The 144179-nt window shown below is 40.9% G+C and overlaps 1 protein-coding gene and 1 pseudogene across 1 annotated transcript; both read left to right on the top strand.

Moving 5' to 3' along the window:
* Nucleotides 1-40847: 40847 nt before the first annotated feature.
* LOC133606990 (uncharacterized) lies at nt 40848-44316 on the top strand (annotated as a pseudogene).
* Nucleotides 44317-51244: 6928 nt separating this feature from the next.
* Nucleotides 51245-142972, top strand: ptn (pleiotrophin). Its single transcript, XM_061959635.1, has 5 exons — nt 51245-51404; nt 96292-96386; nt 99149-99322; nt 107530-107691; nt 142517-142972. Coding segments are annotated over exons 1-5 (489 nt in total). The 5' UTR covers nt 51245-51402; the 3' UTR covers nt 142573-142972.
* Nucleotides 142973-144179: the final 1207 nt, after the last annotated feature.

Genomic DNA, 144179 nt, shown 5'->3' with positions numbered 1-144179 from the left:
TGGTGCTGTGTAATCTGTCTAGCTCAAAGTATCTGCTGTAATAGTCTACTGTGACTAAATAATCCTCATTGTTCCAAGTGAACAGGTCAGTAGGCACTGTTTGCCATGGCCTGTCTGGGATCTTGTGACTTATCATTGGCTCTTTACTGTTTGACGGTTTATGTTCATTGCAGATGTGGCGTTTCCCAACTAACTCTTCAATCTTTGTTCATCCCAAGCCGGAAGATGATGGCACGCGCTCTTTGTTTGAGCTTTTCCATACCCATGTGACCTGCATGGATACGGGATAACATCTCTGTGCACAGTGAGTTGGGTATGATGATTTTTTTCCCGCTTGAACAGGATGTTTTTCATCTGCGAGAGCTCGTCCCGGTGGTTCCGATATTCCGCTATGTTCTGAGGGCATAGTTTCCTCTCCTCAGGCCACCCTGACTTAATTGTCCTTCTCAGCAAGATGAGTTGAGCATCCTTTCCAGTCTCTGCCTTGGTGTCTTCAAGTCTGGTGTCACTGACAGGTAGGTTGCTATAAACAGTGTGCACCTGCATGTCCATACCTTCACTGAGGCTGGTGTCCTGGTCAGGCAATGACTTTCTGGAGAGAGTGTCTGCGACAGGAATGTCTTTTCCTGGTCTGTGAGTGATGGTGAAGTTTTACCTCTGTAGCTGAAGCATCATTCTTTGTAACCTTGGAGGCGCTGCTGCAAGTGTTTTTTTGTGAAATGGATTAAAGTGGCTTATGGTCACTTTTCACGGTGATGTGGCGACCATATATGTACTAGTGGAAACGCTTGCACCCAAACAGAATAGCATATAACTCCTTCTCAATTTGTGCATAATTTAGCCTCACAATACGAAGGTCCTGAGTTCAATCCCAGGCTTAGGAACTTTCTGTGTGGAGTTTGCATGTTCTCCCCTGCATGGGTTTCCTCCGGGTACTCCGGCTTCCTCCCACCTCCAAAAACATGCACCCGGGGATAAGTTGATTGGCAACACTAAATTGGCCCTAGTGTGTGAATGTGAGTGTGAATGTTGTCTGTCTATCTGTGTTGGCTCTGCGATGACGTGGCGACTTGCCCAGGGTGTAGCCCGCCTTCCGCCCGAATGCAGCTCCAGCACGCCCCGTGACCCCGAAAGGGACAAGCGGTAGAAAATGGATGGATGGATGACTTCACAATCAGTTAGTGACTTAGATGCATAGCCTTTGGGCTTTCCTTCTTGTAACAGTACTGCCCCTAATCCATATTTTGATGTGTCAACTTGGAGTCTGAGTTCCTCGCTCGAGTCAAAATATCTTAACACTGGAGCTGGTTCCTGAGTGAGCAGCTCTTTAATTTTTCCGAATGCTTCCTCCTGCTGAGCATCCCATCTGAATTCACTCGAATAATTGAACAGGTGACGCATGGGTGCATTGACATCAGACAGTCCGGGGGCAAATTTGGACAAATAGTTAATCACGTTGGGAAGACTATGTCTCCCGGCTGGCCTGGGAACGCCTCGGGATCCCCCGGGAGGAGCTGGACGAAGTGGCTGGGGAGAGGGAAGTCTGGGCTTCCCTGCTTAGGCTGCTGCCCCCGCGACCCGACCTCGGATAAGCGGAAGAAGATGGATGGATGGATGGATGGATAATCACGCCAAGGATTGTTTCCAGCTCATCTTTGTCTCTTGGTGGCTCCATATTTTATATATAAAGTTAAAGTTAAAAGTTAAAGTACCACTGAAAGTCACACACACACTAGGTGTGGTGAAATTACCCTCTGCATTCGACCCATCCCCTTGTTCCACCCCCTGGGAGGTGAGGGGAGCAGTGAGCAGCAGCGGTGGCCGTGCTCGGGAATCCTTTTGGTGATTTAACGCCCAATTCCAGCCATTGAGTGCCAAGCAGGGAGGTCGGGGTATGAACTCATGACCAGAGGTGGGTAGTAACGCGCTACATTTACTCCGTTACATCTACTTGAGTAACTTTTGTGATAAATTGTACTTCTAAGAGTAGTTTTAATGCAACATACTTTTACTTTTACTTAAGTATATTTATAGAGAAGGAACGCTACTTTTACTCCGCTACTTTTATCTACATTCAGCTCGCTACTCGCTACTAATTTTTATCGATCTGTTAATGCACGCTATGTTTGTTTTGGTCTGTCAGACAGACCTTCAAAGTGCCTGCCTTACTGGTGACGTTTCACTTCGTTCCACCAATCAGATGTAGTCACTGGGGACGTTGGACCAATCAAACAGAGCCAGGTGGTCACATGACCTGACTTAAACAAGTTGAAAAACTTATTGGGGTGTTACCATTTAGTGGTCAATTGTATGGAATGTGTACTGTACTGTGCAATCTAATAATAAAAGTTCCAATCAATCAATCAAAAGTGTGAAGGAAAAAAGCTACTTTTTTATTTCAACGTACATCCCGTCAAAAGCCTAAAGACTGATCGCACATGAGGACGTTCCTGTCTTCACAATAAAAGTGCCGCTCCATCGCGCCTGCACTTTCAAAACAAGAGTCTCCGAAAGCTAGCAACAAGCTAGCAAGCTACGGAGTTTGACGCCAATGTATTTCTTGTAAAGGGTATAAAAACGAATATGGAAGCTGGACAAATAAGATGCCAAAAACCCACCACTTTCATGTGGTATTAGACAGAAAGGAGGAACTTTTCTTCTCCTCCATTTGAAAACGTGGACGTTATCATCACTACTGTCTGATTACAATCAACGCAAGTCATCAGAATCAGATAATACACCAACTTATATTCTTGTCTTCATGAAAGAAAGGAATCTATATGTTAAACATGCTTGTATTATCATTAAAACACCTTTAACATGTAAACAAAAACAGCAAAATAAATACATATAAATGATATACTGTATATATCAATGTATATGTATGTATATATATATATATATATATATATACATATACAGTATATATATATATATATATATATATATATATATATATATATATATATATATGATAAGAGTGTGTATGTTACTCATCAGTTACTCAGTACTTGAGTAGTTTTTTCACAACATACTTTTTACTTTTACTCAAGTAAATATTTGGGTGACTACTCCTTACTTTTACTTGAGTAATAAATCTCTAAAGTAACAGTACTCTTACTTGAGTACAATTTCTGGCTACTCTACCCACCTCTGCTCATGACCTACCGATCTCAGGGCGGACACTCTAACAGTGGTTCTTAACCTTGTTGGAGGTACCGAACCCCACCGGTTTCATATGCGCATTCACCGAACCCTTCTTTAGTGAAACTTAAATGTTTTTTTTCTTCAAATTCAAGACATTTTATGTTGTTTTTTTTTTATCTGGTGCACAAAATGAACCGTGCATGAACATCACCTTGTTCAAAGAACAAAACCAACACAGTGCATGAACTCACAACAAATTACACACCTGCAAATCAGTCTGACTTCTGCTGTTGCCTTTGAGAGACCAGTTCAGATATGTGTGGCTTCACGTTGGCAAGTGCCACTCTCAAGTCATTTTCACAGCAAAGTCTGTTCCTTTTCTTTGTTTTCCACCCAGCTATACAATACTAGTACACAGCTCATGAAAAACAATATTTTTTGTTATTGTCATTGTAGGTGGGCCAAAACACTTGTATTACAAAATAATCTCATGGAAATGACTGCTGTCATTTGATTATAATAATACAAACCCCGTTTCCATATGAGTTGGGAAATTGTGTTATAAACGGAATACAATGATTTGCAAATCCTTTTCAACCCATATTCAATTGAATGCACTACAAAGACAACATATTTGATGTTCAAACTCATAAACTTTATTTTTGCAAATAATAATTAACTTAGAATTTCATGGCTGCAACACGTGCCAAAGTAGTTGGGAAAGGGCAAGTTCACCACTGTGTTACATGGCCTTTCCTTTTAACAACCCTCAGTAAACGTTTGGGAAGTGAGGAGACACCTTTTTTAAGCTTCTCAGGTGGAATTATTTCCCATTCTTGCTTGATGTACAGCTTAAGTTGTTCAACAGTCCGGGGGTCTCCGTTGTGGTATTTTAGGCTTCATAATGCGGCACACATTTTCAATGGGAGACAGGTATGGACTCCAGGCAGGCCAGTGTAGTACCTGCACTCTTTTACTATGAAGCCACGTTGATGTAACACGTGGCTTGGCATTGTCTTGCTGAAATAAGCAGGGGCGTCCATGGTAACGTTGCTTGAATGGCAACATATGTTGCTCCAAAACCTGTATGTACCTTTCAGCCTTAATGGCGCATTCACAGATGTGTAAGTTACCCATGTCTTGGGCACTAATACACCCCCATACCATCACAGATGCTGGCTTTTCAACTTTGCGCCTATAACAATCCGGATGGTTCTTTTCCTCTATGGTCCAGAGGACACGACGTCCACAGTTTCCAAAAACAATTTGAAATGTGGACTCGTCAGACCACAGAACACTTTTCCACTTTGTATCAGTCCATCTTAGATGAGATCAGGCCCAGCGAAGCCGACGGCGTTTCTGGGTGTTGTTGATAAACGGTTTTCGCCTTGCATAGGAGAGTTTTAACTTACAGATGTAGCGACCAACTGTAGTTACTGACAGTGGGTTTCTGAAGTGTTCCTGAGCCCATGTGGTGATATCCTTTACACACTGATGTCACTTGTTGATGCAGTACAGCCTGAGGGATCGAAGGTCACGGGCTTAGCTGCTTACGTGCAGTGATTTCTCCAGATTCTCTGAACCCTTTGATGATATTACGGACCGTAGATGGTGAAATCCCTAAATTCCTTGCAATAGCTGGTTGAGAAAGGTTTTTCTTAAACTGTTCAACAACTTGCTCACGCATTTGTTGACAAAGTGGTGACCCTCACCCCATCCTTGTTTGTGAATGACTGAGCATTTTATGGGATCTACTTTTATACCCAATCATGGCACCCACCTGTTCCCAATTTGCCTGTTCACCTGTGGGATGTTCCAAATAAGTGTTTGATGAGCATTCCTCAACTTTATCAGTATTTATTGCCACATTTCCCAACTTATTTGTCACGTGTTGCTGGCATCAAATTCTAAAGTTAATGATTATTTGCAAAAAAAAAAAAATGTTTATCAGTTTGAAAATCAAATATGTTGTCTTTGTAGCATATGCACCTGAATATGGGTTGAAAATGATTTGCAAATCATTGTATTCCGTTTATATTTACATCTAACACAATTTCCCAACTCATATGGAAGCGGGGTTTGTAAAACATTTAACTTGTTGTTTAGTCAGGTTTGGGACAGGTGTGCTGCTACTGTGGCCACAGTGCATGTGCACGTCTGATGTTGCTCACATGTGCTCCACTGAATGCTCAAGGAGTTTTTGAGTTTGCTCACGCATATGGAAAATTAGAGGGAACATTGTTTGAGGGTATCCATAATACGTTGATAGGGAAAAGTTTTTATTTACACGATGAGTCGGGTGTGTCTTGACCTCCGTGGCGGAGGCTCCGCCGAACCCCTGAGGCTGAGTCATCGAACCCCTATGGTTCGATCGAACCCAGGTTAAGAACCACTGCTATAACCACAAGGCCACTGAGCAGGTATGTCCCGTCCTCTTTCGCTGGTCCAAATGAGAAGGTAGCTGCTTCTCCTTTTTTCTTAAACGTACCAGAAAACATCAGCTCTACGTGGAACTTAAATTCCCGCCATGCTTCGGGCAGGTTACTCGCATCCCAATCCATAGGAGGTGACGGAACTCCTGCGACGTCCATCTTGTTGCGAAGGTCTTCTTTCCTTTTATTCTGACACCACGTCTTGTTCCGTACTGTGGAAAATAAGTTGAGCCAACACACGACGTGCTTTTATTCACGACTCTTGGGAATAACCTTTCACATCTCTGGCAACGATGAAACAGGAAGTCTCATGTCGCATGGGCCAATCGCATTTGTGTACACTTCAGGGGCCGATCGGAAATCGTATTACCGTATTTTCCGCACCATAAGGCGCCCTGGGTTAAAAGCCGCGCCTTCAATGAACGGCATATTTCAAAACTTTGTCCACCAATAAGCCGCCCCATGTTGTAAGCCGCATCTAACTGCGCTAAAGGAATGTCAAAAAAACAGTCAGATAGGTCAGTCAAACTTTAATAATATATTAAAAACCAGCGTTCTAACAACTCTGTTCACTCCCAAAATGTACGCAAATGTGCAATCACAAACATACGTATATCAACATGGACAGAGCTGCGTGAAAAAAGCCACCCGGCCTCTTCGCGTAAACTTAAACTTACCTTAACCACTCGCTCATCTTTTCTTCATCCATCCCTTCGAGTTAGCTTTTATGATGACGCCGGCTGGAAAGGTCTCTTTTGACAAGGTCTTCCTTTTGAATATCACCATGGGTGGAAGTTTCATTAGCATGGCAAGCTAGAACCACAGTGAAGGATGACTTCTCATTCCCTGTGGTGCGAATATTCACCGTACGTGCTCCCGTTCCACAGTGCGGTTCACAGGAATATCAGTTGCTGTGAAATACGGTAGTAATCCGTGTGCGGATGGAGAGATTGCGTCTTTTCATGAACCGGATCCTTGTCGCTTAGTAGGAGCCATTTTGTGGTCTTTACAGATGTAAACAGGAAATGAAACGTACGGTGATATCCGCGCGCTTTTTCTTCTTCTTCCGGGGGCGGGTGGTTGCTTACAGTAGAAGAAGAAGCGCTTCCTGTTCTATGGGGGCGGGTGCTTACCTTGGCGGTTGCTTGCGTAGAAGAAGAAGCGCTTCCTGTTCTACCGGGAAAAAAGATGGCGGCTGTTTACCTAAGTTGCGAGATCGAAACTTTATGAAAATGAATCTTAATATTTATCCATATATAAAGCGCACCGGGTTAAAAGCCGCACTGTCAGCTTTTGAGTAAATTTGTGGTTTTTAGGTGCGGCTAATGGTGCGGAAAATACGGTAGCTAAGAATATTACAGTCACGTGACCAACTGCGTGTGTGATTAAAAAGAAGCTGATGTCAGCAAACAGGAAATGGGGTGGGGGTGTGGTTTTGGACAAGGGAACCCCTTTAAAGGGGAACATTATCACCATTTCAGAAGGGTTAAAACCATTAAAAATCAGTTCCCAGTGGCTTATTTTATTTTTCGAAGTTTTTTTCAAAATTTTACCCATCACGCAATATCCCTAAAAAAAAGCTTCAAAGTGCCTGATTTTAACCATCGTTATATACACCCGTCCATTTTCCTGTGACGTCACACAGTGATGCCAATACAAACAAACATGGCGCATAGAACAGCAAGCTATAGCGACATTAGCTCGGATTCAGACTCGGATTTCAGCGGCTTAAGCGATTCAACAGATTACGCATGTATTGAAAAGGATGGTTGTAGTGTGGAGGCAGGTAGCGAAAACGAAATTGAAGAAGAAACTGAAGCTATTGAGCCATATCGGTTAGAACCGTATGCAAGCGAAACCGACGAAAACGACACGACAGCCAGCGACACGGGAGAAAGCGAGGACGAATTCGGCGATCGCCTTCTAACCAACGATTGGTATGTGTTTGTTTGGCATTAAAGGAAACTAACAACTATGAACTTGTCATGACTTGGTCCGGGGTGTTTGCTTTTCCAGGATGCAACGGAAAGTTGGCACGGGCGAGACGGGAATTAAGGTACATGGCGGGTTTTAATACATCAATTTAATATATCAAAAAAAGGGATAAATGAAAGCGCGCACAGTGGCGGATAATAAACTATGAAACCAAAAGACTATAGCAAAAAGTACAAATGAAAAGCACGCACAGTGGCGGAGAATAAACTATGAAAAACAAAAAGATTATAAACATGGAACAAAAACTTACTTGGCATGGACAAAAAAGGAGTAGCGTGAACGATGGACATGAAAAGGAGTTAGAGGCATGAACAGAGCATAAATGTGTTGTGAGGTCGTCAGAAAGACAAACTGAAAAACACTGAACTTAAATACTATGGACATGATTAGTGAAAGCAGGTGCGTGACTCAAAACGTGAAATAGGTGCGTGACGTGACAGGTGAAAACTAATGGTTGCTATGGTGACCAGACAAGGGAGTGAAAAGACAGAAACTAAACAAAAACATGACTTAAAACAAAAACATGATTACACAGACATGACAGAACTAGGTTTACAGCATATGAAATAATTTGGCAACAACATGCACTTTGAGAGTGCAGACAGCCCACTTCAGGCGCGCTAAGAACATATATTTTTCCACGATTTCAGCACTCAGGTTAACCATACCTAAATAGACACAAAATACTGCATTACACAAGACTACCCGAATGTACTCGAATGATTGAAAAAAATAAATGTTTTTAAGCTAAATTATTGGTAAACACAGTTTATGTATGATCATTTACGTAAAACCGCGAGTAATGAATAAAGTTTTCATCAATTAATATATTCTGTAGACATACCCTCATCCGCTCTCTTTTCCTGAAAGCTGATCCGTCCAGTTTTGGAGTTGATGTCAGCAGGATTTCCACACATTCTTGCCATCTCTGTCGTAGCATAGCTTTCGTCGGTAAAGTGTGCGGAACAAACGACTGACCATTTCGTCGGCTTTCCCCACAGCCTCGTATTTTGAACAAATTTCGTCCAATTTCTTGCCACTTTCGCATCTTTGGGCCACTGGTGCAATTTGAATCCCGTCCCTGTTCGTGTTGTTACACCCTCCGACAACACACCGACGAGGCATGATGTCTCCAAGGTACGGAAAACAGTCGAAAAAACGGAAAATAACGGAGCTGATTTGACTCGGTGTTTGAGAAAATGGCGGATTGCTTCCCGATGTGACGTCACAACGAGAGCGAATAATAGAAAGGCGTTTAATTCGCCAAAATTCACCCATTTAGAGTTCGGAAATCGGTTAAAAAAAAAAAAGGTCTTTTTTCTGCAACATCAAGGTATATACCGTATTTTCCGCACTATAAGGCGCACCGGATTATTAGCCGCACCTTCAATGAATGGCATATTTCATAACTTTGTCCACCAATAAGCCGCCCCGGACTATAAGCCGCGCCTACGCTGCACTAAAGGGAATGTCAAAAAAACAGTCAGATAGGTCAGTCAAACTTTAATAATATATTAAAAACCAGCGTTCTAACAACTCTGTTCACTCCCAAAATGTACGCAAATGTGCAATCACAAACATAGTAAAATTCAAAATAGTGCAGAGCAATAGCAACATAATGTTGCTCGAACGTTAATGTCACAACACACAAAATAAACATAGCGCTCACTTTCTGAAGTTATTCTTCATTCGTAAATCCTTAGTCTTCGGTGTCCGAAGTGAAAAGTTGGGCAAATGTGAGATCCAAAATGGCCGGTTCCGTCTCGTCGAAGTCATCGGAGTCAGTGTCACTGTTATCCAGCAGTTCTGTGAATCCTGCCTTCCGGAAAGCTCGGACCACAGTTGTGACCGAAATATCCGCCCAGGCATTTACGATCCACTGGCAGATGTTGGCGTCGTCTGGCGCTGCCTCCCTGTCTTAGTGAATGTGTGTTCGCCTTCTGTCATCCATTGTTCCCACGCAGTTAGCAGTCTAGCTTCGAATGCCCTGTTGACACCAATATCTAGCGGCTGGAGGTCTTTTGTCAATCCACCCGGAATGACGGCGAGTATTGAATTAAGCGCGTAAGCGTGTCTCTTAATGTGATGTTATGAGCTAGCAAATATAACAACTACACTACCCAGCATGCAACGATAGTGACGAGCATGCGCGGTAGCCCTGAGAAGCGTTGTTGTATGCTGGCAGTTAGAATGTGGTTATGAGCACGCTGTGAGTAAACGTTGAGAACTCAGTTAACACGCCTCGTCTGCATTATTTATAATTAGACAGACAACACACTTAATAGGAGCCATTTTGGGGTCTTTACATAAACACACAAATGGAAATGAAACGTCACATATCCCAGCATGCACCGCGCGCTTCTTCTTCTTCCGGGGGCGGGTGGTTGCTTACAGTACAAGAAGAAGCGCTTCCTGTTCTATGGGGGCGGGTGCTTACCTTGGCGGTTGCTTGCGTAGAAGAAGAAGCGCTTCCTGCTCTACCGGGAAAAAAGATGGCGGCTGTTTACCGAAGTTGCGAGAACGAAACTTTATGAAAATGAATCTTAATATTTATCCATATATAAAGCGCACCGGGTTAAAAGCCGCACTGTCAGCTTTTGAGTAAATTTGTGGTTTTTAGGTGCGGCTAATGGTGCGGAAAATACGGTATTGACGCTTACATAGGTCTGGTGATAATGTTCCCCTTTAAAGAAGTTTTTTCATCCGTTCACACTGGGCTCCTTCTCTGGTCGTTTATCAAACAAATGATGTGCATCACACACAAACAAACACAAACACAGGCACGCACATACATTTTATTGGCGGTGAGGGTGGCGTTTTAGTCCGAGCCTGTGATTTCTTTTTGAGAGGTTATTTTTTGCCCTGAAGCTTCTCCTGTTCTCATGCTTCTGATTGGACGTATTGACGAGGACTGGGTGACCCACATGGGGCGGTGTCCCAATACTTTTAGCGTTTTTATGTAACACGTCAATTGTTTGTATGTAGCCCTGCGGGAGTCGCGCCACAATCGACTCACCCACCCTCCGTTTCGCATTTTTGTGTTGCTTTTTTGGCGAGCGCACAGCACCCCCAGTTTACCCCCGCCCGCATGAAGGTCGCGTCTCATTGACGCCTGGCCACGGAACAGCGTTATCGATCCCATCGGCTTACTGTGCGTCAGAAATGGCCCGTGACAAATGTGATCACGTTGAGTCGTCACTGCTGTTTTTGTTTTTTTTTTAAATGGAAGGAGAGGGAGTTAGCGAGACAACACTAGCAAGCAACATTAGCGAGCGCTTGCTCATCATATCTTTGTGCAACAATAGTGTGTTGGTCTTGATGCTGGAATTTAAGACCGTTTAAAAGTGCTCTTGTCTGTCTGTAGCTTTTATGCTGTGTGTGTCTCCGAGAAGCGCTATTGTGTATTTCATCAGCTTTCTACATGTACACTCTCCCAAGGTAATTCAATCAATCAATCAATCAATGTTTATTTATATAGCCCTAAATCACAAGTGTCTCAAAGGGCTGCACAAGCCACAACGACATCCTCGGTACAGAGCCCACATAAGGGCAAGGAAAAACTCACCCCAGTGGGACGTCGATGTGAATGACTATGAGAAACCTTGGAGAGGACCCCATATGTGGGTAACCCCCCCAGCCCCCTCTAGGGGAGACCAATGCAATGGATGTCGAGTGGGTCTGACATAATATTGTGAGAGTGAGGCCATAGTGGATCCAACATAATAGTAAGAGTCCAGTCCATAGTGGATCCAACATAATAGTAAGAGTCCAGTCCATAGTGGGGCCAGCAGGAAACCATCCCGAGCGGAGACGGGTCAGCAGCGCAGAGATGTTCCCAGCCGATGCACAGGCGAGCGGTCCACCCCGGGTCTCGACTCCGGACAGCCAGCACTTCATCCATGGCCACCGAACCTGTGTGTCTCCCCCTCCACAAGGGATAGGGGAGAGCAGAGGAGAAAAGAAAAGAAACGGCAGATCAACTGGTCTAAAAAAAATAGGGGGGCTATTTAAAGGCTAGAGTATACAAATGAGTTTTAAGATGGGACTTAAATGCTTCTACTGAGGTAGCATCTCTAACTGTTACCGGGAGGGCATTCCATAGTACTGGAGCCCGAATAGAATACGCTCTATAGTCCGCAGACTTTTTTTGGGCTCTGGGATTGATGCCTTAAATCACATACAACAACGTAACAATAGCGAGTGGGACATAAACATCAGCAACACTAGCATAGCTTTGCTAGCTACACTGCTAGCTTTAGACATCATGCTGGGTTAGCATTTTCGCTGAAGGAAAACAAAAACTATCAAACATCATTTCAGGATGTGTAGCAAAGCCTACTTTACTTCACCGTACACATTATTGTTGAATCACAAGCTAAATTCAGAAAGACGTTTCTTCAGCGCAAAAATTATGACTGAAGTGGGGAACACATATTTGCATTTGCACTTTAACTTTATTGACAGTTATTTTTTATAATTACTTTAATTAGAATGTCTACATTTTAGCACTGCGTTTTCATGAGTGCCTTCTTTTGCAGTATATTTGATTAGTATTCATTTCTAGGTTTTAGGTTTTTAATTTTTAGGTTTATCTTGTTCAACTTTAAGTCTGTTAGATATACCGTATTTTTGGGACTATCAATCAATGAATGTTTATTTATACAGCCCTAAATCACAAGTGTCTCAAAGGGCTGCACAAGCCACGACGACATCCTCGGTTCAGAGCCCACAAAAGGGCAAGGAAAAACTCACAACCCAGTGGGATGTCAATGTGAATGACTATGAGAAACCTTGGAGAGGACCGCAGAAGTGGGTGACCCCCCCGCCCCCCCACACCTCTAGGGGAGACCGGATGCAATGGACGTCGAGTGGGTCTAGCATAATATATATATAAGGCGCACTTAAAATCATTTAATTTTCTCAAAACTCGACAGTGCGCCTTATAACCCGGTGCGCCTAATGTACGGAATCATTTTGGTTGTGCTTACCGACCTCAAAGCCATTTTATTTGGTACATGGTGAAATGATAAGTGTGATCAGTAGATGGCAGTCACACATAAGAGATACGTGTAGACTGTAATATGACTCAAGTAAACAACACCAAAAAATTATATGTTCCATTGAAAATATAGAACATTACACACGGCACTCAAAAATCTATCAAACTATTTTAGTACGACTTTGGTAAGCTATGAAGCCGCACCGCTTGATGTGCTTCAACATACGAGTATTGTTATGGTGTGTGTATAAGGTAAGACATATTATCTGCCGTTTTGTTTTGCAATATTATGCAAAAGCAACTTTTCTTACCTTCTGGTACCTGCTGATCTGTATTTGGGATCTGCTTAAAATCTCTAAAGGCTTCGTTGGCCACATGCGTGGACAGCACCTTTTTATCTCTTATTTCAAAAATTGTGTACACTACTGAATTGGGGTCTTATGACCCTTACGTGGACACTTATACTGCTATCTGGTGGTGTCAGAAGAGTATAACATACAATGGATTTTGGGGGAAAAAAAGTGTAAAAATTAGATTTAGCATGAAGTACACGTTTGTTACTTATGGACTAAGTACATCATATAAAAAGATGATTCCTAGTTTTTATTCTAACTAGGGTCCAATAAGCCCAAATAGCAAAGAGGGGGGAAAAAAAGCATGTAAACAAACAGCTTGGGCCTTGAGAGGCTATTAGTCCTGAAAATTTGCGCGCGTCCGCCTTTGTAGTCCGTGCCGAAAACGTAATCGATAAGCTTCTTTTTCTCTATCTTCTTGTTATGGGACATTCAACCTCCGCTGTTGCTAATATGAAGTAGTGTAAAGTTCTTACTTATATCTGTCAGTAAACTCGCCATGAAAGCTCTAAAACATACCGGTGTAGTGAGTTTACATTATCCACCCAAGGAACTTTAGTTATTAGAGAGTTACGGTTGGACGGTTTTTCACGGGACACATTTCCGGCGTTGTTGTTGCACTAGTGAGCCATGGATGAGGAGATGCTGCTCCATTGTTGATTTAAGTAAAGTCTGAATGTCATTTAAACAGTTAACTCCATCTTTGCGCACTTCTTCCACTCCCGTCCTTGCACAACAAAGATGTCGGAGAAAAGACGCTGTCGAAGGTGAGCCATGTAAATAAGACCGCCCACAAAACGGCGCATTTTGAAGTGACTGGCAGAAAGCGCCTTGAAGATGGTCTGTAAAACATAACCTATGCAACATTTTGACCAAAGAACCACCATTACATGTTATGTAGACCACAAGGAAGTGTTTTACATTTAGAAAAAAAATAAAAATAACTAATAACTAGGGATGTCCGATAATATCGGCCTGCCGATATTATCGCCGATAAATGCGTTAAAATGTAATATCGGAAATTATCGGTATCGTTTTTTTTATTATTGGTATCGTTTTTATATATATATATATATATATATATATATATATATATATATATATATATATATTTTTATTTTTTATTTTTTATTAAATCAACATAAAAAACACAAAATACACTTACAATTAGTGCACCAACCCAAAAAACCTCCCTGCCCCATTTACACTCATTCACACAAAAGGGTTGTTTCTTTCTGTTATTAATATTCTGGTTCCTACATTATATATCAATATATATCAATACAGTCTGCAAGGGATACAGTCCGTAAGCACACATGATTGTGCGTGCTGCTGGTCCACTAATAGTACTAACCTTTAACAGTTAATTTTACTCATTTTCATTAATTACTAGTTTCTATGTAACTGTTTTTATATTGTTTTACTTTCTTTTTTATTCAAGAAAATGTTTTTAATTTATTTATTTTATTTTATTATTTTTTTTAAAATGTACCTTATCTTCACCATACCTGGTTGTCCAAATTAGGCATAATAATGTGTTAATTCCACGACTGCGTATATCGGTTGATATCGGCATCGATTGATATCGGTATTGGTAATTAAAGAGTTGGACAATATCGGAATATCGAATATCGGCAAAAAGCCATTATCGGACATCCCTAATAATAATATGACCCCTTTAATGCGCCTTTTGTATGAAAATAGACCTGACTAGACCCGCTCATCGGCAGTGCGCCTTATAATCCGGCGCGCCCTATGGTCCGGAAAATACTGTAGTTATTGAATACGATTAAAATTAAGAGTAAGATTTCTATCCATCCATCCATTTTCTACCGCTTATTCCCTTTGGGGTGGCGGGGGGCGCTGGAGCCTATCTCAGCTACAATCGGGCGGAAGGCGGGGTACACCCTGGACAAGTCGCCACCTCATCGCAGGGCCAACACAGATAGACAGACAACATTCACACTCACATCCACACACTAGGGCCAATTCAGTGTTGCCAATCAACCTATCCCCAGGTGCATGTCTTTGGAGGTGGGAGGAAGCCGGAGTACCCGGAGGGAACCAACGCAGTCACGGAGAGAGCATGCAAACTCCACACAGAAAGATCCCGAGCCTGGGATTGAACCCAAGACTACTCAGGACCTTCGTATTGTGAGGCAGATGCACTAACCCCTCTTCCACCGTGCTGCCCGTAAGATTTCTAATTCAGTTTTAATATTTGAGTGGGTCCTGGGACCCTCTGTAGTGGAAAAGTTGAACTTTGAGGTCAAAAAGGTTAAGAAGCCCTGGTTTAGGGGATGGATGTTAGAAAGAAACTCAAACCATTAACCGTAGGGGTGACCAGTGCCGGCCCAAGCCTCCATGGGGCCCTAAGCAAAATTTGATTTTGGGGCCCTCTATTTCTGCCAATAATATATAAATAATATATAAACTCATTGCGGCTCTGGCAGTGTTGTTTACATTATCCTATTGTCAGCCTGGCATGTCTTTACAAATGACATGTCATTTATAAAGATATGCGGGTAGCCCAGTTAAGAACATAAATAATACCAATGAATGAACGAATGATGTCCAGAGTGCCACATATGGTTCCTAATCTTAAAATGTAGAAAACATTCAGCTACAAGAGTGGCCTGGGGTTGAACAGTCCAAGTGATAAAGCTTTGTATTTACAGTAAAAGTGTCATCTTGTCTCATCAGTCTTGTACATATTAGTCTTTAATTACTAGTTTATATTTTTAGTTAATTGTTCATATTTAATGTTTACTTTTGTACAAAGAGAGCGCAGTCTACTGAAGTTAAATTCCATGTGTGTTAAACATAACTGGACAATAAAGCTGATTCTGATTCACTTTATTATTTTTGGTAACAAAAACCTGAAGCAGCAATGTGCAAAAATGTTGACCTAAAATTGTGTTTTTGTACAATAATATATCTTTGATCATTTAGAAATCATCAGTCAGACTCGTACATGCAAAAAATAAAAAATAATAATTTTTTGTTAATTGCTTTTGGGGGCCCCCTGGTGGCCGCGGGGCCCTAAGCAAGTGCTTAGTACGCTTATGCCTTGGGCCGGCTCTGGGGGTGACCAAGTCCTTAAAGGTGCAACGATGCACTTTCACAAAGCAATATTTTTCAATGGGCCTTTAGATGAAAGGAAATCAGTAGACTTTGCTTTGATTACGATTCTAAAGGCCGCACGCTTTCATAATCACTTCCATTTTACGACTCCACGCCAAGCGGAAAAATCGCGGCAAGGCTGAGCGAGGAGGAGGAGGAGGAGGAAGAGGAGGGGGGCGGCGGTGGCGTTTTCATTTGTGTTTTATTTAGGTCAGTTTGGCTGCATTGATGTGTGCGTTAGCGTCTGTTAGCATACAGATGAGCAAGAATGGCGAGGAGGGGGAGGAGGAGGAGGAGGAGGAGGATGATGAAGAAAAAGCGGTGCTTAATGAGGGCGAAGAGGGGTGGGCGCTGCGGGCAGGTGGAGACGCACTGAGTTAACCTTTAACACCCCCGTAAGCATCCGTCACCGCCGGCTGACAGATTGCAAACAATTCTCCAGGGCCGCGCTGGGAAATGAGACTCGGGTTGGGGTCTGCCGAGACCTCGGTCTTGAGGCGACTTCATCCGTGTGTCACCCTGCGCTCCTCATGCTCCTCATGCTCCTCATGCTCAGCCACACCGCACTCACCATCGCCAGAACTCATGTCCTATGTGCAGTATTTTCATCACTCAGAAATATTAATGCGCTCTTCGCTCCAAAAATGTATTATTTCCCCAAACGCTTCTCATTCCCCAGAAGTTGGTAAAAATGTATGAATACTAGGTAATAACTTGTACAGTATAGTAACATAATACTAGGTAATAACTTGTACAGTATAGTAACATAATACTAGGTAATAATTTGCACAGTATAGTAACATAATACTAGGTAATAACTTGTACAGTATAGTAACAACATAGTAGGTAATAACTTGTATAGTTTAGTAACATAATAATTGGTAATAACTTGTACAGTATAGTAACATAATAATTGGTAATAACTTGTGCAGTATAGTAACATAATACTTGGTAAAAACTTGTACAGTATAGTAACATAATATTAGGTAATAACTTGTACAGTATAGTAACAAAATACTAGGTAATAACTTGTGCAGTATAGTAACATAATACTTGGTAAAAACTTGCACAGTATAGTAACATAATACTAGGTAATAACTTGTACAGTATAGTAACTGTCATGTCTGTGTAATCATGTTTTTGTTTTAAGTCATGTTTTTGTTTAGTTATAGGAATTTTTGGTTTCTGGCTTTTCACTCCCTTGTCTTGTTTGCATGATTATCCATTAGTTTCACCTGTTCCACGTTTGGACTCATTGTGCACTCTTGATTGTCACCATAGCAACCCATTAGTTTTCACCTGTCACGTCACGTACCTGTTTCACGTCTTGAGTCACGCACCTGTTTTCGTTAATCATGTCTGTAGTATTTAAGTTCAGTGTTTTTCAGTTTGTCTTTCTGACGACCTCACACCACATGTATGCTCTGTCCATTTTTTCATATCCATGTTCACGCTGCTCCTTTTTTGTCCATGCCAAGTAAGTTTTCTTTATTCAAGCCATAGTTTGCAAGTTTTGTTTAATTGTTCATAGTTTATTCTCCGCCACTGTGCGCGCTTTTTGTTTGATCCTTTTTTTGTATTTATAGTCTTTAAATAAATCACGTACCTTCATTCCCGTCTCGCCCGTGCCAACTTTCCGTTGCATCCCGGAAAAGCAAACTCCCAAGATCAAGTCGTGACAGTAACAACATACTAGGTAATAACTTGTATAGTTTAGTAACATAATAATTGGTAATAACTTGTGCAGTATAGTAACATAATACTAGGTAATAACTTGTATAGTTTAGTAACATAATAATTGGTAATAACTTGTATAGTTTAGTAACATAATAATTGGTAATAACTTGTGCAGTATAGTAACATAATATTAGGTAATAACTTGTACAGTATATTAACATAATACTTGGTAAAAACGTGCACAGTATAGTAACATAATATTAGGTAATAACTTGTACAGTATAGTAACAACGTACTAGGTAATAACTTGTATAGTTTAGTAACATAATAATTGGTAATAACTTGTGCAGTATAGTAACATAATACTAGGTAATAACTTGTACAGTATAGTAACAAAATACTATGTAATAACTTGTACAGTATAGTAACATAATACTTGGTAAAAACTTGTACAGTATAGTAACATAATACTAGGTAATAACTTGTACAGTATAGTAACAAAATACTAGGTAATAACTTGTACAGTATAGTAACATAATATTTGGTAAAAATGTGTACAGTATAATAACATGATACTAGGTAATAACTTGTACAGTATAGTAACAAAATACTAGGTAAAAACTTGCACAGTATAGTAACATAATATTAGGTAATAACTTGTACAGTATAGTAACAACGTACTAGGTAATAACTTGTATAGTTTAGTAACATAATAATTGGTAATAACTTGTGCAGTATAGTAACATAATACTTGGTAAAAACTTGTACAGTATAGTAACATAATATTAGGTAATAACTTGTACAGTATAGTAACAAAATACTAGGTAATAACTTGTACAGTATAGTAACATAATACTTGGTAAAAACTTGTACAGTATAGTAACATAATATTAGGTAATAACTTGTACAGTATAGTAACAAAATACAAGGTAATAACTTGTGCAGTATAGTAACATAATACTTGGTAAAAACTTGTACAGTATAGTAACATAATATTAGGTAATAACTTGTACAGTATATTAACATAATACTTGGTAAAAACGTGCACAGTATAGTAACATAATATTAGGTAATAACTTGTACAGTATAGTAACAACGTACTAGGTAATAACTTGTATAGTTTAGTAACATAATAATTGGTAATAACTTGTGCAGTATAGTAACATAATACTAGGTAATAACTTGTACAGTATAGTAACAAAATACTAGGTAATAACTTGTACAGTATAGTAACAAAATACTAGGTAATAACTTGTACAGTATAGTAACATAATATTTGGTAAAAATGTGTACAGTATAGTAACATGATACTAGGTAATAACTTGTACAGTATAGTAGCAAAATACTAGGTGATAACTTGTACAGCATAGTAACATAATACTTGGTAAAAACGTGTACAGTATAGTAACATAATATTAAGTAATAACTTGTACAGTATAGTAACATAATACTAGGTAATAACTTGTACAGTATAGTAACAAAATACTAGGTAATAACTTGTACAGTATAGTAACAAAATACTAGGTAATAACTTGTACAGTATAGTAACATAATATTTGGTAAAAATGTGTACAGTATAGTAACATGATACTAGGTAATAACTTGTACAGTATAGTAGCAAAATACTAGGTAATAACTTGTATAGTTTAGTAACATAATAATTGGTAATAACTTGTACAGTATAGTAACAAAATACTAGGTAATAACTTGTATAGTTTAGTAACATAATAATTGGTAATAACTTGTATAGTTTAGTAACATAATAATTGGTAATAACTTGTACAGTATAGTAACATAATATTAGGTAATAACTTGTAGAGTATAGTAACAAAATACTAGGTAATAACTTGCACAGTATAGTAACAACATACTAGGTAATAACTTGTACAGTATAGTAACATAATACTATGTAATAACTTGCACAGTATAGTAACAACATACTTGGTAATAACTTGTACAGTATAGTAACATAATACTTGGTAAAAACGTGTACAGTATAGTAACATAATACTTGGTAATAACTTGTAAAGTATAGTAACATAATACGTGGTAATAATTTGTACAGTTTAGTAACATAATACTTGCTAATAACTTGTATTGTATACTGACCTAATAATAATAACGTGTACAGTAAAGTCACATAATACTTCCACCACATTTCTCTGACATATTCGTAGTTTCTGGATGCTCTGCTGTCATTCTAACATTGTTTGATGTTTTTACTCCATGTCTTTGTCTCACGCGTTTCCTCCATTTTTTTGGTCCATGTCTTTGGTTCCTGTCATAGCTCCATGTCTTAAAGTTATATATTTGCTTTGTGTTTTTAGTCTGTCCTTGCTCACTCTTTGTTTTGTGTTTTTGGTTCGTGTCTTTGGTCCATGTTTTTGGTGTTTATCTTGGTTCCACGTCTTTGGTCCGTGCCTTTATTCCGTGAAATCTTGGTCCGTGCCTTTGCTTGATGTCTTTGCCCGGTGTCTTCAGTTCATGCCTTTGCTTCGTGTCTTTGCTCCGTGTTTTTGTCCTGTGTCTTTGGCTCGTATCTTTCGTCTGTGTTTTTGTCTATGGCTCGTGTCTTCGGTCCAATTCTTTGGTGTGTGCTTTTGCTCTGTGAATTTTTAGTCCGTGCCTTTGGTCCATGTCTTTAGGTCATGTATTTTCAACATATTTTTAATTCATGTTTTTGGTCTGTGTCTTCAGCTCATGTCTTGGTCCAGGTTTTTGTTTTGTGCCTTTGCTCCATGTTTTTGGTCTTTATCTTGGGCCCATGTCTTTGGTCCGTGCCTTTATTCCGTGAATTCTTGGTCCTGACCTTTGCTTGATGTCTTTGCTCAGTGTCTTTAGTTCATGCCTTTGCTTCGTATCTGTACTCTATGTTTTTGTCCTGTGTCTTTGGCTCGTATCTTTACTCCGTGTTTTTGTCCTGTGTCTTTGGCTCGTATCTTTACTCTGTGTTTTTGTCCTGTGTCTTTGGCTCGTATCTTTACTCCGTGTTTTTGTCCTGTGTCTTTGGCTCGTATCTTTACTCTGTGTTTTTGTCCTGTGTCTTTGGCTCGTATCTTTACTCTGTGTTTTTGTCCTGTGTCTTTGGCTCGTATCTTCACTCCGTGTTTTTGTCCTGTGTCTTTGGCTCGTATCTTTACTCCGTGTTTTTGTCCTGTGTCTTTGGCTCGTATCTTTACTCTGTGTTTTTGTCCTGTGTCTTTGGCTCGTGTCTTTGGTCCATGTTTATGGTTTATGTCTTTGGCTCGTGTCTTCGGTACAATTCTTTGTTCTGTGCTTTTTCTCCGTGAATTTTTGGTCCGTGTCTTTGCTTCGTGTTTTCATTTCGTGCCTTTGGTCCATGTCTTTAGGTCATGTATTTTCAACATATTTTTAATTCATGTTTTTGGTCTGTGTCTTCAGCTCATGTCTTGGTCCAGGTTTTTGTTTTGTGCCTTTGCTCCATGTTTTTGGTCTTTATCTTGGGCCCATGTCTTTGGTCCGTGCCTTTATTCCGTGAATTCTTGGTCCATACCTTTGCTTGATGTCTTTGCTCAGTGTCTTTAGTTCATGCCTTTGCTTCGTATCTTCACTCCGTGTCTTTGTCCTGTGTCTTTGGCTCGTATCTTTACTCTGTGTTTTTGTCCTGTGTCTTTGGCTCGTATCTTTACTCCGTGTTTTTGTCCTGTGTCTTTGGCTCGTATCTTTACTCTGTGTTTTTGTCCTGTGTCTTTGGCTCGTATCTTTACTCCATGTTTTTGTCCTGTGTCTTTGGCTCGTATCTTTACTCCGTGTTTTTGTCCTGTGTCTTTGGCTCGTATCTTTACTCCGTGTTTTTGTCCTGTGTCTTTGGCTCGTGTCTTTGGTCCATGTTTATGGTTTATGTCTTTGGCTCGTGTCTTCGGTACAATTCTTTGTTCTGTGCTTTTTCTCCGTGAATTTTTGGTCCGTGTCTTTGCTTCGTGTTTTCATTTCGTGCCTTTGGTCCATGTCTTTAGGTCATGTATTTTCAACATATTTTTAATTCATGTTTTTGGTCTGTGTCTTCAGCTCATGTCTTGGTCCAGGTTTTTGTTTTGTGCCTTTGCTCCATGTTTTTGGACTTTATCTTGGGCCCATGTCTTTGGTCCGTGCCTTTATTCCGTGAATTCTTGGTCCATACCTTTGCTTGATGTCTTTGCTCAGTGTCTTTAGTTCATGCCTTTGCTTCGTATCTTCACTCCGTGTTTTTGTCCTGTGTCTTTGGCTCGTATCTTTACTCTGTGTTTTTGTCCTGTGTCTTTGGCTCGTATCTTTACTCCGTGTTTTTGTCCTGTGTCTTTGGCTTGTATCTTTACTCCGTGTTTTTGTCCTGTGTCTTTGGCTCGTGTCTTTGGTCCATGTTTATGGTTTATGTCTTTGGCTTGTGTCTTCGGTCCAATTCTTTGTTCTGTGCTTTTTCTCCGTTAATTTTTGGTCTGTGTCTTTGCTTCGTGTTTTCGTTTCGTGCCTTTGGTCCATGTCTTTAGGTCATGTATTTTCTCCATGTCTTTAATCCATGTTTTTGGTCTGTGTCTTCGGCTCATGTCTTGGTCCAGGTTTTTGTTTTGTGTTTTTGCTTCACGCCTTTGCTCCATGTCTTTGGTCCATGCATTTGCTTTGAGCCTTTGCTCTGTCAATTTTTGCTCCGTGTCTTTGCTTTGTCTCCTTGCTTCCTGTGGCATTCACATTTGAGCTCTTAAGGGCGGTCACTCAAGAACGTTTGGTGCACAGCAGGCCTTGGATGGTCGCGTTACCACTCGACCAAACGAACAGGACGAGCCATCACATTTTAAAAATACATATTCAGCACAAAGAGTCCACTTTGTCCTGTCCCTAATCTGAGCGTCTTCCGTCTTCTCAGAAGTAGACATTTTTGGTACAGGCCCCCCTCAGCCGCCGCTGTTGTTTGAACAGCCGAGCAGGACATCCTGATCCCAGATGCTGCACTTTGCGATGCCAGCTGTGTTTTTAGTTGCCTCGCGGCCCAGCGGGCTTGCACGGCGAGCACCAGCCAAAGGCCACCACGCCGTGTTTACAACTGTGGCGCAGCGAGGCCAAGGAACTTTAAAGAAGGGTTAAGAAGAAGCGTCATGTCGGCAAATATTTCGCCATCAAGAGTTGTCGCTGATCATTCCTCGTCCATCGGGAGCGCCGTGTCGTCCCAGCGTAAACACGCGACGCTCCAAAGGTCTTCGATCTGAATCTGGCTTCCTTTAACTGACCTCTCAACTGTTTTTATATATATTTTTTTACTTTTAATTCAAGTACACATGTTTATTTACATGAAGTACTTTCACTTTGCTTTGCCTGCATAATTCTCAGTATTTTTAACTAGAACCGCATGAAAATGTAAAAATATGTTCGTAAACAGGAACCAGAAAATACTGTATTTTATGGTCTTGCAAGAGCGTTAATGTATGGAATATAACATGCATTTAAGGGAAAACAAGTAATGGTAAAAAATACATTGAATTTAATTCAATTTATTTAAACATTTATTTGTTGCAACTATAAAAGAAAGTGCCCCCTCAATATATATGATTTCTTTATTTTAATGTACTTAGATTTAACTGTAGGTAATCAAATGAAACATTTCTCAGGTGAGAAACATCCATCCATCCATTTCCTACCGCTTATTCCCTTCGAGGTCGCGGGGGGCGCTGGAGCCTATCTCAGCTACAATCGGGCGGAAGGCGGGGTACACCCTGGACAAGTCGCCACCTCATCACAGGGCCAACACAGATAGACAGACAACATTCACACTCACATTCACACACTAGGGCCAATTTAGTGTTGCCAATCAACCTATCCCCAGGTGAGAAACAAGTCAGTGAAATAAATGCATTAAATAAATTAAATAAAACCTTTCTTTCACACCAAATAAAACAAATACATTTGCTGTTTTTTCTTGAATTTAATTTGATTAAATATAATTTCTCAGTTCTCAGTTGGAGAAATAAAGTCATGCAAACTGCAATTACAAAAAACTAGAATAAAGCTGAAAAAGAACTAAATGGACTTAAAACAAATTGAAATAACCAAAAAAGAAGGATAAAATAAACTACATTGGAATAAATTAATTACATAAACTAGAAATTTAACTACAAATAAAGTAAGGCTAAAATAAAACCAAAGTAAAGATAAAATTGTTCAATTCAAGGTTTATTTGTTGTATTTTCGGATTATCTTATTCTATAAAGTGTATTTTTGTTTTGGTATTTTCCTGTTAGTTCTTTGTTTTTTCAAGCTGTCGTTTCCTGGTTGCCAGGTCACTTGGAAACAGGTGAAGGGTGCTACCACGAGGCACACCTGTTTCAGATCTGCAATTAGGCCTGATTATGCCAACTGTGTGCTGGTAGTCAGTGCAGGTTGGTCACGACTACTGGATCTCTACTCTTTCTCTGATGCCCTCGTCATTCCTTCTTCTCTCCAACGAGCCCAGTAAGGTATCATGCATTTCCGTATGCTCAGTAGTCTTCCAGTTTTTGCTGTTTATGGACAGTTCTACTAGCCACTGACCTACACTTTTTTGTTAGCATGTTTTCCTAGCCTTTTGCTACACCTTTTTGTTAGTATTTTTTTCCTAGCCTTTTGCTACACTTTTTTGTTAGCATTTTTTTCTAGCCTTTTGCTACACCTTTTAGTTAGCTTTTTTTCCCTAGCCTTTTGCTACAACTTTATGTTAGCATTTTTTTTGCTAGCCTTTTGCTATATCTTTTTGTTCACATTTTGCCTAGCCTTTTGCTACACCTTTTTTTTTTTTTAGCATTTTTTCCAAGTCTTTTGCTACACCTTTTTGTCAGCATGTTTTCCTAGCCTTTTGCTACACCTTTTTGTTAGCATTCTTGCCTAGCCTTTTGCTACACCTTTTGTTAGCATTTTTTCCTAACCTTTGGCTACACCTTTTTGTTAGCATTTTATCCTGGCCTTTTGCTACACCTTTTTGTTAGCATTGTTTCCTAGCATTTTGCTATACCTTTTTGTTAGCATTTTTTTCTATCCTTTTACTACACCGTTTTGCTAGCATTTTTTTCCTGGCCTTTTGCTACACCTTTTGTTAGCATTTTTTCCTAACCTTTGGCTACACCTTTTTGGTAGCATTTTATCCTGACCTTTTGCTACACCTTTTTGTTAGCATTGTTTCCTAGCATTTTGCTATACCTTTTTGTTAGCATTTTTTCCTATCCTTTTACTACACCGTTTTGTTAGCATTTTTTCCTGGCCTTTTGCTACACCTTTTTGTTAGCATTTTTCCTGGATTTTTGCTACACCTTTTTTGTTAGCATTTTTTCCTAGCCTTTTGCTACACCTTTTTGTTAGTATTTGTTTCCTGGCATTTTGCTACACCTTTTTGTTAGCATTTTTTCCTGTCCTTTTGCTACACCTTTTTGTTCACATTTTTCTTAGCCTTTTGCTACACCTTTTTGTTAGCATTTTTTCCTAACCTTTAGCTACACCTTTTTGTTAGCATTTTATCCAAGCCTTTTGCTACACCTTTTTGTTAGCATGTTTTCCTAGCCTTTTGCTACACCTTCTGTTAGCATTTTTTCCTAACCTTTGGCTACAACTTTTTGTTAGCATTTTATCCTGGCCTTTTGCTACACCTTTTTGTTAGCATTTTTTCCTCGCATTTTGCTATACCTTTTTGTTAGCATCTTTTCCTAGCCTATTACTACACCGTTTTGTTAGCATTTTTTTCCTGGCCTTTTGCTACACCTTTTTGTTAGCATGTTTTCCTAGCCTTTTGCTACACCTTTTTGTTAGCATTTTTTCCTAGCCTTTTGCTACACCTTTTTGTTAGCATTTTTCCTGGCCTTTTGCTGCACCTTTTTTGTTAGCATTTTTTCCTAGCCTTTTGCTACACCTTTTTGTTAGTATTTTTTTCCCAGCCTTTTGCTACACCTTTTTTGTTAGCATTTTTTCCTGGCCTTTTGCTACACCTTTTTGTTTGGACTCCTACCTCCTAGAATACTCTTTTGTGGATACGCTGTGTTTATTGAACCTACTCAAGACGTTTGTGTTTTGCAAACAACTCAATGCTGTGAAGTAATTTCAATGAACAAAAAATAAAATATATTAGCAATACAATTAAAACAAAGCTAAAGTTAAAACAAAAATAAAATAAAGTTGACAAAAATAAATCAAACTAAAAAAATACTAAAACTGAAAATAAAGTTGCACTAAAGATAAGCTTAAATTAAATTAATTCAATGCTAATCCTGTTCAATGTCAGAGACTGGCTGAAGCCTATCACATCTTGCATTGAATGTGTTGGAATAATTGTTTGTAAGTTATCACAAAAGAAATGTTGTATTATGAATGCTGTATTTCAAATGTTGTATTATGAATGCTGTATTTCGAGGCCTAACAAAAGGATGAAGTCTCGTGAAACGCCACTGTGAGTTCAGCACGGACAGATGGCAGGATGTGCTCAACTCCTGGAGGAACTCTCTTTGAAGTGTTAAACGAACTCTCTTTGAAGTAATTCACAAACTCTCTTCCAACTATTTGGTCAACGCTATTTACGACACGCTGCCCTCTTGAAGTCACTGTGGACAGGAGACGGGAGGGGTTGTCCATTGTCCTCCAACTCTCTTCCAACTATTTGGTCAACGCTATTTACAAGACGCTGCCCTCTTGAAGTCACTGTGGACAGGAGACGGGAGGGGTTTTCCATTGTCCTCCAACACCTGCCCCAGCTGGATCCAGGAAGAGCCAAGCCCGAGAAGTCCTCTTCTTGGACTTCAAAGCGACCAAAAACAATGACTGTTTTACATACCTCCCTATTCCTATTGTGACATATGTTGGTGCGTGAACATTGGAACATCTGAATTAAAAGAGGAGACGAGAACCTTCTTCGTCAGAGCGTGCTAAGACACTGTAAGAGGTTACAGGTTGAAGCCGTCTCTCCTCAATTGAGTCCAAATTGAATTCTGTCTCTGTTTGATTCCTTGCCTTTTGTCTTGTGTAACAGATGTCCTGTATTTGAACCTGACATCTAATTGGTCCTTCGAGCCGGATTCCAACACGTCTGACGATTCCAGCATGAGTGAGTGAAACCAGAGGACCATGGCAACCAAATCCTGATTGAGGAACTGCTTTTTCTTCATTTCGGGCTGGAATTGAAAGACTGACGGAAATCCAAGGACAAGAGGAAGGAACGCAGAGAGCAGTGAGTACGTTTTAAATTGACGAAGAAAGAAACGACTAAGAAGAAGCGTGTGACTGAGGGTTACGACGCATAGACAAACCCTGTAAATCCTAGGCTCCAACAGGTAAAAAGGCCAAATTAGAGGGACGTCGGAGTCCAACGTCCGTGAGTATTAAAATTTTAAATAAAAACTGAATTAAGATAAAAACTGAAGAAGCCAAAAGACTGCAGGCAAACGGAACCGCGAAAACTGGAATCCGTAATATCCATAAACAAACATACTAGGGGGTGTCGGAGCCCACAATAATTTGAAATATCCGTGAACCATTATCCTGGGGACGTCGGAGTCCAACAGACCTAAAATGGTGTATTCAGAATAAAAAACTGAATTTTGTCCGTGAAAAAACAATAACCTGGAGGGCGACGGAGTCCGCATGTAATATACATTGAAATTTCCGTAGATCAATATACTGAAAGGTGTGAATGTGAGAGTGTGTGGTAGTAATCGCCATTAGGCTATCACTCCATATTAAAGTTGTGAGAAGTAAATAGTGGGTTATTGTGGATGCTCTAGGCAAGACACCTCCACTGGGGAACCATCTCCAGTAGAAGCGACGTGTACCACAATAATAAATTAAACCACTATCTTACAACAAAAACAAAAGTAATCCTTATAAGTTTCGGCTCTGTAGGGGGCGACGGATTACTCCAAATTCTCAAAATGGAAAGAGGGACACAAAGAAACGCAGATCTAATATGGTCTATTACAATCTATTTAAACCAAAATAGAAGACAACAACCACAACGTCAGCGGTTAGACCCTACTGCATGTTGGCGTTGTAGCAGAGAAGGACATTTTGCAAGAAACTGCCCTGAAAAAAAAAGAAAACATTTAAATAGGAGACATCCAAATCTCCGAAGACCACACGAAAAGACAAATAAATTGATAATAAGGACATACTAAATTATGAGGACTTAAGTAAAAAAAAAAAAAAAAAAAAAAAAAAAAAAAAAAAAAAAAAAAAAAACAGCGAGTAAATTAGAGATAATAATATAAATAAAGGGTAAAGAAATCAAATTTTTGTGTGACACCGGAGCATGTAAAAGTTAAAGAAGTTAAAGTACCAATGATTGTCACACACACACTAGGTGTGGCGAAATTATTCTCTGCATTTGACCCATCACCCTTGATCACACCCTGGGAGGTGAGTGGAGCATATAGAGAATAAAATGACTGTGCTAGGTTTAGCAATAGTATCAGATTATGAAGGAGGTTCAAATAAAAATAAAAATAGGTTAAAAGAAAAAGCAAATAGGAGAAAAATCTCAAAGTGCTGAAGTGAGAGAAAAGTAAAAATAAATGAAGAAATGGGGAAAAATCAATAATAAGAATTAATGCAAAATGAAATAAACTAATGCGAGAGAGAGAGATAATGGGGGTATTGAAATAAGAGATGAAGAAAAGGTAGACTGAAGATATACATGTATGTTTGGATATATAAAGAGCGCTTTTATATATACAAATATATATATGTATAATTAAATAATGGAACAAATAAAAACCTAGATTAATAACTATAATAAGAGTTGAGATGTATAGTATGATAAAATGATAAAGTGGGTTACATGTTTATTAGCTGAGGAAAGAAGAAAAAAAAAAAGAAAAAAAAAAAAAGGAGAGAAGCTCAAGTGTTGCTGACCTTTGCCCTAAGAAGTGCACTCACGCCCTCACACACCACCTTGTGTGTGTGTGTGTGTGTGTGTGTGTGTGCGTGGCGCAGTGGGGGAGGTGTGAAAGTGAATTTATTACATGTAAATTTAAAGTAGGTTTAACTTTGAAGTGTAGTAGTATAACATTCTTAAGTTAGATTATGTTTTAGACATTTGCAACACCATACATCTGAGTGTTGAGCTAAGATAAGATAAGGATTCAAACTACAAACTAGCGCATGATATACTAAAAGATATGCAACAACAAAGTACTCCAAAAGAGAAAGATAAATGGATACACATTTGATTTTGATAATGAAGTGCATCCAAAGACTCATACATTTAAGCATATCAAGGATTCTTCCAATATTATACTGAGGAACAACTTGATGACGTAGGCATAGAAAATACATTTGCTTTGATTCATTTTAATTGTAGAAGTCTACCAAAACACTTTTCTAAAATCAAAAATGTTTTGGAGTCGCTTAAAGGTAGATTTAAGGTAATTGCTTTATCTGAAACATGGATAAAGAAAGGCAAGGAGGTTGATCTGAAATTAAAGGACTATGATCTGTATGTCACTAGCAGAGACAATAGGACTGGAGGAGGGGTGGCCCTCTATGTATATAATGAACTAAATGCAGACCAGTTAAATGTATGATAATGGCCATACATGTGTTAATGGGGTGTGTAGCTGTTGAGATAGAATTAGAACAAAACAGAAACATTGTTGTTACATGTGTATATAGAAAACCAGGATCAAAAGTGGAAATCTTTATGGATAAATTAGAGGAAATGATTAATGGTCTAAATAAAAATAGGACTATCGTAATTTGTGGAGATTATAATATTGATCTTCTAAAGGTAGATTCACATAAACAAACATCAGATTTTGTAGATATATTATATGAAAAAGGGCTGTACCCATTAATTACAAAGCCTAGTAGAATAACCACAACTAGTGCAACCTTAATAGACAAAATCTTTACAAATGTTTTAGGGATTCACATCACTGCTGGGTTAGTGATAAATGACATAAGTGATCATCTGCCTATATTTGCAATATTTGACTATCAATTCCCTAAAAGAGCATATCATCAAATACTTAAGAGGAAAAGAAGTGTCAATCATATTAACAACTTCAGGTATGACCTATTAAAACAAGAGTGGGAAGAGGTGTATACAGACGATATAAACACGGTCTATGATTCTTTTCGTAAACATTATATTACTCTGTATAACAAGCATTGTCCTGAGGTTCCATGCAGATCTAAACAAAGGCAAAATAATGCACCTTGGATGATAAACAGTTTGAAAAATGCATGTAAAAAGAAAAATAGACTTTGTAAGGCGTTTATCAAATCAAGAACAGAGAATGCTGAAAAACGCTGTAAGAACTACAAAAACAAGTTGACCAATATATTGAGACAAGCAATGAAAGGAATACAAAGAAATTATGAGGATGATGTTGAACAAAAAAGACATCTATGTATGTCCAGACAATAAACCAATCTTACAAAGAAAAATCGGTATAAGTGAGCAGCAATATTGAGCCAAGGTTGAACTCATGGCTCAACAGGAGGGATATGAATGCCCTTATACAGAAGTACTATACTTCCTATAGTTTAATTCTTATAAAAAAAATTGTATAAAACATCTATGCAATTAACTAAATAAGAGTGAAGGAAAACATTATTGTCTGGTCATAGTAGATGCATTTTCAAAGTAGTTAGAAATATTTCCTAAAGGAAAAGCAGATGTGCTGACAGTAGCAAAAGCATTATGCAAATATTTAGTAAAAATGTACATTAACATTACAAGTACAACAGGACTAACACCATTTGAAAGATAGTGGAAAGACCAACCTGGGTACACTTAGTACATTGTAAAAAGGTCATTTCTGTTGAATCATCCAATAAGGAAAGGGAAGCAAAGTCTGGTAATAGTGTGGACGCACACGATGACTAGAGTTGAGCCAAACCACTGACCTTGGTAGAGGAGTGAATCAGCAGAAATGACACCCCAATGGCTCAGACGGTCCATAACATATGGGTTAACGATATTGGTACTGGTCGGCCCTGCCCCCCTAATATGGTTCACTTGGGAATCTGAGTAAAATGTAGAACTCAGGAAACAAAATGATACTGCACCCATAGTAAACCCAAACCACTGGCAGAATCAAGAAGTAAAATACACTCACAGGGGAGGTCGTATTAGAAGACGGACAATGGGAGGATTCGGAGTAACCCCATTAGTGAAAAAAATGCCAGAAAACCCATGCCAGAAAAACAGTAATGGGAAAAAGTATTTGGGATTGTATTTAAAAAGGTCATATAATGGAAAAAAAGTATTTGGAATTGTATTTGTGTTATCAAAGGGACATGTTAACTAGCACACTACAAATTCCACTGTGACAAAGTTGTAAGCATACCATTTGATGGTGTGTCAAAGTTTGATAATAATTGGTTCCTGTTTTGGTAATTAATTTGTTCCTTATGGCGGAGCAAGTGGGAAAGGCTACAAAAACTGATTGTGTTGTATGTATAAGCCCAGACAATTACTCAAGATGAGTAAAAAAAAGTTGAATTGAAGTAATGAGCAAAACAAAATTGACCCTGTAGCTAAAGAGACAAAACAGAAACCAATATTTGATAAATATGTGAAAAAAGCTAATTATACCTGCATTAACATGCAAGGCTCTGTACAACAGTTAGGAAACGTATCATCAGATAACTGCATACACATAGTAAAAGTATCAATATTTGTACAAGAATTGTTAACATGCCTGAACAGTTTGATATCTGAACATTGGAAAATAATTAGACATGATGTAAACTGACAAAGTGTTGTAGATCCAACTTATATTGATGGGTGTCCAAGAGGTGTACCTGACGACTATAAATTGGTAAATCAAGTTGCAGCTGGATTTGAATCATTTGTCTGCTGGTGGTGTACGATTAACAAGAATGTTGACAGAATAAACTATGTCCACTACAACGTACAGAGATTGGGAAATTGGACACAGGCCGGACTTGAAGCAGTCGCTGATCAACTCGCCGCCACCTCCCTTATGGCCTTTCAAAACCGTATGGCGCTGGACATGTTGTTAGCGGAAAGAGGGGGTGTGTGCGCAATATTTGGTGAACAGTGTTGCACGTTCATACCAAACAACACCGATGCAGAAGGTAGCCTGACCAAAGCACTGGAAGGCCTTCGCACCCTCAACGGTAAAATGAAAGAGCACTCAGGCATAGATACATCTATGTGGGATGGGTGGATGGACGGTTTCGGCAAATACAAGTCTTTGGTATCATCAATTCTAGTATCTATGGCCGTGTTTGTAGCAATACTGACGTTGTGTGGATGTTGTTGTATTCCCTGTCTGCGTTCTCTGCTTAACCGTCTGATTACCACAGCGATTAGCCCAGCAGATGATAAAGCTGTTCAGATGCACCTCCTGGCGGACGATAAGGAAGATGAATCTGATGATGGGGATACCTACCTGGATGGTGTTCCTGATCTGTTTCCAGACCCAGTAACGATGAGAAAAATTGATGTTGAACTCTGAGTGTAAACATAACTTGGCCCTAGGAAAATGAACCGTTAACTGAAAATCGCAAGAAGAAGTTATTGGGGATGAAGAGAATCTGGGGAGGTTTTTGCGATAAACAGGGGGGAAATGTTGGAATAATTGTTTGTAAGTTATCACAAAAGAAATGTTGTATTATGAATGCTGTATTTCAAATGTTGTATTATGAATGCTGTATTTCGAGGCCTAACAAAAGGATGAAGTCTCGTGAAACGCCACTGTGAGTTCAGCACGGACAGATGGCAGGATGTGCTCAACTCCTGGAGGAACTCTCTTTGAAGTGTTAAACGAACTCTCTTTGAAGTAATTCACAAACTCTCTTCCAACTATTTGGTCAACGCTATTTACGACACGCTGCCCTCTTGAAGTCACTGTGGACAGGAGACGGGAGGGGTTGTCCATTGTCCTCCAACTCTCTTCCAACTATTTGGTCAACGCTATTTACAAGACGCTGCCCTCTTGAAGTCACTGTGGACAGGAGACGGGAGGGGTTGTCCATTGTCCTCCAACACCTGCCCCAGCTGGATCCAGGAAGAGCCAAGCCCGAGAAGTCCTCTTCTTGGACTTCAAAGCGACCAAAAACAATGACTGTTTTACATACCTCCCTATTCCTATTGTGACATATGTTGGTGCGTGAACATTGGAACATCTGAATTAAAAGAGGAGACGAGAACCTTCTTCGTCAGAGCGTGCTAAGACACTGTAAGAGGTTACAGGTTGAAGCCGTCTCTCCTCAATTGAGTCCAAATTGAATTCTGTCTCTGTTTGATTCCTTGCCTTTTGTCTTGTGTGACAGATGTCCTGTATTTGAACCTGACAGAATGAGAGGCGGTTAGATTACTGTGAGGAAATGTGAGTTTCTTAGTTTAATGAAAAAAAATGAGATAAAATAAATGTATTATACAAATAAATGTGTATTAACCAATCAGTCGTGGAACGCAGCAGGCGAAAGCTAAATTTATCTGTCTGATTTTATTGAAGTTTTTTCTAATGAAAGCCTCGTAGCGTTGAAACATGATATATTATAAAAATGTTACACACACACACACACACACACACACACACACACACACACACACACACACACACACACACACACACACACACACACACACACACACACACACACACACTAAATAAGCTCCTAATATCTTGTGTCCATCAAACAAGAAGACGCAAGGTCACGCTCTTCTTCGCCCCCCATTTGTCTAACATCTTGGCTTTAATGATCCTTCGTCTATGCGCAAAAATTTAAGATTGAAAAGTCATTAATGATAACACAGCCGCTGTGGTGCAGAGACACAAATAAGCCATTAGAGATTAATGAGTTTTTTGGGGTGGGGGGTGGGTGGGTGGGGGGGGGGGGGGGGGGTAGATAAACGCTGGGTGCTGGACTGGAAATTGTCACTCAGAAATGAAGTGGAGAAACAGGACGGAAGCCTTCTGACTTCCATGAGTTGGCCTGGCTTTGGAGGGTCTCTTCCTTGGGACCCCTGAGGTTTCCGTGCCTTCCAGCGCTCATGATCACAGTCCAGCATCGAGCTGATAAATCAAGCAATCGGCTAATCCATCGACTTCACTCGTGTTTATTGCTCGCCTTTCAAGCCGGCCGCGACTAATGAGCAGCAGGCCGTTTCCACGCTACTTTTTTTTAGCGCCGACATCATTGTGAGAAATCCTTGTCTGCTTTGTGAAAATCCGGCGGGAACGTGAGCAATAAGAAAATCTCCTAAATTTTATTAGCTGGAGCACTGATGCTGAAATATTCCTACTCAGCTCAGAGCTTTATGAATACACAAGTGAGCGAGCAGTGCAGTGTTGATCAAGATAGAGACACTTCATTATGCTTTAGCCCTGTTTACAAGGATTAAAAAAACAACAACTTTTAATCCAGATTTGCATGAAAATGCAACCATTTTCTATTTGCCCCCTCGCCGTCTCTCTACACCAGTGTTTTTCAACCTTTTTTGAGGCAAAGCACATTTTTTTTTCCATTTAAAAATACGGAGGCACACCACCAGCAGAAAACGTTAAAAAATGAAACTCCACCAGGTCCTCCTCGTGCCTTATTTTGAGTTTGTTGGTTTTTTCCTGTGTGTAGTGCTTTAGTTCTTGTCTTGTGCTCTTATTTTGGTGTTTTCCTGTAGCAGTTTCATGTCTTCCTTTGAGCGCTATTCCCCGCTCCTGCTTTGTGTTAGCAAGCAAGACTATTTACGTTGTTGCTATTCTTCTTTGTGTGGACATTGTTGCTCGCCATGTCATGCACTTTGTGGACGCCGTCTCTGCTCCACACGCTGCAAGTTTTTGCTGTCGTCCAGCATTCTGTTTCTGTTTACTTTGTAGCCAGTTCAGTTTTGCTGTCGTTTTACATAGCCACCCCTATGCTTCATTGCCATTTTCCTTTCCCTTTTGATCATTTCTGGCTTAAGCGTTACTTACCTTTTTACCTGCACGCTGTGGTATGCGTAGTGGGATCAGAGTTTTACACAGCACGGACACTAAGGAACGGCACAGTATTTGCAGATTATAATTATTGAAATTGGCCCTAGTGTGTGAATGTGAGTGTGAATGTTGTCTGTCTATCTGTGTTGGCCCTGCGATGAGTTGGCGACTTGTCCAGGGTGTACCCCGCCTTCCGCCCGATTGTAGCTGAGATAGGCTCCAGCGCCCCCAGCAACCCCGAAGGGAATAAGAGGTAGAAAATGGATGGATTGGTGGATTTTCCCCAAAAATATTTTTTGGACCAATTAGGGGAAGTTGCATAATTTCCCACGGCACACCAGACAATAGTGTGCCGTGGCACAGTGGTTGAAAAACACTGCTCTACACTGCGTTGTATCTTTGTTGTAATTTCCACTAACCAACTCCAATGCCAAGCAAGTAACAAGCGGCAATGATAACAAAAGATCTTGCTTTGCACTTTTTGCGCTATGCGAGAAAACCAAAAAGTTAATAGGAACAAGAATAAAACATACATCGTTGAGAGTAAAGCAGCTACAGAATCTAATGAAAAGAGTCTGCATTCACAAAGACAATAATGGCGACCGTATTTTCTGGACCATAGGGCGCATCGAATTATAAGGCACACTGCCGGATTTTTTTCATACAAAAGGTGCGCCGGATTATAATGCACATTAAAGGGATCATATTATTGTTATTTTTTTCTAAATGTAAAACATTTCCTTGTGGTCTACATAACATGTAATGGTGGTTCTCCGGTTAAAATATTGCACAGATTATGTTTTACAGATCATCTTCAAGCCGCTTTCTGACAGTCGCTTCAGGATGCGCCGTTTTGTGGGCGGTCTTATTTACGTGGCTCACCTTCGACAGCGTCTTCTCCCAATCATCTTTGTTGTAGCGGTGTAGCGTGCAAGGACGGGAATGGAGGAAGTGTCAAAAGATGGAGCTAACTGTTTTAATGACATTCAGACTTTATTTGAATCAATAACGGAACAGCATCTCCTCATCCGTGGCTCACTAGTGCAGGGGTCGGCAACCTTTACCAGTCAAAGAGCCATTTTGACCAGTTTCACAAATTAAAGAAAACAATGAGAGCCACAAAAATCTTTTGAAATTTAAAATGAAATAACACTGCATACAAAGTTTTTTTTTTGCTTTGTGCTATGTATAAACCAAGGGTCTCAGACATGCGGCCCACACCTTAATAGGAAAATTTTATGTTAGTGCGGCCCGCGGGTTTTATATGAATGGCGCTTGACAGCGTCACACTTGTCAACCCTCCTGATTTTTCCGGCAGACTACGAATTTCAAGGCAACTGTTCTCTCGAACATGCCGTGATGGCATTTAGCGACCACAACAACCAGCGTGCCAGCCCTTGCTCACGTAAGTGACAGCAAGGCATACTTGGTCAACAACCACACAGGTTACACTGACGGTGGCGGTATAAAAAACTTTAACACTCTTACTAATAATGCGCCACACTGTGAACCCACACCAAACAAGAATGACAAACACATTTCGGGAGAACATCTGCACCGTAACACAACATAAACACAACAGAACAAATACCCAGAATCCCATGCAGCCCTAACTCTTCCGGGCTACATTATACACCCCCGCTACCAAACCCCGCCCACCTCAACCGACGCACAGAGGGGAGGAGGTGTTGATGTGTGAGGGAGCAGGGTTGGGGTGGGGGCGGGGTTTGGTGGTAGTAGGGTATATATCTGCGAAAGGCACTGAAATCCGGAAGTCTCCTGGGAAAATCGGGGGGGGTCGGCAAGTATGCAGCTGAGCCGCATCAGAGTGATCAAAGAGCCGCATGAGGCTCCGCTGCCGCGGGTTGCCGACCCCTGCACTAGTGCAACAACAACGCCGGAAAAGTGTCCTGCAGGACGAGGAATAGCTAAACATGTTTCACTACACACCGTAGCTCACCGGCATCAAAATGTAAACAAACGCCATTGGTGGATCTACACCTAACATCCACTGTAATGATATCAAGTACAGGCACGTATTTAGTCGATACTACTAAGATTATGTCAATATTTTTTGGCATCACATCTTATTTCGTTTTTTTTTAAATGTATATTATGTTTATAAACTCAGGAAATATGTCCCTGGACACATGAGGACTTTGAATATGACCAATGTATGATCCTGTGACTACTTGGTATCGGATTGATACCCAAATTTGTGGTGTAATCCAAAACTAATGTAAAGTATCAAACAACAGAAGAATAAGTGATTTTTACATTTTAACAGAAGGTTAGATAGAACATGTTAAAAGAGAAAGTAAGCAGATATTAATAGTAAATGAACAATATGTTACTGCATATGTCAGCAGACTAATTAGGAGCCTTTGTATGTTCACTATTTTATTTAAGGACTTAACTGCAATAACAAACATACGTTTAATGTACCCTAAGATTTTTTTGTTAAATAAAGCCAATAATGCAATTTTTTTGTGGTGCCCTTTATTTAGAAAAGTACCGAAAAGTATCTAAATAATTTGAGTACCGGTACCAAAATATTGGTATCGTTACAACTAAAGATGTCCGATAATATCAGACTGACGATATTATCGGCCGATAAATGCTTTAAAATGTAATATCTGAAATGATCGGTATCGGTTTCAAAAAGTAAAATTTATGACTTTTTACACGGACGTAGAGAGAAGTACAGAGCGCCAATAAACCTTAAAAGCACTGTCTTTGCGTGCCGGCCCAATCACATAATATCTACGGCTTTTCACACACACAACAGCCATACAGGTCACACTGAGGGTGGCTGTATAAACAACTTTAACACTGTTACAAATACGCGCCACACTGTGAACCCACACCAAACAAGAATGACAAACACATTTCGGGGGAACATCCGCACCGTAACACAACACAAACACAACAGAACAAATACCCAGAACCCCTTGCAGCACTAACTCTTCCGGGGACGCTACAATATACACCCCCCGCTACCCCCTCCCCAACCCCGCTCACCTAAACCTCCTCATGCTCTCTCAGGGAGAGCATGTCCCAAATTCCAAGCTCCTGTTTTGAGACAAATAATGCACTTTGTGACTTCAATAATAAATATGGCAGTGCAATGTTGGCATTTTTTTTCCATAACTTGAGTTGATTTATTTTGGAAAACCTTGTTACATTGTTTAATGCATCCAGCGGGGCATCACAACAAAATTAGGCATAATAATGTGTTAATTCCACGACTGAATATATCGGTATCGGTAATTAAGAGTTGGACAATATCGGATATCGGCAAAAAAGCCATTATCGGACATCTCTAGTTACAAGACTACAAGAGAACAATCTTGGACGAACCCCCAGTTTGGGAGGTTACTGGTCAGGAGAGTATCAGGAAGATAAATGTCTGAACAGTGTTATCTTTTGCTGACCATACGTAATCCAATTTAATGATAACAAAAGCTCTCGCCTTGCACTGTTTAGCTAAAATATTTGGAACAGCACCACACCAAAAAAAAGTAGCCGTTATTGTGTTTGTGACAGCAGAACATCGTGATGCAGATCTTGTATTAGTTTGTGTAGACATTACTCATAGAGACACTTCATTACGTTTTCCCCTAGGCTCGTGACGATGTATGTTTTTTTATCTTTATCTCTCAGAGTGCACTTTTACTTTGACTTTAACCGAATTATTTGGAACAGTACACACTGTTTTTGTAAACGCTCTTGTGTTGGATCTCTTGGGTGTTATTACGGGATGTGTACGGTCACACGGCCTTCCCAGACATCCATGAATCCATTTCCTTGCCGATACGTCGCCCAAATTGAATTGTGGCTTTTAAGGAGAGAAAAAAAGGCAGATTATTTAATCTGCAGCTCAGGCGCTGCAGATTTGCAGGCTTCTTGTTGGCCGGCGGACATGTAATCAGTGAAGAAACTTCGGGCCTGGCGGTCCTCGCAATGACCACAAAGTGAGTTAGCAAGTACTTTTGGTTTTAACCCCCCCAAAAAAGATCCTGCGTTTGTCCTGTCAGCACGACCTCTCTTGGAATCTTTTTTCATTTCATCTCCTCTAATCAAATGAGACGAAATGATATCAGGCTCCCGGTGGCGGCCACTAAAGCGTATCCCCGCGCTGGAAGAGGGTTGGGGGGTGGGGGGATGGGTGGTTGTTCCAGGGACGCAAATGGATGAGATGGATTATTAATGAGAAGAATATGAGACCACTGCAATGCGATGTCCTCATCAGCAGGGCGGGGGAGACATGCTGATGGCGGGGACCACAGCTGGAATCCGGCACAGGAACAGGTGTGACGTGGATTCAGGGTTACTTAACACCGGGAGAAACATGTTTGAAACACAGGTGGCATACGCAGGCATTTTGCATGCTTTGCTTTGGATATCAAAACTAGCCTTGTGGACGGTGTGGCAACCTGAGGGTTCCTGGTTCAATCCCCAGCTTCTACCATCCTAGTCACGTCCGTTGTGCCCTTGAGCAAATGGTAAATGGGTTATACTTAGCGCTTTTCTACCTTCAAGGTACTCAAAGCGCTTTGACACTATTTCCACATTCACCCATTCCATACTTGCCAACCTTGAGACCTCCGATTTCGGGGGGTGGGGGGCGGGGGCGTGGTCGGGGGTGGGGCGGGGGCGTGGTTAAGATATATATATATATATATATATATATATATATATATATATATATATATATATATATATATATATATATATATATGTATGTGTGGGAAACAAAATCACAAGACTATTTCATCTCTACAGGCCTGTTTCATGAGGGGGGGTTCCCTCAATCATCAGGAGATTTTAATGGGAGCATTCACATACCATGGATTATATAGGGCACAGAGTGGGTGGGTACAGGCTGGTGTAGGGGCGTGGTGATTGGCTCATGTGTTACCTAGGAGGTGTTTCCGTCTGTGGCGGCATGCTGTTACAATTTCGCTGCGCTTGTTGAGGGATGACAGGTCTGGACGGTAAATAATAAACAGTTTTTCTTTCAAGCATAGGTTGCATCTTTTATTACCACTATTGTAAGGTGTGCTGGATGCAAGAATTTGCCATGTTATTGAATATTCAACATTATTGTCTTTGAGGTCCCAAATGTGTTTGCTGAGTTCTGTGGTATTCCGCAGGTTTTGGTTCCTGAAAGAAGCCTTGTGATTGTTCCATCTGGTTTTGAACTCTCCCTCAGTTAATCCTACATATGTGTCGGATGTGTTAATGTCCTTGCGTGTTACCTTAGATTGGTAGACAACTGATGTTTGTAAGCACCCCCCGTTGAGAGGGCAATCAGGTTTCTTTCGACAGTTGCAACCTTTGTTGGTTTTGGAGTCGCTCTGTCCGGGGGCCGACGGCTCATTTGCAATTGTTTTGTTGTGGTTTGAGATGATTTGTCGTATATTGTTCATACAGCTGTATGAACAATAGGTGAGGTTCATAGGTGAGGGTGAAATTGTATCCGCTTTCATCAAGGGCTTTTTGGTACGGGGGGGTTGCTTGGTCAAATTCAGCTTTGCTAGATGACAGCATCGATAGCCTTTTATTAATTCCGGTAGGTATTCTTTTCGTGGTGGTGGGTGGGTGGTTGCTGTCATGGTGCACGTATTGGAGTGTTGTGTTGGGTTTCGTGAATGGTTGGTAGCTGTTATTTCTCAGGTTGAAAGTGACGTCAAGGAAGTTGACGGTTTGCTTGTTGGCTTCAATCGTGATCCGTAGGCCATTCTCTTTGAAAATTTGGCATATAACAGCATGCCGCCACAGACGGAAACACCTCCTAGGTAACACATGAGCCAATCACCACGCCCCTACACCAGCCTGTACCCACCCACTCTGTGCCCTATATAATCCATGGTATGTGAATGCTCCCATTAAAATCTCCTGATGATTGAGGAAACCCCCCCTCATGAAACAGGCCTGTAGAGATGAAATAGTCTTGTGATTTTTTTCCCCACACATACATATATTGCGCTCTACTACGGTATCGAGCACTATTTTTTGGATAACCTTATTAAGACATATATATATATATATATATATATATATATATATATATATATATATATATATATATATATATATATATATAAGAAATACTTGACTTTCAGTGAATTCTAGCTATATATATATATATATATATATATATATATATACATTCTTTACTGATGATGTGTTCAAGCTGCACCGCAAGGTGTTTCTCAAATCTAGTATGACTGGCCTAGCCAGTGACTTCCAGGAAAGTCTGGATGACAACCGTGAAAGTGTGGTGACGACTGGAGAGACAGTGGACAGCCCGGAGAGACGGCAACGGGGCAGTAAAGGTTAGCACCCTGCACTGCAGCTCCCGTGAGGGAGCACCCACAAAACGCTACAGAAAGCCCTAAAGAAAGATACCCCCAGGGGTGCCCGAGAGGGGGGGAGGATGAGCACCCCAAACTGACGGATCTTTTGGTACCAGACATACGCGACGGATTATCGACAACGACAGCAACTTGTTTTTGTGGCAAGGTCTGTAAGAACCTGAGAGGCCTGAGGATCCACCAGACCAGGATGAGCTGCATAAGGAGAAAGCAAGCTGAGCAACGCACAGAGCCAGTGCCTAGTACTGACCCTGGTGAGACGGAGGAGGAGCAGGAACCGGAGTCACCCCACAGTGTCCAGAACCTCCATGCTCAACATGCTGCAAACAAGGAATCTGAATGGCGACAGTTTGACGAGGATGTTGATGCTACCCTTGATGCAGCATGCAGAGGGGAAGTTGATCGGCGACTGCAGCTGATGAGTACACTGATCATCAGCATGGGTGCTGAGAGATTTGGCATCAAACAACCCAAGGCTCAGAACATCGCCAGGCCAAACCGGCGGGAGACCAAGATCGCCCAGCTCAGGAAAGAACTGAAGGCCTTAAAACATCAGTATAAGAGGGCGAGTGAGGAGGAAAGACCAGCCCTGTCAGAGCTCAGGGACATCCTGAAGCAGAAGCTCATCTCTCTCCGACGTGCTGAGGGACATAGGAGAAGGGGCAGAGAGAGGGCGCGCAAGCGCACTGCCTTCATAGCAAACCCTTTTGGATTTACGAAACAGCTGCTGGGGCAGAAGCGGAGCGGGACCCTTGTCTGCTCTGAAGAGGAAATCAATCAGCACCTCAGTAACACATACAGCGACAGTAGGAGAGAAGAAGATCTTCCCCCCTGCAGAGGGCTACCCACACCATCAGAACCCTCCTTTCAGTTTAACATCAAAGAGCCCACCTTGGCAGAAGTCAGGGACACCGTCCGAGCCGCAAGGACCAGCGCAGCCCCAGGCCCGAGTGGAGTGCCATACAAAGTCTACAAGCATTGCCCGAGACTCCTGGAGAGGCTGTGGAGACTCATCAGGGTAGTATGGCGGAGGGGGAAGGCAGCTAAGCAGTGGCGCCATGCAGAGGGTGTCTGGATACCAAAGGAGGAGAATGCAAGTGACATCACGCAGTTCCGTACCATCTCCCTGCTCAGCGTGGAAGGCAAGATCTTTTTCAAGATTCTTGCCAACAGCTTGACAGAGTACCTCCTGAGGAATTCGTACATCGACACCACAGTGCAGAAGGGAGGAGTCCCAGGCATGCCAGGCTGCTTGGAACACACAGGAGTGGTTACCCAGCTGATCCGGGAGGCAAGGGAAAATCAAGGAGACCTGGCTGTCCTTTGGCTTGACCTTGCCAATGCCTATGGATCCATTCCACACAAGCTCGTGACAACAGCCTTGACGACACATCATGTTCCAGAGAAGATCACTGAACTCATACGAGACTACTACAGTAGTTTCAATCTGAGATTCACCTCTGGAGCAATAACATCTGCATGGCACCGCCTGGAGAAGGGCATCATCACAGGGTGCACCATATCAGTGGCACTGTTCGCCCTAGCGATGAACATGCTGGTCAAGGCAGCAGAAGTGGAATGCAGGGGTCCGAAGTCCAGTTCCGGCATTCGCCAACCTCCGATCCGAGCCTTCATGGATGATCTGACTGTCACAACAACATCAGTGACAGGGTGTCGGTGGCTCCTCCGCGGACTGGAAAGGATCATCACATGGGCGAGAATGATGTTCAAGCCAGCCAAGTCCAGGTCCCTGGTTTTGAGGAAGGGGAGAGTGGAGGACAAACACCGCTTCAGCCTGGATGGAGTCCCCATACCATCAGTGTCAGAGAAGCCTGTGAAGAGTCTGGGGAAGATTTTTGACAGCACCCTGAAGGACAAGGCAGCAGTGCAGTCAGCCCATGTGGAGCTGAAGACCTGGCTATCAGCAGTGGACAAGTCGGGCCTCCCCGGGAAGTTCAAGGCTTGGATATACCAACATGGCATCCTGCCGAGAATCCTTTGGCCGCTGCTCATCTACGAAGTCCCAGTAACCATTGTGGAGGGCTTTGAACGCAACATCAGCCAGCACCTGCGTAGGTGGCTGGGCTTGCCGAAGAGCCTAAGCAGCATCGCCCTGTATGGGAACACCAACAAGCTGCAATTTCCCTTCACCGGATTGACTGAGGAGTTTAAAGTCACCAGAGCCAGGGAGGTGTTACTTTACAGAGACTCATCTGACACCAGAGTCTCCTCTGCTGGCATCAAGGTCAGAACTGGGAGGAAGTGGAAGGCACAGGAGGCCGTTGACCAGGCAGAAGCAAGGCTGAGACATGGCGTCTTAGTAGGTGCTGTGGCGGTCGGTCGAGCTGGGCTGGGTAGCCATACAAGACCACGCTACGACAAAGCCCAGGGTCGAGAGAGACGGCTGATGGTGCAGAGAGAGATCCGTGCAGAGGTTGAGGAGGAACGCCGGAGCAAGACAGTGGCCATGCGCCAGCAAGGAGCCTGGACAAATTGGGACCACGCATCTACCCGGAAGATCACCTGGACAGAACTTTGGAAGTCAGAACCAGCAAGACTCAAGTTCCTGATCCAGTCAGTGTATGATGTCCTCCCAAGTCCATCCAATCTTCATTGCTGGGGGCTAGTAGAAACACCTGAATGTCCACTGTGCAAGGCACAGGGTTCCCTGGAGCACATCCTGAGCTGCTGCCCTAAAGCCCTGGGAGAGGGGAGGTACACTTGGCGCCACGACCAGGTGCTGAAGGCAGTAGCAGACACCATTGGCACTGGAATCCAGCAGAACAAACATCAGCTCCCAGTCAGGCATAACATCTCCTTCGTCAAGGCAGGGGACAAACCACAGGCTGGATTTAAGGCCCCAACCGGACTGCTAGCCACAGCCCGTGACTGGCAGCTTCAGGTGGATCTCGGCAGACAGCTGAAGTTTCCAGAGCGCATAGCAAGGACATCGCTGAGGCCAGACCTTGTCTTAACTTCTGACTCAACGAAGCAAGTTGTGTTGCTGGAACTTACAGTCCCCTGGGAAGACCGGATGGAGGAGGCCCATGAGCGAAAGAAGGCCAAATACCTTGAGCTGGTCGAGACATGCAGAGAGAGCGGCTGGAGGACCCGCTGTGAGCCTATAGAAGTGGGCTGCAGGGGCTTTCTAGGGCAATCTGTGCATCAAGCATTCAGACTTCTTGGAATCAGAGGGTTGCTGGAGAGAAAAGCCACCAGAAATATCAGTGAGGCTGCTGAGAAAGCCTCAAGGTGGTTGTGGATCAAGAGGGGAGACAGATGGAGTAGTTCGCTGCTTGGACACAAGCTGGGGCCTGATCAGCCCCGGTTGGGTCGCCCAGGCGAGGGTGTATAGAGATCAAAGACCCGAAACACCCAATGAACCTCGGTTCTTTACTGATGATGTGTTCAAGCTGCACCGCAAGGTGTTTCTCAAATCTATATATATATATATATATATATATATATATATATATATATATAAATAAATAAAAGAAATACTTGAATTTCAGTGTTCATTTATTTACACATATACACACACACACATAACACTCATCTACTCATTTTTGAGTTAAGGGTTGAATTGTCCATCCTTGTTCTATTCTTTGTCACTATTTCAGAACACACACATTATACAAATATACATTATAAAATCAATAAGAAAACGGGAGCTCTAATTTGGGAGTCTGAATTAGGATCAGAAGTTCCTATATAAACATTGCACACTCACGTCGCCTTTTTGTATTGATTACTGCAGCTGTGCACTGGATTCATTCACAAATACAAACTACAACTCACAAACACTTTAGAGTTAGGCTCCACCATCAGAATGTGTACTTAAACTTATAAAGATCACATGGATATCATTCAGTGAGTTGATTCACCAAAACTAACCTGTTATACAGGAGGAAAAAGCACACAGGACGTTTCAATTGTTCACAGACTGGTCGCTCTCATCAGAATGACAAGACACTTCCGGTCTGCAGGTGATAGCATTCAATTGGGAAGAAACGCCCTGCTGCCCCCTACTGACCAATGTGAATACTGGTAAATGTGTAATGACAGCTCCAAAAACGAATTCAAACCACAAAATACAATAAATAAATCAACACAAAAATGTGACACATTATGGGTGGGTCACATATGCATGTACAGTAGATGGCAGTATTGTCCTGTTTAAAAGTGTCACAACATTGCTGTTTACGGCAGACGAACTGCTTTACGTAAACAAAAACTTGACTGCTGTTGTTGTGTGTTGTTACCGCGCTGGGAGGACGTTAATGAAACTGCCTAACAATAAACCCACATAAGAAACCAAGAACTCTCCCTCCATCATTCTACAGTTATAACGTGAATGGGCAGGCATGTTTTATATTGTGGGAAAGCGGACGTGTGAACAGGCTGTCAACACGTCACAGTTATTTTCCATTTAACTTCACCAGTTTTAGATTATTTTTGTTCAAAATCGCTGAATTTTCACATTTGCCGTTCAAATACTGAGAAGAGACTTGCGGTGATCAGCAGCCAGTTGAGGCACGTCACTGAGTTGAGCCTCAACATGGATTGCGCAGTGACTCGCCTAACTGCTGGCCTGCTGTGCAGTGAGACCGTTTTGCTATATGAATTATATTATACATTTCCATAGTTTAGTTAGCTGAGGTATATAATGTACAGTGTATTTTGTCAACAACTGTATGTGTGTAACGTATTTCTAGTGCTGAGCTATCATAAAACGGCTGCAAAAGACGCACTGGGCGAGGCTCGCAGTAATCCCGTCTCCTGGTGGTAGAGGGCGGTAGTGATCCCAGAGATCATTCATGCGACTACTCGGCTGCAGAATAATTGACAACAAGCAGCGATCGTTTAGTTTTTCCTCTCGCCTGGACTTTTAACATGGAGGATTACATATGTAAAATAAAACAGTTTTCTAAACTGGACTTTCAATCGAAGCAGGAGGGAATAATTAAAGGAAGATCTCCATCGAGACAGAGAGACTTTTAAAACTGAAGAAAAATAAGAAAGACTTCTATAAACAAGTTATCGATGCTTTTGTTCAAAAGGAGCTGCGCATGGACTTCATTTATAAGTAAAGGTAAGACCATAATAACGTTTTTTTTAATTAAATGTGCTTTTTTGTGTGCTACAGTTTGTATGTGTAAAGTTAAAGTTAAGTTAAAGTAGCAATGATTGTCACACACACTAGGTGTGGTGAAATGTGTAATCTGCATTTGACCCATCCCCTTGAACACCCCCTGGGAGGTGAGGGGAGCAGTGGGCAGCAGCGGCGCCGCGCCTGGGAATCATTTTTGGTGATTTAACCCCCAATACCAACCCTTGATGCTGAGTGCCAAGCAGGGAAGAATGCTGGTATGAGCTTTTAAACATAACCCGTTGACTGCTGCCAATCAAATGGTGAATAAGATACTTTTTAGGGTTGATATGTCTGTAAATCTGACTGTGATGAAGTCAGCCATGAACCTCACCGCACGTCACTGGTGTGTGATAAGAATGTCAATGTTAAACCTCTTCAAGATGTTTTTTTTTTTTAAAGTTTTAAATATATTTGCCATAACATACTAAACAGGAACAACATGCATTTAGACCAGGGGTGTCAAACTCATTTTAGATCGGGGGCTACATGGAGAAAAATATACTCCCGAGTGGGCCGGACTGGTAAATTCACAGCACGATAACTTAAAAATAAAGACAACTTCAGATTGTTTTTTTTGTTTAAAAATAGAACAAGCACATTCTGAAAATGTACAAATCACAATGTTGTTGTTGTTTTGTTTTTTTTACACTTACAGTACATGTTGTGGTTAATAGTATTGTCTTTATTTGTCGTTATTTATACTTTCTGAATAAATGTGATAATGTTCATCAATCAACTCATTGGTGTTCATTTTCAATTCATCAAAATATAAAAATAATATAAAAATCAAATTACAGGATGTTATTTACGTAGTTTTCTTATTTTCCTCGACTAGTGTTCTAACATCATGTGGTTGATTTTTTTTTTTACATATGTAGCATCATCAACGATACAAATAATTGCTATTGCGACATCTAGTGGACACATTTAGAACAACAGTTTATTTCATTCAAAAATGTCCCCTTATTTTTATACTTTGCAAACTCCACCCATGGGCCGGATAAAACCTGTTTGCGGACCTGTTCCGGCCCGCGGGCCATACGTTTGGCACCCCTGATTTAGAGCCAATTGACACACGGTAACAGAGACAGTTCCATGCATCCATTTTCTACCACTTATCCCTTTCGGGTCACGGTTGTGTGACATTAATGTTAATGTTGAACCTCTTAAAGAAGCTTTTTTTCCATCCACCCATTTTCTACCGCTTTTCTCTTATGGGGTCGCGGGGATGCTGGAGCCTATCCCAGCTGCTTTTATTTTGTATTATAAATAAACATGTCATAACATCCATCCATCCATCTTATTCTGCTTATCCGAGGTCGGGTCGCGAGGGCAGCAGCCTAAGCAGGGAAGCCCAGACTTTCCTCTCCCCAGCCACTTCGTCCAGCTCTTTCCGGGGGATCCCGAGGCATTCCCAGGCCAGCCGGGAGACATAGTCTTCCCAACGTATCCTGGGTCTTCCCCGTGGCCTCCTACCGGTTGGACGTGCCCTAAACACCTCCCGAGAGAGGCGTTCGGGTGGCATCCTGACCAGATGCCCGAACCACCTCATCTGGCTCCTCTCGATGTGGAGGAGCAGTGGCTTTACTTTGAGCTACCGCCGGATGGCAGAGCTTCTCACCCTATCTCTAAGGGAGAGCCCCACCACCCGGCGGAGGAAACTCATTTCGGCTGCCTGTACCCGTGATCTTGTCCTTTCGGTCATAACCCAAAGCTCATGACCATAGGTGAGGATGGGAACGTAGATCGACCGGTAAATTGAGAGCTTTGCCTTCCGGCTCAGCTCCTTCTTCATCACAACGGATCGATACAGCGTCCGCATTACTGAAGATGCCGCACCGATCCGCCTGTCGATCTCACGATCCACTTTTCCCTCACTCGTGAACAAGACTCCTAGGTACTTGAACTCCTCCACTTGGGGCAGGGTCTCCTCCCCAACCCGGAGATGGCACTCCACCCTTTTCCGGGCGAGAACCATGGACTCGGACTTGGAGGTGCTGATTCTCATCCCAGTCACTTCACACTCGGCTGCGAACCGATCCAGTGAGAGCTGAAGATCCTGGCCAGATGAAGCCATCAGGACCACATCATCCGCAAAAAGCAGAGACCTAATCCCGCAGCCACCAAACCGGATCCCCTCAACGCCTTGACTGCGCCTAGAAATTCTGTCCATAAAAGTTATGAACAGAATGGGTGACAAAGGGCAGCCTTGGCGGAGTCCAACCCTCACTGGAAACGGGTCCGACTTACTGCCAGCAATGCGGACCAAGCTCTGACACTGATCGTACAGGGAGCGGACAGCCACAATCAGACAGTCCGATACCCCATACTCTCTGAGCCCTCCCCACAGGACCTCCCGTGGGACACGGTCAAATGCCTTCTCCAAGTCCACAAAGCACATGTAGACTGGTTGGGCAAACTCCCATGCACCCTCAAGGACCCTGCCGAGAGTATAGAGCTGGTCCACAGTTCCACGACCAGGACGAAAACCGCACTGTTCCTCCTGAATCCGAGGTTCGACTATCCGGCGTAGCCTCCTCTCCAGTACACCTGAATAGACCTTACCGGGAAGGCTGTAATCATGTACCGTATTTTTCGGACTATAAGTCGCCACTTATAAGTGCCACTTATAAGTGCCACTTATACTCCGAAAAATACAGTATATAAAACCCTAGTAGAGGTATTTATATGTTATTTTAATGGCTTTATAGGCGGAATTTCGCGGCTTACGTAGCCTCTATTGTAAGCAATTTTTTGATCGCATTTATTTAATATTTAGAATGCAAAACCCCCCGACAAACATCCATTGTCATGTTTTCCACAATGATTGTGAACGATAGGCAAAATTCCAAAAACAAGTGCAGTTTCCCTTTAAATGTAGGAACAGGAACAGGAAGTAGGCTACACCTTAATTCAGGAGTCGGCAACCCAAAATGTTGAAAAAGCCATACAAAAAAAAATCTTTCTGGAGCCACAAAAAATTAAAAGCCTTATAAAAGTGTTATAACGAAGGCAACACATGAAGTGTTTAAATTAGTCTACTATCAAAATGAAAATGTGTCGCAGGCTGCCACAAATCTTCGTTGACAAATATGTTGAAATGTGATATTTATTCAACACATTTTTACGACATTGGAAATCATTAGTAAAACGGAGGCTTCTCAGAGGGTGAGATAACTCCTGGAAATTACTGGCTTAGAATGGCCAAAGGGAAACTGCAGGCTGTCTTCTATTAATAGATTTAATACAATCTTTGTAAACTGGATAATGTTTGCTGTGGTCTATGACGGCACACAAACAACTATCAGAAATGCAGCCAACATTACATGCAGATAAGGTGTCATGAGACATGCAAATATAAATTAAATACACAGAGGACACAAGTAAAGGAAATTAAATGAGCTCAAATATACCTACAAACGATGAATGATGCAATATGTACATACAGTTAGCCTAAATAGCATGTTAGCATTGGTTTGCTTGCACTGATACACTGACCAAATATGCCTGATTAGTACGCCACACAAATCAATAACATCAACAAAGCTCACCTTTGTGCATTCACGCACAGCATAAAACGTTTGATGGACAAAAGGAGACAAAGAAGGAGTGGCATAAAACACGTCTTTCTGTGGCAGCGTCGGAGAAACTTGTACATGTAAACAAACTACGGTGCGTTCCAGGACCGCTGCAATTAGTAGGACAAAACGGCGCTCGATAAATACTCTCATCAGTGAAGCATGGTTTATACAAACAGTGGCATTTCTAACAATTAGGAAGGTTTGTGTCATGTTTGTCCTCCAATAGAAACCATATTAAAACAAAACATATATTTTTTCCATTTTCATGCATTTTTAATTTTTAATTTTTTTGAATGTTCTGTAACTTTATTTGAATATCAACTGGGTTCTTGCTTAATTGCCATTAAAAATATCACTTAACTAAAAAAAGTATACATTTGTAAATGTATACTTTTTTTTTAGTTAAGTGATACAAAAATGACTTATATAAAAAATAAATAAATAAATAAATAAATACATAATTAAATAAATAAATAAATGAGTAAATAAATATAAAATATAAAAATAATTAAAGGACGGCGAATCCATGTTGGATCCGCCGTCCTTTATTTATTTTTATTTATTTATTTGTAGTTTTGGATCCGCTGTTCTTTATGTATTTATTTGTATATTATTATTATTATTATTATTATTATTATTATTATTATTATTATTATTATTATTATTATTATTTATTTATTTTAAATTTTTAACTTTTAATTTTTAATTAATCAGTCCAACAAAATAATACACACTAATACCATAATAATACAATTCCAATTCCAAAATCAAACCCGGCCCAGCAACATTCAGATTAGCAACCAACAGAGCAGTTGAGAGGACACACAAACATGACACAAAACAATCCAAAAGTAGTCAAACAATTTTTGAAAAAGCGCCAGGGATTGATTGATTGATTGAAACTTTTATTAGTAGATTGCACAGTACAGTACATATTCTGTACAATTGACCACTAAATGGTAACACCCGAATAAGTTTTTCAACTTGTTTAAGTTGGGGTCCACGTTAATCAACTCACGGGGGCGGCCCTAAAAAGCCGCTGGTTTCCGACCCCCGCCTTAATTAAATACAGGATGGTTGGCGCTGGGCGGGGTTTATGACAGGCATAACCTCTCAAAAGCAGACATTACTAGTCTATGGAAAGTGGATCAAAGTGTGTTTTGTGGCGTGTTGATTGTCCCACCAGCATCCATAAGAACTGTCCCGACATGTTCCATCTCATGTGACGACATCTTGACACGGATTTTGTCAATAATATCGATCGATGTCCCATTTCCATGATTTATGTAACTACAACTTCCTGTGGGCGTGGGCCAAACAAAGCATCTTAATTGTGTTGACTTCCTGGACTAAGTGGGTTGAGGTGAGGGGGTGTGGGGTAGGTTGCTGGGTATCGGCCTCCATTTCCCGTCTCCACTATAGTCGGGGATCCCGGCGGGGCGTCCCCGGAGTGACCTTGGGGGTAATGAGTTCCTGATCACGAGTCCTCGCACCCGCCCCCTGACCCCACCCCCCGTCCTATGCGCACACACACACAGACACACACACACACACACACACACACACACACATAGAGACAGAAGGAGTAGTGGTAGAGGTTCCCGATGAAAAGAGCTTAGAGGAAGACTTTTCTCCCGGCGCTGACACACAACGAGCAGACCTGCGGATAAAATGTAAGTGAGTCTTTGTTTTACTAACGTTGGGAAGACAGAAGGACTACTTTGTCGTTGCCGGGACGCCATTGGAGAAAGTTTAGGATGAAACTCTCTGAAAGTTTTGCTCTCGGCAGTTTTGTTGGAGGAACAAAGAAGGAGAAGTTAAAAGTTTCCGATGTTTGGAATGGGAGGCCATACTTGTTGGGAATATTAGGATAAAGTGTCGTTCGCGTCCATGTGTTGTTTCTTTTTCCCCAGGATGCTGGGATTTGTGGGATTTGGGTCAGGCCTGAGCGGAATGACAATCCCGCAGCGGGCGCTATTGTATCCGCCTGGTCCAGCGGACCTTCTCACTGGCTGCCGTTGCCATGGTTTCCCTCATCTAGTCGGGGTCACGCCAAACACTCTTCCTGCGTCTTATGTGCATTCCTGCGGCAGACAAAAGCCCCCCTCCCCTCCCCTTAACCCCCTTTTATCCCGCTCTCATGCTCTAAATGAGGCGTCATTCGTTGTGGTCCTGATGAAAGGTCGGGCATGGCCGAGTTTTTCCAGGACTTTTACGACTCTTTTGTTCATGGAAACCTTAAAACATCAAAGATTCCTGCCCTGTTTTCACGATGCAATGTCCTACACCTGTGTCTCTTTCCTTCTGTGATGCATCGCCCCCCGAGTTGTTCCTGTTCCTGCTCAGTCTTAATTATTTGTTAGGAACATTTCTAAAAAGAAAGATTCATGCCTGTCTCTGTCACTTTTTGTCTTACACCACTGGATCATCGGCCCCTAGTCCAAATCGTTCCTGTTCCTGTTCAGATGTTTGTGGGTCATCATGTTGAGCTTCCGGTCTCGCCCTGCCACATATGTAGGATAGTTCTTGTTCCTTGGTCAGTACTTTATGGCGCAGGTGTATGAGGTTCCTGCTTTTCTTCACCTGTCTCTTCTTTTCTCAATTGCTTATGTATCAATGTTGTTCCTGTTCCTGTTCGAATAGGTCTTTATTGTCATTGCACAAGGACAACAAAACTTTGTTTTCAGCACAAACCCGTTCAAGATTAGACAAACAAACAGTGTACAGGGTTACAGAACAGGAACGCTGATGGGTCGCCACAAGGCGCCCCGTAAAAGATGGGAAAAAGGTCAACGCTGGGGAAGGATGAGTAAAAAAATACAATCGAGACTGGGATCCTAAGAGGGCACAGTCTGGAGTGGGAAAAAACCTCCATAGCAAAGCACATATACACATTACAACATACATTTCGAGATATCTAGCAACAGAGGGGAGGGTGTGAGGGGTCATGGTGGCAGGCCGCAGCTGTTCCTGTTCAGACTTTTATAACTAGTTTAACAAAGTTTTTTAAAAAGCTCATCATAACGAGGGTCCTCTCACACCACTTGGTCATTGGCCCTGAGTTTATATTGTTACTGTTCTGTTTTTGTGTCATCATATTGAGCCTCCTACTTGGCGGAACAGTTCCTGTTCCGGTTCTGTCGTTTGTTAAATTTTTGAAAATTACAAATCATCCTAAAGAGTCTCCTGCCTTTGTTGGACATATTTTTCCACGCACCTGTCTCTTCCTGTGTTAATTGATTTTGAATTTGCGATGTTCCTGTTCCTGCTTAATCTTAACAGTGACAGGATTTTTATTTATTTAAAAGGGGCATCTGGAGAAAGTTCCTTCTTGTTTTAGACACATTTGTCTTAGACCTGTCTTACACCACTGGATCATCGGGCCCTAGTCCAAATCATTCCTGTTCCTGCTCAGATGTTTGTGGGTCATCATGTTGAGCTTCCGGTCTCGCCCTGCCACCTATGTTCTTGTTCCTGGTCAGTTCTTTATGGCTCAGGTGTATGAGGTTCCTGCTTTTCCTCACCTGTCTATTCTTTTTTTTAATTGCTTATGAATCAATGTTGTTTCTGTTCCGACTTTTACAACTAGTTTGTTTAAGAAAGTTTTTTTTTAAAAGCTCATTTTGACAAGGGTCCTCTCATACCACTTGGTCATTGGCCCTGAGTTCATATTGTTACTGTTCTGTTTATGTGTCATCATATTGAGCCTCCTACTTGGTGGTGCCACCTTGGTGGAACATTTCCTGTTCCGGTTCAGTCGTTTGATAAATTTTTGAAAAATAAAAATCATCCTAAGGAGTCTCCTGCCTTTGTTAGACATATTTTCCCACGCACTTGTCTCTTGTTAATTGATTTTGAATTGGCGATGTTCCTGTTCCTGCTTAGTCTTAACAGTGTGTTTGTTAGGATTTTATTTTATTTTTTTAAAAGGCATTTGGAGAAAGTTCCTTCTTGTTTTAGACATGTTTGTCTTAGACCTGTCTTACACTACTGGATCATCAGCCCAGAGTCCATGTCAATCCTGTTCCTGTTCAGATGTTTACGGATCATAATGTTGAGCTTCCTGTTTGGCCCTGCCACCTTTTGTAGAATAGTTCCTGTTCCTGGTCAGTTCTTAATGGCTTAGTTGTCTGAGGTTCCTGCTTTTCTTACACATTATTTTCCTCACCCCTGTTTCTCCTTGTGTTGATTGATTGTAAATCCATATTGTTCCTTTTCCGGTTCAGACTTTTATAGGTTGTTTGATGGTTTTTTTTCTTTGTTTTTGTTTTAAAGAGCATCTTGACAAGGGTCTTCTTACACCACTTGAGTCATTGAGTCCATTTCCTGTTCCGTATAAGAGTCATTATATTGAGCTTTCTTTTTTAGTTTTCCTCACACCTCTTTCTTCTTGTGTTCATTGACTCGGAAGCCACATTGTTCCTGTTCCTGCTCAGTCCATTATTGCAGTGTTTTTCAACCTTTTTTGAGCCAAGGCACATTTTTTGCGTTGAAAAAATGCAGAGGCACACCACCAGCAGAAATCATTAAAAAACGAACTCAGTTGACGGTAAAAAGTCGTCACAATTGTTGGATATGACTTTAAACCATAACCAAGCATGCATCACTATAGCTCTTGTCTCAAAGTAGGTGTACTGTCACCACCTGTCACATCACGTCATGACTTATTTGGAGTTTTTTTTGCTGTTTTCCTGTGTGTAGTGTTTTAGTTCTTGTCTTGTGCTCCTATTTTGGTGGCTTTTTCTCTTTTTTTGGTATTTTCCTATAGCAGTTTCATGTTTTCCTTTGAGCGATATTTCCCGCATCTACTTTGTTTTAGCAATCAAGAATATTTCAGTTGTTTTTATCCTTCTTTGTGGGGACATTGTTGATTGTCATGTCATGTTCGGATGTACATAGTGGACGCCGTCTTTGCTCCGCAGTAAGTCTTTGCTGTCGTCCAGCATTCTGTTTTTGTTTACTTTGTAGCCAGTTCAGTTTTAGTTTCGTTCTGCATAGCCTTCCCTTGTCAAGACTTGGTCCTGGGTGTGTGCTTTTCCGGGATGCAACGGAAAGTTGGCACGGGCGAGACGGGAACCAAGGTACATGATTTATTTATTAAAAAAAGATCAAACAAAAAGCGCGCACAATGGCGGAGAATAAGCTATGAAACCAAAAGACTATAGCAAAAAAGTACAAATGAAAAGCACGCACAGTGGCGGAAACTATGAACAATTAAATAAAACATTAACTGTGGCTTGAGAAACAAAAACTTACTTGGCATGGAACCGGCATGAAAAAGGAGCAGCAAGGATCATAAGGGTGTGCAGAAGCATATATGGGGTGCGAGGTCGTCAGAAAGACAAACTGAAAAACACTGAACTTAAATACTACAGACATGATTAACGAAAACAGGTGCGTGACTCAAGACGTGAAACAGGTGCGTGACGTGACAGGTGAAAACTAATGGGTAACTATGGTGACAAGACAAGGGAGTGAAAAGCCAGAAACTAAACAAAACATGACTTAAAACAAAACATGATGATTACACAGACATGACATCCCTAAGCTCCAATGCCTTTTCTTAGGTGCACTCACCTTTTGTTTATTTTTGGTTTAAGCATTAGACACCTTTTTACCTGCACACTGCCTCCCGCTGTTTCCGACATCTACAAAGCAATTAGCTACCGGCTGCCATCTACTGATATGGAACAGTATTACATGGTTACTCTGCCGAGCTCTAGACAGCACCGACACTCAACAACAACACATAATTTGCAGACTATAATTACTGCTTTGCAAAAAATATTTTTAACCCAAATAGTTGAAATTAGATCATCTCCCACGGCACACCAGACTGTATCTCACGGCACACTAGTGTGACTGCATTATTGTTCATTTGTTTTGGAACATTTTTCTAAAACAAGCACTTTAAGCGGGTCTGTGCCATCCATACACCCGTCAGTGTCCCATGGCTCTGATACCATGGGGTTCCTGTTCCTGTTTCGACCTTCAGGACGTATTTGTGTAAAAAACCCAATACAAATAACATTATTTAGAGCTAGAGCTGTGACCTCCAGTGGGGGACAAACTCATAAAAAGACAGAAAAGGACCCGGACCTTTTCCAAGCCAGTGTGACAACATTGGGGGCCTTTAGGGAGACCTTTTTGGAATCTCCAAGACCACGTGACGGCACCTATAGAGCACAAAGACCTCTTCCTGCGCCTGCATCTTCACAAATGCTTTCTCCATGGAAGAGCTGCAGCAATAAGGCCGCTCCGGGGGTGTCCGTTTGAGGGGGGATGATGTGAATGGCTCTATAAGTGACAGCAGGAGAAGTGGGGGTCTTATGAGGATGCTCGCAGTGAGTGGCTGGTGCATTCTTTAAAGGGGGACACACTGAACCCCCCCCCAAACCCCTCTTCACATGTGAACAGAATGAACCTCCATGGCGAGCAGAGGGCCTCCATAAAGAGTGGGAGGAATAGAAAGCAGGAGAATAAGGTGGGGCGGGAGGGGTGCTGGGGGTCTCTGTCCTCTGAAATGTGCAAAAAAATTCCTAAAGAGCCAGAAAAAGATGAATTTAGTCTCTCGACGTTTGAGGCTTGTGTATGCCAACACTAGCCAATGAGATCCTCTGCAAGGGGCCACATTATTGACACAAAGTGAAGCGGAATGCCACATTTATGTTTGTTAACTAATTAGCATGCTACTTCCTGGTTCTCGGATGACGTCATCGTGACTCAAACTTGCCAATAGTGTAAATATCGTGCTCAATCTGCACACTGAGTTTAAGTTCTGGTCGAGGTTTCAGCCTCTGGTGAATTCTTTCTTGCCTCTGTCGCCAAAGTGAGGAAAAATAAATGGCGGAATGCCGTATTTGTGTTTGTTAGCTGGTTAGCATGCTACTTCCTGGTTCTCGGATGATGTCATCGTGACATTGTGATGGTTCACGAAGGATGCGGTGGTGACTCAAAGAGCAAAAAGTTTGGGTTTTAGAGTTTTTCCTTCTCTCCGTGGCCTAGTGTTTGTTCATTAATTAGCATGGTACTTCCTGGCTGTGTGTATATATATATATATATATTGCCACCTTTCCCAACTTCTTTGTCACGTGTTGCTGGCATCAAATTCAAAAGTTAATGATTATTTGCAAAAAAAAAGAAGTTTATCAGTTTGAACATCAAATATGTTGTCTTTGTAGGATATTCAACTGAATATGGGTTGAAAATGATTTGCAAATCATTGTATTACGTTTATATTTACATCTAACACAATTTCCCAACTCATATGGAAACGGGGTTTGTATATATATATATATATATATATATATATATATATATATATATATATATATATATATATATATATATATATATATACCGGTGTATATATATGTATGTATGTATGTATGTATGTATGTATGTATGTATATATATATATATATATCAATCAATCAATCAATGTTTATTTATATAGCCCTAAATCACAAGTGTCTCAAAGGGCTGCACAAGCCACAACGACATCCTCGGTATAGCCCACATAAGGGCAAGGAAAAACTCACCCCAGTGGGACGTCGATGTGAATGACTATGAGAAACCTTGGAGAGGACCGCATATGTGGGTAACCCCCCCCTCTAGGGAGACCGAATGCAATGGATGTCGAGTGGGTCTAACATAATATTGTGAGAGTCCAGTCCATAGTGGATCCAGCATAACAGTAAGAGTCCAGTCCACAGTGGGGTCAGCAGGAAACCATCCCGAGCGGAGACGGGTCAGCAGCGCAGAGATGTTCCCAACCAATATACAGGCGAGCGGTCCACCCCGGGTCCCGAACCCGGACAGCCAGCACCCCATCCATGGCCACCGGATCTGTGTGTCTTCCCCTCCACAAGGGATAGGGGGGAGCAGAGGAGAAAAGAAAAGAAACGGCAGATCAACTGGTCTTAAAAAGGGGGGCTATTCAAAGGCTAGAGTATACAAATGAGTTTTGAGATGGGACTTAAATGTATATACAGGTATACTGTATATTTTATATCGGTCCATCTCTTTTTTTTGCTTGTTTCCGTTGCCAAAGTGGGATAGAGTGGTACGTCATATTTATATTTGCTAGCCAGTCAGCATGATACTTCCTGATTGGTGGAGGACGTGGTACTGACTGACAACTGAGAAAAATGCGACTGGTTGCATGTTACTTCATGGTTCATGAAGGATGCTGTAGTGACTCAAATTTCAAAATGTCAAAATAAAGTCCTTGTCCGGGTTTTAGTGAGTTTTTCTTTTCCTCTGTCGCCTAATGTTTGTGTGTTAGTAAGAATGCTACTTCCTGTTTGGTGGAGGACAAGTGAATAACAAAACTGGGAAAAGTGGAACTAAAGTCTGTAATCCTCACACGGTTTCGTTTGACTTGTCTTCTTCAAGGGGTTTTTTTTTCAGCTAGTTGGAACACTACTTCCTGGTTCACAAAGAAAAATGTACTCCATCTGCACAAAGATTCTGCAAAGATTGTTTTCCTTTCCTCTGTCGCCTCGGTACACTGCAAAAACTGAAATGTAAGTAAGATTTAATATCTCAAAAAAGGGTGATATTTGCTTATTTTCTGTCTGATAAGATAATTCTTCTCACAAAGCAGATTTTATGTTAGAGTGTTGTACTTGTTTTAAGGGTTTTGTCCTAAATGATCTCAGTAAGATATTACAGCTTGTTGCGGAGATTCGATGACCTATATTGAGTAAAACATGCTTGAAACTAGAATATCAACCGTTGCAAAGCTGTGTCATCAACACTCACAAGTATAAAACTACTTTTTTAAAGTAATCATTTCTAAAAAAAAAAAAAAAAAAAATCATGATGCCAAGCGCATATCATAATGTCAAAATAATGGTACTAGCATTTACTTAATTTATGAATATTTTTCAACATATTGAGCAAAAAGGTCTCTTTTTTTTTCTACCAAGAAAAGTACACTTGTTATTAGCAGTGTTGGGACTAACGCGTTACAAAGTAACGCGTTACTGTAACGCCGTTAGTTTCGGCGGTAACTAGTAATCTAACGCGTTATTTTTTTTTATTCAGTAATTTAGTTACCGTTACTACATGATGCGTTACTGCGTTATTTTACGTTACTTTTGATGTAGTATCGGCTAGAAACAGAAGCGCTGCGGTGTCGTTCTTCTGAATCTTCCTCTGTCACAAGCCGGAGAGAAGAAAAGAGGCGCGGTCTATGTGTGTGTGGGTGTGTGGGGAGGGGAGGTTTGATCCGCGGTTTGATATATGAAACAAAAAAAAAAAGTTGTTGGCACGTTCAGTCCACACACAGCGTGGTCATGGCGAGCGCAATAACGGAGGAGCTTGAACGCCCAGCGCCATTGAATCGGTGTGTTTATAAGTGCAGATTCGGTTGTGCAAAACGAGGGTTTTAAACACATGCTGAACGTGCTTGAACCACGTTACGACATCCCGTCGCGCACCCACTTCAGCAATAAGATTGTGCCAGATCTTTATGAGCAGGAGAAGAAAAAAGTTGTGGATGAACTATCCCGAGCATCAGCTGTTGCGCTCATGACAGACGGGTGGACGTCCAGCGGAACTATAAGCGCTCACTTCATCACAGCAGACTGGGAGATGAGAAGACACGCCCCCTCTACGAGAGTCGCCTTGCGCAGGTACTGACACAAGCAGTGGAGGAATGGAAGATAAAGATATCCCAGTCACACGTGATAATGCCAAAAATCAAATAATTACAGAGAATGAGGCAGGACTGGGACCACAGATAGGTGCTTTGCACATGTAGTGAATTTGGCATCACAGAAGGGAATCTCAGTCAATAGGATGGAGCGCCTCTTTGGGAGGATCAGGAAGGTTTCTTACTTCCACCCAAGCACAACAGCTGCTCATGTGCTTAAGACAAAGCAAGAAATGCTAAAGCTGCCTGCTCATACATGATGTCCCAACGAGGTGGAACTCCACTTATGATATGTTGGAGCAGCAGGCAGCTATATACTCTGCATTGACCCACAACACCCTGAAGACAAATGTCACCCTGTCTGATGATGATGTGAGAGTGGCAGATGAGGTCCTCTAGGTGCTTAAACCCCTCAAAAGTGTTCCATCTCTACTGAGCACTGAAACTTCACCATCTGTGTCAATGATCCTGCCACTGAAAACAAGGATTCTACAATCCATGGCTCCAAGTGTGGAAGACAGCAGCATCACTCCAGATGTCAGGCTTTATTTCACTACCTATGTTTCAAGGAAGATGATGTTTCTTCTTATGTTGCACTTAAACTTGTTTTTTATTAATGGTCATTGGTCCAAGTTTAAAGAAAGGAGGAATGCCTTTTTATGTTGCACTGTTTTTCATTAATTATGTTAAAAGGAAAATAAAAATGCATGTCAAGTTGATCAACAGATTGTATTATTCTCCAGTGCAATAACAGTACTGAAATGAAGGCAAAAAGGGCATTAATGGGAGCTTTAAATCAATCAATCAATCAATCAATCTTTATTTATATAGCTCTAAATCACAAGTGTCTCAAAGGGCTGCACAAGCCACAACGACATCCTCGGTACAAAGCCCACATACGGGCAAGGAAAAACTCACCCCAGTGGGACGTCGATGTGAATGACTATGAGAAACCTTGGAGAGGACCGCATATGTGGGTAACCCCCCCCCTCTAGGGGAGACCGAAAGCAATGGATGTCGAGTGGGTCTGACATAATATTGTGAGAGTCCAGTCCATAGTGGATCCAACATAATAGTAAGAGTCCAGTCCATAGTGGGGCCAGCAGGACACCATCCCGAGCGGAGACGGGTCAGCAGCGCAGAGATGTTCCCTGCCGATGCACAGGCGAGCGGTCCACCCCGGGTCCCGACTCTGGACAGCCAGCACTTCATCCATGGCCACCGGACCTGTGCCCCCCCCCCCCCCCCCCCCCCCCTCAAGGAAAAGGGGAGCAGAGGAGAAAAGAAAAGAAACGGCAGATCAACTGGTCTAACAGGGGGGCTATTTAAAGGCTAGAGTATACAAATGAGTTTTAAGATGGGACTTAAATGCTTCTACTGAGGTAGCATCTCTAATTGTTACCGGGAGGGCATTCCATAGTACTGGAGCCCGAATAGAAAACGCTCTATAGCCCGCAGACTTTTTTTGGGCTCTGGGAATCACTAATAAGCCGGAGTTCTTTGAACGCAGATTTCTTGCCGGGACATATGGTACAATGCAATCGACAAGATAGGACGGAGCTAGACCGTGTAGTATTTTATACGTAAGTAGTAAAACCTTAAAGTCACTTCTTAAGTGCACAGGAAGCCAGTGCAGGTGAGCCAGTATAGGCGTAATATGATCAAACTTTCTTGTTCTTGTCAAAAGTCTAGCAGCCGCATTTTGTACCAACTGTAATTTTTTTTTAAAAAAAGAAGAAAAAAAGAAGTAACTAAATAGTTACTTTTCACAGTAACGCATTACTTTTTGGTGTAAGTAACTGAGTTAGTAACTGAGTTACTTTTGAAATAAAGTAACTAGTAACTAACTAGTTACTGGTTTTTAGTAATTAACCCAACACTGGTTATTAGTGAGAATATACTTATTTTAAGGTATTTTTGGGTCCATTGAGGTTAGCTAATTTTACTTGTTTTGGAAAGTCTCGACAAGCCGAATTTTCTTGTTCTATTGGCAGATAATTTAGCTTAGTTCGAATAAAATACCCCTAATTTTATTTTATTTTTTTCTTGTTTTTGAACACTGTCTTTTTGCAGTGTAGGGAAAAACGCTGTGCGACGTTTGTTAGTTATCAGTCTACTTCCTGGTCTGTGGTCGACACCATGGTGACTAAAATAGTAAAACGTGAAAGTAAACAAAGTTCTACACCTCAGTTTGGATTCCAGGTTGTTTATCCTAGCTTCTGTCTTGCCTCTAGAGTGCTTGGTTTTCTATAATGTATGCGCTGCTCCACGACTTCTGCAGAGGATACATACAACTTCTAGAACTTCCCGTCTCTCCATGCAAGGCCTTGCTTGAGAGTCCGCCGGGTAAAAGTGCTGACCATTATGCTGCAGATCTGCACGTACAGCAAATGTTGTAATCCAAACGCACAATCAATACGATCTCATTTTATTCCGAGCCTTTTTTGTCGGAAAGTGGATTTCGACCCGTTATTAGCCACATTGTAATCATTCCCGCAGAGGGACGTAAACAATGTCGTCCCCCCAATGGAAAGTTCCATTGATTGGGACCTGCCACTTTCCCAACGTCGCCGCTAATCGAACGACTAACGGCAGGCGCCGATACTCGTTAGATTTCGTTGCATGTGTGCGATACTTCCCGACTGTTCCCCACGGACTGAAAGTTTGGAAGGAGCCAATGGGTGAACAGCATCAGTATTCCTGCCACAGACGGTGCTGTGAGACAGACGCTCTGTGCAAACAAACAACCAGCAGAGCCCCCCACCCTCCGTCCCCCCTCGTTATAATTTCCACCCGTCTTTCCCAAGTTCATGTTCGACCCGACGCCTCGACCTCGCGCCCTCGTTCCGCAACTTCCAGGTAGTCAATACTTGGAATCCGACCACAAAAAACAAACTGTGTGTTATTATCATGAAATACGTTTTATCTTAAAGCTGCTGCAGATGAAAGTGGTTTGATCTTTGACCCCGTCGGACATTTGGTGTATATTGTTGAAAGTCTATAATAGGGTTCTTGCACAGCAGACAACAGACAAGTTAGACCAGGGGTGTCAAACTCATTTCAGATCGGGGGCCACATAGAGAAAAATCTACTCCCAACACTAGTAAAATCACGGCACGTTAATTTAAAAATGTTTTCTTTGTTTAAAAAATACAACAAGCACATTCTGATAATGTACAAATCATGATGTTGTTGTTGTTGTTGTTTTTTTTACAATTACGTGTTGCGGTTAATAGTATATAGACTTTATTTGTCTATATTTGTATTTTCTGAATAAATTACGTGAGATCAGTCAACTCATTGCGATTAATTTATCAATTTATCTATCAAGATAAAAAAAAAATTGGTAACACTTTAGTATGGGGAACATATTCACCATTAATTAGTTGCTTATTAACATGCAAATTAGTAACATATTGGCTCTCAACTAGTCATTATTAAGTACTTATTAATGCCTTATTCTGCATGGTTTTATTATACAACCAGTATAACCCTAACCCCAACCCCAAACTTAACCCTCCAACCCTAACCCTAACCCTAACCAAATAACTCTAAATTAAGTCTTTGTTACTTAGAACATGTTATATGTTGTGAATTATATTTATATAGTGTTTTTCTCTAGTGACTCAAAGCGCTTTTACATAGAGAAACCCAATATCTAAGTTACATTTAAACCAGTGTGGGTGGCACTGGGAGCAGGTGGGTAAAGTGTCTTGCCCAAGGACACAACGGCAGTGACTTGGATGGCGGAAGCGGGGATCGAACCTGGAATCCTCAAGTTGTTGGGACGGCCACGGTTATAAATTCCCTTTGTCAGTTATTAAGATAGAAGATACAGTTCCCTATTAAATATGTTAATTGTTGAATATAATTGACTATATTATTGTTGACGTAAACAAGCTATTAATGTAGTCATGCATCTTTTGTCAAGACTTGGACTTTGACTTTGGCGTGGATTGTTTTCCCGAGGTGCAAAGGATTTGGACCGGACATGGCGTGAAGGTAAATACATATTTAATTTTAACACTCAAAAAAAGGAATAAACAAAAGGCGCGCACAAGGGCGGAAGTACAAAACTTGGCTATAAAAACAAAAACTTGCACAAAGGCAGAACTATGGACAAAAAAACCAAAAGACACTAACTGTGGCATTAATCAACAAAACTTACTTGCGATGACGTGAACAGGGCAGCATGGACTATGAACATGAAACAGAGTGTCAGGAGTGTGTCAAGAGTGCAGAGCATGAATGTGATGTCGCCAGGCCGACCAACAGAAAATGACAGGCTTAAATAGTCATGTGGTGATTGAAAACAGGTGCGTGAGTTCAAATGAATCAGGTGCGTGAGTCGGGAGGACAAATTAACTGATTGGTAGTCATGGAAACAAAACAGGGAGTGAAAAAACAGAAACTGACAAGAGTGCACAAACCAAACAGAACATAGCCAAACTAAACATGATCACCAAGACATGACACCTTTTAAGTTGAGTCTGTTTGAGTCAGGCAGTTTACTGGGCAGCTATGTTTACTTCCCGGGGTCCTTGAGTCAGTGTGTTGAGCTGTGTGGATGTGAGAGTGTACTTAGCTGCTGCTGCTAAAAAAGTTACATATAAAGAAGAAGTTGAAACGTAAAACGGCGTCCTTATTTCATAACCAGGGTACGCTCACAGATGAAGAGTCCCAGCACAACAACAACATCAGTTCATCCATATGGTTCTTTAATAGCCACTCTACCAACCAAGCTATACCGCCCCTACTAAAGTGTTACCAAAAAATGTTATTATTCATGTAGTTTGATCATTTTCCTCGACTGATGTACTAACGTGTGGTTTATTTTGTACATAGTGTATGTAGCATCATCTACAAAGATACAAATAATTGCTATTGTGACATCTAGTGGACACATTTAGGACAGCTGTTTATTTCATTCAAAAACACTATGATTTTTTATATTTTTTTATTAATTCAAAAAAAATATACTAGCTACAGCAGCATTTTTACGATTTTTTAAAAGTATTTGTAATATTAATTTTATGATTTTTTACTATTTATACATATAGAAAAATATATAATATATTTTCTGTATTTTTTCAAATATAAAATCTGTAGTACTTGTACGTTATTAAGCCTATGCATTCAGTTTTTAAAATGTATGATATTGCTATACATTTCTAATATATATTTTCTTAAAATACTATCAGACTAGTTTTCTTTTTACCCCCATATTTATATATATATCATACACGCTATTATTTTAGTTTATTGCAGCATTGATAAATTAATATTATTCTTAGGAATTTAAAAAAATATTTTTTTGATGCCTTTTTCAAAGTATACTAGAAGCAGTACTCTTTTAAGCTCTATAGAAATGCAATACAATAATAATCATATTGACTAGAGATGTCCGATAATGGCTTTTTGCCGATATCCGATATTCCGATATTGTCCAACTCTTTAATTACCGATACCGATATCAACCGATACCGATATCAACCGATATATACAGTCGTGGAATTAACACATTATTATGCCTAATTTGGACAACCAGGTATGGTGAAGATAAGGTACTTTTAAAAAAAATTAATAAAATAAGATAAATAAATTTAAAACATTTTCTTGAATAAAAAAGAAAGTAAAACAATATAAAAACAGTAACATTGAAACTAGTAATTAATGAAAATGAGTAAAATTAACTGTTAAAGGTTAGTACTATTAGTGGACGAGCAGCACGCACAATCATGTGTGCTTACGGACTGTATCCCTTGCAGACTGTATTGATATATATTGATATATAATGTAGGAACCAGAATATTAATAACAGAAAGAAACAACCCTTTTGTGTGAATGAGTGTAAATGGGGGAGGAAGGTTTTTTGGGTTGGTGCACTAATTGTAAGTGTATCTTGTGTTTTTTATGTTGATTTAATAAAAAAAACAACAATACCGATAATAAAAAAAACGATACTGATAATTTCCAATATTACATTTTAACGCATTTATCGGCCGATATTATCGGACATCTCTAATATTCAATCAATCAATCAATGTTTATTTATATAGCCCTAAATCACAAGTGTCTCAAAGGGCTGCACAAGCCACAACGACATCCTCGGTATAGCCCACATAAGGGCAAGGAAAAACTCACCCCAGTGGGACGTCGATGTGAATGACTATGAGAAACCTTGGAGAGGACCGCATATGTGGGTAACCCTCCCCCTCTAGGGAGACCGAATGCAATGGATGTCGAGTGGGTCTAACATAATATTGTGAGAGTCCAGTCCATAGTGGATCCAGCATAACAGTAAGAGTCCAGTCCACAGTGGGGTCAGCAGGAAACCATCCCGAGCGGAGACGGGTCAGCAGCGCAGAGATGTTCCCAACCGATATACAGGCAAGCGGTCCACCCCGGGTCCCGACCCCGGACAGCCAGCACCCCATCCATGGCCACCGGATCTGTGTGTCTCCCCTTCCACAAGGGATAGGGGGGAGCAGAGGAGAAAAGAAAAGAAACGGCAGATCAACTGGTCTAAAAAAGGGGGGCTATTCAAAGGCTAGAGTATACAAATGAGTTTTGAGATGGGACTTAAATATTGACTTTTGTTTCTTTAAATTGCAGCATTTTTAGGTTTTTCAAATTAATTCAATATGGTTTTAGTATCCATCAATATATTCAACAACAGCAGACATAGTACAACTGTGATTTTTAACCCCCGTATAGAACTACATTAAACTAATCAGCCTATAGACTATTATTTGAGGTTATTTCAGCATTTTTATGTTTTTCAAATTATTTTATAATGTTATATTTTTTTTTTCATAAATCTATATTTTGAAATATATAATTGTTAAAGTACTATTTTTGATTTATTTTAAACACTTATATTAATACATTTTTAAGGAATTAATTTTGAAATGTACATTATATACATTAAAATAAGTGTTAAAATTAATCAATTCCTCCCTTTAGGATTCTGCAGGGTGAAAAAAAAGGATTTGTTGATTTGTAGGAAGGAGTAGGACCATGACACCTACATCGACGTCCATCCATCGACAGCGAGAACAATTTTTATTGCGAAAATATATTAGCCGGTGTGGACCGATGCGCTGCTATTGAATTCTCCTCAGACGTCAAAAAACCTCGGGTGTCAGGTCCCTGCGGTGCTGCTCGCCTTTCTTCCTCTAACTCTTTCTTGTCAACACGGTGTTGTTTCCGTGCTCGTAAGAAGGGACTCAAGGGCGTTCATCATGGAACAGACTGAGTTTTCTATCTCTTGCTTTCATGACAGCATCAGTGAAGGATGTGCTTTTGCATCCTTGACACATCCGACATGTTCAATCCTTGCCCGCCTTGTCTCTATTTCTGCTAAAACCGCCGCCGCCGCCGCTTGCAAATAGGACTGTCACCGGGTCGCGGATTGAGTCCGCGGCGAGCTGGCGGTGATACATGGAAGGTCGCGGCGCTGACACTATCGTCGCAGGCTCAGCGGTAAACAAACAAACAAACAGAAAAAATGGCCGTCACGGGGGGGGGATTTGTTGTTTTTCTTCCTATTTTTCAGGGAAATCAAAGCAGACGTGTGATTATGTACACAACCTTTCTATTAGAGATGCGCGGTTTGCGGACACAACCGCGGAGTCCGCGGATTATCCGCGGATCGGGCGGATAAAATTAAAAACAATAAGATTTTATCCGCTCGCGGGTCGGGTCGGGCGGATTAATTAGATATTTTTTTTATTTTTTTTATTTTTTTTGCGGGTGGCAGTTAAACCAATTCGGAAATATATATACATAGTTAAATGTTGTTACCCACATACGAAAAACGAGCAGGCACCTGCTGCATATGCCACAACAGAAGAAAAAAAAAGAAAAGAGATGGACACTTTTACGGAGCGGAGAAGGGACGCCTCGCCGGGGTCCGGGACCGAGGCCCCTTCCCCCGAGAGGGCCCCACCGGGAGCCGTAGATGAGGCGATCCGCGAGAAGGGCCCGACGCACGTCCAGGGTCACTACCGCGCCCACCGCACCGACACCCCGCCTCGTCCGCTTTCGCAGTGCGCTCACGAAAGGGGTGGGGCTCACCCTGGTTGATATAGAGAGCAGGACGGTGGCCATGGAATTTCATTTAAGGTTTGTGATAAACCATCAAACTCATTCGTTAAAAGGACTCTATAGTAATATAAAGCAAATTTTTCTGGACATTATCATGCAAGAAAAGTTTATTTTTGGGATCGCGATCACCGCGTAATGATTTTTAAAGGTTGCATTACATTATTAACTGTCCCATGTGATCAGCCAGTGCGATTGGAAGTCCATGCTCAATTATTGCCTCCGTAAATAAAACTTCGGCATTTATCACATCCAAAGAATCTGTTTGGGCGACGAAAAACGTTGAAAGTTTTCCACTTGTATCGCTAGCAACTGCATTAGACTTGTGTTTTTTTGTCCCAACGTGGTCTTTTACATTGCTAATTCCTCCGTGTCCGATCGAAAAATCTTGTCTGCACAAGGTGCAATTCGCGTAGTTTTCACCCTTTTTTTAATTTTTTTATTAATATTAGATATATAGCAAAGGGCGGATGGCGGGCGGGTGCAGTTCTGATCAAACGTTACATCGGGTGGATGGCGGATGGTTGACGACTTTCTGACGCGGTTGCGGATGAAATAAATTGCCTATCCGCGCATCTCTACTTTCTATCTTTTCCACCTTGGCATAGTCATTTTTAGGACAACTAAATTCATTCTGATTTACTCTGACAATACTAATTAGATGGGAGGGGATTCATATGGCCCCATTTTGGGTGGATCTCCCGTGAGAGGAAGAGGACGGGTTAAACTTTTTGCAATGCAGTCTGCTAAAAATGACGGAAAGCGCCACTGTACAGTAAATAGCAACTAGCGCTGTGGTCGAAGTTGGAATTGCCACTAAACACATTTTAACCCTTGTGTGGTGTTCGGGTCTGTGGGACCCGTTTTAATTTTTTATTAAAAGAAAAATGATACAATTAATTAATTTTTCAAACTGAGACTCACTGACTTTGGCTCATTTTCTGTGAAGAACATATATCAGAATACATATTTAATGACCACACACCATGCACCCCCCCCCCCCCCCCCACACACACACACACATTTCTATTACATATAAGATGTCCGGGTCCACTGGACCCGGGCCTAATAGAGGTGTGGAGGTGTGGAAATTGATATTTTGTGTACCACACACACACACACACACACACACACACACACACACACACACACACACACACACACACAGCAAGCCTAGACAGGAGGAGGACAGAGTGTAGGTACACAGAACATCAGAGGGTCAAATGTGCGAGAAAATGAGAGCAGACAGTGTTGACAAACAATGTTGCAACCTTGTGTGGGAACCGCAGGTGCAGAAACACAAAAGAAGAATCCCTGTGGGATGCAGAAACTGGCCGAGAAATTTTACGTGCAACGTTCATCTTGTTGTTACTCTGGTGTCTGATGGACCCGTTGCATTTTGTGGCTTTTAATGCCTCACAATTAAACACTTTTATGTTAAAATACTGAACGGATGTTTATTGGGATAAGGTAAACAGATTTTTATTGGGATAAGGTAAACATCTGTTCAGCATTTTAACGTAAAGGTGTTTGATTGTGAGGCATTAAAAGCCACAAAATGCAACGGGTTCATCAGACCCACAAACACTGGCTGAGTAACAACAATATGAACATTACACAAGGGTTAATTAAGATATTCAAAACTCCACTGTCATCTGGCGGCTAAAGGAGATCGTGCAACCCTCCAATTTGTCAAGTTTCATGGGTCAGGTAAACCGCGACGAATGAGACTTCTTGCTGGTCATATGCTTTTTGACCCATAAAGGCCACCATACACGGGAGTAGCCATGTTTATCTAGAGTTGCTAACCCACTCAATTTTCCAAAAGCAAAAGTGAGTACTTTTGCCGACACGATCCGTCTAATTCCAAATATCAAAATCTGCGCTTGTCCTCTTGTGTTGTCTTATCAACTCCTGAACCTTCTGGGAAAAGCAATGTCAACAAAATTGACACGATCTCGGGGTCAGGGTAACCTGTCAGTCCTGTCGGAACGGTTGTTGCTGGAAAAATGTCGGACCCTTGGGAGAGGAGGGGTGCTTCAGTCTTGGACGTTGACGATATCTACCTATTCGGAATCATGATAACAGGAGATCTGCTAATTGGAGTAAGCGTTGTCCTGATGTATGGACAGATTGGAAGATGCCTGGCAGCCATTCAAAGTACCTCTAAGCTGCCTCAAATGATTGGAGGATGCGAGCAGAACTCCGGACGCTCAAATTGGATAACATCGGACGCCGTCTGCCCTGCAGGAGGAATTTAAAGACCAGAACTAGACGATTAGAGCTAAAAGTTTAAATTTGTTTTCGCTCCCTCGAACATATTCATTGTTTTCCCTGGCTGGGACGTTGCAATGTTGTTGCTTCAAGATTCCCCTCAAGGACAGTGCAGTGAAAGACGAGACAAACTTCTTCCCTGTCAACAACACCTGGACAGATAAACTCCGTTCCTTTGCCACTGCTTGCAGAGCGACTCTATGCCTACAGACTTACTTCCACCCCCAACCCACGCCTTTGCCACTGTTTCACCCCACGTGGTATGACAGAAAACGGAGCAGCACCCCTAGTGACTGGCAGCTTCGGGTCGAATGCCTGCCCCCTCCCCTCCTGTTGCAAGTCTTGTGGTTTCTGTGTCAACATGTGTATATGTGCTTATCGGCTATCAAGTTTCTATTCTCGGGCCCAGTCTGAGCCCTCTCGCCCCACAGCGGCCCAGTCTGAGATCGACTTTTTCCCCATCTTTTATGGGACGCCGTAAGTGGCGACCCATCACCGTTCCTGTTCTGTTACCCTGTACAATGTTTGTCTAATTTTGAATGGGATTGTGGTGAAAATGACATTTAGTTGTACAGTAAAGAGCATAAAGACAACTTCACATTCAAGCCAGCTTAGCGGGTAGCATGGCTTCTCGAGCGTCTCCTCCTGCTTTTGTTTGGCTCCATGTGTGTCCGCACAAGTTCCGCAATTTAGAACAGTCTCAATTATTTTATTTGGTATACTTAAATAATTGATATGTGGACGTTTGTCCATCTAATTAGAATCGTCCCCTCTCCAACTAGCTGCTACTACTAATACTCGTTAGCACCCATGTAGCTAGTTTGAATACATAATTAGGATTTAGCACTATATTAAACACACACTAATAACTATGTTCTTGGTTCTCCCAATGGTTGGCTAGCTCGTGTTGCTCGCTTACTTGGCTACTCTAGTACGGCAGCCTTTGAGGGTTAAACATGTGACAGACGGACAGAAGGTTTTATTTGTCGGCCGACTGCAGTAAAGGCGGCCAAAGAGTTCACTTCCATAAATGGTTGCTAAATGATTTAGTTTTTTTGCTAGAGAGTTTAAGAGTTGAATATTAAAGGCCTACTGAAATGATTTTTTTTTATTTAAACGGGGATAGCAGATCCATTCTATGTGTCATACTTGATCATTTTGCGATATTGCCATATTTTTGCTGAAAGGATTTAGTATAGAACAACGACGATAAAGTTCGCAACTTTTGGTCGCTGATAAAAAAAACCCTTGCCTGTACCGGAAGTAGAGTGACGTCACAAGTTGAAAATCTCCTCACATTTCCCCATTGTTTACACCAGCAGCGAGAAAGCGACGATTACCCCATTAATTTGAGCCAGGATGAAAGATTCGTGGATGAGGAATGTGAGAGTGAAGTATTAGAGTGCAGTGCAGGACGCATCTTTTTTCGCTCTGACCGTAACTTAGGTACAAGGGCTCATTGGATTCCACACTCTCTCCTTTTTCTATTGTGGATCACGGATTTGTATTTTAAACCACCTCGGATACTATATCCTCTTGAAAATGAGAGTCGAGAACGCGAAATGGACATTCACAGTGACTTTTATCCCCACGACAATACATCGGTGAAGCACTTTAGCTACGGAGCTAACGTTATAGCATCGGGCTTAACTGCAGATAGAAACAAAAGAAATAAACCCCTGACTGGAAGGATAGACAGAAAATCAACAATACTATTAAACCATGGACCTGTAACTACACGGTTAATGCTTTCCAGCCTGGCGAAGCTTAACAATGCTGTTGCTAACGACGCCATTGAATCTAACTTAGCTACGGACCTCGACAGAGCTATGATAAAAACCATACTTGCCAACCCTCCCGGATTTTCCGGGAGACTCCCGAAATTCAGCGCCTCTCCCGAAAACCTCCCGGGACAAATTTTCTCCCGAAAATCTCCCGAAATTCAGGCGGAGCTGGAAGCCACGCCCCCTCCAGCTCCATGCGGACCTGAGTGACGTGTCAACAGCCTGTATTCACGTCCGCTTTCCCACAACACACGTTATAACTGTAGAATGATCGAGGGCGAGTTCTTGGTTTCTTATGTGGGTTTATTGTTAGCCAGTTTCATTAACGTCCTCCCAGCGCGGTAACAACACACAACAACAGCAGTCATGTTTTATTCTACCGTAAAGCAGTTCGTCTGCCGTTAACAGCAATGTTGTTGTAATATATTGAGTTGGAGGCAATAACCAGGCGAGGTGATGAAGTACGTCTCTTTACTGTAGACTTCATAACAGACTCACACACTTGACGTCAGGTGCGCAACACCACGTAAATCGCTGGCCAACCAAAAAGTAACCCCAGTACGCTATAGCCAACATTCACCAGGAGATGGCAACAGACAAACATAGATCACTCTATAACATTCCTCCCCTTTTAGAAATGGAGAAGTTCCTCAAAATAAATAAACAACCCAACCAAAAAATGCAGCAGCTCAATTAAAAAACTGTACTCAAAACACATTCTTTTTTTTTTTTAGTACTGAACTCTTAACCCTCATTTGTAAACAATAACAATAATAGTTTGCATAACTATTATACAAACAGTATTTGTACACCTTTAACACAGATTTTTATACTGTCTTCAGAGATTCAGTTTTTTTGGTGGTACTCGAAACCTTTCTGGGTACCTGCGAAAGGGTGTTCAGCATGGTTAGAAAAATAGTCACAGAGAATAGAACAAGGATGGACAATTCAACCCTTAACTCAACAATGAGTAGATGAGTGTTATGTGTGTGTATATGTGTAAATAAATGAACACTGAAATTCAAGTATTTCTTTTATTTTTATATATATATATATATATATATATATATATATATATATATATATATATATATATATATATATATATATGTATATATATATATATATATATATGTATATAATACAATAATTATATATATAGCTAGAATTCACTGAAAGTCAAGTATTTCTTATATATATATATATATATATATATATATATATATATATATGAAATACTTAGTGAATTCTCGCTGTAAATATACTCCTCCCCTCTTAGCCACACCCCCAACCCCCCATCTCCCGAAATCGGAGGTCTCAAGGTTGGCAAGTATGATAAAAACATTAGCTCTCCACCTACGCCAACCCTCATCTGCTCATCAACACCGAAGCTCACCTGCGTTCCAGCGATCGGCGGAGCGACAAAGGACTTCACCCGATCATCGATGCGGTCGGCGGCTAGCGTCGGATAGCGCGTCTGCTATCCAAGTCAAAGTCCTCCTGGTTGTGTTGCTGTAGCCAGACGCTAATACACCGATCGCATCTACAGCTTTCTTCTTTGCAGTCTCCATTGTTCATTGAACAAATTGCAAAAGATTCACCAACACAGATGTTCAGAATACTGTGGAATTTTGCGATGAAAACTGAGCTTTTTGTATTGGATACAATGGCGTCCCAATACTTCCGTTTCAACCATCGACGTCACGCTCATACGTCATCATACCTAGACGTTTTCAACCGGAAGTTTCGCAGGAAATTTAAAATTGCACTTTATAAGTTAACCCGGCCGTATTGGCATGTGTTGCAATGTTAAGATTTCATCATTGATATATAAACTATCAGACTGCGTGGTCGGTAGTAGTGGGTTTCAGTAGGCCTTTAAGTCTGTCCAAAAGAGCAACAGGTGAATTTCTTGCAGCACAAACAATGTTTGTTTATTTCCTATTGATTTCTTCTGAGTGAAGCCGAGTAAAAGATTTTGGAGCACAACTCCAACACCTTGCTGGATATTTCATGGCCGCCTCTCCTCCATCCATCCTGACGGGCGTCCTCCAGCGTCCGAGGCGAGCCTTTGTTCTCGCTCGCGTTTTCATGTATGATCAACCGCTGCCGCAGGCGGCAAAGGAGGAAGGAGTGCGGCTTGAGCACGGCCCCGAAAAGCTTGTTTGATCTATTTGAAAAACTTAAACGCCGCTATTCAAAGCCTGTCCAAGAGAGAGAAGGTTCACAGCGAGGCGCTCGTATTGATGCGCTGCGGCACACTCTAAAAACTAGCATGGACATTTCTACATGGACCCTAGAACTGCTGCTCAACAAGAAATTTAGGTTACAACCACATCTTCATGTCGAAGCTAACGCTGATGCTAAACAAATGACAAAGATGAAAAACAAACTTTTATGTCAAAGATAACTACATCTTTACATCAACGCTAACACTGTTGCTAAACAAACCGCAAAGATAAAAACTACATCTTTACGTCGAAGCTAACGCTGCAGATAAACAAACTAAAGATGACAAGTACATCTTTACGTTGAAGCTAATGCTGCTACTAAACAAATGACAAAGATAGCAACTGCAAATTTAAGTCAAAGCTAACGCTGCTGCTAAACCAAGGACAAATGAAAAATCTAAGATCTTCACAAATGAAACGAATAAAACAACTAACATTGTTACGTTGAAGATAATGCTACTGCTAAGGCTGAAGCTTAGAGGTGACAGAGCTTTCGCCGTTGCTGCTCCCAAGCTCTGGAACGACCTACCTCTGAGTGTTAGACAAGCCTCCTCTCTTCCTGTTTTTAAATCTCTCTTAAAAACATACTTTTATTCCATGGCTTTTAACACTGAGTGATATCCATCCTGCAATGGCGCCCCATAATACACCTGCTGTGATCCTGTTTTTATGTTTTTATGTTTTTATTAATTCTATTTTAATTAGTTATTTTTTATCGTGTTCTGTTTGTGTTGTGTTGTGTTTGCTCGGTACTCGTTTTATCTTTTAACCTGCTCATTGTACAGCACTTTGGCTACCCCTGTGGTAAATTTTAAATGTGCTCTATAAATAAAGTTGATTTGATTTGATTTGATCTAAATAAACGACAAATATAACAACTAACATCGTAACGTTGAAGCTGTAGTATTGTACATGGTAATTGGGATGTGTTATATATTGTATATCCATCCATCCATCCATCCATTTTCTACCACTTGTCCCTTTCGTTGGAGCCTATCTCAGCTGCATCTGGGCGGAAGGCGGGGTACACCCTGGACAAGTCGCCAGCTCATCGCACGGCTGTATATATTATATGAAAATATAATATAATATAAAAATATAATGTAACAGTATATATTATATACTGTGTATATAATATGTAAATATTAAAATAATGTTATATTTGATATTGCTAGTATGGTACATTTTATTCTACTTTATACCTGCATTATCCTTTCCATCCTTACGCTTTCCATCCTTTGTAACTGAGCTACTGTGTGGAACAATTTCCCTTGTGGATCAATAAAGTTTGTCTAAGTATAACGCCACTGCTAACCAAACAACAAACAAAACAACTAGTATCTTCACGTTGAAGCTAATGTTATTGCTAAATTACGACAAAGATAACTGTATCTTTACGTCAAAGATAACGCTGCTGCTAAAGAAATGCCAACATTTTGACGTTGAAGCTAATGCTGCTACAAAACAAATGACAAAGATAGCAACTACAAATTTAACTCAAAGCTAACGCTGATGCTAAACAAAGACAAAAGTAACGATACATAATTTCGTCGATGCTAACGCTACTGTTCAACAAACGGCAAAGATAACTAACATTGTCACGTTGAAGCTGATGCTCCTGCTATACACACAAAAAAGATAACAACTAACATCTTCATGTTCAAACTCACACTGCTGCTAAACAAACCACAAACATAACAAATATCTGGAAGCTAGCGCTACTGGTAAACAAATACATCGTTACGTCGATGCTAACGCTGTTGCTAAACTAACGACTAGTATAACAACGTCTTTAAGTTGAAGATAACGCGACTCTTAAACTAGGGACAAAGATAGCTATATCTTTAGGTCGAAAATGATGGTACTCCTAAACTGACGACAAAGATAACAACTACATCTTTACATCGAAGCTAACGCTGCTGCTAAACAAACGACAAACATAACAAATATCCACACGTTGAAGCTAGCGCTACTGGTAAACAAATAACAAATACAACTTCACGTCGACGCTAACGCTGTTGCTAAGCTAACGACAAGTATAAAAACGTCTTTAAGTCGAAGATAACGCTACTCCTAAAATAGTGACGAAGATAACTATATCTTTAAGTTAAGCTAAAGTCCCAATGATCGTCTCTCACACACACACACACACACACACACACACACACACACACACACACACACACACACACACACACACACACACACACACTAGGTGTGGTGAAATGTGTCCTCGGAGGTGAGGGGAGCAGTGAGCAGCGAGCAGCAGCGTATGCCATGCTCGGGTATCATTTGGTGATTTAGGTCTAAAATAATGATACTCCTAAATTAACGACAACGATAACAACTCTATCTTCACCTCAAAGATAACGCTACTCCTAAACTAACTACAAACTTAACAGCTACATCTTTACGTCGATGCTAACGCTGTTGCTAAACTAACGACAAGTATAACGTCTTTAAGTCAAAGATAACGCTACTCCTAAGCTAGTGACAAAGATAACTATATCTTTAGGTCGAAAATAATGGTACTCCTCAACTAACGACAAAGATAACAACTCTATATTCACGTCGAAGAGAACGCTACTCCTAAACTAACTACAAACTTAACAGCTACATCTTTACGTCGACGCTAACGCTGTTGCTAATCTAACGACAAGTATAACAACGTCTTTAAGTCCAAGATAACGCTACTCCTAAGCTAGTGACAAAGATAACTATATCTTTAGGTAAAAAATAATGGTACTCCTCAACTAACGACAACGATAACTCTATCTTCACGTTGAAGATAACGCTACTCCTAAACTAACTACAAACTTAACAGCTACATCTTTACGTTGATGCTAACGCTGTTGCTAAACTAACGACAATTATAACAACGTCTTTAAGTCGAAGATAACGCTACTCCTAAGCTAGTAACAAAGATAACTCTATCTTTAGGTCGAAAATAATGGTACTCCTCAACTAACGAGAAAGATTACAACTCTATCTTCACGTCGAAGATAACGCTACTCCTAAACTAACTACAAACTTAACAGCTACATCTTTACGTCGATGCTAACGCTGTTGCTAAACTAACGACAAGTATAACGTCTTTAAGTCAAAGATAACGCTACTCCTAAGCTAGTGACAAAGAAAACTATATCTTTAGGTCGAAAAAATAATGGTACTCCTCAACTAACGACAAAGATAACAACTCTATCTTCACGTCGAAGAGAACGCTACTCCTAAACTAACTACAAACTTAACAGCTACATCTTTACGTCGATGCTAATGCTGTTACTAAACTAACGACAAGTATAACAACGTCTTTAAGTCCAAGATAACGCTACTCCTAAGCTAGTGACAAAGATAACTATATCTTTAGGTAAAAAATAATGGTACTCCTCAACTAACGACAACGATAACTCTATCTTCACGTTGAAGATAACGCTACTCCTAAACTAACTACAAACTTAACAGCTACATCTTTACGTCGATGCTAACGCTGTTGCTAAACTAACGACAATTATAACAACGTCTTTAAGTCGAAGATAACGCTACTCCTAAGCTAGTAACAAAGATAACTATCTTTAGGTCGAAAATAATGGTACTCCTCAACTAACGAGAAAGATAACAACTCTATCTTCACGTCGAAGATAACGCTACTCCTAAACTAACTACAAACTTAACCGCTACATCTATACGTCGATGCTAACGCTGTTGCTAAACTAACGACAAGTATAACAACGTCTTTAAGTCGAAGATAACGCTACTCCTAAGCTAGTGACAAAGAAAACTATATCTTTAGGTCGAAAATAATGGTACTCCTCAACTAACGACAAAGATAACAACTCTATCTTCACGTCGAAGAGAACGCTACTCCTAAACTAACTACAAACTTAACCGCTACATCTTTACGTCGATGCTAACGCTGTTGCTAAACTAACGACAAGTATAACGTCTTTAAGTCGAAGATAACGCCACTCCTAAGCTAGTGACAAAGATAACTATATCTTTAGGTCGAAAAAATAATGGTACTCCTCAACTAACGACAAAGATAACAACTCTATCTTCATGTCGAAGAGAACGCTACTCCTAAACTAACTACAAACTTAACAGCTACATCTTTACGTCGATGCTAACGCTGTTGCTAAACTAACGACAATTATAACAACGTCTTTAAGTCGAAGATAACGCTACTCCTAAGCTAGTGACAAAGATAACTATATCTTTAGGTAAAAAATAATGGTACTGTAACGACACAAACTATGACAGAGATAACAACTCTATCATCACGTCGAAGATAACGCTACTCCTAAACTAACGACAAACTTAACAACTGCATCGTTACGTCGAAGGTAACTGCTGCTAAACAAACAAACATAACAACAAATATCTTCACGTTAAAGCTCACAATGCTGCTAAATCAACGACAAAGATTAAAATGCTCCTCTGAGAGACAACGTTATTCTTTCAATATGACGCCAAGGCAAAGAAAAAGCCATCTTAACACGGAGGTCAGAGGGAGCGCATACGTCACATGTTGCGGTATAAGCAAGAGAAGGAGAGCATTGGATCAATGGGGCATCGAACAACGGCAACAAAGACGCACACTACCTGCGTGGTGACAGGTAATTGCAGAGGCAATCAGCCTTTTGTTTGAGGCCAAAATAAAAGGGAACATTTTCTCAATAGCCCCATGGAAGGCTAATGATGATGATTAGGATGGATCATGAGGGCCCTCTGCTGTCATTGACATCACTAATAACTGTTGTGGCCAACTTAAATGCTACTAGATTCATTGCCTATTGGTGATAATAATATTATTTCAAAACATATGAATAAATATTACAATACATGTACATAAAATACAATTTTGTTGATTTACACATTCATTTTCAATTTTTTTTTACTGTACCCTACAACACTATTACAATATACAATATTATCTTAATAATAATAATAATTTCAACATTAAAAATGATAAACAATAATATATTAATAGTAATTTTAATTTTCCAGAGGGAACTCTCCTGAAGGAATCAATAAAGTACTATCTATCCATCTAAAATAATAACAATGATAATAACATTACATTAATAAAATATTGAATGTTTTTGTCATTTAGCGAAAAAACATTGTAAAATCCAACGGTTGGCTTAGATTGTTTATATGTGATAACAATAATAATAATACAATTTTTGGACATACTATTGTAGCAAAGTTATTTGCTAATGCATTTACAAGTCTAAAACATGAAATATTAACATAGGCGCTTGTGTTCATTCACAAAGCTAACATTAGATCGTGCCTGTAACACGACTTACCGTAGTAGCCTCCGTTCAGCACTGTCTTTGTACTGATGCACGCTGCAGCCTTTCAGGGCCTGTTAGTGGAGGCAGATTTATGTTCTGTGTGGCGACGTTTTCCTTTTTCGATGACCAGGGTTGATAGTCTTGAGCTTTAGGGGTTGCGTCGTCTGCATTCGGTCGTTTTGTTCTCAGTGACGAGGGTGAGTGCATATAGGCTAAATGGCCGACTGAACGATTGTGCGAGTGCGTTTATGTGAATGTGAATAATTTTGTTGGTCTGATGTTCTCTCCGTGACTGCGTGTGTTCTCTCCGGGTACTCTGGCTTCCTCCCACCTCCACCTGGGGATAGTTTGATTGGCAACACTAAATTGGCCCTAGTGTGTGAATGTGAGTGTGAATGTTGTCTGTCTATCTGAGTTGGCCCTGCGATGAGGTGGCGACTCGTCCAGGGTGTACCCCGCCTTCCGCCCATGTGCAGCTGGGATGGGCTCCAGCACCCCTTGTGACCCCCAAAAGGGACAAGCGGTAGAAAATGGATGGATGGATGGCATTTCTCAATCTGTGACCGAGTAATCCAATTCACATGTCTATGTATTAATTTGTGTGTCTGTATCTGAATCTGTGTGTGTAATCAGACGTGTGTTTTTTTTATTTTGTGTGTCTGTATTAGGATTTGTCTGTGGGCATACTTGCCAACCCTCCTGGATTTTCCGGGAGACTCCCGAAATTCAGCACCTCTCCCGAAAACCTCCCGGGACAAATTTTCTCCCGAAAATCTCCCGAAATTCAGGCGGCGCTGGAGGCCACGCCCCCTCCAGCTCCATGCGGACCTGAGTCCGCTTTCCCACAATGTAAACAACGTGCCTGCCCAATCATTATAACTGTAGAATGATCGAGGGCGAGTTCTTGGTTTCTTATGTGGGTTTATTGTTAGGCAGTTTCATTAACGTCCTCCCAGCGCGGTAACAACACACAACAACAGCAGTCACGTTTTCGTCTACCGTAAAGCAGTTCGTCTGCCGTAAACAGCAATGTTGTGACACTCTTAAACAGGACAATACTGCCATCTAGTGCATTTGATGAAAGCGCTTTTGTGCGTGCCACACAGCAATGCATCATCAGAGAGGGTGTTCAGCATGGTTAGAAAAATAGTGACAGAGAATAGAACAAGGATGGACAATTCAACCCTTAACTCAACAATGAGTAGATGAGTGTTATGTGTGTGTATATGCGTAAATAAATGAACACTGAAATTCAAGTATTTCTTTTATTTATATATATACACACATGTATATATATATATATATATATATATATATATATATATATATATATATACACACACATGTATATATATATATATATATATATAATAAAATAAAATAAATATATATTTATATCTAGAATTCACTGAAAGTCAAGTATTTCTTATATATATATATATATATATATATATATATATATATATATATATATATATATATATATATATATATATATATGAAATACTTGACTTAGTGAATTCTAGCTGTAAATATACTCCTCCCCTCTTAAATGTTGTATTTAAATATATATTCTACACATTTGTGCAACATTGGAAATCATTAGTAAAATGGAGGCTTCTCACAGGATGAGATAACTTCTGGAAATTACTGGTTCAGAATCACCAAGGGTATAGATGTGTATAGGGTATAGTTTAAGTTTCTTCTAATGGATTTATTACAATCTTTGCAAGCTGGGTAACGTTTGCTGTGGTCTGGAACAACATGGCACACAAACAACTATCATAAATAGAGCCAATATTACATACAGATAATGTGTCATGAGACATGCACATATAAATTCAATACAAAGAGGACATAAGTAAAGGAAATTAAATGAGCTCAAATATACCTACAAACGAGGCATAATGATGCAATATGTACATTCAGCTAGCATAAATAGCAAGTAAGCATCGAGTAGCTTGCAGTCATGGATTGACCAAATATGCCTGATAAGCCCTCCAGCAAATCGATAAAATCAACAAAGCTCACTTTTGTGCATTCACGCACAGCATAAAACGTTTGGTGGACAAAATGAGACAAAGGAGTGGCATAAAACACGTCTTTCTATGGCAGAATCGGATATAGTTGTACATGTAAACAAACTATGATGAGTTCAAAGATCGCTGAAATTAGTAGGACAAAACTATGCTTGCCAAATACTCTCATCAGTGAAGCATGTATACATAAACACTGGGATTTCTAACAATTAGGAATGTTTTTGTCATGTTTGTCTTCCTACAGATAATATATATTATATATCATAATATATTTATCTTTTTCCATTTTCACACATCTCTGAAAGACGTCCAGGGAGGCATTAGGGTGGTGCTAAAGAGCCGCATAGAGCCGCGGGTTGCAGACCTCCGGTCCAAAACTTCACCTTGCCTTCCCTTATACCAGGGGTCGGCAACCCAAAATGTTGAAAGAGCCATATTGGACCAAAAATACAAAAACAAATCTGTCTGGAGCCGCAAAAAATTAAAAGCCATATTACATACAGATAGTGTGTCATGAGATATAAATTGAATTAAGAGGACTTAAAGGAAACTAAATGAGCTCAAATATAGGTACAAATGAGGCATAATGATGCAATATGTACATATAGCTAGCCTAAATATCATGTTAGCATCGATTAGCTTGCAGTCATGCAGTGACCAAATATTTCTGATTAGCACTCCACACAAGTCAATAACATCAACAAAACTCACCTCTGTGGAAAGTTTGGTGGACAAAATGAGACAGAAAAAGAAGTGGCATAAAACACGTCCTATAAAGTCGGAGAAAGTTATACATGTAAACAAACTACGGTGAGTTCAAGGACCGCCAAAATTAGTCGGACAAACCGGCGCTCGCCAAATACTCAAATCAGTGAAGCATGTTTAATATAAACAGTGTGCTTTGTAACAATTAGGGAGGTTTGTGTCATGTTTGTCCTCCTACAGAAACCATATTAAAACAAAAAATAGATTTTTTTCCCCCTCATCTTTTTCCATTTTTCATACATTTTTTAAAAAGCTCCAGAGAGCCACTAGGGCGGCGCTACAGAGGCGGCTCTAGAGCCGCGGGTTGCCGACCCCTGCCTTATACTCACCACTCGTCGGCGCCTTGCACCCACTCGCACTCGTGTTATCGTTGAAGACAAGAACAATGGGCTTTCCATTATTTTCCATGGATAAAAGTTCACATTTTAGCAGTAACTTATTGATCAGAAGTTGTTGTATTCAAATAAGTTATCAGTAATGTTACGACATTTAGCGGCCAAAATGATCAAATTTAGAGGAGTTACGGGTAAAGCCGCTGAGATGGCTCGGGCATTTGGTCAGGATGCCCCCCTGGGGAGGTGTTTAGGACACACCTGACAGTCTCACAGTCACAGCACATTCTTTTGAAATAGTGAGTAAGGGTACAAACCATTAGTGACCTCCGAGGAGCAATTAAGCGGGTTTGGTGACTTTTGAGGGATTCAAACCTTGTGTTCGTTGGTCGTGGGCCACATCCTTAAACACTAGTCTGCAGGTGCACCAAAATACCAGGATCTAGTATAAGGTTCGAATGCCAAAGACATTTTTTTTTTTTACAAAAAATGTCAGAATGAATGAGTTGAAATAGGGAATAGATTGGACATGACCAAAGATGACTTTTTGCAGGGATCACAGTTCTTGCCAAGACTTACTGTAAGGGCATCATAACCCTCAAAAAGCATCGATAAAGAAGGACTTTTTTCCTTTGATGTCTTTATTTAACGTCATGTACTGCAGAGAGGCTCCCTTTACTTCAACAAGCTTTCAGAAGATAACAGCTGTGATTCACAGTGTTGGTTGAGCAATGTGATATCAAAATACCTTTACTTTATACATCCATCTATCTATCTATCTATCTATCTATCTATCCATCCATCCATCCATCCATCCATCCATCCATCCATCCATCCATCCATCCATCCATCCATCCATCCATCCATCCATCCATCCATCCATCCATCCATCCATCCATCCATCCATCCATCCATCCATCCATCCATCCATCCATCCATCCATCCATCTATCTATCTATCTATCTATCTATCTATCTATCTATCTATCTATCTATCTATCTATCTATCTATCTATCTATCTATCTATCTATCTATCTATCTATCTATCTATCTATCTATCCATATGTGTGTGTATGTATATACTGTATGTATATATATATATGTATATATATATATATATATATATACATATATATGTGTGTGTGTGTATATATATATATGTGTATATATATATGTATATATATGTCTTAATAAGGTTATCCAAAAAATAGTGCTCGATACCGTAGTAGAGCGCAATATATGTATGTGTGGGAAAAAAAAAATCACAAGACTATTTCATCTCTACAGGCCTGTTTCATGAGGGGGGGTACCCTCAATCATCAGGAGATTTTAATGGGAGCATTCGCATACCATGGTTTAAATAGGGCACAGAGTGGGTGGGTACAGGCTGGCCTAGGGGCGTGGTGATTGGCTCATGTGTTACCTAGGAGGTGTTTCCGTCTATGGCGGCATGTTGTTACAATTTCGCTGCGCTTGTTGAGGGATGACAGGTCTGGACGGTAAATAATAAACAGTTTCTTTTTCAAGCATAGGTTGCATCTTTTATTACCACTATTGTAAGGTGTGCTGGATGCAAGAATTTGCCATGTTATTGAATATTCAACATTATTGTCTTTGAGGTCCCAAATGTGTTTGCTGAGTTCTGTGGTATTTCGCAGGTTTTTGTTCCTGAAAGAAGCCTTGTGATTGTTCCATCTGGTTTTGAATTCACCCTCGGTTAATCCTACATATGTGTCGGATGTGTTAATGTCCTTGCGTATTACCTTAGATTGGTCGTCGACCCCCAGTCAGAGCGACTCCAAAACCAACAAAGCATGTAACTGTCGAAAGAAACCTGATTGCCCCCTCAACGGGGGGTGCTTACAAACATCAGTTGTCTACCAATCTAAGGTAATACGCAAGGACATTAACACATCCGACACATATGTAGGATTAACCGAGGGTGAATTCAAAACCAGATGGAACAATCACAAGGCTTCTTTCAGGAACAAAAACTTGCGAAATACCACAGAACTCAAAGACCTCAAAGACAATAATGTTGAATATTCAATAACATGGCAAATTCTTGCATCCAGCACACCTTACAATAGTGGTAATAAAAGATGCAACCTATGCTTGAAAGAGAAACTGTTTATTATTTACCGTCCAGACCTGTCATCCCTCAACAAGCGCAGCGAAATTGTAACAACATGCCGCCATAGACGGAAACACCTCCTAGGTAACACATGAGCCAATCACCACGCCCCTAGGCCAGCCTGTACCCACCCACTCTGTGCCCTATATAAACCATGGTATGCGAATGCTCCCATTAAAATCTCCTGATGATTGAGGGTACCCCCCCTCATGAAACAGGCCTGTAGAGATGAAATAGTCTTGTGATTTTTTTTCCCCCACACATACATATATATGTATATATATATATATATATGCATATATATGTGTATATATATATATATATATATATATATATATATATATATATGTTAGTGTTTATATGTTTATATACGTTTATATATATATATATATATACAGTACACCGTATTTTTCGGAGTATAAGTCGCACCGGAGTATAAGTCGCACCTGCCGAAAATGCATAATAAAGAAGGAAAAAAACAAATATAAGTCACACTGGAGCCCGGCCAAACTATGAAAAAAAATGCGACTTATAGTCCGAAAAATACGGTATATACATATATATATATATATATATATACATATATATATATATATATATATATATATATATATATATATATATATATATATATATATATATATATATATATATATGAACACATTCAATGTGTTGTCTTTATTTTCATGACTTCCATTACATTGTAGATTGTGAAGTGAAGTGAAGTGAATTGCATTTATATAGCGCTTTTTCTCAAGTGACTCAAAGCGCTTTACATTGTGAAACCCAATATCTAAGTTACATTTAAACCAGTGTGGGTGGCACTGGGAGCAGGTGGGTAAAGTGTCTTGCCCAAGGACACAACGGCAGTGACTAGGATGGCGGAAGCGGGGATCGAACCTGCAACCCTCAAGTTGGTGGCACGGCCGCTCTACCAACCGAGCTATACCGCGCCCATTGTCACTGAAGGCATCAAAACTAAGAATGAACATGTGGAGTTATGTACTTAACAAAAAAAGGTCCTTGCTCATTATGCTACTGTGCTAATTTGGGCCCCATGTTGGTGGCTGTGAAGAAGAAAGTGGAACTGAGCTGAGTGGTACTAGTGAGTGTGGTCATGGGAGACGCTGCTAAGTGCTTGTTTGACCTCGTCTTCATGTTATTATCACATTGTCATCATGCTGAGCGTCGTCTTCCGAACCCCCAAGAGTTCCGGCAGGGAACCCTTGGCTGTGGTGACCTTTGCCAAACACCAAATGTGTTATTGGCCTCCAGGAATGACGACGTTCCTTCCCTCATTTTGGGATTCACCTTGTTGCATGCTTGCACCCCCAGATCAGCGGGTTCCTAATACATTCCGTTTTTCATATTTTATTATTATCTTGTGCACTAACTGGTCGTTGGTGATAAGCGTGTGTCAATCAACACCCTCTTTCTCCACTGTGTGTGTGTGTATGTGTGTGTGTGTTTTCACCCTTCTAGCTATAGTGGAAAGGGGGGCCCTCACAACCTACTTACCAAACGTGGGTCTACACAAAGTAGGCAAGACATGTATGTGTGTGTGTGTGTGTGTGTGTGTGTGTGTGTGTGTGTGTGTGTGTTTGTGTGTGTGTGTGTTTGTACACACTCACGGGAGGTTCCATTGATCGTTGGCCGTCCACTATTGGCTCTCTGCCCCGCTGTAACCCGTCAGTCCATTGTGTGTGAAACCTCAGCGGTGTGTAGATCAATAAGACAAATGGGAGGTTTGATCGCTCTAATTCTCAGCGGCTCTGGAGGCTTGCTGGACACAATTTTAGATACACTTGAGTCGGGTACTTCAAGAGACAATGTTGGACTTCACTGTTAGCGTTATAGCTGCGATGTTAGCCAGCTTCAAATTTAGCGTTATAGCCGCGATGTTAGCTGGTTTTAAAGTCAGCGTTATAGCCGCAGTGTTATCTGGCTAACAAGCACTATAGCTGTTATTTTAGCTGGCTTAAGTGTTAGCATAATAACTGTGATGTTAGCTAGCTTCACTGTTATCAAAATAACTATGATGTAATCTAGTTTTATCATTAGCATAATAACTACAATGTTAGTTGGCTTCCTTAGTTAGCTGGATTTATTTTTAGCATTGTGTCAGCTGTATTAGCTGGCTAAGAAGCAATTATAGCTATGATGTTAGCTAGCTTCACTGTTATAATTACTACGATGTTAATTTGTGTCAATGTTAGCATAATATAAACAACATTAGCTACCAACCCCGAAAGGGACAAGCTGTAGAAAATGGATGGATGGATGTTACCATTATAGCTATGATGTTAGCTAGCTTCTCCGTTATAATTACTGCAATGTTAACTTATGTCACTGTTAGCATAATATAAACAACATTAGCTAGTTTTATGTTACCATTATAGCTATGATGTTAGCTAGCTTCACTATTATAATTACTACGATGTTAACTTGTGTCAATGTTAGCATAATATAAACAACATTAGCTACCAACCCCGAAAGGGACAAGCTGTAGAAAATGGATGGATGGATGTTACCATTATAGCTATGATGTTAGCTAGCTTCACTGTTATAATTACTGCAATGTTAACTTATGTCACTGTTAGCATAATATAAACAACATTAGCTAGTTTTATGTTACCATTATAGCTATGATATTAGCTAGCTTCACTGTAATAATTACTACGATGTTAACTTGTGTCAATGTTAGCATAATATAAACAACATTACCTAGTTTTACGTTACCATTATAGCTATGATGTTAGCTAGCTTCACTGTTATAATTACTACGATGATAACTTGTTTCAGTAATAGCATAATATAAACAACATTAGCTAGCAACCCCAAAAGGGACAAGCGGTAGAAAATGGATGGATGTTACCGTTATAGCTATGATAATACAAACAACATTAGCTAGCGACCCCGAAAGGGACAAGCTGTAGAAAATGGATGGATGGATGTTACCATTATAGCTATGATGTTAGCTAGCTTCACCGTTATAATTACTGCAATGTTAACTTATGTCACTGTTAGCATAATATAAACAACATTAGCTAGTTTTATGTTACCATTATAGCTATGATGTTAGCTAGCTTCACTGTTATAATTACTACGATGTTAACTTGTGTCAATGTTAGCATAATATAAACAACATTAGCTAGTTTTACGTTACCATTATAGCTATGATGTTAGCTAGCTTCACTGTTATAATTACTACGATGATAACTTGTTTCAGTGTTAGCATAATATAAACAACATTAGCTAGCAACCCCGAAAGGGACAAGCGGTAGAAAATGAATGGATGGATGTTACCATTATAGCTATGATAATATAAACATGTATCAACAACAGCCAGGGCAATTTTGACGCTGTATTGGAGCACTTCAAGTCGCTCTGGAGAAAGACGCAAGCGACATTGTCCTCTCTCGGAGGACATTCATAACGAAGTCCTGGCTCAACGTCCCCAGAGCGACCCCAGACGACGTCTCATCTTGTTAAAAAAACGAATAGTATCCCTTTCATGCCGTCTTCTTTGCTCCAAGACGTCTCTCCCCGTATGAAAAAAAATGGCAATTAATCCTGGCGTTTGCATCAAATCACAAGTTGAACAACTCATTACGGCCTTCAAGCGAGACACCGATCAAACCTCAGCTCCGTTCAAAGTGTCAAAGTTAATGGAAGTTCATCACTGCTCAGAGTCGACTTACGTTTAATCAAAAGTGACACCGCCGTCTACTTGCTTTCCCTGCAGCGTGACAAACGGAATTCTTATTTATTTATCCTTTCTTCTCAGGATGGATGAGCGCAGGATGAAACATCTTAACTTGCAGCGATCGAAAGTACTTTTGCTCTAACTTTAAAGAAGGAAAATGACCGTCTGCTAAAGTTCCTTGTGGTTTATGAACACATAATAACAAATAATTCATATGTGTGAATGCTCCAAATCCATCCATCCATCCATCTTCTTCCGCTTATCCGAGGTCGGGTCGCGGGGGCAGCAGCTTAAGCAGGGAAGCCCAGACTTCCCTCTCCCCAGCCACTTCGTCCAGTTCCTCCCGGGGGATCCCGAGGCGTTCCCAGGCCAGCCGGGAGAGATAGTCTTCCCAGCGTGTCCTGGGTCTTCCCCGTGGCCTCCTACCGGTCGGACGTGCCCGAAACACCTTCCTAGGGAGGCGTTCGGGTGGCATCCTGACCAGATGCCCGAACCACCTCATCTGGCTCCTCTCGATGTGGAGGAGCAGCGGCTTTACTTTGAGCTCCCCCCGAATGACAGAGCTTCTCACCCTATCTCTAAGGGAGAGCCCCGCCACTCGGCGGAGGAAACTCATTTCGGCCGCTTGTACCCGTGATCTTGTCCTTTCGGTCATGACCCAAAGCTCATGACCATAGGTGAGGATGGGAACGTAGATCGACCGGTAAATCGAGAGCTTTGCCTTCCGGCTCAGCTCCTTCTTCACTACAACGGATCGATACAGTGTCCGCATTACTGAAGACGCCGCACCGATCCGCCTGTCGATCTCACGATCCACTCTTCCCCCACTCGTGAACAAGACTCCGAGGTACTTGAACTCCTCCACTTGGGGCAAGATCTCCTCCCCAACCCGGAGATGGCACTCCACCCTTTTCCGGGCGAGAACCATGGACTCGGACTTGGAGGTGCTGATTCCCATCCCAGTCGCTTCACACTCGGCTGCGAACCGATCCAGTGAGAGCTGAAGATCTTGGCCGTAGGAAGTCATCAGGACCACATCATCTGCAAATAGCAGAGACCTAATCCTGCAGCCACCAAACCAGATACCCTCAACGCCCTGACTGCGCTTAGAAATTCTGTCCATAAAGGTTATGAACAGAATCGGTGACAAAGGGCAGCCTTGGCGGAGTCCAACCCTCACTGGAAACGTGTCCGACTTACTGCCGGCAATGCGGACCAAGCTCTGACACTGATTATACAGGGAGCCAACTGCCACAATAAGACAGTCCGTTACCCCATACTCTCTGAGCACTCCCCACAGGACTTCCCGGGGTACACGGTCGAATGCCTTCTCCAAGTCCACAAAGCACATGTAGACTGGTTGGGCAAACTCCCATGCACCCTCAAGGACCCTGCCGAGAGTATAGAGCTGGTCCACAGTTCCACGACCAGGACGAAAACCACACTGTTCCTCCTGAATCCGAGGTTCGACTATCCGGCGTAGCCTCCTCTCCAGTACACCTGAATAGACTTTACCGGGAAGGCTGAGGAGTGTGATCCCACGATAGTTGGAACACACCCTCCGGTTCCCCTTCTTAAAGAGAGGAACCACCACCCCGGTCTGCCAATCCAGAGGTACCGCCCCCGATGTCCACGCGATGTTGCAGAGTCTTGTCAACCAAGACAGCCCCACAACATCCAGAGCCTTAAGGAACTCCGGGCGGATCTCATCCACCCCCGGGGCCTTGCCACCGAGGAGCTTTTTAACTACCTCGGCAACCTCAGCCCCAGAAATAGGAGAGCCTACCTCAGATTCCACAGGCCCTGCTTCCTCATAGGAAGACGTGCTGGTAGGATTGAGGAGGTCTTCGAAGTATTCTCTCATGTCTTTACAAATGACATGTCATTTATAAAGATATGGGGGTGGCCCAGTTAAGAACATAAATAATACCAATGAATGAACGAATGATGTCCAGAGTGCCACATATGGTTCCTAATCTTAAAATGTAGAAAACATTCAGCTACAAGAGTGGCCTGGGGTTGAACAGTCCAAGTGATAAAGCTTTGTATTAAAAGTAAAAGTGTCATCTTGTCTCATCAGTTTTGTACATATTAGTCTTTAATTACTAGTTTATATTTTTAGTTAATTGTTCATATTTAATGTTTACTTTGTACAAAGAGAGCGCAGTCTACTGAAGTTAAATTCATCAATAGTTTTCCCCTTTGAAAGACGCAAGGCAAATTCCTTCCATTTCACCATGTTGCTACAATGATCTTCACTGTTTTCATGCTGTTTCAGCAGTGCACCTATGTTGACCCAATCCCGCTGTCCCTCGGCTGCCAGTTTTAAGGACTTTTTGGAAAATAATTTGCAGCAAAAGCAATAGACTGCATCTTTACTTCTTGAATAAGTCAGCCAGCTACGCTTGACTTTTTCCCCATTGACTAGCTGTCTGTAGGTATAATGATAATGAAAACTTCGGCCATCATGCCGTTTGGGGAATGAAAAGTTCTCCTTAATAGACAGTGGTCCTCTGATTACCTGCTCAGTCCTGTCTGAATCTGAGAGGAAAGAAGGCCACTCAGCTGGGTCAACTGGCGGAGCTGATGATGGTCCATGGTGTGAAGGGGACGTTGTGGTGGAAGTTGCTGAGGATGTGACCAAAGAAAGACAATGACTAAAAAAGAAGGACCTATAAGGTCATTAAATTGCACTGTTGGACATAATTATTAATCTCAGAATGTTCTGCAGTACAATGAGCAATTATAAAGGGTGTTTTGCAGTTAACTTACTAGATAAATCAGCTGTGGTTTCAGACATGGAGGGGACAGTGGGCACAGAGGATGGAGGTGTGTGAGAGAGCACTGTAGAGGATGGAGATGGACCTAAGATGAAATACATACATACATATACAGGTAAAAGCCAGTAAATTAGAATATTTTGAAAAACTTGATTTATTTCAGTAATTGCATTCAAAAGGTGTAACTTGTACATTATATTTATTCATTGCACACAGACTGATGCATTCAAATGTTTATTTCATTTAATTTTGATGATTTGAAGTGACAACAAATGAAAATCCCAAATTCCGTGTGTCACAAAATTAGAATATTACTTAAGGCTAATACAAAAAAGGGATTTTTAGAAATGTTGGCCAACTGAAAAGTATGAAAATGAAAAATATGAGCATGTACAATACTCAATACTTGGTTGGAGCTCCTTTTGCCTCAATTACTGCGTTAATGCGGCGTGGCATGGAGTCGATGAGTTTCTGGCACTGCTCAGGTGTTATGAGAGCCCAGGTTGCTCTCATAGTGGCCTTCAACTCTTCTGCGTTTTTGGGTCTGGCATTCTGCATCTTCCTTTTCACAATACCCCACAGATTTTCTATGGGGCTAAGATCAGGGGAGTTGGCGGGCCAATTTAGAACAGAAATACCATGGTCCGTAAACCAGGCACGGGTAGATTTTGCGCTGTGTGCAGGCGCCAAGTCCTGTTGGAACTTGAAATCTCCATCTCCATAGAGCAGGTCAGCAGCAGGAAGCATGAAGTGCTCTAAAACTTGCTGGTAGACGGCTGCGTTGACCCTGGATCTCAGGAAACAGAGTGGACCGACACCAGCTGGACTGCTGCTGAGTGGTCCAAAGTCATGTTTTCTGACGAAAGCAAATTTTGCATTTCCTTTGGAAATCGAGGTCCCAGAGTCTGGAGGAAGACAGGAGAGGCACAGGATCCACGTTGCCTGAAGTCTAGTGTAAAGTTTCCACCATCAGTGATGGTTTGGGGTGCCATGTCATCTGCTGGTGTCGGTCCACTCTGTTTCCTGAGATCCAGGGTCAACGCAGCCGTCTACCAGCAAGTTTTAGAGCACTTCATGCTTCCTGCTGCTGACCTGCTCTATGGAGATGGAGATTTCAAGTTCCAACAGGACTTGGCGCATGCACACAGCGCAAAATCTACCCGTGCCTGGTTTACGGACCATGGTATTTCTGTTCTAAATTGGCCCGCCAACTCCCCTGACCTTAGCCCCATAGAAAATCTGTAGGGTATTGTGAAAAGGAAGATGCAGAATGCCAGACCCAAAAACGCAGAAGAGTTGAAGGCCACTATCAGAGCAACCTGGGCTCTCATAACACCTGAGCAGTGCCAGAAACTCATCGACTCCATGCCACGCCGCATTAACGCAGTAATTGAGGCAAAAGGAGCTCCAACCAAGTATTGAGTATTGTACATGCTCATATTTTTCATTTTAATACTTTTCAGTTGGCCAACATTTCTAAAAATCCCTTTTTTGTATTAGCCTTAAGTAATATTCTAATTTTGTGACACACGGAATTTTGGATTTTCATTTGTTGCCACTTCAAATCATCAAAATTAAATGAAATAAACATTTGAATGCATCAGTCTGTGTGCAATGAATAAATATAATGTACAAGTTACACCTTTTGAATGCAATTACTGAAATAAATCAAGTTTTTCAAAATATTCTAATTTACTGGCTTTTACCTGTATATAGGCACACATATTAATGAGATACTTTGACTATATTAATTTCCCTTCAGGTGTAATGTTTATACTAAGAAATTAAATGTATACTGTATGGTGACAGTCTTTTCCTCACCTGATTCATCACTCACAGTTGAGCCTGAGGATGTGGACTGGCTCTGGGCTGATTCTGTGCCTCCAAAGTATTTTAACAATGCTCCTGGGGAAGTTTCACATAACTTATGAGTTGATGTAAAAAAAATAATGTTTATTTTACTCACATAAATTACCGTGCTCTGCTGCAAACAATTTGTGCAAACAACATATCTCACTAGTAACCTGATGCTAAAAACATATTGCTAGCACCGCGCTAGCTAGTTAACGTCACCTAGCTAAAGCTAATTACAGCTACAAATCTCTTTGATAAACATTTTATTACCAAGTCATGCAAACATACCTTTATCGTGGCATGTTTTTCTCCTCTTCCACTTTCTTCTTCTTCCTTTTTTCTGCACCTGAAGGATATGTCCTTTTTTGTGACATTGTTTTGTCTCTATCTGCGCTTTTGATGCCCAGTGCGCACTGGCATTGCACGGCAGGCCGCAAACGTCACAGGTGCAGCAGAGGCAGCTTTACATTTAAAGAGAGGCAGGAGGAATCACTAGGCCTAGATCAGCAGCAACACTCTGTTGACCTAAAATTGTGTTTTTGTACAATAATATTTAAGGTTTTACTACTTACGTATAAAATACTGCACGGTCTAGCTCCGTCCTATCTTGTCGATTGCATTGTACCATATGTCCCGGCAAGAAATCTGCGTTCAAAGAACTCCGGCTTATTAGTGATTCCCAGAGCCCAAAAAAAGTCTGCGGGATATAGAGCGTTTTCTATTCGGGCTCCAGTACTATGGAATGCCCTCCCGGTAACAATTAGAGATGCTACCTCAGTAGAAGCATTTAAGTCCCATCTTAAAACTCATTTGTATACTCTAGCCTTTAAATAGCCCCCCTGTTAGACCAGTTGATCTGCCGTTTCTTTTCTTTTCTCCTCTGCTCCCCTTTTCCTTGAGGGGGGGGGGGGGGGGGGCACAGGTCCGGTGGCCATGGATGAAGTGCTGGCTGTCCAGAGTCGGGACCCGGGGTGGACCGCTCGCCTGTGCATCGGCAGGGAACATCTCTGCGCTGCTGACCCGTCTCCGCTCGGGATGGTGTCCTGCTGGCCCCACTATGGACTGGACTCTTACTATTATGTTGGATCCACTATGGACTGGACTCTCACAATATTATGTCAGACCCACTCGACATCCATTGCTTTCGGTCTCCCCTAGAGGGGGGGGGGTTACCCACATATGCGGTCCTCTCCAAGGTTTCTCATAGTCATTCACATCGACGTCCCACTGGGGTGAGTTTTTCCTTGCCCGTATGTGGGCTTTGTACCGAGGATGTCGTTGTGGCTTGTGCAGCCCTTTGAGACACTTGTGATTTAGGGCTATATAAATAAAGATTGATTGATTGATTGATATATCTTTGATCATTTAGAAATCATCAGTCAGACTCGTACATGCAAAAAATAAAAAAATATGAATTTTTTGTTAATTGCTTTTGGGGGCCCCCTGGTGGCCGCGGGGCCCTAAGCAAGCGCTTAGTACGCTTATGCCTTGGGCCGGCTCTGCATTCCACCATCCTTTTTTTCAAGTTAAAAAAAATTCCAGGATTTTCCAGAATTCCTGGTATTCCAAAGCCCTATTTCCACCCTTTTTTCTGTCCACTACTCCTTCCACATTTTTCAACGCATTTCAACCGTTCCACCATCAAAACATTCCTCTTAATCAGGACAAAAAAACAAAGTTGTTTTTTGAACAGGAAAAATTCCCGGTTTTCCCGAAATTCCAACATGTTACTACCGTATTTTTCGGAGTATAAGCCGCACTTGCCGAAAATGCATAATAAAGAAGGAAAAAAAACATATATAAGTCGCACTGGAGTATAAGTCGCATTTTTTGGGGAAATGTATTTGATAAAACCCAACACCAAGAATAGACATTTGAAAGGCAATTTAAAATAAATAAAGAATAGTGAACAACAGGCTGAATAAGTGTACATTATATGACGCATAAACTGAGAACGTGCCTGGTATGTTAACGTAACATATTATGGTAAGAGTCATTCAAATAACTATAACATATAGAACATGCTATACGTTTACCAAACAATCTGTCACTACTAATCGCTAAATCCCATGAAATCTTATACGTCTAGTCTCTTACGTGAATGAGCAAAATAATATTATTTGATATTTTACGGTAATGTGTTAATAATTTCACACATAAGTCGCTCCTGAGTATAAGTCGCACACGAACTATTAAAAAAAACTGCGACTTATAGCATACTTGCCAACCTTGAGACCTCCAATTTCGGGAGGTGGGGGGTGGGGGGTGGGTGCGGGGGGCGTGGTTGGGGCGGGGGCGTGGTTGGGGGCGTGGTTAAGAGGGGAGGAGTATATTTACAGCTAGAATTCACCAAGTCAAGTATATCCCCGCGACCCCGAAGGGAATAAGCGGTAGAAAATGGATGGATGGATGGATGGATATATATATATATAAGAAATAATTGACTTTCAGTGAATTCTAGCTATATATATATAAATAAAAGAAATACTTGAATTTCAGTGTTCATTTATTTACACATATATACACACACATAACACTCATCTACTCATTGTTGAGTTAAGGGTTGAATTGTCCATCCTTGTTCTATTCTCTGTCACTATTTTTCTAACCATGCTGAACACCCTCTCTGATTATGCATTGCTGTGTGGCACGCACAAAAGTGCTTTAATCAAATGCACTAGATGGCAGTATTGTCCTGTTTAAGAGTGTCACAACATTGCTGTTTACGGCAGACGGACTGCTTTACTGTAGACGTTCTTTATATTGTGGGAAAGCGGACTCAGGTCCGCCTGGAGCTGGAGGGGGCGTGGCCTCCAGCTCCGCCTGAATTTTGGGAGATTTTCGGGAGAAAATTTGTCCCGGGAGGTTTTCGGGAGAGGTGCTGAATTTCGGGAGTCTCCCGGAAAATCCGGGAGGGTTGGCAAGTATGCTTATAGTCCGAAAAATACGGTACTTCAATATTTTTCTCGACCGATTTGAACTATTCCAACACCAACCATTTCAACTCATTCATAACATTCAAGTTTTTTGTTTTTTTTACCATTTTCAAAAAAAAATCCCACTTTTCTCGAAATGTCCAAATTTTTGGGAAATTCCCATTGAAATCAATGGAACGTTCTTCAAAGTTCTACAACTCCCACACTTTTCATCAGATTCCAACTGTTCCATCTTCAAAATATTCAGCCTGTTTGGGAATTGTGTGCTCTACTTCAACAATTCAACAAAAAAAATCTGGGATTTCAGTTCAGCTTCCGCATTGGAGCATTCACACGCAAATCCTTCAGGAATTGCCTCATCTATCCATCCATCCATCCATTTCCTACCGCTTATTCCCTTAGGCTCCAGCGCCCCCGATCTCATCTAGTTACATTATAATATTTATTTACAAAGAGTACATATTTTGAAGTTCATAATAAATAGAAAATGTTGAATATATTAGTGATGCTATCAATGAATGCTAACTTAAAACAAATATATGTCTATTATTTTTAGTACAATATTTGGTTTGTCATTATTAATCTGTTCATGTAATATGTATTGATTTTATAAATCTGGTTAATTCCAATAAATTGTTTAAAAAGTTTGTTTTTTTTGCAGGATGTATGTGCAGAAGCAGTGGACGCGGGCGGCCGTGATGGCCATGCTGGTGCTGACAGCGATGGCGGCCGAGGGCGGCAAGTCTGAGAAACAAGGCAAGGAAGCAAAGACCACATTTTTACAAAACACTGTCGTGTTTTATTTGTATGAAGCGTGCTAAAAAACCGGAGAGAACAGCACGTGTTTAATCATATTATACAACATGTCTGAAAAGGCGTAGGAAGAAGTAGAGTTATTCTAATCTTACCCCTTCTTCATGACCTTTTAATTACTGATACTTTGTTCACTTATATATTTGACACTGTGGTATTAATTAGATAATAATAAACCACTTAATTCAGCACAATCCAAATATATCAGACACTCGAGCATTCATTCACTGGTACATACATGAATTCAGGATAAACGGTATCAGACATTATGGCATCCATTGGATAATATACTGTATTACATACATAAACTTAGGTTAAATGATATCTGACATTGGCATTCATAAGATGATATAATACGTACATTATCCTAGGATAAATGATATCAGACACTGGGATTCATTGGATAATTCGATACATACATGAATTTAGTATAAATATTTTCAGACACTGCCATTAATTAGATGATATAATACATACATACATTTAGGGTAAAATATATCAGACACTGGTATTAATTACATCGTAATAAAAAAAATTGAGGATAAATTATATCAAACACTGGGATTCATTGGATAATGTGATACATAAATACATTTAGTGTAAATGATATCAGACACTGCCATTAATTAGAAGATTTAATACAAAAATACATTTAGGATGGATTATATCAGACACTTTTATTCATTACATTGTAATAAATAAATTGAGGATAAATAATATGAAATACTGGGATTCATTGGATAATATGATACATAAATGAATCTAGTATAAATTAATGTTGTCTGTATATCTGTGTTGGTCCTGTGATGAGGTGGAGACTTGTCCAGGGTGTACCCCGCCTTCCGCCCGATGGCAGCTGAGATAGGCTCCAGCACCCCCCGCGACCCCCCAAAAAAGGGACAATCGGTAGAAAATGGATGGATGGATATCAGACACTGCCATTATTTAGATATACATAAATACATTTAGGATAAATTATGTCAGACACTGGTATTCATTACATCGTAATAAATAAATTGAGGGTACATAATATCAGACACTGGGATTCGGTGGATAATATGATACATCAATGAATTTAGTATAAATAATATCAGACACTGTCATTAATTAGATGATATAATACATAGGGACGGCGTGGCGCAGTGAGAGAATGGCCGTGCGCGACCCGAGGGTCCCTGGTTCAATCCCCACCTAGTACCAACCTCGTCATGTCCGTTGTGTCCTGAGCAAGACACTTCACCCTTGCTCCTGATGGGTGCTGGTTAGCGCCTTGCATGGCAGCTCCCTCCATCAGTGTGTGAATGTGTGTGTGAATGGGTAAATGTGGAAGTAGTGTCAAAGCGCTTTGAGTACCTTGAAGGTAGAAAAGCGCTATACAAGTACAACCCATTTATCATTATTTATCATTTAATAGGATCCAATTCAAGAAACTGTTCAAACTTAAAGTCTTTACAAAGTACAAAGAAGAAGAACCACGATAAACATTCTGAATTTATTGATAATCTTATTTATCTCACCTTATGAAATACAACTTACTTCACTAGTTGTTTTTTTTGTTTGAATGTTATTACTTATGGAGTATATTGTGAATAAATTGAGAACAGGAAGTGAACAAAAGTGTGAGCAACTGGTATGTAAAGGAAAAGGGGTATGATTAAATAAGCTCTGCTTCTTCTTACTCCTTTTCGAACATGTTGAAAAGAGAGACTGGAAACGGTGATGCATCGTGTTGTAATTGTATGCATGTTCCTTGTTACTCCCTCCGAGGTCTTAATCAAGGCTCAAGTTGTTCGTTTTTCTCAAACAGACATTTATTTTCAGCCACGCCTTCTCCTCGTCACAACGATGCCAACACAATGCCAAAATAATGCCAAAATAATGCCGTCAGAACTAATAAATAAGAGAAACATAACTTACAATTAGTCTGACATCCAATAACATAAAACACATTGATTTCACATACATATCACAAAGGATCATACCTCATTGGCCTCACAAACTCAGAGGGAATAAAGTTTATTTCCAAGCCGAGACCCCATTAACCTCTTCCATTTGCTGTCTCATGCTGCTTCCCTTTTTTCCGTCACATATTAATTGTCCCCCCAACAATGTGACCAAACCGGAACAAAAAATATGTTCCTCTCCAATTTACATGAGTTTTGTAACAAAAATAAAGTGAACTTATACTTGCATGAAATTACCAAAGAAAATACATTTTTAATCACATTAAATGTAAATATGAACTTATATTTATACATTGTATTTATTTACTCTAACCAACTATGAAATTATATAACATATATATACAATGTGCTTCTGTCAGCAGCTACATTCCTAATAAACTCAAACTCGTATTTATATGCTGAGTCATATTCCTGCTCTGTTGTGGACAAGCAAGGTTGCACAAATGTATTTCACAAAAATGCTTGCTTATGTTAAACAGCAACACAAGTGGAGTAAAATATCATTACCATAAGCAGATGTTGGGAGTGGAGTAATTGTGTCTCCTTTGAGGATTGAGTTCAAAACAAATAGCCTGCAAGAAAAAGGCAGCTAAGTGGGATCATCCCACTCGGGCAAATTAAAGATGATTCATATTCAGCCCAAAGCTTCATTTGCATGTCGAATTAGCATCAAAGCGACACAATGCTGTACTCTTAAACGCTCCTGTTGTCAGCCCACTGTTGTGCCGTCCGTCTCTGCAGGCAAGAAGGAGCGCAAGTCGGACTGCGGCGAGTGGCAGTGGAGCGTCTGCGTGGCCAACGAGGGCGACTGCGGCCTGGGCACCCGCGAGGGGACGCGCACCGGCACCGACTGCAAGCAGACCATCAAGACGCAGCGCTGCAAGATCCCCTGCAACTGGAAGAAGAAGTTTGGAGGTTAGGCTCTGTATTAAATAGAAACTTTATCAAATAGGAAAATAGACATTAGGGTTATGTGGGAAAGCATCTAGTGTTGGCATCTACCTCAGCAGGCACAAGACATTGATACGACGTTGATTACACATAAATGTCCGTTAAAACTGACTTTGGAACAAAGTTACAAAATAGTTGTATTTGTAAATTGAGAACATTGATGGTTGGGAAATGACCACGTTTTAAAGGCCTACTGAAATGCGATTTTCTTATTTAAACGGGGATAGCAGGTCCATTCTATGTGTCATACGTGATCATTTCGCGATATTGCCATATTTTTGCTGAAAGGATTTAGTAGAGAACATCGACGATAAAGTTCGCAACTTTTGGTCGCTGATAAAAAAAGCCTTGCCTGTACCGGAAGTAGCAGACAATAAGCGCGTGACGTCACAGGTTGTGGAGCTCCTCACATCCGCACATTGTTTACAATCATGGCCACCAGCAGCGAGAGCGATTCGGACCGAGAAAGCGACGATTTCCCCATTAATTTGAGCGAGGATGAACGATTCGTGGATGAGGAAAGTGAGAGTGAAGGACTAGAGGGCAGTGGGAGCGATTCAGATAGGGAAGATGCTGTGAGAGGCGGGTGGGACCTGATATTCAGCTGGGAATGACTAAAACAGTAAATAAACACAAGACATATATATACCCTATTAGCCACAACACAACCAGGCTTATATTTAATATGCCACAAACTAATCCCGCATAACAAACACCTCCCCCCTCCCGTCCATATAACCCGCCAATGCAACTCAAACACCTGCACAACACACTCAATCCCACAGCCCAAAGTACCGTTCACCTCCCCAAAGTTCATACAGCACATATATTTCCCCAAAGTCCCCAAAGTTACGTACGTGACATGCACATAGCGGCACGCACGTACGGGCAAGCGATCAAATGTTTGGAAGCCGCAGCTGCATGCGTACTCACGGTACCGTGTCTGTGTATCCAACTCAAAGTCCTCCTGGTAAGAGTCTCTGTTGTCCCAGTTCTCCACAGGCCAATGGTAAAGCTTGACTGTCATCTTCCGAGAATGTAAACAATGAAACACCGGCTGTGTTTGTGTTGCTGCAGTCGGCCGCAATACACCGCTTCCCACCTACAGCTTTCTTCTTTGCTGTCTCCATTGTTCATTGAACAAATTGCAAAAGATTCACCAACACAGATGTCCAGAATACTGTGGAATTTTGCGATGAAAACAGACGACTTAATAGCTGGCCACCATGCTGTCCCAAAATGTCCTCTACAATCCGTGACGTCACGCGCAGACGTCATCATACCGAGACGTTTTTAGCAGGATAAATTTAAAATTGCACTTTAGTAAGCTAACCCGGCCGTATTGGCATGTGTTGCAATGTTAAGATTTCATCATTGATATATAAACTATCAGACTGCGTGGTCGGTAGTAGTGGGTTTCAGTAGGCCTTTAAAAGTCGACTCAGCGTCACAACCTGACATTGAATAAACGTCAAAATTTGTGTTTCTACGTTGTTTAGTTAAAAGTTAAAGTACCAATGATTGTCACACACACACGAGGTGTGGCGAAATTATTCCCTGCATTTACCCCATCACCCTTGATCACCCCCTGGGAGGTGAGGGGAGCAGTGAGCAGCAGAGGTGGCCGCGCCCGGGAATAATTTTTTGGTGATTTAACCCCCAATTCCAACCCTTGATGCTGAGTGTCAAGCAGGGAGGTAATGGGCCCTATTTTTTATAGTCTTTGGTTTGAACTCACGACCTACCGATCTCAGGGCGGACACTCTAACCTTGTTGGAGGTACCGAACCCCACCAGTTTCATATGCACATTCACCCAACCCTTCTTTAGTGAAAAAGAATTTTTTTTTTTTTTCCAAATTCAAGACAAAGTTATGTTTTTTTTACTGGTGCACAAAATGAACCGTGCATGAACATCACCTTGTTCAAAGAACAAAACCAACACAATGCATGAACTCACAACAAATTACACACCTGCAAATCAGATGGAAAATTAGAGGGAACATTGTTTGGGGGTATCCATAATACGCCGATAGGGAGGAGTTTTTATTTACACGATGAGTCGGGTGTGTCTTGACCTCCGCCGAACCCCTGAGGCCGACTCACCGAACCCCTAGGGTTCGATCGAACCCAGGTTAAGAACCACTGCTCTAACCACAAGGCCACTGAGCAGGTTGTATTTGTGTTGTAGAATATTGGTTGGGAAATGAAGAAAATTCAATGGCCAAATCAACGTCAGAACCCAACATTGATTAAACGTCGTCAAAAAGCGTGTTGTTTCAATGTTATGTTTGAGTTGCTCAACGTCAGGACCTAATTCAACAAGTTCTCAACATTGTTTTAATGTCTTGTGCTTGCTGGGACAACACTGACTGTCCGCTTGTTCGGTTTGGGATGCTGTTTCGCTCCAGTGACCAGAAGCTTCCGTGCCCCCGCCCTACTGCTGTCAACCCCCCCATCCTCCTCAAGTGACTCAAACGTTTGCAGTCTAACCTCACACATCTTCAACACTTGTTCTTTCTCCAGCAACAACATCATCTCCCAACAGGCTGCTTGTCTGTTCCATCCCAAAGACATGTACTTCTTTGGGAAAACGAAAGTCTATTTTACTTTCAAGTTGCCAGGAAGAATCAAACTGACGTGTTGTAATGTCCCCGAGCGGGTGGAAAAGTTCTCTACAGCAGTTATGTCCGAACCACAGAGTTGGGTGATATTGTGTTACATTTACTTAAAGGGGCCCTACTATGCAAAACCAACTTTTCTTATCTATCGGTACCTGCTGTATTTGGGATCTGCAATAGTCAATCAATCAATCAATCAATGTTTATTTATATAGCCCTAAATCACAAGTGTCTCAAAGGGCTGCACAAGCCACAACGACATCCTCGGTACAGAGCCCACATAAGGGCAAGGAAAAACTCACCCCAGTGGGACGTCAATGTGAATGACTATGAGAAACCTTGGAGAGGACCGCATATGTGGGTAACCCCCCCCCCCCTCTAGGGGAGACCGAATGCAATGGATGTCGAGTGGGTCTAACATAATATTGTGAGAGTACCGTCCATAGTGGATCCAGCATAACAGTAAGAGTCCAGTCCACAGTGGGGTAAGCAGGAAACCATCCCGAGCGGAGACGGGTCAGCAGCGCAGAGATGTTCCCAACCGATACACAGGCGAGCGGACCACCCCGGGTCCCGACTCTGGACAGCCAGCACCCCATCCATGGCCACCGGACCTGTGTGTCTCCCCCTCCACAAGGGATAGGGGGGAGCAGAGGAGAAAAGAAAAGAAACGGCAGATCAACTGGTCTAAAAAAAAAAAAGAAAAAAAAAAAAAAGGGGGCTATTCAAAGGCTAGAATATACAAATGAGTTTTAAGATGGGACTGATAGTCCTGAATTTTTTTAATCAAACCATGGAGGCACTGCAAAAGTACAAAACCCAAAACCAGTGAAGTTGGCACGTTGTGTAAATCGTAAATAAAAAGAGAATACTAGGGATGTCCGATAATGGCTTTTTGCCGATATCCGATATTCCGATATTGTCCAACTCTTTAATTACCGATACCGATATCAACCGATATATACAGTCATGGAATTAACACATTATTATGCTTAATTTGGACAACCAGGTATGGTGAAGATAAGGTACTTTTAAAAAATTGTTATAAAATAAAATAAGATCAATAAATTAAAAACATTTTCTTGAATAAAAAAGAAAGTAAAACAATATAAAAACAGTTACATTGAAACTAGTAATTAATGAAAATTAGTCAAATTAACTGTTAAAGGTTAGTACTATTAGTGGAGCAGCAGCACGCACAATCATGTGTGCTTACGGACTGTATCCCTTGCAGACTGTATTGATATATATTGATATATAATGTAGGAACCAGAATATTAATAACAGAAAGAAACAACCCTTTTGTGTGAATGAATGTAAATGGGGAGGGAGGTTTTTTGGGTTGGTGCACTAATTGTAAGTGTATCTTGTGTTTTTTATGTTGATTTAATTAAAAAAACAAAAACAAAAAAAAACGATACCGATAATAAAAAAAACAATACCGATAATTTCCGATATTACATTTTAACGCATTTATCGGCCGATAATATCGGCCTGCCATCTCTAGAGAATACAATGATTTGCAAATCCTTGTCAACTTATATTCAATTGAATAGACTGCAAAAGACAAGATACTTAACGTTCGAACTGGAAAACTTTTGTTATTTTTTGCAAATATTATGTGTAAAGTTACAGTGAAATTGCTAACATATAAATATGCTAAAATCTAATGTTAGCACTTTAGCACACATATCTATGCTAGTATAGCTAACGTTTGTGTCCTCCTTTCCAGCCCCTTTGTGTTATTTTATGTGTAGTTACAGTGAAAATGCTAACATAGAAGTATGCCAAAATGTAATGTTAGCACTTTAGCACGCATATATATACTGGTGTTGCAAACATTTGTATCCTCCTGTCCCACTCTGTAATGTTACGTTGTTGTGTGTGCAGTGTTACAGTGACTATGCTAACCTAGAATGAGGTTCAAATGTGATGATAGCACTTTAGCACACATAGCTATGCTAGTGTAGCCAATATTTGTGTCCTCCTTTTAAGCTCCTTTGTGTTATGTGTAAAGTTACAGTGAAAATGCTAACATAAAAATATGCTAAAATCTAATGTTAGCACTTTAGCACACATAGCCATGCTAGCATAGCTAACGTTTGTGTCCTCCTTTCCAGCTACTTTGTGTTATTTTATGTGTAGAAAGATACAGTGAAAATGCTAACATATAAATATGTTAAAATGTAATGTTAGCACTTTAGCACGCACAGATATATTGGTGTTGTAAACATTTGTATCCTCCTGTCCCACTCTTTAATACTACGTTGTTGTGTGTGCAGTCCTACAGGGACTATGCTAACCTAGAATGAGGTTAAAATTTGATGATAGCACTTTCGCACACATAGCCATGCTAGTGTAGCCAATATGTGTGTTCTCCTTTTAATCTCCTTTGTGTTATGTGCAAAGTTACAGTGAAAATACTAACATAAAAATATGCTAAAATCTTATGTTAGCACTTTAGCACACATAGCTATGCTAGCATAGCTAACGTTTGTGTCCTCCTTTCCAGCTCCTTTGTGTTATTTTATGTGTCGAGTTACAGTGAAAATGCTAACATAGAAATATGCTAAAATTTAATGTTTGCACTTTAGCACGCATAGATATACTGGTGTTGAAAACATTTGTATCCTCCTGTCCCACTCTTTAATACTATGTTGTTGTGTGTGCAGTGCTACAGGGACTATGATAACCTAGAATGAGGTTAAAACTTGATGATAGCACTTTCGCACACATAGCCAATGTAGTGTAGCCAATATGTGTCTCCTTTGTGTTATGTGTAAAGTTACAGTGAAAATGCTAACATGAAAATATGCTAAAATCTAATGTTAGCACTTTAGCACACATAGCTATGCTAGTATAGCTAACATTTGTGTCCTCCTTTACAGCTCCTTTGTGTTGAAAACATTTGTATCCTCCTGTCCCACTCTTTGTTACTACGTTGTTGTTGTGTCCTCCTTTTATTCTCCTTTGTGTTATTATGTGTAAAGTTACAGTGAAAATGCTAACATAAAAATATGCTAAAATCTAATGTTAGCACTTTAGCACACACAGCTATGCTTGCATAGGTAACGTTTGTGTCCTCCTTTCCAGCCCCTTTGTGTTATTTTATGTGTCGAGTTACAGTGAAAATGCGAACATAGAAATATGCTAAAATGTAATGTTAGCACTTTAGCACGCACAGATAAACATTTGTATCCTCCTGTCCCACTCTTTAATACTACGTTGTTGCTGTGTCCTCCTTTTAATCTCCTTTGTGTTATTATGTGTAAAGCTACAGTGAAAATGCTAACATTAAAAAATATGCTAAAATCTAATGTTAGCACTTTAGCACACATAACTATGCTAGCATAGCTAACGTTTGTGTCCTCCTTTCCAGCCCCTTTGTGTTATTTTATGTGTCGAGTTACAGTGAAAATGCGAACATAGAAATATGCTAAAATGTAATGTTAGCACTTTAGCACGCACAGATAAACATTTGTATGCTCCTGTCCCACTCTTTAATACTACGTTGTTGTTGTTTCCTCCTTTTAATCTCCTTTGTGTTATTATGTGCAAAGTTACAGTGAAAATGCTAACATAAAAATATGCTCAAATCTAATGTTAGCACTTTAGCACACATAGCTTATGCTAGCATAGCTAACGTTTGTGTCCTCCTTTCCAGCCCCTTTGTGTTGTTTTATGTGTCGAGTTACAGTGAAAATGCTAACATAGAAATATGCTAAAATTTAATGTTTGCACTTTAGCACGCATAGATGTACTGGTGTTGAAAACATTTGTATCCTCCTGTCCCACTCTTTAATACTATGTTGTTGTGGGTGCAGTGCTACAGGGACTATGATAACCTAGAATGAGGTTAAAACTTGATGATAGCACTTTCGCACACATAGCCAATGTAGTGTAGCCAATATGTGTGTCTCCTTTGTGTTATGTGTAAAGTTACAGTGAAAATGATAACATAAAAATATGCTAAAATCTAATGTTAGCATTTTAGCACACATAGCTATGCTAGAATAGCTAACATTTGTGTCCTCCTTTACAGCTCCTTTGTGTTATTTTATGTGTAGAGAGTTACAGTGAAAATGCTAACATAGAAATATGCTAAAATGTAATGTTAGCACTTTAGCACGCATACTGGTGTTGAAAACATTTGTATCCTCCTGTCCCACTCTTTAATACTACGTTGTTGTTGTGTCCTCCTTTTAATCTCCTTTGTGTTATTATGTGTAAAGCTACAGTGAAAATGCTAACATTAAAAAATATGCTAAAATCTAATGTTAGCACTTTAGCACACATAACTATGCTAGCATAGCTAACGTTTGTGTCCTCCTTTCCAGCCCCTTTGTGTTATTTTATGTGTCGAGTTACAGTGAAAATGCGAACATAGAAATATGCTAAAATGTAATGTTAGCACTTTAGCACGCACAGATAAACATTTGTGTCCTCCTGTCCCACTCTTTAATACTACGTTGTTGTTGTGTCCTCCTTTCAATCTCCTTTGTGTTATTATGTGTAAAGTTACAGTGAAAATGCTAACATAAAAATATGCTCAAATCTAATGTTAGCACTTTAGCACACATAGCTATGCTAGCATAGCTAACGTTTGTGTCCTCCTTTCCAGCCCCTTTGTGTTATTTTATGTGTCGAGTTACAGTGAAAATGCTAACATAGAAATATGCTAAAATGTAATGTTAGCACTTTAGCACGCACAGATAAACATTTGTATCCTCCTGTCCCACTCTTTAATACTACGTTGTTGTTGTGTCCTCCTTTTAATCTCCTTTGTGTTATTATATGCAAAGTTACAGTGAAAATGCTAACATAAAAATATGCTAAAATCTCATGTTAGCACTTTAGCACACACAGCTATGCTAGCATAGCTAACGTTTGTGTCCTCCTTTCCAGCCCCTTTGTGTTATTTTATGTGTCGAGTTACAGTGAAAATGCTAACATAGAAATATGCTAAAATGTAATGTTAGCACTTTAGCACGCACAGATAAACATTTGTATCCTCCTGTCCCACTCTGTAATGTTACACTGGACAAATTACAGTGTACCTTGAACAATTCTACAAAATGGGACCTTAAAGAGAGGAGGTGGCTTCCTGCCAGATTCCCAGGATCCTTAAGGCTTTTTTAAATGCGGGACGTCCTCGCAACAAAGGCTCATCCTCCTCCCCTGATGATGGGCGCCCTCGGAATGTTGATGACAAGGGAGTTCTTTCATGTGTCGCCCCCCCTACCAACTCCCCAAATGACTCAGAGTAATATAAGACAAATGTCCCCAAATGGAAGCTGTCTTCACGTCAAAGCAACACATGCCACATGTATTAGCTGCCAGGATTGAATCCGGAAGTTTCTCTGGATGCTCCTGATTGCCGTCATCTGTTAGCGGGCGCCATCACGTATCCTCGCCGCCATCTGTTCCTGTTAGCAGACAGCTATAAGCGCCTTTTATGCCGCCAATAAAGACAAAGCATCTGGCGGTGGACGCATTAGCGGGCGGGCGATGAGGAGACAATAAACAAAGCTGCGGAATATTTCTCTCCGCAGGGGAGTGCAAGTACGACTTCCAGGCCTGGGGGGAGTGCGATCCGGCCACGGGCAAGAAGAACAGGACGGGCGTGCTGAAGAGGGCGCTCATGGATGCCACCTGTGCTCCCACCGTCACAGCCAGCAAGCCTTGTGGGAAGATTCCCAAGACTAAACTGCAAGGTGAGAACTTTTACAAAAAAAAACACACATTTCACTGTTGGAGTAACTTTTTAGCGCCTTTAAAAATGTATAACTTTTGTCCGAAGTGTGGCCTCGCTCTCGGTTTTTGTTGAACTGGACTGCCCCTCCTGTACGCAGATCATGCAGCGTACATCTGAATAGAATAGAATGGACTTTATTGTCAATATATTTGCATATAACGAGATTAAGGACTCCAACTTAAGGTGCGGTAGTGGAAACAAATATGGAATACAAATAAATCACACAAGTAGTAATAAAGATAAAAAATAAGCATTGAAATTAACTGACTACTATCCAATGAAAACAATAAGCAATCCTGTACAATCATACTTGCCAACCTTGAGACCTCCGATTTCGGGAGGTGGGGGGCGGGGGCGTGGTTGGGGGCGAGGCGTGGTTGTTGGCATGGTTAAGAGGGGAGGAGTATATTTACAGCTAGGATTCACCAAGTCAAGTATTTTATATATATATATATATATATATATATATATATATATTTATAAGAAATACTAAGTCAAGTATTTCATATATATATATATATATATATATATATATATATATATATATATATATATATATATATATATATATGTATGTGTGGGAAAAAAATCACAAGACTATTTCATCTCTACAGGCCTGTTTCATGAGGGGGGGTACCCTCAATCATCAGGAGATTTTAATGGGAGCATTCGCATACCATGGTTTATATAGGGCACGGAGTGGGTGGGTACAGACTGGCCTAGGGGCGTGGTGATTGGCTCATGTGTTACCTAGGAGGTGTTTCCGTCTATGGCGGTATGTTGTTACAATTTCGCTGCGCTTGTTGAGGGATGACAGGTCTGGACGGTAAATAATAAACAGTTTCTCTTTCAAGCATAGGTTGCATCTTTTATTACCACTATTGTAAGGTGTGCTGGATGCAAGAATTTGCCATGTTATTGAATATTCAACATTATTGTCAACGGGGGGTGCTTACAAACATCAGTTGTCTACCAATCTAAGGTAATACGCAAGGACATTAACACATCCGACACATATGTAGGATTAACCGAGGGAGAATTCAAAACCAGATGGAGCAATCACAAGGCTTCTTTCAGGAACAAAAACCTGCGAAATACCACAGAACTCAGCAAACACATTTGGGACCTCAAAGACAATAATGTTGAATATTCAATAACATGGCAAATTCTTGCATCCAGCACACCTTACAATAGTGGTAATAAAAGATGCAACCTATGCTTGAAAGAGAAACTGTTTATTATTTACCGTCCAGACCTGTCATCCCTCAACAAGCGCAGCGAAATTGTAACAACATGCCGCCATAGACGGAAACACCTCCTAGGTAACACATGAGCCAATCACCACGCCCCTAGGCCAGCCTGTACCCACCCACTCTGTGCCCTATATAAACCATGGTATGCGAATGCTCCCATTAAAATCTCCTGATGATTGAGGGTACCCCCCCCTCATGAAACAGGCCTGTAGAGATGAAATAGTCTTGTGATTTTTTTCCCACACATACATATATTGCACTCTACTACGGTATCGAGCACAATTTTTTGGATAACCTTATTAAGACATATATATATATATATATATATATATATATATATATATATATATATATATATATATATATATATATATATATATATATATATATATATATATATATATATATATATAAATAAAAGAAATACTTGAATTTCAGTGTTAATTTATTTACACATATACACACACATAACACTCATCTACTCATTGTTGAGTTAAGGGTTGAATTGTCCATCCTTGTTCTATTTGTCACTATTTTTCTAACCATGCTGAACGCCCTCACTGATGATGCATTGCTGTGTGGCACGCAAAAAGTGCTTTCATCAAATGCACTAGATGGCAGTATTGTCCTGTTTAAGAGTGTCACAACATTGCTGTTTACGGCAGACGAACTGCTTTACGGTAGACGAAATGCTGTTGTTGTGTGTTGTTACCGCGCTGGGAGGACATTAATGAAACTGCCTAACAATAAACCCACATAAGAAACCAAGAACTCGCCCTCAATCATTCTACAGTTATAACGTGATTGGGCAGGTACGCCGTTTATATTGTGTGCCTGAATTTCGGGAGATTTTCGAGGGAAAAATTTGTCCCGGGAGGTTTTCGGGAGAGGCGCTGAATTTCGGGAGTCTCCCGGAAAATCCGGGAGGGTTGGCAAGTATGTGTACAATATACAAAACAATATACACAATACTGTACAATATACAGAACTGTTGGGAGTGTTTGGTGTTAAGTCCATCCATCCATTTTCTACCGCTTGTCCCTTTCGGGGTCGCGGGGGGTCGCTGGAGCCTATCTCAGCTGCATTCGGGTGGAAGGCGGGGTACACCCTGGACAAGTCGCCACCTCATCACAAGACACAGATAGACAGACAACATTCACACTCACATTCTCACACTAGGGCCAATTTGGTGTTGCCAATCAACCTATCCCCAGGTGCATGTCTTTGGAGGTGGGAGGAAGCCGGAAAAAATGTCAATTAATGGGCGCATTATATTAAAGGGGAACATTATCACAATTTCAGAATTGTTAAAACCATTAAAAATCAGTTCCCAGTGGCTTATTATATTTTTCGAAGTTTTTTTTCAAAATTTTACCCATCACGCAATATCCCTAAAAAATGCTTCAAAGTGCCTGATTTTAACCACCCGTCTATTTTCCTGTGACGTCACATAGTGAAGCCAACACAAACAAACATGGCGGAAAGAACAGCAAGCTATAGCGACATTAGCTCGGATTCAGACTCGGATTTCAGCGGCTTAAGCGATTCAACAGATTACGCATGTATTGAAACGGATGGTTGTAGTGTGGAGGCAGGTAGCGAAAACGAAATTGAAGAAGAAACTGAAGCTATTGAGCCATATCGGTTTGAACCGTATGCAAGCGAAACCGACGAAAACGACACGACAGCCAGCGACACGGGAGAAAGCGAGGGCGAATTCGGGGATCGCCTTCTAATCAACGATTGGCATGTGTTTGTTTGGCATTAAAGGAAACTAACAACTATGAACTAGGTTTACAGCATATGAAATACATTTGGCAACAACATGCACTTTGAGAGTGCAGACAGCCCAATTTTCATCAATTAATATATTCTGTAGACATACCCTCATCCGCGCTCTTTTCCTGGAAGCTGATCTGTCCAGTTTTGGAGTTGAAGTCAGCAGGCCAGGGAAGCTAGGGTCTATATTCTTCTCTTGATCATCTTCGGGACGGTGTGAGCCAAGACATCCAGGGGGTTTAGCTCGCTCGTCTGCGGGAACAAACTGCCGCCATTGCTTGCCGTGCTACCGAGGTCCTTTGTCCCTGAATTGCTCACACACTCCGGCAGATTCAATGGGGGTCTGGCGGTAGATTTCTTTGACTTTATCGTTGGAAATGCATCTGCTTTGAGTGTCGCAGGATATCCACACATTCTTGCCATCTCTGTCGCAGCATAGCTTTCGTCGGTAAAGTGTGCGGAACAAACGTCCAATTTCTTGCCACTTTCGCATCTTTGGGCCACTGGTGCAACTTGAATCCGTCCCTGTTCGTGTTGTTACCGGTACACCCTCCGACAACACACCGACGAGGCATGATGTCTCCAAGGTACGGAAAACAGTCGAAAAAACGGAAAATAACAGAGCTGATTTGACTCGGTGTTTGAGAAAATGGCGGATTGCTTCCCGATGTGACGTCACGTTGTGACGTCATCGCTCCGAGAGCGAATAATAGAAAGGCGTTTAATTCGCCAAAATTCACCCATTTAGAGTTCGGAAATCGGTTAAAAAAATATATGGTCTTTTTTCTACAACATCAAGGTATATATTGACGCTTACATAGGTCTGGTGATAATGTTCCCATTTAAGTCTTATGTATTCAAGGTCAAGGTCAAGGTTTCTTTAATGGTACCCGGAGGTAAAATTGTTATATTTTTTATAATTCAGCGTCAAAACAGAATGAAGCAAGCAAACACAAATCTTATAAAATATAAACAACATTTTAAAAAATCCACAAAAGATCACCAGCATACAGGCACACTGTACAACAATGAAATATAATACCTAATAAACCAATTAAATCATTGTGATTCCTAGCCCCTTCCTGCTCTGTCACTGATAAGAACATAATGGAAAATCCCTGGTTTTAAATGGGAACATTATCACCAGACCTATGTAAGCGTCAATATATACCTTGATGTTGCAGAAAAAAGACCATGTATTTTTTTAACCGATTTCCGAACTCTAAATGGGTGAATTTTGGCGAATTAAACGCCTTTCTAATATTCGTAAACAACGTGACGTCACATCAGGAAGCAATCCGCCATTTTCTCAAACACCGAGTCGAATCGGCTCTGTTATTTTCCGTTTTTTTCGACTGTTTTCCGTACCTTGGAGACATCATGCCTCGTCGCTGTGTTGTCGGAGGGTGTAACAACACGAACAGGGACGGATTCAAGTTGCACCAGTGGCCCAAAGATGCGAAAGTGGCAAGAAATTGGACGTTTGTTCCGCACACTTTACCGACGAAAGCTATGCTACGACAGAGATGGCAAGAATGTGTGGATATCCTGCGACACTCAAAGCAGATGCATTTCCAACGATAAAGTCAAAGAAATCTGCCGCCAGACCCCCATTGAATCTGCCGGAGTGTGTGAGCAATTCAGGGACAAAGGACCTCAGTAGCACGGCAAGCAATGGCGGCAGTTTGTTCCCGCAGACGAGCGAGCTATCGACCCTAGCTTCCCTGGCCTGCTGACATCAACTCCAAAACTGGACAGATCAGCTTCCAGGAAAAGAGCGCGGATGAGGGTATGTCTACAGAATATATTAATTGATGAAAATTGGGCTGTCTGCACTCTCAAAGTGCATGTTGTTGCCAAATGTATTTCATATGCTGTAAACCTAGTTCATAGTTGTTAGTTTCCTTTAATGCCAAACAAACACATACCAATCGTTGGTTAGAAGGCGATCGCCGAATTCGTCCTCGCTTTCTCCCGTGTCGCTGGCTGTCGTGTCGTTTTTGTCGGTTTCGCTTGCATACGGTTCAAACCGATATGGCTCAATAGCTTCAGTTTCTTCTTCAATTTAGTTTTCGCTACCTGCCTCCACACTACAACCATCCGTTTCAATACATGCGTATTGAAATCCGAGTCTGAATCCGAGCTAATGTCGCTATAGCTTGCTGTTCTTTCCGCCATGTTTGTTTGTGTTGGCTTCACTATGTGACGTCACAGGAAAATGGACGGGTGGTTAAAATCAGGCACTTTGAAGCTTTTTTTTAGGGATATTGCATGATGGGTAAAATTTTGAAAAAAACTTCGAAAAATATAATAAGCCACTGGGAACTGATTTTTTAATGGTTTTAACCATTCTGAAATTGTGATAATGTTCCTCTTTAATTATTCTCAGTCGGAACTGTGTGAGGAAGGTTTGAAAATGTGTGTTTTCAATTATGTTGAATTTATTATTTTTCACCCAAAAAATAATACATTATTAACATATCCAGTAATGTATTTTGGTACAAAACATGCATCAAAAAAAGGTTAATTTAGAATAGTATAAAAATCCCTGGTTCATTTTTTAACCTTGTCTGCTGGTGGTGTGCCGCCGTATTTTTTTTTTTTTTATTAAAAAAATGTGCCTTGGCTCAAAAAAGGTTGAAAAACACTGTCTTAATAAAACTAGATGATCCTTTGAGGATGGTTGTGGCGGTGATGGTAATAACGCTGATGTTGATAATGATTTTGATATTGGTATGAGATAGGCTCCAACGCCCCCCCGCCACCCTGAGAGGGACAAGCGGTAGAAAATGGATGGATGGATGGTGATGATGCTGATGCTGATGATGATGACAAAGATATGATGGAGAGGGCCATGCTCTTTGAGGGTAGACACTTTACATACTAAACGCACTTTATGAGGCAGCATCAAACGATGGGTATGATGACAATTTGTGTTGCTATTTTACTGTTTATTTCTTTATTTATTATCCTGTTTTGTATGAATGTCTCTCATTGCGAGCCAAAATTACCTGCAAGTACTAATAAAGAAATCTTATATAAATATTTGGCAGCACGGTGGTGATCGTGCCTCACAGCGCGAAGGTCCTGGGTTGGATTCCCGCGCTATTCTTTGATTTTCCAATATTATGACTACTCAGCAGTGTTATTAAAGTCTAAGTCTTAGTCTTATGCTAGTGACATTGAACATTAATTGGCTCTGCTAATGGAACATATATACAACTTTTGTAAAAAAAAAAAAAAAAACGACTTTCAATCGAAAAGCAACAAAGACAAACATTGACATTCAATTTTTTGCTGGAATATACAAGAAGTAAATAATCAACTATAGTCAACCTTAACAACAAGATTAAAGTCACTGTTTTTTCGTGGAATATGTTTTATGGAATGGCAAATGCAAAGCAGTGCAAATCAATAAAAGACACAAAAGACCTGATTCAAGCTCTTACAGTTGTGGCCCTTGGGGAGTCAGAGGGAAATGATGAGTCTGGCGCAGCAGTCATTTTTGAACTTAAAACTCAGTGGCCTAGTGGTTGGAGTGTCCGCCCTGAGATCGGTAGGTTGTGAGTTCAAACCCCGACCGAGTCATACCAAAGACCAATAATGGGACCCATTACCTCCCTGCTTGGCACTCAGCATCAAGGGTTGGAATTTTTTGGATTAGTTTATTATTCTTCGGTCAATGGTCAACAAAATAAACAAACAGTTGCACATTCATAGATTGAAAATGAAAATGAAAATGTTGCAGACCGAAAGGGTTTAGGCTGAAGTTGAACACTTATAGCGCCTAACCCTATAAACAATGTCAAGTACAAGATGAACTTCCGAAAATTATGAAATGTCCTTTGTACAACATATTATAAATACACATTATACACAACATTTATTAATTGGGGGTTAAATCACCAAAAATGATTCCCGGGCGTGGCCACCGCCGCTGCCCACTGCTCCCCTCACCTCCCATGGGGTGAACAAGGGGATGGGTCAAATGCAGAGGACAAATTTCACCACACCTAGTGTGTGTGTGACAATCATTGGTTTTTGATTGATTGATTGAGACTTTTATTAGTAGGTTGCACAGTGAAGTACATATTCCGTAGAATTGACCACTAAATGGTAACACCCGAATAAGTTTTTCAACTTGTTTAAGTCGGGGTCCTCTTAAATTGATTCATGATACAGATATATACTATCATCATAATACAGTCATCACACAAGATAATCATCAGGGTGTGTACATTGAATTATTTACATTATTTACAATTCGGGGTGTGTGGGGGGGGGGGTTAGGTTTGGTTGTTATCATCAGTCATCAACAATTGAGAACAGAGAAATGGATATTGAAACAGTGTAGGTCTGACTTGGTAGCAAGTAGTGGACATAGAGAGAGAGAGAGAGATCAGAAGGCATAAGAAAAATATCTGCCTTTGATTATTAACAACAATCCGGGGAGGGTGTTAGTTTAGGGTTGAAGTTGCCTGGAGGTGTACTTTTATTGTGGTTTTGAAGGAGGATAGAGATGCCCTTTCTTTTATACCTGTTGGGAGCGCATTCCACATTGATGTGGCATAGAAAGAGAATGAGTTAAGACCTTTGTTAGATCGGAATCTGGGTTTAACGTGGTTAGTGGAGCTCCCCCTGGTGTTGTGGTTATGGCGGTCATTTACGTTAAGGAAGTAGTTTGACATGTACTTCGGTATCAGGGAGGTGTAGCGGATTTTATAGACTAGGCTCAGTGCAAGTTTGTTTTACTCTGTCCTCCACCCTGAGCCAGCCCACTTTGGAGAAGTGGGTAGGAGTGAGGTGTGATCTGGGGTTGAGGTCTAGAAGTAATCTGACTAGCTTGTTCTGGGATGTTTGGAGTTTAGATTTGAGGGTTTTGGAGGTGCTAGGGTACTTTAACTGTTGAAACCAATTGCTGAGACCAACAACCTGGACACTGGCATTTACCTAGTTGAGAAACTGGAGATGTCTGGAATGACCGAAAAGTGGAGCCATTTGATGACAGATTGCAACACGGATGCCGAGTCTTGGGTTGCAGACATTTTTAATCACAACCAGCTGGGATCAGGGGCAAAGCAAGGTGATGCAGCATGCAACATTGCCTATGTCTTAAGCAAATTGTTGAGCCATGCTCCTACTCCGATGACTGAGAGGCACTGCTCAAATTCTGACTCCCATACTACAGAGAGGTTCCCTTAGCACCTGTTGATAGAGACATAATTGAAAAAGATGGCATCAAAGGACTCCGGGGAGCACTTATTGCAGAATCAAGCTGGAATCCTCTATGGCTCCGTTTACACCGCACATCAAATCTGATTATTTTGCCCTCAAGTGACACAGATCGCATTTGTGCTTCAAATCTGATCTTTTCACATCAAATTCAGGCCACATCAGGAGGTTGTCCAAATCTGATTGGAGTCTGATCTTTTCAAATGTGACTTCAGTCTAAACGCAATGCGACCTGAATGCGACTTTTTCGTCAGCTTTGGGCGAGCTACGTCACTCGTGTGTGCCACGAAAGACGCAGACATTTCATCACAAAATCAGGTTTTTGGATAATTATAGGGTTTATATACCAAACCCAAAACCAGTGAAGTTGGCACGTTGTGTAATTTGTAAATAAAAAGAGAATACAATGATTTGCAAATCCTTTTTAACCTATATTCAATTGAATAGACTGCAAAGACAAGATACTTAACGTTCAAACTGGAAAACTGTATTTTTTGCAAATATTAGCTCACTTGGAATTTGATGCCTGCAACATGTTTCAAAAAAGCTGGGACAAGTGGCAAAAAGGACTGAGAAAGTTGGGGAATGCTCATCAAACACTTATTTGGAAAATCCCATAGGTGAACAAGCTTTTTGGGAACAGGTGGGTGCCATGATTGGGTATAAAAGCAGTTTCCATGAAATGCTCAGTCATTCACAAACAAGGATGAAGAGAGGGTCACCACTTTGTCAACAAATGCCTGAGCAAATTGTCCAACAGTTTAAGAACAACATTTCTCAACGAGCTATTGCAAGGAATTTAGGGATTTCACCATCTATGGTCCGTAATATCATCAAAAGGTTCAGAGAATCTGGAGAAATCACTGCACGTAAGCAGCAAGGCTGAAAACCAACATTGAATGCCCGTGACCTTCGATCCCTCAGGGTCTAGTAATGATGAATAACACATTAAAACATGAATAACTTAAAAAACATAAAAGTTTCACTAAAAATGCAAAAACTATTAGGACAAGTTTAGGAGTCATTTATTTTAAGATTTGAATTTAGACTACTGGCTTTCACTTTTTGTTCCCATTCAAAGCATGCAGCAACATTTTACATCTTGAAATATTAGACAGGGGATACAATGCCCGATTCCTGAAAGGCGTCAAGAAATGACTTCCAGAATGTTCTGCACTTCCACTGTTCCTTCTAGTGTGGCCATATGGGAATTCACAAATGATCGTAGCTGTCAGGTTCAAACACTGATGACATCTATTAAACAAGACAAGAAGCAAGGAATTAAACAGAGACAGAATTAAATTTGGCTCAATGAGGAGAAACATCTGGACTGTACTCTTTGTAAAGTTCCACCACGCTCTGACGAAAGATTGTACGCCTCCTCTTTTATTCGGACTTTCCCTGATTACACGGCAACAGCTGTTTCTAAGGCACGGGGGTCGTAAACAGCCATCGCCTTTGATTACAACAGTTCAAAGAAAAGGTCGTAAAACAGTTAAAAGAAACAGTCCCCCGGAGGGGAGTCAGGTCCTGCTTCCTCTTCGCTATGTAGTTCTCGGGTCAGGACAATATCTTTCTGTTGATTAAAATACATCAAAGAAACAGAACACCTTCATGTTGCTTCCCATCCTACACAGTGGAGTTTTACAAGCCTTCTTCTTGGTAGGTTCAAAGACAGCTTTCGTCTTCTCGCCGCAAAGTTTTGTGACAACTTAGATACAATTATTCTAACAGTAGCACAAGTTGAGGTTGATGGTAATTGTGAGGAAAATGATTGTAATGACAATTGTTTGTGTTTGCTAATGGGCAGGTATTGAAGTGGTATGCTATTTCTGTGTCTGGCACCTTGCTGGGGAAAGTTTGGCCACCTTGGTGTGAGCTGACAATCCCTGCAGCGCATGTTTCTACCTCGGCCTCGCACTCGCTGACTGACTCCATTTTATTGCAACGCTTCTTCAAACAGACTTGTTGAAGCCGCTGCCTTCAATGAATAAATACGTGAAAATGTCCTTTGTCAGTGTCGGCCACAGCGAGGCTTGCTGGCGCCGACTGAAGCTGGCGGTTTTGTGGTGTCAGCCAGGAAGTGTGTGTGTATGAATTATGGATGGCGTTCAGACACGCTAAGACTCTCGAGCACTGGGAAAGCAACACGAGCTCACAACGTTGTCTTCTTCTACGTCCTGCATGCCAATAAGGACCTCCGTCCCAGCATCCTTGTTGCAGGAGTCCTTAAAATATCCTCACTCCTCTGGCCCTGATGACAAAAAACATTGGCTTCCCAAAAACTGCTGCCAAAATAGGAAAATGTTTTTTTTCCCCACTTTCGACAAGTCAGCTTTTTAATAATACTTCAGTGTGAAATCAATCAATCAATCAATCAATGTTTATTTATATAGCCCTAAATCACAAGTGTCTCAAAGGGCTGCACAAGCCACAACGACATCCTCGGTATAGCCCACATAAGGGCAAGGAAAAACTCACCCCAGTGGGACGTCGATGTGAATGACTATGAGAAACCTTGGAGAGGACCGCATATGTGGGTAACCCCCCCCCCCCTCTAGGGAGACCGAATGCAATGGATGTCGAGTGGGTCTAACATAATATTGTGAGAGTCCAGTCCATAGTGGATCCAGCATAACAGTAAGAGTCCAGTCCACAGTGGGGTCAGCAGGAAACCATCCCGAGCGGAGACGGGTCAGCAGCGCAGAGATGTTCCCAACCAATATACAGGCGAGCGGTCCACCCCGGATCCCGACCCCGGACAGCCAGCACCCCATCCATGGCCACCGGATCTGTGTGTCTTCCCCTCCACAAGGGATAGGGGGGAGCAGAGGAGAAAAGAAAAGAAACGGCAGATCAACTGGTCTAAAAAAGGGGGGCTATTCAAAGGCTAGAGTATACAAATGAGTTTTGAGATGGGACTTAAATGTTTTTACTGAGGTAGCATCTCTAATTGTTACCGGGAGGGCATTCCATAGTGCTGGAGCCCGAATAGAAAACGCTCTACAGCCCGCAGACTTTTTTTGGGCTCTGGGAATCACTAATAAGCCGGAGTTCTTTGAACGCAGATTTCTTGCCGGGACATATGGTACAATACAATCGGTAAGATAGGCTGGAGCTAGACCGTGTAGTATTTTATACGTAAGTAGTAAAACCTTAAAGTCGCATCTTAAGTGCACAGGAAGCCAGTGCAGGTGAGCCAGTATAGGCGTAATATGATCAAACTTTCTTGTTCTTGTCAAAAGTCTAGCAGCCGCATTTTGTACCAACTGTAATCTTTTAATGCTAGACATAGGGAGACCCGAAAATAATACGTTACAGTAATCGAGACGAGACGTAACGAACGCATGAATAATGATCTCAGCGTCGCTAGTGGACAAAATGGAACGAATTTTAGCGATATTACGGAGATGAAAGAAGGCCGTTTTAGTAACACTCTTACCAAATCTCTTAAAATACACTATATTGCCATAAGTATTTGGTCAACCATCCAAATGATGATAATCAGGTGTCCTAATCCCTTGGCCCGGCCACAGGTGTACACTGCAAAAACTGAAATGTAAGTAAGATTAAATATCTCAAATAAGAGTGATATTTGCTTATTTTCTGTCTGATAAGATAATTCTTCTCACTAAGCAGATTTTATGTTAGTGTTTTACTTGTTTTAAGGGTTTTGGTCCTAAATTATGTCAGTAAGATATTACAGCTTGTTGCTGAGATTTGATGACCTATATTGAGTAAAACATGCTTGAAACTAGAATATCAACTGTTGCAAAGCTGTGTCATCAACACTCACAAGTATAAAACGACCTTTTTAAAGTACCGTATTTTTCGGACTATAAGTCGCAGTTTTTTTTCATAGTTTGGCCGGGCTCCAGTGCGACTTATATATGTTTTTTTCTTTTCTTATTATGCATTTTCGGCAGGTGCGGCTTATACTCCGGTGCGACTTATACTCCAAAAAATACGGTAATCATTTCTTATTTCAAGTATGAAAAAACAACATCATGACTTTGACACAATTGTGTCTCGTATTAAAACAGATGACAGCCAAATTTGACTTTGCGGTTTTATTTTCAATGAAACAATAGAAAATACGTACTCATATAGTAGTACAGTTGTTATTAGTGAGAATATACTTATTTTAAGGTATTTTTGGGTTCTTTGAGGTTAGCTAATTTTACTTGTTTTGGAGAGTCTTGACAAGCCAAATTGTCTTGTTCTATTGGCAGATAATTTTGCTTAGTTCAAATAAAATACCCCTAATTTTTGTATTCTTGTTTTTGAACACTGACTTTTTGCAGTGTATAAAATCAAGCACTTAGGCATGGAGACTGTTTCTACAAACATTTGTGAAAGAATGGGCCGCTTTCTGCACAGTGGGTTGCTACAGAGCTCCAAACTTCATGTGACCTTCCAATTAGCCCACATACAGTACGCAGAGAGCTTCATGGAATGGGATTCCATGGCCGAGCAGCTGCATCTAAGCCATACATCAAATCAAATCAACTTTATTTATAAAGCACATTTAAAATTTACCACAGGGGTAGCCAAAGTGCTGTACAATGAACAGGTTAAAAGATAAAACGAGTACCGAGCAAACACAACACAACACAAACAGAACACGATAAAAAATAAATAAATAAAATAGAATAAATAAAAACATAAAAACATAAAAACAGGTTCACAGCAGGTGTATTATGGGGCGCCATTGCAGGATGGATATCATTCAATGTTAAAAGCCATGGAATAAAAGTATGTTTTTAAGAGAGATTTAAAAACAGGAAGAGAGGAGGCTTGTCTAACACTCAGAGGTAGGTCGTTCCAGAGCTTGGGAGCAGCAACGGCGAAAGCTCTGTCACCTCTAAGCTTCAGCCTTGTGTCAGGGACCGTCAACAGCAGCTGATCGGCTGATCTTAAGGATCGGGTGGGGCAGTAAGGCTGAAGGAGGTCGGAGAGATAGGTTGGCGCGAGGTTGTTTAGACATCACCAAAGCCCATGCAAAGCGTGGGATGCCGTGGTGTAAAGCAAGTCGCCACTGGACTCTAGAGCAGTGGAGACGCGTTCTCTGGAGTGATGAATCAAGCTTTTCCATCTGGCAATCTGGTGGACGAGTCTGGGTTTGGAGGTTGCCAGGAGAACAATACATTTCGGACTGCATCGTGCCGAATGTGAAATTTGGTGGAGGAGGAGTTATGGTGTGAGATTGTTTTTCAGGGCTTGGCGCCTTAGTTCCAGAGGAAAGAACTTTGAATGCTCCAGGATACCAAAACATTTTGGACAATTCCATGCTCCCAACCTTGTGGGGACAGTTTGGAGCGGGTCCCTTCCTTATAAGTCGCTCCGGAGTATAAGTCCCACCGGCCAAAAATGCATAATAAAGAAGAGAAAAAACATATATAAGTCGCACTGGAGTATAAGTCGCATTTTTGGGGGAAATTTTTTTGATAAAAGCCAACACCAAGAATAGACATTTGAAAGGCAATTTAAAATAAATAAAGAATAGTGAACAACAGGCTGAATAAGTGTACGTTATATGAGACATAAATAACCAACTGAGAACGTGCCTGGTATGTTAACGTAACATATTATGGTAAGAGTCATTCAAATAACTATAACATATAGAACATGCTATACGTTTACCAAACAATCTGTCACTCCTAATCGCTAAATCCCATGAAATCTTATACGTCAAGTCTCTTACGTGAATGAGCTAAATAATATTATTTGATATTTTACGGTAATGTGTTAATAATTTCACACATAAGTCGCTCCTGAGTATAAGTCGCACCCCCGGCCAAACTATGAAAAAAACTGCGACTTATATATAAAACCAACAACATTATGATTTGTACATTTTCAGAATGTGCTTGTTCTATTTTTAAACAAAGAAAACAATCTGAATTTGTCTTTATTTTTAAATTATCGTGCCGTGAGTAGATTTTTCTCCATGTGGCCCCCCATCTAAAATGAGTTTGACACCCCTGTCTTAAAGGGGAACATTATCACAATTTCAGAAGGGTTAAAACTATTAAAAATCAGTTCCCAGTGGCTTATTTTATTTTTCGAAGTTTTTTTCCAAATTTTACCCATCGCGCAATATCCCTAAAAAAAGCTTCAAAGTGCCTGATTTTAACCATCGTTATATACACCCATCCATTTTCCTGTGACGATGCCAATACAAACAAACATGGCGGATAAAACAGCAAGGTATAGCGACATTAGCTCGGATTCAGACTCGGATTTCAGCGGCTTAAGCGAAATTGAAGAAGAAACTGAAGCTATTGAGCCATATCGGTTTGAACCGTATGCAAGCGAAACCGACGAAAACGACACGACAGCCAGCGACACGGGAGAAAGCGAGGACGAATTCGGCGATCGCCTTCTAACCAACGATTGGTATGTGTTTGTTTTTAAGTGTTGTAATGTTTTTAAGCTAAATTATTGGTAAACACAGTTTATGTATAATAATTTACGTAAAACCGCGAGTAATGAATAAGGTTTTCATCAATTAATATATTCTGTAGACATACCCTCATTCGCTCTCTTTTCCTGAAAGCTGATCTGTCCAGTTTTGGAGTTGATGTCAGCAGGCCAGGGAAGCTAGGGTCGATATTCTTCTCTTGATCATCTTCGGTGGCTTAAGGGACGGTAGAAGTGGTGTGAGCCAAGACATCCAGGGGGTTTAGCTCGCTCGTCTGCGGGAACAAACTGCCGCCATTGCTTACCGAGGCCCTTTGTCCCTGAATAGCCCACACACTCCGGCAGATTCAATGGGGGTCTGGCGGCAGATTTCTTTGACTTTATCGTTGGAAATGCATCTGCTTTGAGTGTCGCAGGATATCCACACATTCTTGCCATCTCTGTCGTAGCATAGCTTTCGTCGGTAAAGTGTGCGGAACAAACGACTGACCATTTCGTCGGCTTTCCCCACACCCTCGTATTTTGAACAAATTTCGTCCAATTTCTTGCCACTTTCGCATCTTTGGGCCACTGGTGCAACTTGAATCCGTCCCTGTTCGTGTTGTTACACCCTCCGTCGATGTCTCCAAGGTATGGAAAACAGTCGAAAAAACGGAAAATAACAGAGCTGATTTGATTCGGTGTTTGTAATGTTGTCATGTCTGTGTGATCATGTTTTTGTTTTGGTCATGTTCGGTTTTGTTTTTGGACTTTTTGTGCACTTTTGTTTTGTCACCATAGCAACCATTAGTTTTCACCTGTCACGTCACGCACCTGTTTCACGTTTTGAGTCACGCACCTGTTTTCGTTAATCATGTCTATAGTATTTAAGTTCATTGTTTTCAGTTTGTCGTTCTGACGACATCCCCACATTTATGCCCTGCACAGTTCTGACTCTTTTTTTCATGTCCATCGTTCACGCTGCTCCTTTTTGTCCATGCCAAGTAAGTTTTGTTTATTATTGCCACAGTTAGTGTTTTTTGTTGTTCATAGTTTTTGCCTTTGTGCAAGTATTTGGTTTCATAGTTTGTTCTCCGCCATTGTGCGCGCCTTTTGTTTACTTCCTTTTTTTGTAGTTTAAATAAAAATGTACTCACATTCCCGTCTCGCCCGAGCCAACTTTCCGTTGCATCCCGGAAAAGCAAACACCAGAGGTGTGGACTCGAGTCACATGACTTGGACTCGAGTCAGACTCGAGTCATGAATTTGATGACTTTAGACTCGACTTGACAAAATGTAAAAAGACTTGCAACTCGACTTAGACTTTAACATCAATGACTTGTGACTTCACTTGGACTTGAGCCTTTTGAATTGACATGACTTGACATGACTTGCTACTTTCCCCAAAACCCAAAGATGAAAAAGTTATTCGGGAGCGCTCCGTATTTTTCATTGTGTACTTGTCTATCAGCGTTGCGTGTGTCAGCTGGTGTGCTCTCAGTACAACAGCCAATCAAATTAGATCTACTTTGTTTTCATCACACAGCATTCATCCAATCAAATTGCAGGACAACCAACGAAGAAGACATGTCCAAACCACACGCCAGTGAACAAAAAATTATACCTAAAATAATTTTGTTTGGGTATAAAAATTACGAGGTGGTCAACACAAAACGGTTTGCAGTATGCAACACATGCGGTTCGAAAATTACTGATGGAGAGAGGCAACAACTTCCAACTTCGTCCGGCATTTGAAGTTGCACAAAGAACGGTAAGTTTTGAATGTAAGATAACGTTTATTGGCTAAGTAACGTGACTTTTATTTGCTGTGTAGTTAAATTAGTGAGGCTGTAAACTCACTGCTAACGTTATAACGTTATTGCAAACACGGGAATCTGTTGCAGTTCACTACCTTATTCATACTTTTTGTTCAGTGATTTTTTTTAAGCAGGGTTACGTTAGTCAATATATCACACGTAACGTTAGACGGCGGTCAGCAGCACCGCGTATTTTAGCCACCTAAAAAAAGACAAAAATAGTAAAATAAAGGTCAGTTAAAATGTATACTATATTATGAATATGTGTACCGTTTTAGCTAGCTTTCTGAGATACTGTTGGTTGTTTACCTCAGTGGTCCCCAACCACCGGGCCGCGGCCCGGTACTGGTCTGTGGATCGATTGGTATCGGGCCGCACAAGAAATAATTTTTTTTTCTTTTCTTTTTTTAATTAAATCAACATAAAAAACACAAGATACACTTACAAGTAGTGCACCAACCCAAAACAACTCTCTACCCCCTTTTGTTCTGGGCATTGAACATGAAGACTCTTCCTTCACTGTTCTGAGTGGCCATGAGAGTCTTGGCAGTGCCTGCCTCCAGTGCTCCAGTGGAGCGAGTTTTCAGCCATGGTGGCATCATACTACGCCCCCATCGTGCACAAATGACTGACAGACTCTTGGCTAATTTGGTCTTTTGCAAATGCAATGCAGCATAGGGCCCTGACATATAAAAAGTACAACTTTTTTGTTATGTTCACGTATATGTCATGTTTTTTCAATGTTAACACTTTTGTACAAATAAGTACATTTGCACTTTATTTTTCAATGTGTTTGTTCTGTAAAGGAATGAGTTAATGTTTAAAATGACTGGTTAATAGTGCTATTATAAAGTGCAATGTCAGCACAATTTTCTTTCCTGCAATTTAAAATGCACTTGTTTTAATAAATAAATACAGCGTTTGAAAAGCATACACAATCTGTGTTAATATATTAGTCTGTGGTTAAAAGGACTTGAAAGGACTCGAAACTCAAAATGCAGGACTTAGGACTTGACTTGAGACTTTCCAGTCTTGACTTTGGACTTGACTCGGGGCTTGCCTGTCTTGACTCGGGACTTGACTCGGACTTGAGGGCAAAGACTTGAGACTTACTTGTGACTTGCAAAACAATGACTTGGTCCCACCTCTGGCAAACACCCTGGACCAAGTCATGACAAATGTGTTTGAGAAAATGGCGGATTGCTTCCCAATCGCTCCGAGAGCGAATAATAGAAAGGCGTTTAATTCGCCAAAATTCACCCATTTAGAGTTCGGAAATCGGTTAAAAAAATATATGGTCTTTTTTCTGCAACATCAAGATATATATTGACGCTTACATAGGTCTGGTGATAATGTTCCCCTTTAAGGCTAAAATGCAAATTTTGTTTTCTGCCTGCTTCAAACTCACTAAATTTGTTCATGATGACAAAAAGTCGTCTTTGATTGTCTGTCATCTTCCAAGACAAGCTGATTGCACATTCCCAGTGCCGCGAAAACAACGCCGCTCTGCCGTAATTAGCGCTTGGCGTGATGGAAATCCACCTACTTAAGTGTCGCGCTGATGAAGCGGCGTTGACGGCGAGGTGAGGAGGTTAACTCGCTATTCATCCGTAATCACACCCTGTTTGCTTTGCTTCTCACTCCCACCTGCCAGCGCCCGCGCTGACGGGAGAATGTCAAACAGCGCGCACCTCCGCACTTTTGTTAGCTCGGCAAACGAGGACGTAATTGACCCGCCGACGTTTGTCCGAACAAGAGCGCCACATTGATGCCAGTCTTATCGCGCTCGGCAGATGAGTTTGCTTAACCTCGTGGTCGCTTGTTAGAACTCCGTTACGCCCGGTGAAGCCTCGCATTGGCATGGCGAGCACGGACAAAGCTTTTCTTTGGCGCAAAAACGCTTGCGAGTCCACTTTGTTTGTTTCAATATCATTTTCTGGAACAATAACGCAATACTTTTTTGTCATCCCCCACGTTTGGTTTTGTTGTCGCGTCACGTCTAACTAGCACAAAGCAAGCGATAATTAGCATTTCATTAAACTAATAAACATTAAACTAACTAATTTAAATAAACTAACTAGCAATCAATTAAACTAAAGCATTTATATGAACGTTGCCTTGCCTTAAAATGTATTTTAATACCAATATAAGTTGGTGATGATTTTGGATAGTCAGAATTTTTTTTCTGATTTGAGACAATTAGCATTTCTTGACGAGCAACAGAAGCTAAAACACACATTTATATATACAATAAATACTGTCCAACTCTTAATTACCGATTCCGATATCAACCTGATTGTTACGATCCGCTGCCCGGATCATAGTTTGTTTATGTTTTAGTCACGTGTTTTCAGCACCTTGATTTTGTTTGTTTTCAGTTGCCATGTCAACCGATTACATGCACCTGCCTCTGGTTAGTGTTCGGGACGCGCACCTGTTGCCCGGGCACTAATCAGAGGGCTATTTAGTCTTTGCCCTGGCCTCACTCGGTCTGGCTTCCTAGTTTGTTCCCATACAACTAATAACGACTACTTAGATTTCATGCTATGCTATTTTTTCCTGCTAGCTCCCACGCTAGTCCTTTTGTTTTGCCTTTTGTGCTACGTGCATGTCTTTTTGTTATTCACCATATGATTTATATTTAAAATAAATCATTTTTCTACCTGCAAGCTGTGTCCGAAGCCGTCTGCATCCTTGGGAGAACCACATCCGCATCACTATGCGACCCAGTCGTTTCACTGATACCGATATATACAGTCGTGGAATTAACACATTATTATGCCTAATTTTATTGTGATGCCCCGCTGGATGCATTAAACAATGTAACAAGGTTTTCCAAAATATATCAACTCAAGTTATGGGAAAAAAAATGGCAACATGGCATTGCCATATTTATTATTGAAGTCACAAAGTGCATTATCTTTTTTTAACATGCCTCAAAACAGCAGCTTGGAATTTGGGACATGCTCTCCCTGAGAGAGCATGAGGAGGTTGAGGTGGGCGGGGTTTGGGGGGGGGGGCGAGGTTGAGGTGGGATAGTGCTGCAGGGGATTCTGGGTATTTGTTCTGTTGTGTTTATGTTGTGCTACGGTGCGGATGTTCTCCCGAAATGTGTTTGTCATTCTTGTTTGGTGTGGGTTCACAGCGTGGCGCATATTTGTAACAGTGTTAAAGTTGTTTATACGGCCACCCTCTGTGTGACCTGTGTGGCTGTTGACCAAGTATGACTTGCATTCAATTGTGTGTGTGAAAAGCCGTAGATATTATGTGACCGGGCCGGCACGCAAAGGCAGTGCCTTTAAGGCACGCCCCCCCAATATTGTTGTCAGCGTGGAAATCGGGAGAAATTCGGGAGAATGGTTGCCCCGGGACATTTTCGGGAGGGGCACTGAAATTCGGGAGTCTCCCGGGAAAATCGGGAGGGTTGGCATAATTCTCCCTATGTCCGTGGACTTTAAAAAGTCAAAACTTTACTTTTTGAAACCGATACCGATAATTTCCGATATTACATTTTAAAGCATTTATGAAGAAACTAGCTAAAATGTACATTTCTATAAACATTGTTTTGCTAGGAAATGGAATTTATACTGAAGTACTAAAACTTCCTAAGCCTGTGTTGATGTCGTTGGACGGCAGCCATACAACTTCTCAGCTGCATAAATTGTGCGGTGTTGTTGCTAGGAATTAAATGGCGCCCCCTATGGGTTGTGGTCAAATTGCTTGCCTGTCTTGAATTTCCAATCATTTCTACAACTCTTATTTTTTTGTGATAGAGTGATTGGAGCACATACTTGTTGGTCACAAAAAACATTCTTGAAGTTTGGTTCTTTTATGAATTTATTATGGGTCGACTGAAAATGTGAGCAAATCTGCTGGGTCAAAAGTATACATACAGCAATGTTAATATTTGGTTACATGTCCCTTGGCAAGTTTCACTGCAATAAGACACTTTTGGTAGCCATCCACAAGCTTCTGGCTGAATTTTTGACCACTCCTCTTGACAAAATTGGTGCAGTTCAGCTAAATGTGTTGGTTTTCTGACACGGACTTGTTTCTTCAGCATTGTCCACACGTTTAAGTCAGGACTTTGGGAAGGCCATTCTAAAACCTTAATTCTAGCCTGATTTAGCCATTCCTTTACCACTTTTGACGTGTGTTTGGGGTCATTGTCCAGTTGGAACACCCAACTGCGCCCAAGACCCAACCTCCGGACTGATGATTTTAGATTGTCCTGAAGAATTTGGAGGTAATCCTCCTTTTTCATTGTCCCATTTAAGGCACCAGTTCCATTGGCAGCAAAACAGGCCCAGAGCATAATACTACCACCACCATGCTTGACGGTAGGAGTGGTGTTCCTGGGAATAAAGGCCTCACCTTTTCTCCTCTAAACATATTGCAGGGTATTGTGGCCAAAAAGCTAAATTTTTGTTTCATCTGACCACAGAACTTTCCTCAAGAAGGTCTTATCTTTGTCCATGTGATGTCATATATTTGGTAGAAAATGGATGTATGGATGTATATATATATATAGATGAAATAGTCTTGTGATTTTTTTCCCCACACATACATATATTGCGCTCTACTACGGTATCGAGCACTATTTTTTGGATAACCTTATTAAGACATATATATATATATATATATATATATATATATATATATATATATATATATATATATATATATATATATATATACAGTGGGGCAAAAAAGTATTTAGTCAGCCACCAATTGTGCAAGTTCTCCCACTTAAAATGATGACAGAGGTCTGTAATTTTCATCATAGGTACACTTCAACTGTGAGAGACAGAATGTGAAAAGAAAATCCAGGAATTCACATTGTAGGAATTTTAAAGAATTTATTTGTAAATTATGGTGGAAAATAAGTTTTTGGTCAATAACAAAAATTCAACTCAATACTTTGTAATATAACCTTTGTTGGCATTAACAGAGGTCAAACGATTACTATAGGTCTTTACCAGGTTTGCACACACAGTAGCTGGTATTTTGGCCCATTCCTCCATGCAGATCTTCTCGAGAGCAGTGATGTTTTGGGGCTGTCGCCGAGCAACACGGACTTTCAACTCCCTCCACAGATTTTCTATGGGGTTGAGGTCTGGAGACTGGCGAGGCCACTCCAGAGCTTCTTAAAGAAGAAGTTACAGGTCTGTGAGAACCAGAGATCTTCCTTGTTTGAAGTGACCAAATACTTATTTTCCACCATAATTTACAAATAAATTCTTTAAAATTCCTACAATGTGAATTCCTTGATTTTTTTTTTTCACATTCTGTCTGTCACAGTTGAAGTGTACCTATGATGAAAATTACAGACCTCTGCCATTATTTTAAGTGGGAGAACTTGCACAATCGGTGGCTAACTAAATACTTTTTTGCCCCACTGTATATATTCCGAGCGCAATGATGTCATGTTATCGATGGGAAAATGTGCTAGGAGACCCCGAGAGTAACAAGTGGTAGAAAATGGATTAGAAAGGACAGATTTTAAAAATTATAATAAAAAATGTTTATATATATACGCAGGTCGTAGTTTGGGGACCCCTGAATTAGACAGAGACTTGTGAACAATTACTTGCTAAGTACCGCCGCCTGCTAAGATGTTTTTTTTTTTTTTTTGTGGCGACCATGTTTTTCAACCAATCTTGTTCAAATTGTACACACATGTGCTTGCCAGTCCCCGGAAGGTGCATACCAAATTTGGTGTGATCTTAACAAAGCACCATAAAGTGACATGCGTTGTTTTGCAGGGCACACTGAGCTGCGTGAGACATTTCAAGTCCACTTTTAAGGTCGAACTTTAGGGTTCAAGACCAGCGCCACCGTGTGGTGTGTTGGTCAGAAAAATAATAGCACCGACAACACCGCAGGTGTGCATGTTTTGACAAGATGTCGCCCTTTCTGTGCCCAGCATGTCATGACAACAAGGGGGCGTGGTCATTTTCTCACATGTCTGCTGGGTTGTCACTAAAATGACATCATGAAAGTCAGCTGGGGTAGGTTCCTGCTTCCCCCAATAGAAAATGGATGGATGGTTTCCTTCTGTTCTCTCTCCATGATCCCCACCAGCGCTGCTTCATTAGCGTTAGCTTCATTTGAATTGAATATTTCCACTAAATTGAATCCATGATTATTTCAAACGGGGAGTCAGAAATACCCTGACGGGGGTGGGAAGAATTCAATTAAAACAACTTTTGTTTACGCCGTTGCCTTCATTACGTCGTGTTGACGTTCATCTTGTCGCAGTGCACATCGTTTGCCGTAATGCGGCGTGAACAGCAGGCAGCGGCGGCGGCGTTGTTTCCCCCGCATCCAATTCAATTCCCTGTAATGACGGCGCGGCTAAGCCGGAGGAATTCGATTAGCTCAAATGTGATTGGGGCTATGTAACAAGCTCGAAGGACACAAAAACACACGATGGGTGTTTGACTCCGTGCGAATACGAGTGTTTGTGACAAACAACATCAGCAGTCATGGACGTCCATCCTGTTACGATCCGCTGCCCGGATCATAGTTTGTTTATGTTTGAGTCACATGTTTTCAGCACCTTGATTTTGTTTGTGTTCAGTTGCCATGTCAACTGATTACATTCACCTGCCTCTGGTTAGTGTTCGGGACGCGCACCTGTTGCCCGGGCGCTAATCAGAGGGCTATTTAGTCTTTGCCCTGGCCTCACTCGGTCTGGCTTCCTAGTTTGTTCTTACACAACTGATGACGACAACTTTGATTCCCGCTAGCTTTTCACGCTATGCCATTTTGCCTGCTAGCTCCCACGCTAGTCCTTTTGTTTTTGCCTTTTGCTATTTGCACGTCTTTTGTTTGTTCATCGAATGATTTATATTTTAAATAAATCATTTTCCTACCTGCAAGCTGTGTCCGAAGCCGTCTGCATCCTTGGGAGAACCACACCCGCATCACTATGCGACCACGTCGTCACACATCCACAGCCAAACCACGTTCTATGAGCAGCCGTGTTTTTTCTGAATGACCTCAGTTTACTGAGCGAGCGAACAAACATCAAACTCTGAACTCGGGACGTACTCGCTCCACATAACTCGTACTCGACCCCGACTTAAACAAGTTGAAAAACTTATTGGGGTGTTACCATTTAGTGGTCAATTGTACGGAATATGTACTTCACTGTGCAATCTACTAATAAAAGTTTCAATCAATCAATCAAACTCTGCTGTAATCCTGCAATGTCCCTGACTTTGTTGGATTATTTCCAGTCTTACAGATTTGGTACCGATTTCACGAAAAATCAAACAGTACCATATTTTTATCCCATTTTTACACATATTCATAGTATCAGTCAATCAATCAAAGTGTATTTATATAGCCCTAAGTGTCTCAAAGGGCTGCACAAGCCACAACGACATCCTCGGCTCAGATCCCACATCAGGGCAAGGAAAAACTCAACCCAATTGGGGTTACAATGAGAAACTTTGGAGGGGACCTCAGGTGTGAGTAAAACTACTACTTGGAGGCATGTTACAATCAAAGAGCTGGTGCGTAATAAGTACAAACCCCGTTTCCATACGAGTTGGGGAATTGTGTTAGATGTAAATATAAACGGAATACAATGATTTGCAAATCCTTTTCAACTCATATTCAGTTGAATGCTGTCAGAGTTTGCTGGTGACGAACCCCAAGATGCAGAGATGACGGCAGGCATTGAGCGAGAAAACATGATTTAATACTATAGCAAAAAAAACAACAAAAGGGAACAAACAAAAGGCGCACACAAGGCGGAGAACAAACTTGGCTATGAACTAAAATAGCACAAAGGCTAACTGTGGACAAGAAACAAAAACACTTACTGTGACACGAAGGAACTGGGACATGAGCAGAGTGAAACAAAAGTAGACAGAGCTACAACGACAAGTATTAAGACAGGTAGTAGTGACAATGACAATGACAATAATCCAGCAGTGACTGGAGGGTAGGGCAGGTATAAATAGCAGCTGGCTGATTGACACCAGGTGTGGCCAGGTGCCAATCACCCACAGCTGAGGGGACACAGCACTCAGGGAGACAAACAGGAAACAGAACCAAAACAAGAGCGCTGACAGGAAATACTACACACACAGAGGAAAAACTAAAACACAACCAAACTGTCAGGGGCAAGCCTGACAAATGCACTACAAAGACAAGATATTTGATGTTCAAACTCATAAACTTTATTTTTTTTTTTGCAAATAATAATTAACTTAGAATTTCATGGCTGCAACACGTGCCAAAGTAGTTGGGAAAGGGCATGTTCACCACTGTGTTACATGGCCTTTCCTTTTAACAACACTCAGTAAACGTTTGGGAACTGAGGAGACACATTTTTTAAGCTTCTCAGGTGGAATTATTTCCCATTCTTGCTTGATGTACAGCTTAAGTTGTTCAACAGTCCGGGGGTCTCCGTTGTGGTATTTTAGGCTTCATAATGCGCCACACATTTTCAATGGGAGACAGGTTTGGACTACAGGCAGGCCAGTCTAGTACCCGCACTCTTTTACTATGAATCCACGCTGTTGTAACACGTGGCTTGGCATTGTCTTGCAGAAATAAGCAGGGGCGTCCATGGTAACGTTGCTTGAATGGCAACATATGTTGCTCCAAAACCTGTATGTACCTTTCAGCATTAATGGCACCTTCACAGATGTGTAAGTTACCCATGTCTTGGGCACTAATACACCCCCATACCATCACAGATGCTGGCTTTTCAACTTTGCGCCTATAACAATCCGGATGGTACTTTTCCTCTTTGGTCCGGAGGACACGACGTCCACAGTTTCCAAAAACAATTTGAAATGTGGACTCGTCAGAACACAGAACACTTTTCCACTTTGTATCAGTCCATCTTAGATGAGCTCAGGCCCAGCAAAGCCGACGGCGTTTCTGGGTGTTGTTGATAAACGGTTTTCGCCTTGCATTGCAGAGTTTTAACTTGCACTTACAGATGTAGCGACCAACTGTAGTTACTGACAGTGGGTTTCTGAAGTGTTCCTGAGCCCATGTGGTGATATCCTTTACACACTGATGTCGCTTGTTGATGCAGTACAGCCTGAGGGATCGAAGGTCACGGGCTTAGCTGCTTACGTGCAGTGATTTCTTCAGATTCTCTGAACCCTTTGTTGATATTACGGACCGTAGATGGTGAAATCCCTAAATTCCTTGCAATAGCTGGTTGAGAAAGATTTTTCTTAAACTGTACAACAATTTGCTCACGCATTTGTTGACAAAGTGGTGACTCTCGCCCCATCCTTGTTTGTGAATGACTGAGCTTTTCATGGAATCTACTTTTATACCCAATCATGGCACCCACCTGTTCCCAATTTGCCTGTTCACCTGTGGGATGTTCCAAATAAGTGTTTGATGAGCATTCCTCAACTTTATCAGTATTTATTGCCACCTTTCCCAACTTCTTTGTCACGTGTTGCTGGCATCAAATTCTAAAGTTAATGATTATTTGCAAAAAAAAAAAAAAAAATGTTTATCAGTTTGAACATCAAATATGTTGTTTTTGTAGCATATTCAACTGAATATGGGTTGAAAATGATTTGCAAATCATTGTATTCCGTTTATATTTACATCTAACACAATTTCCCAACTCATATGAAAACGGGGTTTGTACAATACCTACAGTATTAACACTTTTTAGGGCGCAACAAAAGGCTAGATTTAACAGAGAAAACTGACTAGCCAACACACCATAAACTATACACTACTGCCATCTAACGTCTTGAACTTGCAACTCTCACCGTAACTTATTGTCATACTTTCAAATGAGACTCAGAAATGTGATAATAAAGCAAGACATAACAACGAGACAACAGTTATCATAATCAGCTTTTTTTTATTTTTTTTATTTTATTTTTTGTCCTGTCCAGCTTCTCAGGCAAATCATATAGTTGATGTAGATGCCCATATCGGCTGTTCAGATTTACTTTACAAAAGAGAAGTGTAGGATACTTCTCTTGTTGCCTTATTTGTATTTGACTTTATTAAATGTATTTATATTATCATTTGGTGCAGCCGGTGCCGGAGCAGGAGGGGATAGAAAGAGAAAAAAAAAGAAGACAGAGGGGGAAATTGTGGGGACAAGAGGGGGATTAGATAGAGAGACAAAAACAACAACAGCAAATACAACAACAACAACAATAGAGCAACATCAGCAAATACGACATGTACAAATATGATGGTAAAAGTGATAGCAAATAAGTAGTTAGCGAAAATAAAAAATAATACAAAAATGACAACAAATGACTACAAATGGAGCAATACAAATACCAATAGAAATAGCGCTATTGATAATGAACAATACCAATAATTTACCTCTATTATCAACAATACAGTTGTTCAAATGCAACAATACTTATACGTAATGATAACTTGAGATACAAAAGAATGCAGAAAAATGGAGGGGGAGAAAGAGAAGCAACCTATATTAACCTTGTAGATTGTTATAGTAACAATAGGTTAAGCTTTGTCAGTGTGCCATGTGTTATACCCAGTTTACTCTAGGGCAACAACGTTAATATATGTTTGATCAGCTCATTTTTAAATGTTGCAATTATAAATGATATTTTATTATGTAAAAGAAGGGTGCCCATTACGTCGATCGTGGAGGTTGTGTCAGTCGATCGGCAGCAAGGCATTAAAACAATTAAGTAATGACTGCCGCCACCTTGTGCGATAGAAATAACCGCAATAATTCAAAAAAGGACCAGAAATCATGCGCCAAGTCAAAAAAAATTGCAGTAAAATGGCACAAAATGTGAATGCCAAGTGTGGACGCAGGTCAGAGAGATGGGATGAATAGCCACGAGTAAGGCCGCATAAAAATATATTCACTGGCTGTCATGTTTATTTTGTCCAATCAGAAGTCTGACAAATCAATTATTGTTTATACACATATCAAAAAAAGCACAGATTTTACGGAAAAAAGTTTCTGTGTGGACGACAGAACCAAATATCATACTTGCCAACCTTGAGACCTCCGATTTCGGGAGGTGGGGGGGCGTGGTTGGGGGCGTGGCTAAAAGGGGAGGAGTATATTTACAGCTAGAATTCACCAAGTCAAGTATTTCATATATATATATATGTATATATATATATATATATATATATATATATATATATATATATAAGAAATACTTGACGTTCAGTGAATTGTAGCTATATATATATATATATATATATATATATATATGTATATATATATATATATATATATATATATATATATATATATATATATATATATATATGTATATATATATGTATATATTTATTTTATTATATATATATATATATATATATATATTTTATTATTTATATATATATATATATATATATACAAAAAAAAAAAAAAAAAAAAATATATATATATATATATATATATATATATATATATATATATATATATATATATAAAATAAATACTTGAATTTCAGTGTTCATTTATTTACACATATACACACACACATAACACTCATCTACTCATTGTTGAGTTAAGGGTTGAATTGTCCATCCTTGTTCTATTCTCTGTCACTATTTTTCGAACCATGCTGGACACCCTCTCTGATGATGCATTGCTGTGTGGCACGCACAAAAGTGCTTTCATGAAATGCACTAGATGGCAGTATTGTCCTGTTTAAGAGTGTCACCACATTGCTGTTTACGGCAGACGAACTGCTTTACGGTATACAAAAAAGTGACTGCTGTTGTTGTGTGTTGTTGCCACGCTGGGAGGACGTTAATGAAACTGCCTAACAATAAACCCACATAAGAAACCAAGAACTCGCCCTCCATCATTCTATAGTTATAACGTGATTGGGCAGGTACGCTTTTTTATATTGTGGAGGACCTGAGTCCGCCTGAATTTCGGGTGATTTTCGGGAGAAAATTTGTCCCGGGAGGTTTTCGGGAGAGGCGCTGAATTTCGGGAGTCTCCCGGAAAATCCGGGAGGGTTGGCAAGTATGCCAAATATTAGCGTTTGTGTGGCCATAACGCTAGCGAATCAGGAGTCACTCCTGTTTGATCACAAGACTTGTGATGAAGGCCAGTGGTAACAAGGCAGGAGAAACCCAATCTGACAGCAGATGGAGTTTCCAGCACATTTGGGAGATAAAGCTCCAAGAAGCAGAAGGGTTACGGGGCAGAAAGTAAAGGGGAAGGGATTCCGTTCCCCTGGCGTGGGATCAGAGGGCTTAGGTGGCAAGACAACAAAAACAGGAACGTGTTTGACTGGGAGCAGCAGGAGGAGATTGAAGGAAGTCATATTTGCAATTCAGAGCAAGAAGCCATGTTGGATGGAGTGTGAGATCCGTCATGTCCACAGAGACATGATGTCTCCAAAGAGCACAATGTACAGTTTGGTCAGAGTTTCTAGAATCTTCTGTCTCGACTTTTAAACTCAGTCAATCAATGTTTATTTATATAGCCCTAAATCACAAGTGTCTCAAAGGGCTGCACAAGCCACAACGACATCCTCGGTACAGAGCCCACATAAGGGCAAGGAAAAACTCACCCCAGTGGGACGTCGATGTGAATGACTATGAGAAACCTTGGAGAGGACCGCATATGTGGGTAACCCCCCCCCCCCCTCTAGGGGAGACCGAATGCAATGGATGTCGAGTGGGTCTAACATAATATTGTGAGAGTACAGTCCATAGTGGATCCAACATAATAGTAAGAGTCCAGTCCATAGTGGGGCCAGCAGGAAACCATCCCGAGCGGAGACGGGTCAGCAGCGCAGAGATGTTCCCAACCGATACACAGGCGAGCGGTCCACCCCGGGTCCTGACTCTGGACAGCCAGCACTTCATCCGTGGCCACCGGACCTGTGTCTCCCCCTCCACAAGGGATAGGGGGGAGCAGAGGAGAAAAGAAAAGAAACGGCAGATCAACTGGTCTTAAAAAGGGGGGCTATTTAAAGGCTAGAGTATACAAATGAGTTTTAAGATGGGACTTAAATGCTTCTACTGAGGTAGCATCTCTAACTGTTACCGGGAGGGCATTCCATAGTACTGGAGCCCGAATAGAAAACACTCTATAGACCGCAGACTTTTTTGGGGCTCTGGGAATCACTAATAAGCCAGAGTTCTTTGAACGCAGATTTCTTGCCGGGACATATGGTACAATCTTTAAACAACACATTTATTGAGTTTGAATATACAAACGTTTGTACATGACGAGTCATAGGTGGCTGGGGTCAAAGTTCAGTTCAAGTCACGTGATTTTCAACAACCTCTGTTGAACATTTTAGCTGGATAGATGGATGGATTGGTGGAAGGATGGATTGGTGGAAGGATGCGCGGATGGATGTGGCTAGATGGACGTATGGGTGAATAGGTGGGAATGTGGGTTGATGGATGGATGGATGGATGGATAGATAGGTGGGTGGATCGTGGATGAACAGATGGATGTGGATGGATGAACGAATGGGTGGATAGATGGGTGGGAGTGTGGGTTGGTGGATGGATGGAAGGGTGGATTAGGATGAATGGGTGTGTGCATGGTTGGGTGTATGGGTTTGTTGATGGATGGATGATGGCTGATGGACATGGATGAATGTGTGCAAGGGGGATGTAGGCTTGGTTAATAGATGATTGGATGGATGGGTTGATGGTAGATTGGCGGATGGACATGGATGGATGGATTTGTGGATAGGTTGGTTAAAAGATGGATAATGGCTGGATGGATAGTGGATGGATGGATGGTTGGTTGGGTGAGTGAGTGAGTGAGTTGGTGGGTGTGTGGAGAGTGTGATGGGATGGTGAGTGGATGGATTATAGATAGAAAAAAAAGTAAACAAAAATGTATAAATAAATACAATAAAAAAATTCAATGAAAAAATTATAAAAATAACACATTCTCATCATAGGTGCATGTCAATAAATACAAATAACTATAATTGACCATTTCAGGACTTTAAGACTAAAATAACAACTGAATACACTTTCCAAATCTATTCAAATTTTATGAGCTATTAGTGTGTAAGTCAGTGGTCACCAACCTTTTTGAGCTCAAGATCCCTGGTCTTATCCAAAAACCCAGTACAGGCCAAAAGTTTGGGCAAACCTTCTCCTTCAATGCATTTTCTTTATATTCATGACTATTTACATTGTAGATTGTCACTGAAGGCATCAAAACTAAGAATGAACACATGTGGAGGTATGTACTTAACAAAAAAAGGTGAAATAACTGAAACTATTCTAGTTTCTTCAAAATAGCCACCCTTTGCTCTGATTACTTTTTCGCCCACTCTTGGCATTCTCTCGATGAGCTTTAAGAGGTAGTCACCTGAAATGGGTTTCACTTCACAGGTGTGCTTGAAGCTCATGGAGAGAATGCCAAGAGTGTGCAAAGCAGTAATCAGAGTCATCAAAGTGCGGCTATTTTGAAGAAAATTGAATATAAACATGTTTTCAGTTATTTCACCTTTTTTTGTTAAGTACATAACTCCACATGTGTTCATTCATAGTTTTGATGCCTTCAGTGACAATCGACAATGTAAATAGTCATAATGATAATGATAAATGGGTTGTACTTGTATAGCGCTTTTCTACCTTCAAGGTACTCAAAGCGCTTTGACACTACTTCCACATTTACCCATTCACACACACATTCACACACTGATGGAGGGAGCTGCCATGCAAGGCGCTAACCAGCACCCATCAGGAGCAAGGGTTAAGTGTCTTGCTCAGGACACAACGGACATGACGAGGTTGGTACTATGTGGGGATTGAACCAGGGACCGTCGGGTTGCGCACGGCCACTCTTCCACTGCTCCACGCCGTCATGAAAATAAAGGAAACGCATTGAATGAGGAGAAGGTGTGTCCAACCTTTTGACCTGTACAATATATATATATATATATATATATATAGAGAGAGAGAGAGAGAGAGAGAGAGAGAGATGGCAGGCCGATATTATCGGCCGATAAATGCGTTAAAATGTAATATCGGAAATTATTGGTATCGGTTTTCTTATTATCGGTATCGTTTTTTTTTTTTTTTTTTTTTTAATGAAATCAACATAAAAAACAACAACACAAGATACACTTACAATTAGTGCACCAACCCAAAAAACCTCCCTCCCCCATTCACACTCATTCACACAAAAGGGTTGTTTCTTTCTGTTATTAATATTCTGGTTCCTACATTATATATCAATATATATCAATACAGTCTGCAAGGGATACAGTCCGTAAGCACACATGATTGTGCTGGTCCACTAATAGTACTAACCTTTAACAGTTAATTTTACTCATTTTCATTAATTACTAGTTTCTATGTAACCGTTTTTATATTGTTTTACTTTCTTTTTTATTCAAGAAAATGTTTTTAATGTATTTATCTTATTTTATTAATTCTTTTAAAAAGTACCTTATCTTCACCATACCTGGTTGTCCAAATTAGGCATAATAATGTGTTAATTCCACGACTGCATATATCGGTTGATATCGGTATCGGTAATTAAAGAGTTGGACAATATCGGAGTATCGGATATCGGCAAAAAGCCATTATCGGACATCCCTATATATATATATATATATATATATATATATATATATATATATATATGTATGTGTGGGGAAAAAAAATCACAAGACTATTTCATCTCTACAGGCCTGTTTCATGAGGGGGGTACCCTCAATCGTCAGGAGATTTTAATGGGAGCATTCGCATACCATGGTTTATATAGGGCACAGAGTGGGTGGGTACAGGCTGGCCTAGGGGCGTGGTGATTGGTTCATGTGTTACCTAGGAGGTGTTTCCGTCTATGGCGGCATGTTGTTACAATTTCGCTGCGCTTGTTGAGGGATGACAGGTCTGGACGGTAAATAATAAACAGTTTCTCTTTCAAGCATAGGTTGCATCTTTTATTACCACTATTGTAAGGTGTGCTGGATGCAAGAATTTGCCATGTTATTGAATATTCAACATTATTGTCTTTGAGGTCCCAAATGTGTTTGCTGAGTTCTGTGGTATTTCGCAGGTTTTTGTTCCTGAAAGAAGCCTTGTGGTTGTTCCATCTGGTTTTGAATTCACCCTCGGTTAATCCTACATATGTGTCGGATGTGTTAATGTCCTTGCGTATTACCTTAGATTGGTAGACAACTGATGTTTCTTTCAGGAACAAAAACCTGCGAAATACCACAGAACTCAGCAAACACATTTGGGACCTCAAAGACAATAATGTTGAATATTCAATAACATGGCAAATTCTTGCATCCAGCACACCTTACAATAGTGGTAATAAAAGATGCAACCTATGCTTGAAAGAGAAACTGTTTATTATCTACCGTCCAGACCTGTCATCCCTCAACAAGCGCAGCGAAATTGTAACAACATGCCGCCATAGACGGAAACACCTCCTAGGTAACACATGAACCAATCACCACGCCCCTACGCCAGCCTGTACCCACCCACTCTGTGCCCTATATAAACCATGGTATGCGAATGCTCCCATTAAAATCTCCTGACGATTGAGGGTACCCCCCTCATGAAACAGGCCTGTAGAGATGAAATAGTCTTGTGATTTTTTTTCCCCACACATACATATATTGCGCTCTACTACGGTATCGAGCACTATTTTTTGGATAACCTTATTAAGACATATATATATATATATATATATATATATAGCATAGTTTTTGTTTTTTAAAGACAACGTTTTGTGTTGTTGTCATTGGCTAATGTCAACATTTTGGCTTTTTCTCACTGTTTCTTGCTGTTTTACCAATTTCTGCTAGTGTTTAATGTTTGTTTTTTTGTAATGTGCGTAGGGCCAACGACAATCGAGTCAGGGGCCACAGATGGCCCTTATGCCACATTTTGGCCATCCTTGCTGTAGAAGCTAATTTTATAAATTTCTAATATTTTCGTGACGGACCAAAAGATCGACGGGTGAAATCGCGATTGATGGGTTGGCGAGCCCTGGTATAAGTGTATATACAGTCATTTACATACACAATGACTCACTTTTTAAACATTAGGAAACATCGTTAAATCACCAAGGCAAAAGACAAAATCAAAAACTAAGAGAAATGTTTGAATTAATACCGTATTTTCCGCACCATAAGGCGCCCTGGGTTAAAAGCCGCGCCTTCAATGAACGGCATATTTCAAAACTTTGTCCACCTATAAGCCGCCCGGTGTTGTAAGCCGCATCTAACTGCGCTAAAGGAATGTCAAAAAAACAGTCAGATAGGTCAGTCAAACTTTAATAATATATTAAAAACCAGCGTTCTAACAACTCTGTTCACTCCCAAAATGTACGCAAATGTGCAATCACAAACATACGTATATCAACATGGACAGAGCTGCGTGAAAAAAGCCACCCGGCCTCTTCGCGTAAACTTAAACTTACCTTAACCACTCGCTCATCTTTTCTTCATCCATCCCTTCGAGTTAGCTTTTATGATGACGCCGGCTGGAAAGGTCTCTTTTGGCAAGGTCTTCCTTTTGAATATCACCATGGGTGGAAGTTTCTGGCCATTAGCATGGCAAGCTAGAACCACAGTGAAGGATGACTTCTCATTCCCTGTGGTGCGAATATTCACCGTACGTGCTCCCGTTGTATCCAGTGCGGTTCACAGGAATATCAGTTGCTGTGAAATAGTACCGGTAATCCGTGTGCGGATGGAGAGATTGCGTCTTTTCATGAACCGGATCCCTGACGCTTAGTAGGAGCCATTTTGTGGTCTTTACAGATGTAAACACACAAAGGAAATGAAACGTACGGTGATATCCGCGCGCTTTTTCTTCTTCTACGCGGGCGGGTGGTTGCTTACAGTAGAAGAAGAAGCGCTTCCTGTTCTATGGGGGCGGGTGCTTACCTTGGCGGTTGCTTGCGTAGAAGAAGAAGCGCTTCCTGTTCTACCGGGAAAAAAGATGGCGGCTGTTTACCGAAGTTGCGAGATCGAAACTTTATGAAAATGAATCGTAATATTAATCCGTATATAAAGCGCACCGGGTTAAAAGCCGCACTGTCAGCTTTTGAGTAAATTTGTGGTTTTTAGGTGCGGCTAATAGTGCGGAAAATACGGTAATGATTTTAAAATGAAGTATGTTGAAATATTGGGGTGAAAATCTGACGCTTTGAAAAAAAGCAAAGACCAATCAATAACGATCAATGCATGCAGTGCATTGATTAATATTATTGGACTGGGATTCTTTCCATTTGGATGTATGAGTTCCTTCACGTCAGGTGACCAAGGTGAAAGGTCAACGCCTTCCCTTGTCCCTTCTCACGCGTCTTCTTCCCGTCCCGTTCGTTCCCCAGATGCCAAGAAGCAGAAGAAAGAAGGCAAGAAGCGAGAGCGCGGCCAGATGGACTGACGGCCGCCCTGGGCGAGGACGACGACGGTGAAGACCGAAAGGAGGAGGATGAAGACGACGACTGCTCCAACATGGCCGCCGGTCCGCCCGTCTCGTAGGCCGTGCAGATTTGTCCTGTAGTGTTTGACGCTAGCGGTTACTTGTGTTCTTACTTAGCTTCATTAATGCCAGCAAAAACCTGTTCAAAAGTCCAGATGTTAACTCCTACTGACAACACAAAAACTGTACATGACCTTTAACCTCTTAACTATGCTGCTTTTCTTTCATTTTTTGGTTGCCTCAATTTGCCCCATTTTTAATCCTCATTAACATCTAAGCTAACCCCCCCCCCCCTCACCCCCATGACCCCGCCCCCTTCCTTCCCAGAAGAAATTAATAAAAGAAGACATTTCAAACATTTTTTTTATTGTTATTAGTATCAACATTTCCATCCTGAAAGAATATGGCACAGTTGAAGCACTAAATGACGTGAAAAATCAATACCACGGTTACTCTACAGGGGGCGCTGTCGACAGGGAGAAAGGGAAGGGGGCGGGGCTTGGGGGGGGGGGAGGGTCAGGCTTCATAGATATTAGCTATTAAACACACACATTATGTACATTTTCCAACAGACTTATATCGATCATTTCGTATATATAATTCAATATTTACAGCGCCAACAACTAAGCCACACGTCACAGGAAACAAGCACAGACATGAGCAGCAGGCTACTTGTGCGCCCCCTAGCGCCCAACGTTGCAAACCATGCCCACACGAATCGAAAAAAAAAAAAAAAAAAAAAAAGCAGACTAAAGCGTTTCTAGTTTATGTACAAAAAAAGTGTGAAAATAGTCCACCGAGTTATTACACAAGTCTTTGGAAGCTTGTTTGTTAGACACTTCTTTCTCTCGCTCTAATGTGCCATTTAGAAAACACACACACACACACACACACACACACACACACACACACACACACACACACACACACACACACGCACACACACACACACACCCAGTGATGACAATGGCGGCTGTCAAACGACAGTATCGCAGGAGCTCAGAGCGAACAAACACACAAGAGCAATTTGTCACATTCTCGCTAGAAGGCACTTTTAAAAATTGCTCCGTACAATCTGCCGATATAGTCTTTTTTTGGGGGGGGGGACGCCTCGTTCCTCCGCGCCCCCTCCCACGTCCCTGCGAGACGCCCTCCATGCTCCCTAGAAGGAGTCGAGCCCTTTGACATTAGCCGTGTGAAGAGGAGCCCGATTAGCTCTGACGGCACGTTGACGACGTCGTCATGACGACCGAGCAAACACGATGAGGCGGGAGAAGATGGGATATGTTGAACGTCTTCCACTTGTCTATTTGTTTTATTGCCATGGAGATGAGAGAGTCGCCGATGAGTCGTTCAAATCTGTAAACACTGAATCGGTGCTAGTTTTCCGTACCGCGAGCCAGATTACAATTATTTGATCAGAATCCTCAAAACTACTTTCACGTCATTGTGCACGTCGCGAAACCAGCGACTGAATCGAGTGAGTGATTCGCGGGAACTCGACTCGGTCACTTTTTCGAAATGTTCCTCAATTCTGGGGTGAAAGTTCCACGTTTCGTTTAAGTAAG

This window comes from Nerophis lumbriciformis, linkage group LG05, assembly GCF_033978685.3.
Source record: "Nerophis lumbriciformis linkage group LG05, RoL_Nlum_v2.1, whole genome shotgun sequence".
Classification (NCBI taxonomy): domain Eukaryota; kingdom Metazoa; phylum Chordata; class Actinopteri; order Syngnathiformes; family Syngnathidae; genus Nerophis; species Nerophis lumbriciformis.
The sequence above is the reverse complement of the archived record's forward strand: the minus strand, read 5'-3'. Positions and strand labels throughout refer to the sequence as shown.

Coding starts and splice junctions, on each gene's coding strand:
- ptn (XM_061959635.1), top strand. Junction 96,387..99,148: donor CGGCAAGTCTGAGAAACAAG/GCAAGGAAGCAA, acceptor CCGTCTCTGCAG/GCAAGAAGGAGCGCAAGTCG. Junction 107,692..142,516: donor TCCCAAGACTAAACTGCAAG/GTGAGAACTTTT, acceptor TTCGTTCCCCAG/ATGCCAAGAAGCAGAAGAAA.